Source organism: Ylistrum balloti, unplaced genomic scaffold (assembly GCF_031769215.1).
Source record: "Ylistrum balloti isolate Yb309-2 unplaced genomic scaffold, AGI_CSIRO_Ybal_v1 Utg370510, whole genome shotgun sequence".
In the NCBI taxonomy this organism is placed as follows: domain Eukaryota; kingdom Metazoa; phylum Mollusca; class Bivalvia; order Pectinida; family Pectinidae; genus Ylistrum; species Ylistrum balloti.
In genome coordinates, this window is record NW_026782329.1 from 1,247,185 (window position 1) to 1,355,859 (window position 108,675).

Sequence of the window (108,675 nt, forward strand, 5' to 3'; positions counted from 1 at the left end):
ATTGAAAATGCAGATAAGATGGCCAGTGTGTTGTAACAGTAAAGAAGAATGTCACGGTGTTTGATGACTGAAGACAAGAATATCTGTGTGTTGAAAGACTGAACACATAAAGGTTGTTTTGTTGGATTGCGGAAGAGAAGGTCAGTCTGTTGAGTGACTGACGAGGAAAAAGTCAACATGTTGAGTAGCTGACAAGGATAGGATCAGTGTGTTGAGTGGCTGACAAGGATAGGGTCAGTGTGTTGAGTGGCTGACTAAGATAGGGTCAGTGTGTTGAGAGGCTGACAAGGATAGGGTCAGTGTGTTGAGTGGCTGACAAGGATAGGGTCAGTGTGTTGAGTGGCTGACTAAGGTAGGGTCAGTGTGTTGAGAGGCTGACAAGGATAGGGTCAGTGTGTTGAGTGGCTGATAAGGATAGGGTCACTGTGTTGAGTGGCTGACAAGGATAGGGTCACTGTGTTGAGTGGCTGATAAGGTAGGGTCAGTGTGTTGAGTGGCTGACAAGGATAGGGTCAGTGTGTTGAGTGACTGACAAGGATAGAATCAGTGTGTTGAGTGGCTGACAAGGATAGGGTCAGTGTGTTGAGTGGCTGACTAAGATAGGGTCAGTGTGTTGAGTGGCTGACTAAGATAGGGTCAGTGTGTTGAGTGGCTGACTAAGATAGGGTCAGTGTGTTGTGTGGCTGACAAGGATAGGGTCAGTGTGTTGAGTGGCTGACAAGGATAGGGTCAGTGTGTTGAGTGGCTGACAAGGATAGGGTCACTGTGTTGAGTGGCCGACAAGGATAGGATCAGTGTGTTGAGTGGCTGACAAGGATAGGGTCAGTGTGTTGAGTGGCTGACAAGGATAGGGTCAGTGTGTTGAGTGACTGACAAGGATAGAATCAGTGTGTTGAGTGGCTGACAAGGATAGGGTCAGTGTGTTGAGTGGCTGACTAAGATAGGGTCAGTGTGTTGAGTGGCTGACTAAGATAGGGTCAGTGTGTTGTGTGGCTGACAAGGATAGGGTCAGTGTGTTGAGTGACTGACAAGGATAGAATCAGTGTGTTGAGTGGCTGACAAGGATAGGATCAGTGTGTTGAGTGGCTGATGACAAGGATAGGGTCAGTGTGTTGAGTGGCTAAAGACAAGGATAGGGTCAATGTGTTGAGTGGCTGACAAGGATAGAATCAGTGTGTTGAGTGGCTGACAAGGATAGGGTCAGTGTGTTGAGTGGCTAAAGACAAGGATAGGGTCATGTGTTGAGTGGCTGACTAAGATAGGGTCAGTGTGTTGAGTGGCTGACTAAGATAGGGTCAGTGTGTTGTTTGGCTGACAAGGATAGGGTCAGTGTGTCGAGTGACTGACAAGGATAGGGTCAGTGTGTTGAGTGGCTGACAAGGATAGGGTCAGTGTGTTGTGTGGCTGACAAGGATAGGGTCAGTGTGTTGAGTGGCTGACAAGGATAGGGTCAGTGTGTTGTTTGGCTGACAAGGATAGAATCAGTGTGTTGAGTGACTGACAAGGATAGGGTCAGTGTGTTGAGTGGCTGACAAGGATAGGGTCAGTATGTTGAGTGACTGACAAGGATAGGGTCAGTGTGTTGAGTGGCTGATGACAAGGATAGGGTCAGTGTGTTGAGTGGCTAAAGACAAGGATAGGGTCATGTGTTGAGTGGCTGATGAGGATAGGGTCAGTGTGTTGAGTGGCTGACAAGGATAGGGTCAGTGTGTTGAGTGGCTGACAAGGATAGGGTCAGTGTGTTGAGTGGCTGACAAGGATAGGGTCAGTGTGTTGAGTGACTGACAAGGATAGGGTCAGTGTGTTGAGTGGCTGACTAAGATAGGGTCAGTGTGTTGAGTGACTGACAAGGATAGGGTCATGTGTTGAGTGGCTGACTAAGATAGGGTCAGTGTGTTGAGTGGCTGACAAGGATAGGGTCAGTGTGTTGAGTGGCTGACAAGGATAGGGTCAGTGTGTTGAGTGGCTGACAAGGATAGGGTCATAGGGTCAGTGTGTTGAGTGGCTGACAAGGGATAGGATCAAGTGTGTTGAGTGGCTGACAAGGATAGGGTCAGTGTGTTGTTTGACTGATGATAAGGATAGGGTCAGTTTGTTGAGTGGCTGACAAGGATAGATAGGGTCAGTGTGTTGATTGGCTGACAAGGATAGGGTCAGTGTGTTGAGTGGCTGACAAGGATAGGGTCAATGTGTTGAGTGGCTGACAAGGATAGGGTCAGTGTGTTGAGTGACTGACAAGGATAGGGTCAGTGTGTTGAGTGGCTGATGACAAGGATAGGGTCAGTGTGTTGAGTGGCTGACAAGGATAGGGTCAGTGTGTTGAGTGGCTGATGACAAGGATAGGGTCAGTGTGTTGAGTGGCTAAAGACAAGGATAGGGTCATGTGTTGAGTGGATGACAAGGATAGAATCAGTGTGTTGAGTGGCTGATGACAAGGATAGGGTCAGTGTGTTGAGTGGCTGATGACAAGGATAGGGTCAGTGTGTTGAGTGGCTGACTAAGGGTCAGTGTGTTGAGTGGCAAGGATAGGGTCAGTATGTTGAGTGTGTCAGTGTGTTGAGTGGCTGACAAGGATAAGGTCAGTGTGTTGAGTGGCTGACAAGGATAGAATCAGTGTGTTGAGTGGCTGATGACAAGGATAGGGTCAATGTATTGAGTGGCTGACAAGGATAGAATCAGTGTGTTGAGTGGCTGATGACAAGGATAGGGTCAGTGTGTTGAGTGGCTGATGACAAGGATAGGGTCAGTGTGTTGAGTGGCTGACTAAGATAGGGTCAGTGTGTTGAGTGGCTGATGACAAGGATAGGGTCAGTGTGTTGAGTGGCTGACTAAGATAGGGTCAGTGTGTTGAGTGGCTGACAAGGATAGGGTCAATCTGTTGAGTGGCTGACAAGGATAGGGTCAGTGTGTTGAGTGGCTGACAAGGATAGGGTCAGTGTGTTGAGTGGCTGATGACAAGGATAGGGTCAATGTGTTGAGTGGCTGACAAGGATAGAATCAGTGTGTTGAGTGGCTGATGACAAGGATAGGGTCAGTGTGTTGAGTGGCTGACAAGGATAGGGTCAGTGAGACAAGGTAGGGTGTGTTGAGTAGCTGACAAGGATAGGGTCAGTGTGTTGAGTGGCTGACAAGGATAGGGTCAGTGTGTTGAGAGGCTGACTAAGATAGGGTCAATGTGTTGAGTGGCTGACACGGATAGGATCAGTGTTGAGTGGCTGACAAGGATAGGTCAGTATGTGAGTGTTCAGTGTGTTGTTTGGCTGATGAGGATAGGGTCAGTGTGTGTTGACAAGGATAGGGTCATGTGTTGTTTGGCTGACAAGGATAGGGTCAGTATGTTGTTTGGCTGACAAGGATAGGGTCAGTGTGTTGAGTGGCTGACAAGGATAGGGTCAGTGTGTTGAGTGGCTGACAAGGATAGGGTCATGTGTTGTTTGGCTGACAAGGATAGGGTCAGTGTGTTGTTTGGCTGACAAGGATAGGGTCAGTGTGTTGAGTGGCTGACAAGGATAGGGTCAGTGTGTTGAGTGACTGACAAGGATAGGGTCAGTGTGTTGAGTGGCTGACAAGGATAGGGTCAGTGTGTTGAGTGGCTGACAAGGATAGGGTCAGTGTGTTGAGTGGCTGACAAGGATAGGGTCAGTCTGTTGTTTGACTGATGATAAGGATAGGGTAAATTTGTTGAGTGGCTGACAAGGATAGAATCAGTGTGTTGAGTGGCTGATGGCAAGGATAGGGTCAATGTGTTGAGTGACTGACAAGGATAGGTCAGTATGTTGAGTGACTGACAAGGATAGGGTCAGTATGTTGTTTGGCTGACAAGGATAGGGTCAGTGTGTTGAGTGGCTGATGACAAGGATAGGGTCAATGTGTTGAGTGACTGACAAGGATAGGTCAGTATGTTGAGTGACTGACAAGGATAGGGTCAGTATGTTGTTTGGCTGACAAGGATAGGGTCAGTGTGTTGAGTGGCTGATGACAAGGATAGGGTCAATGTGTTGAGTGGCTGACAAGGATAGAATCAGTGTGTTGAGTGGCTGATGACAAGGATAGGGTCAGTGTGTTGAGTGGCTGATGACAAGGATAGGGTCAGTGTGTTGAGTGGCTAAAGACAAGGATAGGGTCATGTGTTGAGTGGATGATAATGATAAGGTCAGTGTAGTACTCCAGTAAACTCCTAAGAATGTTTGCCTAAAAAATTCAAAAGTCACCTATTGCCTGTATTTTGACATATTTTATGATCCTTGTCAAGGGTGAGAGAGGTGCACACCTTACCAAAACTACTTTAATAACCTACAATAAATCATTCAATTGGATCAAATCCTCTTCATTAAAGACTGCTTCATGTTTTTAACTCAAATAAATAAAGGTAAATATTACAAATACAAAAATAAAAAAACAGAAAAAAACCATAATCTTTCATAAAAAAAATCAAAATATTCAAGTTTTTGGAAAACTGTTTGACAAACTTACAGTTGCTGTTCCCCTAAAACATGTTTTACGGCCAAATATGTGTACTGTTAACTGGTAACATTGATCAGGGGCAGATTTTCTTGTGATGGCAGAATCAAGACACAGCTCTTATTTCTGAAATTTTACCCAGAGTGTTATATTTTTATCTATATATATGTTTATTTCAATTACATTCATTATTTCTGTGTGTCTTTAATTTAAAACAACATGAAATTACATTTAACCTCATTAGATTAATAACAGAAACGGCTCACATGCCCTGTGCTTGCCCTTGTTTTTTAAGTTAAGATTAAATCTATATGAAAGCTACATTCGGTGTATCATTAATGAATCAATAAGGTGGCATTATCTCCCCTTGCATAAAAACATTTGCGCTAAAGCTGAGGTAAGCAGCTGAAAGCCATGAACTGGTGAACTTTGCCCATTAGCCACCAGGTACACATTGTATTTAATTGTGAATTATGATCAAAATTAACAAGCCACTAAGCCATGAAATTCTTGTAAAAGTAATTCATCCGTGGGTGCTTTCATTTAGTGAAGGCTTGTTCAGGCAACACATTTCCAAAGTATCATCATCATTGAATGACACCGGAATTGTTTTTAGCAAACGGGAGCCGTTATGTTCTGTGGTCTACTATTAGTACTTTGCACTAAAATTGTACATTTAGCACAATCTTAGTTATCCAAGCCTCACCATGAGTTTTGTGGTTTCTATACCTGCTAGATTTATTTTCCTAAGACACAGAATGCCATTACCCGTATTTCAATCATTAGGATATACGAGTTATTTTTTTGATATTGCTTATGGTAAAAATGGATGATATATGTGTTATCCCAAGTTGCAAAACAAAATTTAAGAATCTTTCAGGAAAACCTTTCCAATCATCAAGAAGGTTGGTTGCTTTAGGCAGGGGAGGGGGTGGGTGGCTGTAGAGAGTGGAAATAAGAAACATGCTCAGTGTGATACGAGATACCTTAGAAAAAGACCTGACTCAAAGGACAACACTCTGCGTAATAATGATTTTAATGTTACTTGCGATTCATTTGAGGAGACTGAGGATAATCCCATTGACAATGAAACGAACTCTACACATCTACCTCTTCTTCTCATAGAAGATTTGAATTACTCTTCCTCATCACATTGGAAGTGTTCATTAGGTTTAGAGTATAACGAAAGCTGTATAAATATTCCGAAGTTGTTAAGTCAATCTCTTATCCATAAATATTCACTCTCCTGATGCTCGTGTGCTGAACATCCCTTAGGAAGAATTCTGAATTTCATCCTGATACAAAAAGCAGTATAAACAAATATGTTCTCTGCAAAGTAAACTGAGTGAATTCATTTCCTCAGTTGCAATCAATGATTTGCTTGAAATTGTATTCAAAGTATTCAAACATGAGAATTCCCCAAAATTAAGATTTGAAAATTTATCAGATTCAGTCTGCCATGCATGGACTGGCAGAACCTTGGATCAGTTAAAGGACATGTATGGCTTGTGTGAAGCTGACCTTGTTTTAGGTTCAAGTGACACTGCTAGTGCAACAGACCTGTTTCTGTTTGTTTGGGCGAAATTTAAAAGTAGTCTTTCATAGAATCAAATGACCATCTTACAAGCCTCTCCAAAGCAACACCTTCAAGATATTTCACGAAGTTGTTGATATATTGAACACTTCAGTTGTATCCAAATACCTTGTTACAGCCCATATACCACACCAAGAAGCTGTTACACACTATACTGTATTCACCGTATTTTATGGTGATCAGATCACTCTTGTTTTAGATGCTACCTATATCTACTTCAACAAAAGCAAAGATCACCAGTTTCAAAGGGCATCATATGGAGGGCAGAAAAACGCAACTATTTGAAGTTCATGTCATTGTGTTGTCTGATGGGTATGTTTTAGACATAATCGGTCCTTATCACGGTATTGTAAATGATGCGTCCATAACTCAACTCATTTTGGAGAAATTCGACGTCCTGAATTCTTGGCTGCAAGTAAACGACAATATGATTGTGGATCGTGGTTTCAGGGACGTCTTCTTGCTGAGGTGGGATATGAATCACAATTGGTCTCCCAAATCATCAATAGCGATCACTGTTACACCAAAACACAATGAGTTGTCGAGTCCTACCACTGACATCTAGAAAAGTGGGTACTTTTCAAGGATCAGCTTCATTGAGATCATTGGTAAACTAGTTCGTATTGTAACTGCATGTCTGAATGCCTTCAGAGGACACATATACGTTTCAGACACACTTCGAGTGGAACGAGATACTTAAACGTCTCGGCAAATGCTTTCCTGCAAAAAAGACATGTTTTGACAAAGCGCTTTGGTGAAAACCACAACATGACACGCCGAGCTAAAAGTGAATGACAGAAACATGAAGCATCTGATATATCATTCTCTCGTGTGGATCTGGAATATCTTGAGATCATAACATTCACCCGGTTATAATTTGGAACATCAAACAGATAACGGTGATTATGAGATTTGGGTCTACAAGCACGATGGTGATCTCATTCGAGGACCGATAAATTCATGTTACATGTCTCAAACCAACTACACTGTACAATGTTTGGATTCAGTCCCGGCATTCTATGAAATTTTCGGTACTAAACATACATATATGTGGCCAAAAATGTGTAAATATTTTAGGTGAACAGCAACTGTAAGTTTGCCAAACAGTGTTCCAAAACTTGAATTTGATGAAATTTTCATGAAAGGTTATGATTTTTACTCAGTTAATCTTCCCAATCTTTTTATATCTATAATACTTAGCTTATATCTTAGTTCAAAACATACGACAGATTTTAATGAAGAGGATTTGACCCGATTTAATTACTTGTCATAGACTCACATCCATGACAATGATAATAAGATAAGTCATAGTACAGACACAAGGTGACTATTGCAGTTTTTTAAAAATACACTCTACGGAGTTTACTATGGTACTAAAATAACACACAATAAAGATAAAATTGGGATGTGGGCAAAATTACATGTACCGTAATTCAGGTCCTTTTCATTTTGTGGTCGATATGCAGGTTTAAGTTCGTTAAATCCGATAAAAATTTAGCATTTTCACATTAATTTTGAATATCTAAGTATCATATTATGACTGTTTAACGAAAGACAAAAAAAAACTTTAAAAAAAAGTTATTTGATTAAAAAAATAATTACTACCTGTTATGTTATATATATGAATTAGTCTGTCTTATAAATATTGGGTGATCGTAAACTTAACCTTTTTTCAGTTCAAAAAAATTTTGACCGATTGAATCACCACTTAAAAATCCTACAACTGATCTTACTATCCAGTTGGTCAAAATACTATTTACGACACATACACACGTCAGTAGTACCTTTAGAGGTTTATTCCCTTTAGCAAGTCATGAGTGTCGAATATTGTGGAAAAAATCCAAAAGGGAAGTTAGGAAAACCCCAATTAACATAGCAGGTGTTATAACATATTAAGGAAGTGTGTTGACCACATGATTTAAAGAATCATGTAAATCTAGATCCATGTTTCATAAATGTTGAAATGTTTTTTGTTTTTCCAGTGTCTAATTTTCTCTATAGTTGTCATAAGGTTTCACAGTGAATATTGACCTGGCAAATATTAATGGAGAAAGTGATATTACATATTTCAGTTTTTACTCTTCAATGGTAAAAGTATGGTATGTTTAAAAATAGATATTCCAATTTTGGAACCAACTGGCGAAATGACCCCGGTGTACGATATAACCTTGGTATATAGTAAAAGGACACACAAAACTAAATGATGTTCCAACAGGTCGTCCATCTATTGAAAATAACAAACGAAAATGGCTATTAAAATATGTCCAAGTACTGATGAAGCTTTAATAGAAAAACAGCTCTGTGCTGCAGTTTTATCTATTAGGTATATGCGATATCAATTACTAATTTGGTATGGAACAGTGGATTTCACACTCTCGTGTCTTCTGTACCATCCCGTGAAATTGTGTATATAGTCTATTTTATACTCATGTTTTTAAGATTATTAAGTATACGAAATTTGTAAATGCAAATGCGAGTTTTTTTTTCAGGCAAACCCAGAACACTATTTTCAAAATTAAGACGAGTCCTATTACTAACAGATGAGTTTATCCTCAAAATTTAAACGAGTCCCTCAGGAAAATCATTAGTCCGTGACGCCAATATCCGATGACTAAAAATCACTGCATTTCCTCCCATATCGTAACATTTGCACGAGCGGAATAGGGATTTTTCTACTCCTCCCTGGAATTCTAAACATTTTACTTTACCAAACGCAGTAAATATTCGCCATGAATGTCAATCTGGTTTAAATACATATCTTTATCTAACACTCCAATACTTTTCGTTCATTAATGATAGTGGTAACTTAAGATCTGTAGATTAATCAGATTTCACGGATGCATGTTTTATTCAAATGTACTATTCACATATGTGTCTCTTATACAAACTTCACGATCTACAGTACTTCTGTGTGAGGTAAGAATGACGTTTAAGTATTATAATGTCTGATGTTGTGAGATAAGTTCTTCTAGCATTTCGTTATGCATTGTTTAGTACCTAATGTTTAACGATCAAACAATTATTATTAATATATTATTAACGGGCCATCATTATATAAAAGGTCATTAGTGCCATCAAACAGTTGATCAAACAAACCATATAGATATCAAATAGTGATTACAAAGTACGATCTATTTATTCATTAAAAATAGAGATAAAACAAGTTCAACTTGATAACATCATCAGTCCTCTCCCTCGTTCTATCACATGTTATTGTATTGTGTTTGTTTTCGTGGTTTTTTTTTCTTTCTTTTCTTTTTAAAGTATTATTTCTTTTCGTGGTGGGTTATTTTACGTATGAAGACATATATTTTGAAAACATTTGTCTTTGAGAAGATATGATATTGATAAATATGGAAGTTGACATATCGTTACACACCATTATAAGCTGATATGTGTATTTCTCAATGATCTCCTTCAAAACATCGCCTTTTCCCAAACTTCCTCTAAACACACGTGCCGAGAATTTCTTAAAATAAGACCCTTATACTAAGAACAATGTTTGGTCTCAATATCACGATAATGATAATGGTACCGCTTCCTGAATCTACACCCCGTAAAGTCTAGGAAGTAATAGCTGCAAGTCTGACACACTTTGTGAACCGAGTAACACTACCTCGATTGGATTGTTTGATTTACAAATATGTATTAATAGCAAATTCCTCGCTGACTTCAAGTACCTTACGATTGTAGGCGAATACCGTCTTAGCAAGGAAGATATAGGTCTCCTAACACAATATATACAATAGCTGTACAACACACGTTAACATAACAGGTAGTTGAGTACACATGTGATTTGTTAAGATAACACTTATAATGTATGGTGATATATACTACCTGTAACAGTCGGACGTGAGCTAGCTATTCGCTAACTGAGACCAGGAACAAACTAAACAATATTTATAGAGTAAAGCATTACTTGTACCTATTAAAGGTAAGTACAAGGAGATTGTAAATATCATTAAAAATGTTTGATAAGTCATTAAAAAAATCTTTCGACAAGTATTCGTGTAAAAGGGTGTAAAACAAAGTTTACGAAATCTTTATTTAGTAATGAAAAAAGCAGTCCTCATCAATATTGAAACAAACTATAACGTCGTCGACACATACAGGAAAATATACATCGGCCGTATACAATGATGTTTTACAAGGACTTCCCTCTAATACAACAGGATCTTTAATTATGGTTTACAGGTAAAACCCAATACATCATTGTTTATCCAGTTTTTTCCCCGCAACGAACAATACTTCAAATGACTTCCGTGAAAAAAACAAGATTTCTTCAATTAAAAAAAATTACGTAAAATTGAAACATAGGGAAAAAAAGACAAAATCTCTATGGTTGTCAAAATCTATATTGTTGAAATCGATGAGAATACAAAAGAAAGCTGATCAGGTTGCTAAATTACACTGTTTATTTTCTAATCATCGTTGAACATACATATCAAAATGATAAATGTATCGGGTATAAAAACGAGGTCAGCATGTTCACAGATGTTATAATAACACAGTCAATAGACAGCTCTTACAACAGAGTATACATCACAGTCAACAATACCATTCGGATTGTGCATTATACGTCACACAGATGGTATGGAAATTTGCATCTTCCACACGCATCTCGTTTTCACGTTCCGAATATTGACAAAATTGTTAAAGATCCATTCAAATAAAAGAGTGTTTACTATAATTATCATTACCTCCAGTTGACACAAAGGAATAGAATACTTTTGAATTTTTTTCTGTAAAGGATTCGTTTAAAGTAAAACCATATCCTTTGCAACATAAGAAATTTTTTTTCAGAATCTATGCTACGGAAATCGGAAACATGAATATGCTTGTGAATAAATATACATATCATTTTGAATAACTTAATTATTATCACAGGCACCTGATCTACAGGAAGTAGATGATATGACAATGTAATAAATAAAGATGAAGATGGTATTTCAGCTGTACAGAGACTAGACCTGTAACCGATGACTAGATTCTTCAAGCTCTCTACCAAACCATCCACACAAACATATCATTAAAATAAACTAAATGCGTATTTGACGAGTAGTTTAAACAAAATACTAGCGAAATAAGTGTTTAAACCCTACGTAGATAGATTCAGAGCCTGATGTTTAGCTCTACAGTCGTACGAGTGTGTACGTTTGTGAGTCTACTCTTTCCTGGGTACATATGAATGGTGCTGAACAATGGACTAGATAGATACGTGGTAATATATATGAGATCAGTATTATAATCCGAATCTTTCATCACACTGCCATTGGTGTGCTGTTTTACACATATAAATAAAACTATAATCAAACATTACCCATGTCACAATAGTCTTGTCCTTTTCTAAATTCTTGTGACCATGTTTGACCACTATTATCAGGCATTGTCACAAAACTCTCCAACTCCCCCCTCTCCCCCTACTCTCTCCCTCTTCCTTAACTTAATGTAAGAGTTTCACGGGTTTTCTGTTGTACAATTGGACAGCATTACTCGGGACGAATAAGCCAATATCAACACATACTCTTTTTAAAAAATGTTGACCCGTCGATTGAATTCTCTTTTATTCACACCTTCCTTCAATTATCTTCAAATCAAGACACGTTTTGAGATTTGAAGATTCCTATTTTCACGGGCGTGCTACCCGGCCTTCAGATCCGGCGAATATGCCCTCCTGATTCTGCCGGATAGATGTAGATCGGACACAGTGACATCCAACACTTATTGGCTCCCAAACCTCTTCATACCGGTACACATTGTTCTCGGTACACCCCACAACACGAAGCACACGGTTGTAATAGTTGATCTTTTTACACTCTCGTATAAATCCGCTGTCAGGTGACTGTTCCTGACAATTTCGGCACCGGCACTCAGCCTGAATCATTGTATCCGGAATCCGGAACTGATCGTACTCCATGACATAATAAGATGGACATAAGGGAGCGTTACTGGAAATAAGATCCGGACAGCTGGAGTCTCCTTCGATTCTTAGATATTTTTTGTCAATATATTCCTCGGGTATATTTGTCAGGGTACGTATAGGCTCTAGCATTCCGAAACTGTCATGAATTCGAGACCTATATTCATTTCCGCGATAATTTCTTTCTAATCGGCGATATTCTGATGCACTTGGAGGATGACATACGCTTCTTCGCTGTCGATTAGGCCGTGTTTCAATGCCAACCAGGAATAGTAGGGAAATAATTGTGGATGCGATTATCTGAAATTAAACAAGATGCTTGAATGACTGATATTATTAAAGTGATTTTTATAACATTTTGTTTTTTGTTTGTTTATAATTAGATTGTGAAATTTCTTCTTTTATAATATAAGATCATCTTTCTATGATGTCCATGGCTAGACACACTATACTTCTGCCCAATATTGGTACCACGTCTGTACTTAACGTAGCTGGTAGTCACACTCAACGCATACTTCATTACACAATATTCATACAGACTTATTTGCCAAACCATGAAATAAATACAATGTATGTATCAAACATAATTTATAGAAAAAAAAATCTGATGTCGGTATGTTATGGAATGCATACCGTCGAAAACAGGTCTCACTGCGATTATATTATTATGTAACAATCAGCTGTTGGTAGGTAGAGTAGACTACACACTGTGTTCTATTAAATGAAAGTGAAACCAATAGCATGATCTTTAAAATCACTATTTTCTTATTAAGTTTTCCTTATGGATGTCTTTAAAACTTTACATACCTTTGTCATTTTCATATTTCTACCTTCACTTTCTTACAAGTTATAGTCCAAAGCTGGCCCATGTCGCTTATATACAACATCTGGACCGTTCAATCACAGAACAGGGTGTTTCCCATCAGGGTTACGTCCCTTGACATACATGACGTTTACCTGCTCTAGGAAGATCAATGTCTCCAATGAAATTTTCGTTGCTTCCTTCTGTAAGTTATTGTATCAAGGGGGAAGTTTACAGGTAAATAATATCTTGAAATATGATTAACAACGACCTATGCACGTTTTGCCACAAGTTACCAAAACACAAACCATTTCTATCACATTGATGTTATGTTTAAAAGATCAAATATATCTAATTAATCAACCAACATTACTACAGCATGGTATTTCACCCCTGTAGTACCTCTTGTATCTAATTTTAGCATGGGGAAACCTTCTTGGTTCCTGTAAGGTTCTAATAACTAATCACATGATATCATTGATATCCTGAGAATCGTGATCTCAAAATTGGTTAGAGTGTATTTTTCCAACATAATGGTGTTTTTCCAATCAAATCAGTTGATAACTGTTACACGTTTTGATAAGACCAATAAATTGACGTTATTATCAGGTATGTTTATTACCATACTTCCTTTTAAATTAAAAAGGTTACGTAAAAAAACTTCTAAACATAATGATAAGTAGATACACAGATTGTGTGATTGTATCATCTTCAGTGACTTCTACACGTTTTAATAAAAATATTGTACACAAGTTAATAACACCTTCAACACAAGTTTGATACAGTAGAATTACACAATTGATTAAACCGTATTATACAACTGTTTCGAACTTATGGGAATCGTCAGTGATGCTACATCACACAACCGTTTCGACCTTCTAGGACTCGTCAGTGATGCTACATCATACAGCAGTGCCGTCCTCCTAGAACCTGTCAATGATGCTAAGTCATTCAGCTGTTTCGTCCTTCTAGGACTCATCAGTGATGCTACGTCATTCAGCTGTTTCGTCCTTGTAGGACTCGTCAGTGATGCTAACAGTCTAAATTGACAAAACCTAGAAATCGATTGAGAAATGTCACAATTGGTCGACATCGCCATAGATATTAAACTTACTTGTGTTCTTTTTGTATCACAATAACACCGATATCAAGGGATAATTTTATATATTTTTTCTTACTATCGATGCATATCGATAAATTCTGTCAAATAATGCATAGAGGAAAACCCTTTGAAATATCTCCTATCTAATGCCAATAAGTTCTAACTTATTGTATGAACATATCTAGTTTAGTTTACTCGTTCCTATATAAGTGCTTATGCCTGACTCATTGTTCATCACTCCATGTAATTTATTGACGATAATGCATATCTCGTAATCTAGGTCTGAAAGATAGATTAAGGAGTAGTGGTGACAGTACGGAGTAGTGGTGACAGTACGTATTGGCAATGTATTAGGCTAGCGATTAAGATTAAGCCAATAGTACAGTTTCTTATAATGTAATCTTCTGACAGGGTGGTATCTAACCTGATAACTTGCCGGGGTTAAAATGTCAATAATCTACTGACAGATTAGTATATATCCTAACAGATTGCCGAAGATAAAAAGCCAGGAATCTCCTGACAGGGTAGTGTCTAACCTCAGAATTTGCGAGGGTTGGGGAGTCAAAAATCTTCTGACAGAGTAGTGTCTAACCTCAGAATTTGCGAGGGTTAGAGAGTCAAGAATTTTCTTACAGGATAGTATCTAACCTAAGAATTTGCCTTGGTTAGTGAGTCGAAAATCTCCTGACAGGGTAGTTCCTATCCTAAGAATTTGCCTTGGTTAGTGGGTCGAAAATCTCCTGACAGGGTAGTTCCTATCCTAAGAATTTGCCTTGGTTAGTGGGTCGAAAATCTCCTGACAGGGTAGTTCCTATCCTAAGAATTTGCCTTGGTTAGTGGGTCGAAAATCTCCTGACAGGGTAGTTCCTATCCTAAGAATTTGCCGGAGGGTGAAAGAGTCAGGAATCTCTTGACAGGATAGTGTCTAACCTGAATTTACAAAATCGACTAAAGGAAGCAAAGATGAACATGAATGCCAGTTATCATTTATTATTCTAAATGTTCTTCGGCGAATAAAAATTAAATTATGATACTAATTTGTTATTGTACATAAAACCAAGATAAACCGCTTGTTGAAAAAGGTGTATAATTTAATTTTGGCCATCCCGTGTTAATCAAATGATATGCCGTAAGACTTTTCAGCGTCAGGTGGATATAGTATACTATTCAAAACATAATAGTATCAAGTTTTAAGAATTAAGCTGAAACAAAATTGTCAAAAACTGATATTACAGATCACATTTACATTAATTTTTACAAGAAATTAATTTTGAAACATTCTTTAACAAATTTTAAAATAAACTAACAAAAATAACAATCACCACGAAGGAATCACGAGATATCATTGACAAATTGCTGACCCTATAGGACCCCGGAGAACCCAGTTACGGGGTCAGATAGTACAATTTTCAGTTTTAATAATCCCCTCTCCATGGATGGCCAGGTCAGTTATTAGTTTTCATAGTTTGCATCGGCTTTGTCCAGTATGTAATATCTTACACCAAATGTTGAAATCAGTGCAATCGTTCGCCAAGATTATCATTCATTACAGTTCCGGAGGGGCAAGCGTCTTCTGCTTCATGGACATCACGTTCCATGTAATCCCAAATAATCGGTGGAATCACCAGGCATATAACTAGCTCCAAAATAACCCAGCTTCTCCTGAACAACATGAAATCATAATGGGGACCATAAAATCACGATGTTCGTAAATTACGCCAACCTGGATCTAGAAACAAATACGTCATAACATGATTCATTAATATAAAATGCCACGAATTCAATATTTTTATTCACAATGTGTTTTAGCTTTAAGATGAAGTATGGGTTTGAACCAACAAATGACCTGAACAACTTCACACCCTGAAGGAAAGTGCCCAAACATAATGAACTCAAGATATAGACTTTAGGCATCAGAAATATTTATAACTATCGTAACACTGTAAAAGACATTTAAAAACAAACGTGTATAGCTTTGTGAGGTATGTACAAAATATATATGCTTAAAATATACGTAAATGCATCATATGGCTGTTTTGTCCGACAGAAATTCCTGAAATGATGTCATTGTCGATGCGATTTATTGTTGCAGAAAATCCTCCATGGAAATGTACTGGCGATTATGTAATATAAGTAAATTTCAATCTCGTCTTCACATGATATAGATAAAAATGGGTTAATTAGAGCTAAAACATATAACCAGACATATCTTAAGATGAAATGCGGGGTTTTCCCAATTTGTAAATGGACCATTATGCAAAACTGCAAGCACCTTGCAGAAAAGAAATGATTAATGCATGCCTCCTAATGGTCTGCAATACACAAAAGAAAAGAAAAGCTAAAACGATATCATTGTCGATCCAGTTCATTACTGCAGAAAATCCTCCGTGGAAATGTACTGGTGATTACGTAATATAAGTGAATTCTAAACTCGTATATAGATATAAATGGGTTTATCAGAGCGAAGCCACACTACCAGACAAATCGTCCCAGTTGTAAATTCACCATGCTATTAAAACTTCACGAGTAATGCGATGACGTATTGGAAATTTGTATCGATAATGATATCTGCATTCAAGCAAAAATTCATGAATAGAAACATTACAATCAATTAAAATATCATCTGATTTAACATTGTAAATAATTGTTTTGCTATTGATCGATAAATATTGGTAGTGTGGATTGTACAATGTATTGACTTAATGTTACCACCGGAAACAATGGTGCTGTTGTAAACACTGACACCATCAATACAATGCTAACTCAATCAGAGATAATTATAAAACACCAAACTAATATCGGTATATTTATCCTTGTGAGTTCTATAAACTGTCAAGAGTGTTTGTATGACGTATGTACTGGTTATATTTCTTTAAGTAGATTTAGGGTGTTCATTCTTATATTTGGCCCTATGTCTCAATGGCTGTGATATTTGCCAAAAATTTTGAAGTAGTCCATAACATCATTAATAGATAAAAAAAATGGTTTATCGACAACAAACCAATAGGTTTTAGTTTGAATTGTGTATGAACTTACTCATACTCTTCTGGGGATGAAAGTAAAGAAGAAGCGTTTTAAAATGCTAATATTGGTTACATTAAATATATCGTCAACAACGAATTCTTGTTTATTCTCCAGGTCGTGGAACAGATAGGATAATTCTATCTTGAAACAATACGAGTGATTTGTATGGGTCAACAATCAAAAAGCGTTCAGATAGTTCTTAATTTCTATTTATAATCCAGGAAGTAGCTTAATGGATCTATAAATATATATATATATATACACACCCACACACACACCATTACCCGCCTGCACACACACACACACACACACACACACACACACACACACACACACACACACACACACACACACACATATATATATATATATATATATATAATCTTGTATACTCTTTCAATACTGAAGACACATTTTCAATATGACCTGGTATGTTCAAGTCGAAATTCAACTGATGCTCAAAAAGTCAAATCGTCTATATGAGACATAACCGCTGAATTGCCATAAGAAATTCCATGCATACAGTGAACGTATTTGATATATCAACATTATTAACCCTAAGCTCCTAGATGATATATGAAAATGTTTCAGATTGGTTGTTGTTCTCAATAAATTTGCCTTGGACCATTTTATTAAAGCGATTTTGAATGAAAATATAAATTCAATGATGATGGCAAATCACTGTCTTACGGATGTTCAATAGTTGAAATCAGCATGGAAAACCTCATTGGTCGATTTTCCTTGACAACGGAGATAACTTCCTCGGACATTTCGTTTTTCCTTACAGATTGCCCTTAAATGAATAATAAGATTATACAAACTGAATGTATTTCGCAACAATTGCGAAAGAAGCTATCTCTCTGACCAGGATTTAGGGGTCTTACTGCGACAGGAAATTGGGGTGCCCGGGAACGCCCGCATTATCAAACAGGTGACTACAAACAAATTGTATGCCTTATGTAGACAAAGGTGAGTGGATGATTACCCGACTACCATAATGTCCATAAATTTTAGTGGTTTGCTAAAGTCAAATTTATGCCATAACACGGCTATTTTTTTTATAAGATTCCAGGATTACTTCCGGCTTTCCATTTAAATAAAAAATAGGGTTCATTTCAGTATTACCGGCCAATGGTGAAAGACAGTATATATGTAATGAGTGACACTTATTTTTTATGTTTACTTTCTCCTCTTACAGTTGTGGTGTTTTGTTTATACAATAAAATTATTTCGCATCACATTCTATTTGCAGATAAAATAGGAGCTATTGTTGTGACAAACAATTGCTTATATAGATGAAAATATATGAAGATTAGGATATAAGAATAACAGTATATTAGAATAACAGTATAGAAAATATCCATCTCTCACAGAAATTAGTGAACACATCAGTTTAAAATTAGCATTAGGTTTTGATACAGAATTACTTTTGGTAAAGTTTAGACTCTTTCGGCACAAATGTAATGTTGATATATACACTGATGTAGTACAAGGATTAAGAAACAATGTGATGTTGATAGAAAACTACATATACATTCAGTGGCGCATTTAAACGACATTAAAAGAATATCCAGTCAGAAATATTGTATTTCTAAATAACAGTCAAGAAAACAAACACTTCAGCCAGATAGAAGTCAAATGTAGCCCTCCTAGGAGTGGATTAGTCTACCGAAATTCATAAGGTTTTCCACATTTCTGAAATGTTCACAGGACATACAAGTCAATAACATCTTTAAATGCAGTCGAACGATGAATTCAACTAAATCTTACTACTGTTTCGTCCTACAGCAGCCTAGGAGGCGACTAAGGAAAATCCATAGTGATCGAACGTAAAGTCCAAATCCAGACGGAGAGCTGCACTAGACTCATAATTCAACAAATTTGATTATCTTCATTTATCTGATGATTTTAGAACAACGTCAAGAACATGTTTATTCTGAACCGTGCCACTATTCGAATGAATTAAAACGTGGCATGCCGGTTTCGGCAAACGTCATGGACCAATAGTCCACCAGCAGTGCGTACCACATGCAGTTCGATACAGTAGAACAAAACAATAAATGAGACCGTTCCATATTCGAGTGAGAATGGACTGTGTCAATCCTCCGGATTTCCGACTTTTTTTTTTTGTTGGAAATTGAGAATATTAAGAATCTTTATATTATCGAATTCTTTGTGTACTCAGGCGATATCTGACAAGTAAATTTAAGCATCTCCAAAGCCATGATTTTGTTGCCTTTATACGTGTATGATAAATTCGAGTAGGTTTTATAATGTGAGTTAAAGAGGACACAGAGACCTGGTGGATAAATACGAGAGCGCGCACTCGGACTCGTTCCAACTTTCTTACACTTGATGTCATACACAGGTGAAATCATTTTAATCAGAAAACAATAACGAGTTGTACATAAGTCTCCCTTCCTTCTTAACTATAATTGAACCAATACGCTTCAAAACAGGAGATATGTCGAAATACTATATTACAGTTTTCAGAAATATTAAAATCGAATCTCAACTGACACTAGGAATAGCAAAAATAGTACTGACATGTTAACATAATCTTAATTCAAACTCAAATTCAATAAAACTAGTTCAAAAGATGATTTACAGAAAGATTTACTTGGCTGCTCCTGAAAAAATACAAGGAAAAAAATAAGAAATGTGTTATGGAAGAGTCAGCGGCTTTAGCCTCATCGTGGACTCCCGACATGTAAATCTTTGTCAATCCAAGAAAATAATGTTTCGTACCCAAATGGAAACAATATCACCAATTATAAAAAGATTTATGCAGTTTAAGATTTTTTTCGTAGTAGATCTTTTCTGGGTTACCACTCGTTCTTGAACTAATCCATTATATATCTAAATACAGTCTGATCATAAATGAGCATAAGTTCTGCTGGATTTGTGTAAGAGGTACCGACTGTATTGACATTTTAATAATTATACAACATGCAATCTGTATAGGAAAAATCAACTACAATATATAAACAGTATATTGATATTAATGGAATAAATACATTGGGCGTCATTTCAGTACTTATCTAGAAAATATCACTAATTCGAGTTATTGATATCAATAATTTATTGATATGATAAACATCTCACAGCATATATAGGCCAACCCAGTTTTAAACAGAGTGAATCATCATTATGATGATAATAGAACTTAAGTGATATAAGAAGAAGTACGATTATACTACATCATATTATCTAAATGTATAAGAATAGACATATATAACATAGCTTATATCGTTGGCTTACATCTCGTACTACCTGGTAACGTCTCTTATACGTGTACTTTGTTCACACAGTAAATGTATCACTGAAACAATGCAAAACATGCGGATGTAGGCTGACAAATGGAGTTAATATACGTGTCTTTTATGCGCACAAATAATTCTTGTTCTCATGTAACAGTTGAACATCGTTTCATTGTGTTAATTATATGGTGTAGAGATTCCTGAAAATTCCCATTGATTTCCTTCGCCCAAAAGACTCATTAAAAAACTATTTTACTGTGACTATTTATTTTCTGGTGATATTTTAATCACTATATCTAATTACTCGAAAATGGATAGTAACATTAGTTTGTGTAGTAGATTTGTTCTTTCAGCTAGCAGTGTTAACTTTCGAGCATATTTGACCATAGTGTCTATCAATGACCCATAAAACATGTTTGAGTTTATGCAAACCTGTACTGATTCAGGAAGGAGTTTTAATAGGAAATCAGTTCTCGGAAACGACAGGTAAATATTTGATATTGAAGTATTCCTTGTTGGGAGAACCAGATCAGAGATAAAACATTAAGAGTTATGTAATATTTTCAATCTTTCATTCCGCATTTAGTCAGTAGTAACTCCAGACAGACCTTTTCTTTGTAAATGCACCATGTAGTTTCTATCATAACTGGTCAAATAGAGCAGTGTCTCATGTTTAAAATATACACATTTCATGCATTTTTCTGTACCCTGTTTCCTTCCCATTAAAACGAAATGAAGACAATCTTTTGTATACGATCGCTTTTTAACTCTCACAATACAGTTACAAAATGATCTTGTGACTATGTTTTGCACTTAAACATTGACGCTTTAGTACATTACATACTCGTGTACTCTTTTGAAAATGTGGTATATTACCTGTTGAACTTACGGGAAAATTAATACCTGTTTGTGTTTTAAAATTGTGGTTTATTTTGTACTAACCTGTTTACGCTGCGACATATTTCATAGTTGTGTTTTGACTTTAGGGTTAATGTCTATTGAACCTGTTATATATTTCATAGTTGTGTTTGACATCGTAATAAAGGCCTGTTGAAATTGTGCAATATTTCATAGTTGTGTTTGACATCGTATTAAAAGCTTATTGAAGTTGTGCAATATTCCATAGTTGTGTTTTGACATCGTATTAAAGGCCTGTTGAAGTTATTCAATATTTCATAGTTGTGTTTGACATCGTGAAAAAGGCTTGTTTACGCTGCGATATATTTCATAGTTGTGTTTGACATCGTGATAAAGGCCTGTTGAAGTTGTGCAATATTTCATAGTTGTGTTTTGACATCGTGATAAAGGCTTGTTGAAATTGTGATGTATTTCGTTATTGGGTTTTGACATTTTGGAGTATAGTACACACAGGCCTGTTGAAGCTGTGGTATTTTTTAATACTTGCGTTTTAACATTGCGTCATATTTCAAGCAGTCATGTTAAATGTGGTATATACTTGTGGAACATTACGCACAGGCCTGTTGACGCTGTAGTATATCTTACATTTCTTATATTCATGTTTTATTTGTGGTATATTCCATTCTTGTGTGTTGACGTTGTGTTTGTGGTATGTTTCTTCCTGTTGTATGTTCGTACAGACATTTTGACGCTGTTGTATGTTCGTACAGACCTTTTGACGCTGTTGTATGTTCGTACAGATATTTTGACGCTGTTGTATGTTCGTACAGACCTTTTGACGCTGTTGTATGTTCGTACAGACCTTTTGACGTTGTTGTATGTTCGTACAGACATTTTGATGCTGTTGTTTGTTCGTACAGACATTTTGACGCTGTTGTATGTCCGTACAGACCTTTTCTACGTTGTTGTTTGTTCGTGTTTCGTCTATGCTGACACATTTTGCTAACATTATATTGACCTTAATCGCTTCAATGTACTGAGGTTATGATGTAATTTGTAATTGTATATCGACACCGTAATTTCCTTTGTACTTTTCCGTCATTACAGCGGCGCGCTGTATAGCTTTTAAGTGGACGTATACATGCAACATTATTTTACGCCGTTACATTCTTTGTCGTTTTGCGTGGATGCTTTTATTTGTTTATATTGACGCTGCAAATTGCTTTGTCCAATTGCAAGGACCATGCTATTCGTTTTGTATTGTTGCATGGTCACTGCCTTGTCCTTAAGCATATGCTGCGATATGTTTCGTTCTTGTGCCTGAAGACTTTGTTTCACAATTAGGTTGTGTTTTGAGTCTGCGGTAACGGAGCTTTTGATATCATCTGATGATATTTGACCTTTTTGAATTGTTGAAACCGATCGGCTCTTTCCTTTCTGTAGTGGTCCTTACAGCCAATACATTAACATTCGTGACTTCCTTTAAATTAACTGCAAATAAAACTACCACAAACAAGTGTAACCAGAAATTTCTTAAAACTTCTAAAGGAAAATTTACATAACACCAATACTCGGTATTTTTTGAATGACAAGATTTAAATCATTTTTATTTGTACACACGGAAAAAAGACATAAGGAATAGCTATTCATAGTAAAACTGTGAGTAACGTACTTTGCGGGGTTTACCATATCTGACTCAGCTGGATATTTCTAAACAGATACCTATGTCAAAAATAACTGAAAAAGCATTAAGTACTAAATGCTCCCGAAGGCTACCTGCAAGTGTGTAAAATATATCGCGATAATGTACAAATGATTACTATTGATCATACACATATAATCGGATATATTAATCACTGACAGAAATAAACATTGACTTTCCTTTTCTTAGTAGTAATAACCTTTCAACATTGATGTAACAATTATTTCAGAACACTGATTAAAATATAATGTTATCAAATTGTTTCTATAAACTGCTATGATTTTCAATCATGTTTGTGGAGGTTCACATCCCACATTCAGTACAGGACTCCAAGCCTGTTTGTGAGGTTTTAAATCCCACGTGTAGTACAGTTATTGATCCTAGAGGTCCACAACCCACCAATTTAGTCCCCTGGGCTTGTCGTGACCTGCATGTTTTAATTCAGTCTATTAGAGGTACGGTTTGAAATATACACATGTACTTGTCGACGTTCTAATATTACCAGATATGTGAAAATTACGAAATGTATTGAATTATAGGGCAAGGGCACCTCTCAGTCAATTTAGACCCTTGGCATAAGTGACGAGTCCTCGTAGGACAAAATAGCTGTGTGATGTAGCATCACTGACGAGTCCTAGTAGGACAAAACAGCTGTGGGACATAACATCGCTGACGAGTCCTAGTAGGACAAAACAGCTGTGTGATGTAGCATCACTGACGAGTCCTAGTAGGACAAAACAGCTGTGTGATGTAGCATCACTGACGAGTCATAGTAGGACAAAACAGCTGTGTAATGTAGCATCACTGACGAGTCCTAGTAGGACAAAACAGCTGTGTGATGTAGCATCACTGACGAGTCCTAGTAGGACAAAACAGCTGTGTGATGTAGCATCACTGACGAGTCCTAGTAGGACAAAACAGCTGTGGGACATAACATCACTGACGAGTCCTAGTAGGACAAAACAGCTGTGTGATGTAGCATCACTGACGAGTCCTAGTAGGACAAAACAGCTGTGTGATGTAGCATCACTGACGAGTTCTAGAAAGACAAAACAGCTGTATGATGTAGCATCACTTACGAGTCCTAGAAGGACGAAACAGCTGTGTGGTGTAGCTCATTTGTTTGACTCTGTTGTATCTAACTCTAAATTTGTGATAAAGTGTGATATTCGGTGCAGAAACTCGGATCCTGTCGGTGGAACTTCACATCCCATATTCAGTATAGAACCTTACAACCAAATGTCAATCCCTTAAACGTTCTACACCTGGTACCAGATCAACTCTCTTCTACCTTCTTTATGGGTCTGACACTCTTGATAGCAAAACAAATACTAAAATCTCCGACTCTGGCTTCGAGTACATTAAAGCAACTAATAGATTCCAGTGAATCTATTGGTTGCACCCCCTTCCCCCTCTATCTCCCTCCCTCTCTCTTTCTCCTCCTCTCTCACGTAAACCTTTCATCTAAATATTTCTCCTATTGTCACACTTATGTGAATACTTGAGATGTGTGAGCAGGTGCAAGTGAACATGAGTGTTAATGTTTGACAGTGTGTATGCTATTGAGAATATGTGTGTATGAGTGAGTGTAACAGTATTGTGTCTGTTATTAATATTGTTTATTGTTTGATGTATGTCCTTGTCTACAAATGTATTGCGTTGTACGTTTTATATGCTAAATGTGAGGAAAGTGACTCGTAGCCGTAAGGCTCTTCACAATCCTCGTTAAACAAATAAAGTATTGAATTAAACTATACAAGTCTCGTGCGAAGGTTCAAGATTCTGTTTGCTTTGTTGTTTCCTCGGTTCCCCCTTTTTCCAGTGATGATCTAAAGTTTCCCCGGATTTTGATGACACGTTTTGTTTTCCCTACATTCGAGCAATCTATACAAAAAGGTAAATTTCATACAATTGACGTCGTTTCGTCAATATTTACAGTTAACTGTAATGAATGAGGAAGATTGGTGAGATTTCATTAAAATAATCAATTTGTTACTTGTATTGTCAAAGAAACCAGCCTTTGTGTAATTTACTGTACATCTGGGAATGACATCAAGTTCAGCAATATTGTGAAACACGGAAAGTGTGATGAAATGTGATGAAATGTGATGAAATCATGTTCCTCTGACCTCTTTACTTCGATTCCCTACTACAAACCTGCCCTGTTACCTATGCAATTAGATTTCAGTCCAAGGGATAACACAATCTGTATAAATGACAACAATTTATAGACAAGATATTCCGTCAAAACTTTTCTCAATAAATAGCAGTTTCTTTTATCATATATAAGAGACATATCCACATATATAAGCCTCCTACACAAGGCACACTTAATATTTCTGCTTGTGAAGGTATTACTACTCTCGTAATATAAACACGGAACTGAAATAACACAACATGCTTATCAGGCACTATTAAATCTTTGCCCTACATATCAATACGGACGCCTACAAAGCCTGATCTATGTACCAAGCCAAGTCAGCTTCACACAAAATCAGTTTACTAATTGTTAACTCTACACCATGACAGAATGATTGAATTTCCACATATAAATATACAAAACCGCAATGAAAGAATTAAACATTATATTGTTTTTTATTTTTAAGCAAGATGGTTGTTTATAAAGCAATATAAACAATAAGCTTTATATTAATTTCAAGCTTTGATTTCATTCAGACAGAATCAAATCAAGGGTCACCAGGTAATTCTAATAGATAGATTTCTTTTACATCAGCAGGCAAGTGTTGTGATTTTTCTTTTCTTTTTTCTGGCACATTAACACATATGACACTAATGAATTTAAAAAATCTTCTGTAATACAATTAATATCAATTAAAAATATATTCATTTGTTGAAGTAATTTTATGTCTGAGAATGACAACGAAGCTTCATCTTAGGTTAAACCTTGTTCTGTATATTTGTTTCCATTTTAGACCATAATGAAAGATAACAAATTAAATGATAGACATTGTATGACTACATACATAGGTATGTATCTATCTATATATACCATTTATAGGATGAAAGATCGGTCAATAAGGGGGTCTTCAAATGGGCAATTGTGAAGACGTGATACAGGTTATCAGTTCTGAGCTTAAGAAGATAAAATGTGTTAAACCTCTAACAGATTTAGCTCAACGCCATCCTTGATATGTGATATGAGATTAGATGACCGCTTTCTAATATAGGATAAAATCAGGGAGATACATATATCATAATAAAACAGTTCCGGGAATCAAAGTATTTGTCTTCTACAAAATTGTACCTCAGAAAATACAGTTTCACTGGAAACAGAGGATGTTTGAGATTCTATGAAATCGTTATTATATTGTACCCATGCTATATTAACAAGATTAAAGTTAGTGTTGCATGCCGCAATTACCTCAGCCGTTAATTAGATATTCTTAGCAGCATGAATTTCAATGAACAGATGTCCCATTTGAACAATTGAAAGTCTTCCTTCCAAAAACCAGTGTCTTGACAGGGAGGACGCAAAAACCAGAAAAAACGCAAAAAAACCCTGCCTTGTATTTTATTCTGTATGGAATTATAATCGAGTTTGTCATCCCGAATTCAATTAAGTGATTATCTGGAAAACAATTAAAAACAATGACATGTCGGAAAGGACCGGCCTTTGTTTCTGACCTTTCATGGTAAATTGAACCATTCTAGTTACATTGTCAGTATACACATGAAAAGATGTAAAAAATGACCTTGACCTTTTGACACACTGAACTTGAACAATGGTAAGCTTGATGACTGGTGTTATTCTGTCAAACTTTGCTTCGCGCATCTTTGATGCTGGGCTCCTTAAAATGGTGATTAAATGTCTAATGTCATAAGTGACCATCAAAGCCTTTACAGATGACCTTTTAACCCCTAAATCAATCCCACCCTATATATTTTTTTTAAAGAGTCTTAGATTGCATCAAGTTTCAATACAATCGGTGAATCCTATCACAAGTTGGCGATAAAAGACTATTTAAGTAGCAGTGACATTCGTAGTTGACCATTTGACCCCATACTCGCCCCAATCTCTATTTCTTCATAAGCAAACTTTCTATGAAGTTTCACCTAATCATCTATTCTTTCTGAAATTATCAGCTGAAAACCAAAATTTAGAGAAAAAAAATCATTTTTAGCAACAGTGATCTTCGTAGTTGACCTTTCGATTCCAAACTCAATCCTAATCTGCATTACCTCATAACCTAACAGTAAATGATGATTTATTTTCATCCATCTTTTCTCAAGTCATTGTCTGGAAACAAAAATTCAGACAGATATATATGTTAATTAAACCCTATAGCTGCTACTGTATGTTAATATGACCCCACAGTAATTACTGTATGTTAATAAAACCCTACAGTTATAACTGTATGTTGATAAAACCCTACAGTTATAACTGTATGTTGATATAACCCCACAGTTGTTACTGTATGTTGATAAAACCCTACAGTTATAACTGTATGTTGATATAACCCTACAGTTATAACTGTATGTAAATATAACTCCATAGTTTTAATTGTATCCTAGATCTGATGCAATTTTAATAGATTGATGTAAATAAGAATTTATCGACCAAAATTCCTGAAAGTTATTTCCTGTAGTTATCCGTGTGTAAACTTCTGTGTATCTGTGCTATAAATTTTCAAACTGATATGTTATCTTACCAGGAAATGCTTGCAATTCATCTAAAGCCTTCGACCTAGAAAACTTTTATGAAGAAGTAATATTTAATCTTGACAACGACTAGACTATCACTTAATATAATGTTGTTATATTCCTATCCAATACTTTTATATTTCGTCTGAAATGTCAAATTTCAATGATAATTTTCATCAGAATTGTCCTAAAGAAATTCTCAAGTTTACCATGGCGTAGAAACACAGCAGGGAAACAATTTGTTAAATATCTGTCGGGAAGACAAATGCATTTGTGTCGGGTTTTTATTTTGTTGACAATACGCTGTTTATACGGCAATACGTTTTCTATCAGAACTTTTTTTATCTTATAAAAGATAACTATCTAAGATAATTTCATTAATCAACATTTTGTCATCTTTTGTGAGGATGGTCTTTTCATTCAGTTTAGCGTCACAATACAGCTATGTTAGATCTATATCAGTGTCGCAGCCTCGTTTATTATAACATTGGCAAACTAGAGTATGAAATATCAACGACAAACAGGAATAATATAGCATGACTTCAAAATATATACTGTTATACCGACTTGTAATCAATGTGGCGGTATATTTCATCAATAATATTTAATTAATTATACAAATACACATAAGTAGAGTCTGAGAAATTACAGGTATGTACCATATTTAGTGGGAATGTGTTGTAAAATTAAATAAGTATACTGTAGAAAAACAACAAGACGATACCAATGTAATCATAGTCCAAACTCGAATTCAATAACACTAAGGCAAACAAACTATAAACAAAGGGAAGATTTACACGAAGACCCATGAAAAAATAGGAGGAGAATAAGACCAGTTCTTCCGGAAAGGCAAGCGTCTTCTGCTTCATCAACGACACCCACCATGGAAATTTTGGTCAATCCAGGTAAGTTATGTCACGTTCTCGAATAAAAACAAGGCTGTACAGCAACGGAACCAACAGGCAAAACAACGTGCATCAAACACTGCTAGCTTCATATTGCAACGTCTGCATAATCATCTTTGAATACAGTATCAATAAGGGATTATTACCATTCAATCAGAGACACGTACTGCTGTAAAAGGGAATGTGTCTGTGGAACCACAGCTACATACTGCTGTAAAAGGGAATGTGTCTGTTGAACCACAGCTACATACTGCTGTAAAAGGGAATGTGTCTGTGGAACCACAGCTACATACTGCTGTAAAAGGGAATGTGTCAGACACATACTGCTATAAAAGGGAATGTGTCTGTGGAACCACAGATACATACTGCTGTAAAAGGGAATGTGTCTGTGGAACCACAGATACATACTGCTGTAAAAGGGAATATGTTTTAGGAACCACAGATGCATACCGCTGTAAAAGGGAATGTGTCTGTGGAACCACAGCTACATACTGCTGTAAAAGGGAATGTGTCAGACACATACTGCTATAAAAGGGAATGTGTCTGTGGAACCACAGATACATACTGCTGTAAAAGGGAATGTGTCTGTGGAACCACAGATACATACTGCTGTAAAAGGGAATATGTTTTAGGAACCACAGATACATACTACTGTAAAAGTGAATATGTCTACGGACACAGATACATACTGCTGTAAAAGGGAATATGTCTACGGAACCACAGATACATACTGCTGTAAAAGGGAATATATCTACGGAACCACAGATACCTACTGCTGTAAAAGGGAATATATCCACAGAACCACAGATACATACTGCTGTATAAGGGAATATATCCACAGAACCACAGATACATACTGCTGTATAAGTGAATATGTCTGCTGTAAAAGGGAATATACCACAGATACATACTGCTACTTCTGTAAAAGGGAATATGTTTTAGGAACCACAGCTACATACTGCTGTAAAAGGGGGAATATATACATACTGATGTAAAAGGGAATATATCTACAGAACCACAGATACATACTGCTGTAAAAGGGAATATATCTACAGAACCACAGATACATAATGCTGTAAAAGGGAATATGTCTACGGAACCACAGATACATACTGATGTAAAATACATACTGCTGTAAAAGGGAATATGTTTTAGGAACCACAGATGCATACCGCTGTAAAAGGGAATATATCTACGGACTCACAGATACATACTACTGTAAAAGTGAATATGTCTACGGACACAGATACATACTGTTGTAAAAGGGAATATATCTACGGACTTACAGATATATACTGCTGTAAAAGTGAATATGTCTACGGACACAGATACATACTGCTGTAAAAAGGAATATGTCTACGGAACCACAGATACATACTACTGTAAAAGTGAATATGTCTACGGACACAGATACATACTGCTGTAAAAGGGAATATGTCTACGGAACCACAGATACATACTGCTGTAAAAGGGAATATATCCACAGAACCACAGATACATACTGCTGTATAAGGGAATATATCTACGGACTTACAGATACATACTGCTGTAAAAGTGAATATGTCTACGGAACCACAGATACCTACTTCTGTAAAAGGGAATATGTTTTAGGAACCACAGCTACATACTGCTGTAAAAGGGAATATATCTACGGAACCACAGATACATACTGATGTAAAAGGGAATATATCTACAGAACCACAGAAACATAATGCTGTAAAAGGGAATATGTCTACGGAACCACAGCTACATACTGCTGTAAAAGGGAATATATCTACGGAACCACAGATACATACTGATGTAAAAGGGAATATGTTTTAGGAACCACAGTTACATACTGCTGTAAAAGGGAATATATCTACGGAACCACAGATACATACTGATGTAAAAGGGATAATATATCTACAGAACCACAGAAACATAATGCTGTAAAAGGGAATATGTCTACGGAACCACAGCTACATACTGCTGTAAAAGGGAATATATCTACGGAACCACAGATACATACTGATGTAAAAGGGAATATATCTACAGAACCACAGAAACATAATGCTGTAAAAGGGAATATGTCTACGGAACCACAGCTGCATACTGCTGTAAAAGGGAATATATCTACCGAACCACAGATACATACTGCTGTAAAAGGGAATATGTCTACGGAACCACAAATACATACTGCTGTAAAAGGGAATATATCTACGGAACCACAGATACAAACTGCTGTAAAAGGGAATATATCTACGGAACCACAGAAACATAATGCTGTAAAAGGGAATATGTCTACGGAACCACAGCTACATACTGCTGTAAAAGGGAATACTGCTGTAAAAGGGAATATATCTACGGAACCACAAATACATACTGCTGTAAAAGGGAATATATCTACGGAACCACAGATACAAACTGCTGTAAAAGGGAATATATCTACGGAACCACAGAAACATATTGCTGTGCTGTAAAAGGGAATATATCTACGGAACCACAGAAACATACTGCTGTAAAAGGGAATATATCTACCGAACCACAGATACATACTGCTGTAAAAGGGAATATGTCTACGGAACCACAGCTACATACTGCTGTAAAAGGGAATATATCTACGGAACCACAGATACAAACTGCTGTAAAAGGGAATATATCTACGGAACCACAGAAACATAATGCTGTAAAAGGGAATATATCTACCGAACCACAGATACATACTGCTGTAAAAGGGAATATGTCTACGGAACCACAAATACATACTGCTGTAAAAGGGAATATATCTACGGAACCACAGATACAAACTGCTGTAAAAGGGAATATATCTACGGAACCACAGAAACATAATGCTGTAAAAGGGACTATGTCTACGGAACCACAGCTACATACTGCTGTAAAAGGGAATATATCTACGGACTCAAAGATACATACTGCTGTAAAAGGGAATATGTCTACGGAACCACAAATACATACTGCTGTAAAAGCGAATATATCTACGGAACCACAGATACAAACTGCTGTAAAAGGGAATATGTCTGCTGAACTACAGATACCTACTGTTGTAAAAGGGAATATGTCTACGGAACTACAGATACATACTGCAGTAAAAGGGAATATGTCTGTGGAACCACAGATACACACTGTTGTAAATGAAGGACGTCTGTGAAAACACAGGTTTGTTACTGAATAATAGTGTAAAATTCTGCCAGAATTATTTATCATTAGTAACTTTTTAAATAATAGAGTAATTCTGTAGCAACTAAAACAAGAAAATATCAATATAGCAACTACATCTTAATTCAAACTCAAAATTGAATATAACTGGGGCAAAATGTGAAGAAGGAGAATAAACCCAGGTGTTCCAGAAGAGTAAGCGCCTTCTACTTCATTCAAGACAACTGATTTTTAAATGTTGGTCATTTCAAGTAAATAATTCCATGTTCCTGAAATGATAATCATGTTCCAACAATTGAAACCACCGGACATTCTAACAACAGTAGAAATCACAAAGATTCTGTCATTGTCTACATGTGAATTTATTGATGTAATACAGTATTGTTAGTTTATAATAACACGGATTTAAAATGTTAAAACTATGACAATTAACAGATCTAAAAATAAATAATATGAATAATAGGAGAAAACAGGTCAACAAGTAACACAGAAATAGAAGATACAACAAACATAAAAATAATCTAAAAAATCAACAATGTAACAGATCATTCATACAATTCTGAATGAAGAATTTACAAAAGAAATTATTGAAGAATATACCCGCATAGTACATTGTTGAGAGTGGATAAGCTACATGACATTATATCAAAACAAAAGCAAGGATTAGACCCAGTTAGTAGGTTACAACCTATCGTATATTAGAACACAACTCTGTTATACATCAAGGCTGAATAATTATTAAAACATTAAGGAGATCCAGATTTCCTACCTCTAATACGTGTTACTGACCAAGTTGATATCTTGTCAGCTCATCCCGTTTCTAGTGATACTTCCACTAGTACTAGGGCTTAGTTTTGATGCATCAAATAAAATTAAAATCAAGTGAATATTTTTTTGGGTGTTTGGAAACAATGCAAAAAATTGCATCACACGACCAAGTACAATTCTATTCAAATAACAAAATATAGAGATATTCATTTGCATATTCTAGAAAAAAAAAAAAAAAAAAAAACAGATGTTGACAAATTGTATTAGTTGTGCATGAAGGAATGTCATATATTTTGGTGGGGTAAAACGAAAATAAATATATAGATATATTTAAAAAAAAACAAACAAACAAAAAAGAACAAAAAAACCATACACACACACACATACACACAGGAACATGTATCACAATATTATAAGTAGATGAAGAGAAATTATATAGCATTATTCTGCGTGATTGGCCCAGGCCTCTAACAATATCACGCCATTCTTTATGATTTCCTTTTTTACTTTCAATTTGTAATTATAAATAATAAAATTAAAGAAAAAAACTCAATCATTTGTGGCACTAGGTTTGATGACCTAAACAATGGACAATATTGTGTTATGTTAGTCTTGGCTGTCAGATCCGTTTAAAGGACAAAGGAATGTTACACAAAACATCTGGTTAACTTTAAGACAAATATTCAGAAAAGAATCTCCTTTAAAAATACAATCAACAAGGTAAACATTAAAAAAACTGATTGTGATATAACCAGTTAAACTTTTCTAACAGCAAACTGTTACAAATTTAACACAATACCATCTCAACTGACTTCAACAAGAAACATTGCACACAAAGGAAATTAAAAACAAAGCAATTATCTTTCAGATCACAAAGTGAATTAATCCCATTTACCAGCTTTTTGTCCACTGCACAGAACTAGGTAAACAGGTGAAGGTATACTATTCAACAGCCTCCAGTCAACTCTACACAACACAAAGTGAACCCTACCATTCATAAGCCTCTAGTCAGCTCTACAGAACACAAAGTGAAACCTACCATTCATAAGCCTCTAGTTAGCTCTACACAACACAAAGTGAACCCAACCATTCATAAGCCTCTAGTCAGCTCTACAGAACACAAAGTGAAACCTACCATTCATAAGCCTCTAGTCAGCTCTACACAACACAAAGTGAACCCAACCATTCATAAGCCTCTAGTCAGCTCTACACAACACAAAGTGAACCCAACCATTCATAAGCCTCTAGTCAGCTCTACAGAACACAAAGTGAAACCTACCATTCATAAGCCTCTAGTCAGCTCTACACAACACAAAGTGAACCCAACCATTCATAAGCCTCTAGTCAGCTCTACACAACACAAAGTGAAACCTACCATTCATAAGCCTCTAGTCAGCTCTAAACAACACAAAGTGAACCCAACCATTCATAAGCCTCTAGTCAGCTCTACAGAACACAAAGTGAAACCTACCATTCATAAGCCTCTAGTCAGCTCTACAGAACACAAAGTGAACCCAACCATTCATAAGCCTCAAGTCAGCTCTACACAACACAAAGTGAAACCTACCATTCATAAGCCTCTAGACAGCTCTACAGAGCCAAAGTGAACCCTACCATTCAAAAGCCTCTTGTCAGCTCTACAGAACACAAAGTGAACCCTACAATTCATAAGCCTCAAGTCAGCTCAACAGAACACAAAGTGAACCCTACCATTTATAAGCCTCAAGTCAGCTCTACAGAACACAAAGTGAAACCTACCATTCATAAGCCTCTGGTCAGGCCTACAGAACACAAAGTGAAACCTACCATTCATAAGCCTCTGGTCAGGCCTACAGAACACAAAGTGTATTCCTACTATTCAATAGCCTCTAGACCGCTGTTCTAAACACAAAGTGAACCAGCACAATTTACCATTTTTTGTCCACTGTACAGAATGAAGTGAACTTCTAGTATTGAACAGCTTCTAGTCTGCTGTAAATAACGAAAAATGAACTCCACCATTCATAAGTTTTTTGTCTGGTGTAAAGAACACTGAATCAAGCATAGTATGCACCAAAAAAATAACTAGTACTTAATGTTCAGATCTTCATCAATCTAATGTCATTACCTCTGCATTGTCACCATGATCTGAATGATTTGCCAGTTGAAAAAATAAAAAAACAATGTATTTGTCATTGCAATCTGAATACCTGCACCAGTAACAAATGAATAATATATTGTAAATAATTTTTGTGCTCTTGGCTTTTTAGGAAATGTAATGAAGACTTGTTATATGTCAAGACTGCCAACCATATCTCACTTGGTGCAAAATTACATCCTCAATTTTAATTTAACATCCTCATCAAGGTCTAGAAGAATGAGAGAATACAGCAATTTTCTATGTTCAAGGGCAACAACTCTGAAAACAAATGTTGAAAACCTGACCTGAATCCACTTGTTAAATAGCTACAAACCAAATTTTATTTCATTATCTTCATCTGACAAGTAGTATATAAGTGAAAACCAAATTATTAAGAAATGGTCTGCAAGGGGCAACACTATGTCCAGGCCATATCATAGCAGAGCATAAAACTTAAAATAAAAAAAATCTTATATAAGACACTATTGTGAATTTTTCAATAACATTCTAAGCTGATACAATATCTACATCAATTTTCTATTTGTTTATAAAAATATTTGAAATGGCTGAAAGGAAGAGAGGTACCTAGAATTTCATTCATGGATTTTTTTTCATTATTCAAAGACTTGTTGATAAAGTTTCAGATGTAATTGTTGTACCTTTTAATTGATGAAAACATAATATATTTATGACTTCTAAATATTGATTTCATGCAAAATATGTCATTGGGTGTTTTAAAGTAAAGATTAACAAGCAAGGACGACCATTTTCCAATATCATTTTAAGTCTATGTATAGAAGAAAAAAATTAAATGAATGGAAAACTTGACTTGTTGTGCTTTCCAGTCTTGTAAAACTTGTCATATTTTCCAGTCTTTTTAACTTTTTTCTATATTTGCTGGGCACAGAGAATTCACCACAATTTACATAATCTAGTAAGTAATATTGACAGTATGGTCCAATATTGGGACTGGATCCTAACAAACAAATGTTCGTTGGATGCGAATTAATAGAATAGATATGTGATCAATGAAGTAATAGCGACAGTGCGGACAAGCAAATTGTCAAATTTTTGAGGCAATCTGTCCCTTTATCTGGACACAAATATTATTACATAAATAAATTCACATACAGAAAACATAAAACAGATACAAACTAAAACTGAGAACGGTAGTGTAAATTTAGGTGTCTCGATAATTCCTTCGGCAGATGGACGCTGCAGGTGCCTTTATCAAGGACAAAAAACCATCTGATGTTGTTGCTTATATTTTTACAAGAACATTTCTTATTTTTAATCAAGCAATTCCTTTTTTTAGAGTAGGGCCGAGATGTACTGGTCAACTCCTTTCCTTGGAGTGTGACATGAAAAAAAAAAAGATTTCCTGGCGATCACATAAACGCTCAGTTGCTACAGTGCACAAGGTACCGAGATTTATATAAAACACTTTTGATATTTGAATCACCATCTTTCATACCAAAACTTAAGGTGGTTCTTATGTACCTTATTAAGTCATTCGGCATCCATCGGCCAAACGGATTATTAAGACACCTTAATTTACACCACTGGGTCTATTTTGTGTTCTATGTATGTGATGTAGTTAAGGTAATATTTGTATCTTGATAAAGGGGCAGACGGGCTCAAATGTTTGACAATTCACTTGTCCATACTGTCATTATCACTTTATTGATCATATTTATATGATTCCAACTTCTATTTTCTCACCTATCTATCTTCAGGCTATCTGGGTATCAGGGTATTCTGAAATCGTGGAAAAATTTACATTACAACAAACACACTGTAAACATACTTAATTTGGTGCAATCACAAATTAGCACAATACTTTCAGCGTGAAAAGTGCTACAGTGTGTACATTTAAAACATTATCATCTTCATTACCAAATATATTTACACAACTAAAACAATTCTAAACATGTTCCTGTATCAACATAATGTTAACCAATATATATATATATATATATATATATATTATAAACAAACCAACAACAAATCCAATAATTCACTAGTGGTGTTGCCCCTAGTGACAAACACTCTTGTCAGTACATACATAACATTTCCTTCTAGTCAGTCATTTTATGAAAAATAAGATACATTTTAAAACTGGGACAAAAATATTACCCCTTGTATGGTTTCAAAAACTAACACAAATGTTATAGAATTACAGAAACATCATTGTCATATTGCAGATATTTTTGCTTCAAATAAAATGTACAGATATATTGCTTGACCTTTTCACCAATCTCAATCCATACCCACTTTATTCAAAGAACATACAAATATATGTTGATTTAATAACATTCAGAAGATCAAAAGTCACCAGGCTTATTTATATTTATACAGCAGAAAGACATAAGGCTATCCTCCATGTCAAAGCAAATACGCATACAGGTATGTAGGCTAAATACCATCCCTAAGATTACAGGTATGTAGTTTAAATATCATCCCTAAGATTACAGATATGTAGTTTAAATACCATCGCTAAGATTACAGGTACGTAGGTTAAATACCATCGGTACGCTTACAGGTATGTGGGTTAAATACCATCACTAAGATTACAGGTATGTATGTTTAATACCATCCCTATGCTTACAGGTATGTAGGTTAAAAACCATCCCTAAGGTTACAGGTATGTAGTTTAAATACCATCGCTAAGATTACAGGTATGTAGGTTAAAAACCATCCCTACACTTACAGGTATGTATGTTTAATACCATCCCTATGCTTACAGGTATGTAGGTTAAAAACCATCACTAAGGTTACAGGTATGTAGGTTAAATACCATCCCTAAGATTACAGGTATGTAGGTTAAAAACCATCCCTAAGATTACAGGTATGTAGGTTAAAAACCATCCCTAAGATTACAGGTATGTAGGTTAAATACCATCCCTAAGATTACAGGTATGTAGGTTAAAAACCATCGCTAAGATTACAGGTATGTAGGTTAAATACCATCCCTAAGATTACAGGTATGTAGGTTAAAAACCATCCCTAAGATTACAGGTATGTAGGTTAAAAACCATCCCTAAGATTACAGGTATGTAGGTTAGATACCATCCCTAAGATTACAGGTATGTAGGTTAAATACCATCCCTAAGGTAAAACCATCTCATAGCATACAGGTAAACAGTATGTAGACTAGATATCATTCCTAAGCTTACAAGTGGTTAGGTTTAATACTATCTTATAACATACAGGCATGTAGGCTATACAACATCTTATAGCATACATAGCTCCATATTTCCACAAAATAGCCCCTACTATACAAGGAGACAATACTTGGGTGGTAAGGTCATGGACTTGGTAAAAAATAGCCCATGACTGCAGTAAAGTTGATCTTATCCATATAATGTTGCATAGCAGTAACTAATTCTATATTGTAAATAATTTGGTTGCGCATTAACTGTTATAGCACTATCATTTATCTCGTTTAAATTCACTCACTCAGATAGTGGTAATAAATAAAATAAAAAGTAAAATTATCACACTAACCTTCAAACACACTATCATGACACATCCATATATTTTCATACTAAAATACACAATATTGTAGAATTATCACAGGGCGTACAACATACATTAGTATCACACATCTACAAACCATAAATAAAAACAATGAGTATTTTGACATTTGATAACCTATTTTTTTTCTAATTTTCTATACAAATTACCAAGGAGACATAATTAAACAATGGTATACAGTTCATTTTTACCAGCTTTCAAGACATTTAACTGTCCTTTGGGTGGTTTGTTACAGATTTTCTGTCTCCATGCTTCATCCAATCCCCCAGTGCTGTCTCATTGAAAAATGTCAATGTTCTGTCCATTTCCTTTTGGATTTTCCCTAATGAAACTTTTAGTTTGAATTTAAATATCAGCACCATTTTTTTATATCTATATCTCAATGTTATCAATAAGACATCAATAAGCCGCATTTTTCAGTAAGTAATGAACTATATGCAACTGATTTTTGTTATTTTATCCAGTTGGGAATACAGCAAATATGAAAGAGTCACCAAAAATACCTAATGTACAGTTATGTTTCACTTTGATTGCAAATATGTTTACTTAAATATCTGCAAAAACATTTGAACCAACCACTTTTTCCAATATATTTACAAAGCTGAAATTTTACAGAAAAATCATCTCAAACAGAAAGCTTTTTTACCGGAATCTGTTGAATCTTGATGATAAAATTTCTCTAAACAACATATGAAGATTGGCTGTGGATAGTCAGCCTCAAAGAGTCAGTGTGTTTCACTATTTCCATAAAATCAGGCAGTGTAATTCTGTCAAGGTGAGAACATGTTCAGTAGAGGAACTTGTGCAAGGCAACATCAGTGTGGGTTTGATTGTTCCCCAATTTGTAAGTGTGTTGAACACATTGGGACTCCTTTGGTGTGACGGTTTGACACAGGGTCATTTAAACACTGGTAAGTTGTATAGGTTGTAGCCAGCCCTCTGTGTTACAGCAAGGTAGATATATACCACATGGTACACTGAAATATTCACACACGAGAATACAAATTTAAATTACCTAAATATAGAATATTCTAATAACATTTGAAAAATAGTGTCACACAAACTTTAGAGAGCCATCAAATATTCATTTGTCATCTCATCAAAATTTGAACTTAATAGAAAGTTGAATCTTAAATATCGACCTCACCAATACATACACATAATTACTGAAAGATGAAGTGAAATGAGTAGATCACAAGTATAAATGTACGACTAGGAAAATTTATCATTCAGTGAAGAGATTGAGGTCAAAACTGAAAACGACAAAACAAAGCTATGACAATGATTTTTTCTATCAATTAAGTGTGTGTAACAATAGACCTACCTCCTGGTATCAAACACAGGAACCCACCAATGAAGAAAACTAGACTATGCCACCCTGTGGGAATTCAACACGAGAACAGTCAAAAATATTAAATTCTTGTTAATCATGCAATTGCCTTATGAGTACTTAAAGGAAACACTTCTATCCTTTTTCAATGCATATATTCAATGTACTTTATATCAACTGTAACAATATGAAACAAAACATAATTTTTACTAACAAGCTCTTCATATCTGAAGATTTTGTGAAAAGTGAAGATTAAAACAAATACTGAAATAATATAGATATGTATATAATTAATCATAACAATAGAATTATTTTAAATACATGTGAATAATTAACACATTTGTCAATACTATATAATGCGATCTTTTTCAAAACCATGGATAACTGAAATCTCTCACTACATGTATTACAAATTCAAAGTAAGTTAAGATGAGCAGAGTAGTCTCCCTTGTCTTACCTCGCTGCTCAGATATGGTTATTGCAATGCCTGTAACAACCAGTGCTGAAAAGACATTAGCATAACATTACTATCTGCCTGTTGCCAATGTAAGTAACTTTCACAATGTCACAAAAATTGAATGCACTGAGTTATTATCAAACATCTTCATATATTGATTGTGACATCCCTAAAATCTGACGATGTGTATTCTTTACTAAAATCACACACCTAGTCCATGAATCATGTAATAAAGTTTATGAAGTATACACAACAAGGTCTAAATTGTAATTGATGGTTATTTTCTTAGTGTTGCATGACAACAACAGTGACCTCTATATGACCTCTACTTAATATGTGATCTACACATGTGACAAGATGACCCCTATAAGACTGTAAATGAGGCATGACAACCTCTACATGATACATATGTGATCTGTTTTTCCAAATGTGTTCAATGTGTGTTAATTCTTGAGTATCTGTCCTTGTGATCCTACTTACCAAGTCCAATCACAGTGAGAGCAAATGAGCCAGCCACTACCTTATAATTATCTCTGATCTTAGGATGTCGCCACCATCTGAAAAATAAAATCATCATCACCTTACACAGGGTAACAAAGCAACAGATCATTCATGTAAAATTGTTACAAGAAAGTTAGATAACCAAATCATGTTACAATCAATATCCCTGAGGTATATTTATAACAATACTATCTCCAACAACACAAGCATGCATAACCTATCCCTCAAAACTTAGAACTTTTTCACCTTTGTTCTGATAAAAGAATCATCTACGAGTGTTTAAAAATACTGCTTAAAATTTGATCCCAATACATGTACTGGTACTTCAATTTCACTTGTTGTAGGATACCAGGGATATAAAGAAGTTCCCAAACGATATCCATTGTTTATCATATTTATCAAATTCAATTTGGTTAATTTGAAAATTACCTAACCAGAGTCAGATAAACATAATGAACAACTGACCCGTGTTTGGGAACTTGTTTTTTCTATAACTTTTAAATACCAACAATGTAACAAGTTCAAATTTTCCCAACGCTGCAACTAAATACTGTGAACCACATTACTGCAGGATAAATTAAATTTTGTAATGAAGGAACAGCCATATCACATCTTAGATGACTGATTAAAGTTTATTCTAATACCAATAATATGCAGTGGCGTCTTCTCCTCGATTCTGATGACTCCGACGAGGAATTCAGTGGCTTTCTGCCATCCGATATCCGGGAATAAATGAACTTTACTGCTAGCTTGTGACTGACAACTGAATGCACTGTGTTTTATTAGCTTGACTTTCGTGAATTCCTAAGGACGATCTTTAATATGCATAGAGTTGTTACAAACTATTTCCAGTGCTTTGGTTGTTATGTATTCTGTTGTTATATCATTATTAAATGCTTCAAAATAAAATTACAATTAAATACTATTTTGTTTGTTTACTTTCTTGAATTATTAGAAAGTGTTTAGGCCTATGTATGCATAGAATCAATACTGGAGGAATTCGTCATTTTGTCCGCTACCTTCTTACGGAGGTCGGGAACACGGACAACGTAACTGATAGTACTCATACTGTACCTGAGCTCTTAAGGCTATAGACGTCAATAGCTTTACTGTACTAGCATATTTTCTATATACATGATTTTACACGATTCTCGACCCTAAAGCATGACTTACCTTTGGAAAATTATGGTGTGATTTTTTGCTCATGGTCAATGACTCGCCTATAAGCCGGACCCCTCCTCGGAGGTCGTAAATTTACTCCAGAAAATCTGGCTTATAGGTGAGTATATACGGTATATTTGTGCATAAAATAACTTTTAAAATGATGCAATAGTATGAAAAGCATAGTGTTTGCAGGTTTTCTTAATAGAATACTTGTTTAATCACTCTACAAATGAAAATGACACAGTGAAGTCAAATGACAAAGCTTGGACAGCTAAATACTTAACTAATCCCTGCCATATTTAGTTATCGGATGTTTCCTGGACATAGTAAGTGTGCAATTATTGTTGATGGTGATACCAAAAGTTCCCTTGCAGATTTTTTTCATTCAAGACACCACAAGGCAGACATATTTAAAAAGATTTTCAGGAAACGAAGCTGGAGTGATGAGTAAACATCACTGTCATGACACTGTACTGTTGACACATGTGATGATGGCATGGCTGGAGGACAACATGTGAGAACTGTTATGTGGTTGATGGGAGTTAAGCGTCAAAATGCATTATAATATACTTATTTTTTGTCTGGAAATCTACTGTTTAAAACAAATCATTAATTTGCAATCAGTATGTGTACATCCCAGATGTAATGCAGTGTGTTGTTTACAGATCATTTTATCAGTTACTGATAAAAGACAAGTGGTCCAAAATGAAATTTCATAGTTTTGTGTTTTGGATAGGGTTTATTTCTACGTTCTGTTGGAGACAATATACTAGCTAATTACTGGGCCTAGCCATGCCAGCAACCTCTCCACAAAGTATGATATTTCCTCACTAAATGATTAGTCAAAGGATTTCCAGCTTCTTTGTCTTTTAATTCCACGTTAAAACAGAATCTGAATCATCACAGGGAATTGTAGACTTCATACAGATCAGGACATGAACAAAAGCAGACAAAATCTTTGTATATGGTAACACTACTGTACATTAATCTGATTTATCTGCCATTGAATGCATGAATACCAGTTTTGTCAGAATTTTGGTGTTTGTGTTTGTGTCAATGAAGTATGGGTTTACTGGGTCTCTATACAAGCCGATGATTGTTATCATATTGATGTTTCTTCATTGACAGACAACAACAAAAATAAAGTGCTTGTTAAGTAGTCAGATTTCAAAGTTCAGAGGTTAACCAATCAGAGGCTTTGAAAGTGTTACACACTGTAGTGTGTAAAAAAAAAAAATCAATAATGCATTGCTGCAAATTTTATCATGTGGCATATTGGCTGTGAAACAGATGTATTAAAATAGAAAATTTATCTATATTACAACAATTGCAAAACAAGTTATTTCAACTTATACTTATCACTCTTGTTAGCCCGGATGTAAGCGCACATTGGCCCTTATTATGGGAGGAAACCAAAATACCTAGGGAAAACCCATGTGGTTGGGCAGGTGACCCCTTACGTTTTCATGTCTGTTCCGGGAATCAAACCCCAGTCGGCTAGATGAAAGGCGAGTACCTTACCACTGCGCCAAACGACCTCCCTTACAGATGTAGTTATGGGATAATAACAGTAAAAATTTACCTGCTGCCATCAGAGAATGATCTTGTTGACACACGTGTATCATCTGACCAAGTACTGGAGAGGGAATGTGTTGAACGGGTGGTAGCCAGCTTAGAATTCCTGTAACACAAGGAAATTTTATGTCAATTCTCGAGACTTACAGTATTTAACAAACATGAATAAAGACAACATACAAACCATTCTTCAGACCAATGATATCTTAAATGTTGATATCTGGTGGTATTGTTAAGGCTTATGCAAAACTAAGATGTGGAAAAAAGGCTTAGGAGACTTATGTCAGTGTAATCTGTAGTTCACACATTTCTATATAAATAACAATGCCGGATCTTTTATCATTTTTTTTTAATCACACTTAAGAAATATCTATCATTTCATATACAACTCTGTTCATGTACAAATATGCTATGTAGAAATACAAATCAGAGGATAAAGGATGATAATTTGAACTCTAATAAACAAAAGACGTTTTATCACTATGTGGAGAGGATAGTACTCTTTATAATTACCTTTTCATTACTCTTTATCATTAACTTTGCAGTCTCTTTATCATTACTTTTTCAGTACTCTTTATCATTACCTTTTCAGTACTCTTTATCATTACCTTTGCAGTCTCTTTATCATTACCTTTTCAGTACTCTTTATCATTACCTTTTTTACTTTTCAGTACTCTTTATCATTAACTTTTCAGTACTCTTTATCATTACCTTTTCAGTGCTCTTTATCATTACCTTTTCACTACTCTTTATCATTAACTTTTCACTACTCTTTATCATTACCTTTTCACTACTCTTTATCATTACCTTTTCAGTACTCTTTATCATTAACTTTTCACTACTCTTTATCATTTACTTTTCAGTACTCTGTATCATTACCTTTTCACTACTCTTTATCATTACCTTTTCAGTACTCTTTATCATTAACTTTTCACTACTCTTTATCATTTACTTTTCAGTACTCTTTATCTTACCTTTTCACTACTCTTTATCATTAACTTTTCAGTCTCTTTATCATTACCTTTTCAGTGCTCTTTATCATTTACTTTTCAGTCTCTTTCTAATAACCTTTTCAGTACTCTTTATCGTTACCTTTTCACTACTCTTTATCATTACCTTTTCAGTACTCTTTATCATTACCTTTTCAGTACTCTTTATCATTAACTTTTCACTACTCTTTATCATTATATTTTCAGTACTCTTTATCATTACCTTTTCAGTGCTCTTTATCATTACCTTTTCAGTGCTCTTTATCATTACCTTTTCAGTCTCTTTATCATTACCTAAACTGAAATATCCTCTTTCAGATATATCAGCACGACATAGTGGTCAAGTACCTGTACATATTTCTGAACCACAATTTGATGCGATAGATCATGCAAGATCATAAGTTCATCACATTGAGATGTACAGAGTGTCTCCCTTCATATGTTTGATATCCTATTATAAACTCAATGTATCATATATTATTGTGTGTGCTCATTCAAAGGTTTAAAAATATCAACTATTTTTATGTACTCTTATACTCTATAGAAGTACATTTACATAAAGTACTACAGTTGTAGATGAAAACAGGTGTACATACCCAGCATCTTTTGATCTTGATTCTTTTGAGTGTGTTGATTTTTTAGAGTGTTCATCTTCATCATCCTGTAGCAAAAAAAAAATGTATATATATATATATATATATATATGAATATGTATAGCCAATTACATCACTGATAGATTGGAAATAACTGATTTTATCAGCAACTTGTATACAGTATACCTTCAAGCTTATCAATACTTTTCTATGTTCTGTTCACTTTTTATATCAGTCTGGAGTCAAGAAACAAGGTTCATAGACTTATATAACAATGAGAAAGTAAATTGAACAAGCTGCACATTTACGTTTCACTGATCATTTGTCTGATGAAGGTGAAAACGTAGTCTTCAATTTGCCTGCATACATAATATTCTAAATGGTTGTATTTGTGATAAATGAAAATCTGTTCACATTCTATTGAGATATTTGTCTTCCGATAAACAAGGCCAAGGCATCAGATATGGGTTTATTGTTTGATAAATTTGGTACTATATAGTATTCCATTTCTTCTTCTGTTAAATTGATTGAATTTGAAGATCAAGAAAATCAATTAATGATCTCTTAGTTTACACATGTGTTGTTTATAGAAATATCAGTGTTCTATATACTGTATGACTTCACTTCAATCATTAATATCATTGCATGAATTTGAAAATGACTGATATTATCCAACAGCATTTTAACATGATTAAGGTAAATAAATGTCAATTATGAAAGGGTTATTGCCTAAACTTGATCTTTTAAACATATGGACATGTATACGTACATCAATATGCAATACATCTACTGAATAGTTATAGTCCAGTTTCATTATTACTACATTGTGATTGTAATAGCTCTACAGAGCTTATGTGTAATGACTTTGCAGCACAGGACACAACAGAAAACATCTTGTACCCTATTGTTATATCTGTGTGTATGTGATGGTGATTTTTAACTATACATTTATATATCTAAATGCAAGAAAAAGACAGTGACATTATTATCTGTAAACAAGGACGAGTTTAAAAAGGTTTCACATAACTAACAATTGGTTTTCATATACAAAATTACAGAAGTACGTTAACCATATTATATAACTATCAATCGCCTATACTAACCATACACCTACAGTTACACCTTACGAAGGTACATGTACGTATATCCGTATGTGACCTATTGATTAATGACAAGGACACTGTATTGTTGTAATGACTACAATGGCAATAATTTACTATAAAATATGTCTAAATGTCAAATTCTATCAGAAATTGTGTGTCTGCAATCACGACAGGAATGCAAAAATAGTATCTTTGTGATATGACCATGAAATGTTTCCGGCAAAATGTCATCATTTGTAAAAACAGGGTTTCGATAATTCTCCGCAATACACAACTGTATACAGTTTACTGACTGGAGGGCGGATCTTCGGTCCTGTCCTCAGTGGAGCTGTCTCTTTGGTGGACCCGTAGAGGCGTATCTTGTCATCATCTTCCGAATCAAACGCGTCATCTATTGAAAATGCTCCAGTAGACATTGTCAACATACAGTTGTCATTTTTTTCTTTTCCGAGATTCAATTATCGCTTAAGCAACGAAAAAAAGTCTTCACATTTCCTCAAATATATCTAGCAAAATATGTAAGTGGATGACATTATCTTAAGATTTAGAAGAGAGTGGTAAATTCTTCTCGCTCTCATATTCAGACCACAAACTTTTACCTATGATAATATTTTGTTCTTTTTCTTTTTGTATTTTTTTCCTCAATGATATAAGCGACGTTTTGCTTGGGCATCGTACATGCGTCCTGTCAAACTTAGAAAAGATGCCGACATTTGTTGTCTATACCAATTTGCCGACAATACCAGATGCGGACCAGTTTCTTCGGGATGCATCAAAATTTGTTGCAGATAGGTTAGCAAAACCAGAAAAGGTAATACTTTAAATGTAGCTGATGCACTGCGATCTTTTGGTTTGTTTGAGTTTGATGGTGGGCCGATATTTTGGGGTAAATATTCACATTTATTATGCTGTAATTGGTCCTCCTCCTCCTACAATACTTGTCACTGGAACTTCATACTTTAGATATGGATTTACCAAGATGAGTTTTTGTGTCGTGTATCAATAGTACATGTGGGTCACTCTGATCTATTTTTTTTAAACTTTGACCTATATCAAAGTAAAAGTTTGTCAGGGTTCTGTCTTCTACACTCTTAGTCACTTAAACTTAACGCTTGGTGTATGGGTGTACCTTGGTGTGGTGATGTGTTGATAAGAAACTGTAATTCGCAAAATTGTCTGCTCATTATTTATTAGAATGATCAATAAAATGTAATGTTGATAACAGCATGATAAAAACAGCAGAAAAAAACAAGTCTCTGCTTCAGTTCGATTCTTCTGTAATATTAGCTACAGACGAAAGGCATTCGTCTGCAATATATAAAAAACAGCATTCAATAGAAACACAGGTAATAATGCACCTTTATCAAATTAAAATGAAAGTTTGAGAATTATTATTATTTTGATCATCATCATACAATTACATTAATGGTCACATCTCGCATATGATTACATATGCATTGTCATAAGTTACATCGAGAAACAGTGTGTATCAACATGACCTATGTCAACAGTAATCAGAACAGTGTTAACAAAACTCACCCTAAGTAAGTTAGACAAGACATAATAGCAAAGTCCTTCTTCGCTTCACAATAAATCTTGCTAAGATGAACACCTGAGATGGACAAACAATCTTTTTAATCAGAATCTTACGATATATGAAAAATACAAGAATAAAATTCAGTAACTTCCGAGATTCGAACCTCGGCTATGAGAATTAAAAATCATCTCAAATTACAGCACCACGACCATATCCATTACACTATCGCAGACATTTAATGATAATGATTATCAAATAGTAATGAAGTGAATATACTAATAGACACTTATAATTACATATAGGTAGATACAGGTAAAATATTAATTGACAGCAGTGATCACAAATACATTAAGTTGTGTTAACACGTACTTTTCATATTCCAGGTATAATTATTCATAGTAAATCATAAACAGATATATTACTTAGAAGTCGAATTGCTAACTCAGATGTTTGGAATCAGGTACTAAACGTCTGCTGTCAAAACTCGAACTGCCAGATCAATCACAAAGAAATTGATTTGAACTGATTGCTGAAATTCGATTGGTCGGCGCAGTACGTTTTATTCTGTGAATAAACTTTGAATCTTTTATCTGAATTATGTACGTGTTGTTACATATACTGAGCCTATCCATAGAATATAATATGATTTTAACAATAATAATAATTAATATCATTGATGTACATGTAGTGTTAACCTACATTGTACATTTGTATCATGTGGCTGCCATGTGACATAGACAATATCTATATAGCATTATATTGATAAAATATTAGGGAGTGAATATCAACAAGGAAATACAAATGATGTACAATTCACCATGTTACATTAAGTTATCATTTTTTTCAGTCTAGTTTGACAGTACTTCTATATGTGAAAGAGGTCTTAGGGTGCTTTCATGTAAGCAATTGAAATGGTTGGACCAGTTGAACCTGCAAGAAAAATGCCAGTTTGAGGGGTCCAGCTGTATCTGTCCGAAACTAATTTGCTGAATATCATTAGTTTTTAGAATTTCAGCATAAAAGTAAGGTCACCGCATTCACATATTTCTGTGATCATTGTGCTATAAAGTGTGAGTGAAATGGATGGTATCTCAATTGAGTTAAATTATTTATGGTTGACAAGAAATTCTGAAACTAGGCATTTTGAATGCATTGTTTTATCATTGACAATGGAATAGTTTCATGACACTTTCATGGCCTGAAACATTACAACCTGGTTGCATAAAAGCATCATGTAATATTTTATTGACAGGAAGTGTGCTGTACACAGCAAATCTAATTTTTGGGAAAATTCAATGTGATTTATGGAATTAATTTAAGGCGTCATTTGAAATTTGAATGGAATAATTAGGTAACTGTAGAATTAAAAAAAATTTTTTTTAATCTGACCCCAAAAAAATACCTGCGCAGTATACCCGAGTGCGCACTATACCTGCAAATTTACGGTAATAAGTTATACATTTCTGAGGTTTGAAGTTTGTACTTTTGAGTATGTCAATTAAATAAATTATGCACCACCTCTGTGAAATTAAATTCTTGTTTTTGTGTTCTTTATCCTATTAGATAATTCATGGGAGAAAGCAATATTAAGTTTCATATTTATGTATTACATTGCAGTTTGTGACTGTACGTGTTCACCCCAACCAGCTTATGTCTCATGGAGGTTCAACAGATCCCTGTGGTAGTGTAGAACTGTACAGCATCAACCTCGGTACAGACAAAAATAATGAACATACAAAGGCCATTGGAGACTTTATTGCTGATAAATTGACGATTCCAAGAGACAGGTACTATTAGTGAATATAGCTATTAAAAAAATATCCCCTTGACCAACAGTTATGAAGTGTACTATACATTTATTGTCCTACTGTTGAGAAACATGATTATTTTCATGATTTTTTTTCCATGAAATTATTCATGCTTTGGTTGAATTGGGAGCAAAACAAGATTAGTTGATTGATGGTAAACATCATTTGTGTGTCATTTGGTTGGTTTATGTCAAAGAGCACTCTAAAGTAAACATAGCAAGTGACTTGCAAAATGGACAAAATTGCACAAAGAGCAGTGATTCAATATTTGCATAAGATAGGTTTAGCGCCTAAGGATATCCATATTGATAAGATAGCAACACTAGGGAATGATGCCCCTTCATATGCTACAGTGAAAAGGTGGGTGGTGGAATTAAAGCGTGGCAGGCAGAGCTTAAGGGATAAGGCCTGTCTTGGAAGGCCTGCCACTGTTGCAGCCTCAGAAATGGTCAATAAAGTCCATGATATTATCATGGCTGACAGGTGAGTTACAGAGAGATATATATCCAGTACAGTTGGGATTTCATTGGAAAGAGTACATTCAATTCTTACAAGCTCTCAGCCTGTTGGGTACCAAGACTTATGATACTAACCAGTTGATCAGAAGCACACCAGGTGGACTTTGTTGCATGCTCATCCAAACCATTTAGAGGCAAATCCTACCAAACAACAGTCTAACCAGTGCAGGTACCTGATCTCGGTTTTCTGGGATGCTGATGGTATTCTGATGGTAGATTATAGATTATCTACAAAAGGGACAAACAACCAATGACACATGTAAGAGAAAATATTAAACTCGAAGCACTGCGGAAAACACTGTAAAGATGTGTTGTTCCACCAGGGCAGTGCCTCAGTTCATAAGTCTGTCATTGCCATGACTACCATTTACAATTGTGGCTTTGAATTTATTGTACATCCACCTTATTTGCCTGATCTCTTTCAGTCAGACGATGATGTCATACCTGCAGTTGAAGACTTTCTGAACGGTCAAGAAAAGAAATTCTTTAAGATAGATAGATACTGAAGGGGATTATGTTGAAAATGATACAAAATGTCCCCAAATATCCCTTTTACATGAGTGTCATTCACAATAAGAATGTTTCCTGGGTGTCACTGTTAGAGAAAAAGCCAGTGAAAGTGAATGAGGATACAAGTGAAAGGTTGTATTATGGCAATATTCAAGATCTGAAAGATGTGCACAGAATTTAATAATGCATTGGGTAAAAAGGGAACTTCAGTATGATTGGTAAATATTGTATATGGTAAATGTAGTGTTTGTCACTCAGCTGATGGAGCATACTTGTTTGGCTTAGGAGGTAGAGCAATCAAGGTTATCGCGTCCGAGTCCGCGGTTCTCTTTCTGTAGAGCACTTGGCAGGAACGTGTATTTTCCCCAGTTTATACAGTGAATAGTAAAAGTGAAATATGATATATGTTAAACAGCATTTTCTCTTTTCTTTTGTAGATTTTATGTGAATTTTAATAGCCTGGAAAGGATAGATGTTGGAATCGATGGCAAAACATTTGCTTGACCACTTCAACTTCTGAGTAATGGTTTGTAGGAGTTACCTCCCTTCCACTTCACCTGCACCTGACTAACAACCTTGAGCCACTTGCAAATCATCTCATTGTGTTGGTTTGTGAACTAATCCGTCATTCAAGTATGAAGAGTACAGTGCCACATGGAACAGTTGTTTATTATTTCAAAATTGAAGCACTCTTTACACAATGTATGGTTGAATCACTATTGTGACACTTTACAATTTATCAATATCATGTAATGTACTAGACATTTAACAAATACGCCAGCGTACATTGGTGACTGAAGGCAGTCATTTGCTTTTGCAAGTCATACCCATGTTATTTGAATTAAATAAAGATTTTCTAAACATGAATTGATTTCTTCATTTTTGTTTTATTATAATGACTGTAAATCGTCTCTGTTCTGTTGTAAACTATCAACCTACATATTCAGAGCCCCTTACTCTGTACACTGTGATTATCACAGCAGTGGTCCTTTTGGCTAATATCTGCACTGCTGCTTCATATAACTGTTCAGTGAGATTCAGTAGATTCATATTGGTTGTTCTTAACACTACTGTTTATCAGCAAATTTTGCTGTTTATAAGAACAAAGGAAATGGTAACATTTCTAGCAGGGATGAATAATATTGGGGCACAGTATACGTCCTTTTTCTAAGAACTAGCTTTAATATATCTATTGTAACACAGTAGGCGTAAACACACATACTTGTTTGTAATAGCCACGTTTATTACATGTTGAATAATAATGATGTTACATGTACAAAAGCAACATCTTATCAACATACAGAGTTCATATACTTGTACTTCACATTGTGTCTCTTATCAGAACTGTCCATCTGGTGGGCTCCCCCAAGGCTGTCTCTGACCGTGCAGTCGGGTGTCCAAACCCCTTCTCTCCCTATCCCCAGAATCTAGCTTCTATTTATCTCCTCTTGACCGATTCTGTCCCGCTATCCCCTTACACGGACTTCACTTGTTACTAGTTGATACGATTGCTGAAGTATAGCCACCTGTACTCGAGGTGCAAGGTTGAGATTCCTCCTGCTAATTTGTTTCTTGAAATATACCCTAATAATTTCTCCACCACTAGGTGGCCACTGTCTGAACGGTAAATTACATAAGTTTAATTATCAAGGAAGTGGGGATAGTCTCTACTTAATTAACTGGCCGAAGCTGTACACCCACTGATCAGATTCTCGTGGCCCAGACTACACCAACCTAAGTGTATATATGCAAGTAATTATCCACACCCCTGTGAACTACCTATATGTGTTTTATTGATATACTATTGAACATTAAACGAACTATTGTTTAAGCTATCTTATTTCAACCAATCCCATATGAAAATCCAGATGTGTTACGCTAAACCCTATTTTGTTACACTATACTCCGAACTTATCCTTTTGTTTTTTCTTAACAAGATATAAAAAATACCTTCAGACGACATCTACTTAACCAAACAGCCTACAATTGCTATATTAGACTGGTAGGTTTCTGGGATGAATATGTAATACAGAGTCATTTAATCTCGTTTACAGTGAAAAACAAACCTCCAGATAGTGAGCGGCAACACATGACGAATTTTAGCTAAGCTGAACCACAGTTAATTTTTCTTATAAGCAAATTCTTTTCACTAATCAGAATCCTTAGAATTATGTAGTTTGGCTGGAAGGGTCCTCTACTGATACCCAACAAAAGTGGAGAAATAAAATTATCTTTACCCATATTTCAGGCAGCGAGGATCGAATTACAGTTGAAATCTTCAAACAACTTCTGATTAGCCGCAGTGTCCAGAATCACGATATTTGGTCGTCACACGTTCCTATAATGAAAGCGAACAAAGTGTGTGAAAAGGGACAATCTCGATTATACGCATGTTATGATAGGTCTAATTTGTTTAAAGCTTCAGACGACTTCTGATTAATCAAGACAAAGATTCGTGACAGTTAGGAGGTAGGTTCCTGTGACGGAGGCGAACAAAGTTTGCAATTGAAACAAATAGCAATTGATATATTTTAAGGTCAGGGGAGTTAAATCTGTTCAAAGCTTCGAATGACTTACAATTAACTTAAGTGTCTAGAATCATGTTATTGAAATGGTAGGTTTTTGGATGAAGTCAGATAATTTTTGTGGGAAGAATGACCTTGACTTAATTTCGAGGTCACAAGAGTCAAATTTGCCAAACCTTCCAAACATTTTAAAACCGAATACACAGAATCATGATATATGGCTGATAGGTTCCTGAAACGAAGCTCAATAAAGTTTCAGAAAAGAAATTAAATTCCATTCAAGGTCACAGAGGTCAAATAATAAAAAAAAATCTTTAAATGACTCCATCTCATTAGTAAAGACTTTGAATGTCAATTATTTGAAATGTGAATAGCATTGAATACCAGATAAACATTCGCCTTGGTGAAGATGTATTTCTGTATTACATTGTACATGTTTTAAATGTTTAAATGTAAATTCGTATAAGAAATGAATACGCACTGAGAGTCTAGCTCCCTTAATATGAAATCACAATACTTGGAGAACCTCGAATTATTGGTTTGTTTCTGTTTTCTGAATTCCTCATAATCATGACAACTTTCAGGTCTCAATCAGTAACCTAATAAAGCTGTACCAATCTTCAGACTTAAGAAAAAGTTAACAATGGAATTCTATAATTTATATCAAATTTCCACTGTACAAATTTATGAGGCAGTAATACCAAGGGAAAGTCTTCTACATATATTAATTAGTGTTTACTGTTAAATCCAATTTGTTTGTCATTGACGATAAAGAAAACAGTCTCCGTGGTTTCTTCATTGGAGATAAGCGTTTCTCTGACAGAAAACCACGATTTAGTAGCAAAATGGTAACCAGGGCACGTGGGTAATGAGATTAATGTTCCGAACAGATTGGTACATGATATTAAAAGACATTCCACCAATAGTTGAAGCGAGCCACGTATAAGTAGGAGTGCTTAGAGTGTAGAGTGGAGTAGTTGAGGGTCACTTCTGAAACCTTCGGCGTGTCCTGTCTTAAGTTACAAAACATCCTGTTGTACACTCGCGCACTAACGAGCTCACGAACAACGCACTTACTATTCAGTTGTCGCGGTGGCATGTTGACACTCAAACATTCCTGTGCATTCCACATTGTCTAGCCCTAGTTGATTAATATAAGAATATGAAAATAAGAAGAAAGAACACAAATTAATATTGTACACCGTTTGTAGATATGTTACAGTGTCAGCGAGACTTGTCGGTTTATCATGCCAAATTGTACATCTGTACAACAGAAACACCCTAGCGTTGTGTGAGGATCCATGCCAGAATTGGGTAGGACAAGAACTTATTATACATTAATAACGAAGTGTGTACTGGGGTTACGGCATGGTAAAGGAAGTCTCATTTATTTCTGAATGGTAGCCGACACGTGGTATGTTTAACAGTGACTATTGACACGTGATCTACAGAACCCGACACAACAAGTTGTGTAACTCGGTTCGTTCCACATACACCAGGGCCCTCATATGTCTGCAATTGCATGAACAACCTAGTCTGTTATTTTCTTTTCATGTACATCAAATATAATTGATTTACAATTTAAAACCATCGTTTATCTGTTATATTTTCCCCACCCCGAAATTATCTTAAATCGTTAAGATATTAGGTACACGTATATGTAAAATTTATCTACTGAAACTAGAAACGAATTTCTATAAGGAAAGACGAGAGAAAAATATATAGAACATATGTGTCCTAAGCACTTTGGTTTTGTGAAACAAGTTTATATAAGCGCACGTGGGGTGTTACTGTGGGAGGATGTTCATGTTCTCCAGGACGTCCAGGTGAAATGCAAGTGCATTACTACTGCGCTAACGACCATCCGACTATTGTTAAAAGTAAATAGATTTATCGACTATTAAAGGTCACATAATACATTATCGATGGAATTTCAAGTTTCCCATATAAATAGGCATTAGGGGATTCGAATGCTAAAAATATAATCGCCTAATTTGCATCTTATTCAGTCAGTGTGACAAGTTCGATCGGATACGATTTCCCTAATTAGCTATATAATCGAACATTTTCGGAAGTCAGTGGAGTACAGTATTTAAATTTGTTCTTTTTTCATTTCTTTCGAAAAATTGTTTTCCTCAGTGTTAAACACCTTTAAAAATCAGGAAATGTTGACAGATTGGCGACATATTACATTGAATGGTTGACTGGTGGGCAGCTGTAGAAAAAAAATTAATACATTTTCGTTTTAAATATGTGTATTACCATCTAAAGTCTTGTTATCAACAAACAATTAGGAATTAGTGATATTTATCACGCTTCATACTGCTCACGTGCATTGTTAGACTGACGTAAGGAAGTAAACTGCAGGATGTGTTTCCTCCAAAAGCTGCCCCCTCCTACATGAAACAGCTGTTGATAATAACAGTCTTCCCGTCCCTCCCACTGTATCTGGCACCTGTACGATATTCGAGTTAATAAACCGATACAGCGACATAGAATCGTAAATAGTTACTGGTATATTGCACGCTGTAGTTGGCATTAGATCACATATTGTTTACATCTTATGTCAATACACGTAAACGGCGTTTCGGAAGCTTGCTCCATATTGGAAACAATGATAAGGAGACATATCCTTCCTGTAACGTATAGTTCTACACATGTTAGTTGCACTTACACGCAGGTACACAAACACACACACACACACATACACTAAACACAAATTGTTTATCTGAACAGAAACAATATGTTGTAAGTTAAAGGCAGGAACCGGTTTTGTAGCAGCAGTTTTCTGGTTTCCTGAGACGAACAATACACATATGTTTTTAGAGGGTCTGCTTCCCTCACAACATTTGACCTTCACCTTTTAACCTTGACATCTGACTTCCATGACTACATGTTTAAACTGATCATGTTGCAAGTTATGGACAAGTCATAAATTTACGTCTAACACTGTTGCATATTTTTAAAATATAGATCTCTCCACCATCTCCTTTATCATTCCTATCTTTTTATTTCGTCCTTAAAACCCATGTATGACCCATTATAATATCTTGTGACGAAGGGAAAACCACAATGACCGGCTAGACCAACTTCCTCTGTTTTCCGGTTGTCAAGGAAACTTGATGTGCTGCAGGGTATAACTAATAAGATAGCGGTATCGAATACTGCCCTGTATCTGCCGCTGCTGCAGTTATGGGATAACTTCTGTTAAGAAACTATTTTACTGGTGTAGTGTCATTTCGCACAATATGACGTAAACAGATGCTTAAAAAATTAATCGTTTGTGTATGATTCTGAATCTGCAGGTCAAATCAGTACTATCTTGATGTGTAATGTTTGGGTTTTACATGTGCTCATTTATACACTAATACTGAGGAACAAAATTATATTTCGGAGAATTCCTGCCCACTACAACCGATGAGTAACCGACGAAGAAAAACCCAAATCCGGAATTAAGTGTTGTGTTTGCACAAGAGTCTGTCCACTCACGCGCGCACACCCTGACGTCAAGGTATCAGTTAAACGATCTACACAAACCATGTCGTTAGGATCAGCTCAAACAACATGTAAGTACATTTTTTTTTATATTTCCATGATTGTCATTGTTAAATATTCATCGCTAACTATGTATCCTGTTCTCGATAAACACTAAGTTTAGCATATACACCTTTTTATTTTTCAAAAATGTTATGCAGTGAAGGAAAACTCACCAACACAGATTGTATGGCTCAATTTTTCTACAAGAATACCCCTTATACTTTTATTTCTCCGGTTTTATTGGAAGGTTTTGTTCCCGGTGGTAAATTATAATGTTTAAAGATGTATGTGTCTGTAGTAGACTTTTCATCAGGTTTTATATTTCCTTATTGTTACTAGATATTTTTGGTCGTCAGTATATTTCTTTTTGAATTGTTACTGGGATTTTTAGTTGATATATAATTTGTCTGTCTTCTATACCGCCGCACCACAAGGACTTGACTATGATACAGGTATATAGACCATTGGTCGTGAATTTCTGTCCCTGTGGACCCACCTCTCGGACTCGACAGTGCAGATGTTCCTGCTTTTTCTGTATGAATAATCTATTTGTAATATCGTGTTTAATTGATTGTGATACATTTTCTTGTCTTGCTTGTACTCCATATTTTTTTGTCAACGTGTTTTATTCCTTTAATTTGGGTTTAATAACTTAGTTTCCTGTTCGCGTTTTTCTATTTTTTAGGCTTAAAATGTCTGACTTTCGATGCTGCTGTTTCCTGTTCGTATTTTTTCTGATGCCTAGTAGACTAGTTTATGATACCCTGTTTCCTGTTTGTGTGTTCTGGTCTGATGTTTGATGAGTCTTGTTTACGATGTCCTTGTTTCTTGTTTGTGTGTTCTGATGCCTTAAAGGTCTAGTTTACGGTGTCCTTGTTTCTTGCTTGTGTGCTCTGGTGCCTTAAAGGTCTAGTTTACGATGTCCTTGTTTCTTGTTGGTGTGTTTTGTTCTGATGCCTTAAAGGTGCAGTTTACGATGTCCTTGTTTCTTGTTTGTGTGTTATGGCCCCACTTGCATAAAACATCTCAACTTGAAATTTCCTCAAGTTGAGATTTTCCTCAGCTGATATCTCCTCAAAAACGGCTTGTATAAAATTTTCTCAAGGAACAGGAGGAAGTCATCGGCTAGGATGTCCTGAAATTCCTTGAGGAATTTTCATACAAGATATTTTCAAGGAGATATTAGTTCAGGAAAATCTGGGCTTGAGGAAATCTGAAATTGAGATATTTTATACAAGTGGGCCCTGATGCCTTAATGGTCCAGTTTACGATGTCCTTGTCTCTTGTTGGTATGTTTTGTTCTGATGCCTTAAAGGTCCAGTTTACGATGTCCTTGTTTCTTGTTAGTGTGTTTTGTTCTGGTGCCTTAAAGGTCCAGTTTATAATGTCCTTGTTTCCTGTTGGTGTGTTTTGTTCTGATGCCTTAAATGTCTAGTTTACGATGTCCGTGTTTCCTGTTGGTGTGTTTTGTTCTGATGCCTTAAAGGTCCAGTTTATAATGTCCTTGTTTCCTGTTGGTGTGTTTTGTTCTGATGCCTTAAATGTCTAGTTTACGATGTCCTTGTTTCCTGTTGGTGTGTTTTGTTCTGATGCCTTAAAGGTCCAGTTTATAATGTCTTTGTTTCTTGTTGGTATGTTTTGTTCTGATGCCTTAAAGGTCTAGTTTACGATGTCCTTGTTTCTTGTTGGTGTGTTTTGTTCTGATGCCTTAAAGGTGCAGTTTACGATGTCCTTGTTTCTTGTTTGTGTGTTATGGCCCCACTTGCATAAAACATCTCAACTTGAAATTTCCTCAAGTTGAGATTTTCCTCAGCTGATATCTCCTCAAAAACGGCTTGTATAAAATTTTCTAGTTGAAACAAGATATTTTCAAGGAGATGTCCTTGTTTCCTGTTGGTGCCTTAAAGGTCCAGTTTATAATGTCCTTGTTTCCTGTTGGTGTGTTTTAATGTCTTTGTTTCTTGTTGGTATGTTTTGTTCTGATGTCCAGTTCTGATGTCCTTGTTTCTTGTTAGTGTGTTTTGTTCTGATGCCTTAAATGTCTAGTTTGATGTCCGTGTTTCCTGTTGGTGTGTTTTGTTCTGATGCCTTAAAGGTCCAGTTTATAATGTCCTTGTTTCCTGTTGGTGTGTTTTGTTCTGATGCCTTAAATGTCTAGTTTACGATGTCCGTGTTTCCTGTTGGTGTGTTTTGTTCTGATGCCTTAAAGGTCCAGTTTATAATGTCCTTGTTTCCTGTTGGTGTGTTTTGTTCTGATGCCTTAAATGTCTAGTTTACGATGTCCTTGTTTCCTGTTGGTGTGTTTTGTTCTGATGCCTTAAAGGTCCAGTTTATAATGTCCTTGTTTCTTGTTGGTATGTTTTGTTCTGATTATCAATCCAGTGCTATCTGGTAAAATATTTTTACTGTACTTCGTGTCAAACCATGAAAGTTGGGACAAAGAGCCAAAGCTTGTTTAATCAAACAGTTCTAAATTTTGCCGTCTTCATACTCTGGGAAAAGAATTAATGTAAATGACAATGCAGGTTTGTGTGAAATTGTCGACCAAAGATATTTAAAATTACGTATACTTTGTAGGTCAAACTTGTCTATAAATAGTTCTCTCATTTGGTGTACACTGTGGTCAAAATAAATTACCACTGAAATTGAATTCCAGGGAAAAGGTGTACATTTTCCTACGTCTAATCTTTATGTCAGGACAGCGTAGCAAAACAACCTGATGCATTTATGTTTATCGCAATATAGAAGCTAGGCCGGCTCGTACCGCCATATTACGTGTCGAGCTTGGTCTTGAATTCCAACTTGTTGGTCGATCTAAATATCTTTATGTACGATCTCAGATTTATTTATGAGAGCATTCATGCCAAAATTTCTCTCTTTTTTTCTGTACTTCTGAAAACACTCAAAGTAAACCTTGATAAAACTTTCACTCTCAAATGAAATTTGAGAATCCTACCGCATGTACAACGTATACTTCTCTTTGTGCCAAGATAGACAGGTCTTTGAGTGCACGTCTACTCACAATTAAAAAGATTAAAATCAAACTTTTGTGTCTTTGAGTTGTCGGATAAATGTTTTAATAGAATATCCCGACATTCAAAAGCTGATGTGTACGACTATGTAGAGTGATGTTCAGTGATCTCGTATGTGTATTGTGAAATAAAGCGATGTTCGTAAAAACCAGCATCATATAGTAAACAGCCAACACATTAACAGAGACCTACATATAAACAGTCACCTTATCAATGTAGATGTTGATAATAACCGTCACCATATAAACAAAGATGTTCAACTTAACAGTCAACACTATTCATATAATCATTTTACACATTGACAGATTTCATATTAACCGTCAACACATTAAAAGGGATGTTAATTTCAACTGCAAAAACATCACGGAATGCTCATATTATCACTTAACAAATCACATATGTTTATATTATCACTCAATACATCACAGAGATATTCATAATAGCAGTTTAACACATTAACAGGCATGTTTTTATCAACAGTCAACACATTAGCAGAGATGTTCATTTTAACAGTCAACTCATTAACAGAGACGTTAATATTAACAGCCAACACATTAACAGAGATGTTTGTATTAGCAGTCAACACATTCACAGAGAAGTACATATTAACAGTCAACACATTAACAGAGACGTTCATATTAACAGCCAACACATTAGCAGAGATGTTCATATTAACATTCAACACATTCACAGAGAAGTACATATTTACAGTCAACATATTAACAGAGATGTTCATATTAACAGCCAACACATTAGCAGAGATGTTCATATTAACATTCAACACTTTAACAGAGATGTTCATATTAACAGTCAACACATTAACAGAGACGTTCATATTAACAGTCAACACATTAACATAGACGTTCATATTTACAGTCAACACATAAACAGAGACGTTCATATTAACAGTCCACACATTAACAGAGATGTTCATATTAACAGTCAATACATTAACAGAGACGTTCATATTAACAGTCAACACATTAACAGAGACGTTCATATTAACAGTCAACACATTAACAGAGACGTTCATATTAACAGTCAACACATTAACATAGACGTTCATTCTAACATTCAACACATTAACAGAGACGTTCATATTAACAGTCAACACATTAACAGAGACGTTCATATTAACAGTCAACACATTAACAGAGACGTTCATATTAACAGTCAACACATTAACATAGACGTTCATTCTAACATTCAACACATTAACAGAGACGTTCATATTAACAGTCAACACATTAACATAGACGTTCATTCTAACATTCAACACATTAACAGAGACGTTCATATTAACAGTCAACACATTAACAGAGACGTTCATATTAACAGTCAACACATTAGCATAGACGTTTATTCTAACAGTCAACACATTAACAGAGACGTTCGTATTAACAGTCAACACATTCACAGATATGTTCATATTAACAGTCAACACATTAACAGAGACGTTCATATTAACAGTCAACACATTAACAGAGACGTTCATATTAACAGTCAACACATTAACATAGACGTATATTCTAACAGTCAACACATTAACAGAGACGTTCATATTAAAAGTCAACACATTAACAGAGACGTTCATATTAACAGTCAACACATTAACATAGACGTTCATTCTAACATTCAACACATTAACAGAGATGTTCATATTAACAGTCAACACATTCACAGATATGTTCATATTAACAGTCAACACATTAACAGAGACGTTCATATCAACTGTCAACACATTAACAGAGAAGTACATATAAACAGTCAACACATTAGCAGAGACGTTCATATTAACAGTCAATACATTAACAGAGACGTTCATATTAACAGTCAACACATTAACAGAGACGTTCATATTAACAGTCAACACATTAACAGAGATGTTCATATTAACAGTCAACACATTAACAGAGACGTTCATATTAACAGTCAACACATTAACAGAGACGTTCATATTAACAGTCAACACATTAACATAGACGTTCATTCTAACATTCAACACATTAACAGAGACGTTCATATTAACAGTCAACACATTAACAGACATATTAACAGTCAACACATTAACAGAGACGTTCATATTAACAGTCAACACATTAACAGAGACGTTCATATTAACAGTCAACACATTAACAGAGACGTTCATATTAACAGTCAACACATTAACAAAGACGTTCATATTAACAGTCAACACATAAACAGAGACGTTCATATTAACAGTCAACACATTAACAGAGACGTTCATATTAACAGTCAACACATTAACAGAGACGTTCATATTAACAGTCAACACATTAACAGAGACGTTCATATTAACAGTCAACACATTAACAGAGACGTTCATATTAACAGTCAACACATTAACAGAGACGTTCATATTAACAGTCAACACATTAACATAGACGTTCATTCTAACATTCAACACATTAACAGAGACGTTCATACTAACAGTCAACACATTAACAGAGATGTTCATATTAATAGTCAATACATTAACAGAGACGTTCATATTTACAGTCAACACATTAACAGAGACGTTCATATTAACAGTCCACACATTAACAGAGACGTTCATATTAACAGTCAATACATTAACAGAGATGTTCATATTAACAGTCAACACATAACAGTCAACACATTAACAGAGACGTTCATATTAACAGTCAACACATTAACAAAGACGTTCATATTAACAGTCAACACATTAACATAGACGTTCATATTAACAGTCAACACATTAACAGAGACGTTCATATTAACAGTCAACACATTAACAGAGACGTTCATATTAACAGTCAACACATTAACAGAGACGTTCATATTAACAGTCAACACATTAACAGAGACGTTCATATTAACAGTCAACACATTAACATAGACGTTCATTCTAACATTCAACACATTAACAGAGACGTTCATATTAACAGTCAACACATTAACAGAGACGTTCATATTAACAGTCAACACATTAACATAGACGTTCATTCTAACAGTCAACACATTAACATAGACGTTTATTCTAACAGTCAACACGTTAACAGATATGTTCATATTAACAGTCAACACATTAACATAGACGTTTATTCTAACAGTCAACACATTAACATAGACGTTCATTCTAACATTCAACACATTAACAGAGATGTTCATATTAACAGTCAACACATTCACAGATATGTTCATATTAACAGTCAACACATTAACATAGACGTTTATTCTAACAGTCAACACATTAACAGAGACGTTCATATTAACAGTCAACACATTAACAGAGACGTTCATATTAACAGTCAACACATTAACATAGACGTTTATTCTAACAGTCAACACATTAACAGAGACGTTCATATTAACAGTCAACACATTAACAGAGACGTTCATATTAACAGTCAACACATTAACAAAGACGTTCATATTAACAGTCAACACATTAACAGAGACGTTCATATTAACAGTCAACACATTAACAGAGACGTTCATATTAACAGTCAACACATTAACATAGACGTTCATATTAACAGTCAACACATTAACAGAGACGTTCATATTAACAGTCAACACATTAACATAGACGTTCATTCTAACATTAAACACTCAGTCAACACATTAACAGAGACGTTCATATTAACAGTCAACACATTAACATAGACGTTCATTCTAACATTCAATACATTAACAGATATGTTCATATTAACAGTCAACACATTCACAGAGACGTTCATATTAACAGTCAATACATTAACAGAGATGTTCATATTAATAGTCAACACATTAACAGAGATGTTTTTATTCAGTCAACAATCAATCTCTAAAAATCATATTGATGTTCATTTTACCGTATAAAGTTCTATAGATAGTACAGTTTTTAACAATTCATTATAGAATTTCTTGATTAAGTGTGTCTTGTCATTAGGTTCTTAGAGTATTACGTAAAACCTGTAAATATATCGATGTTCGTAAGTTCCCAGCTATTTTTGAAAGTACCTGCTATTAAGCATATAAATATATAAACATGTATATATATCACGTTAACGGTTAAACAACAACAGCACGCGTTTGGTCGAGTTTTGTCATTGGTTTACCATCAAGTATTTGTGGAATTTGAAGAAGATTACAAATCGTGCCTTTTATTTATCTGTAATTCTAAGTGATGTCGAATCTGCATCAAAGAACAGGTTTTGAATCGGTCCTTTTCATCATCGTATTCTATAATTAAATTTTATGATATCTAATCTCTTCATGATTGCAATGTGGACACATTTCATTAAAAATTTGACGATAAGAAATATGTATTTTACTTGAACGCTTGAAATGAAATAAACCAGAGGAAACACCTACCACAGAGAAGCGATGTGATGTACTGGCGTCGTCGGGAAATTTAAGGTTACTTCAGAGCATTCCTTTTTCATTTCATGATAAGCGAATAACACTGGTGTATGTTAAACACAGGGAAGATATAACTCAAAACGACTCAATATTGGTATAAGATTGACTCAAAACCTCACAGTATTGCTAAAACATAACTCAAAAACACACAGTATCGTTATAATATAACTCAAAACGACTCAATATTGTTATAATAGAACTCAAAACAACACAATATTGTTATTATATTACTCAAAACGACACAGCATTACTAAAAATAACTCAAAATCATACAGTATCATTATAATATAACTAAAAAACACACAGTATCATTATAATATTTCTCAAAACTAAACAGCATTGTTTTAATAAACTCAAAACCAAATAGTATCTTTATAACATACCTCAGATAAACCAATGTCGTTACAATGTAACTCAGACCAATAAATGTCGACATAACGTAACGCACACCATCAAATGTCGACATAACGTAACTCAGGCCAACAAATGTCGATATAACATAATTCACACAAACAAATGTCGATATGACGTAACTCACACCAACAAATGTCGACATAACCTAACGCACACAATCAAATGTCGATATGACGTAACCCACACCATCAAATGTCGATATGACGTAACTCACACCAACAAATGTCGATATGACGTAACTCACACCATCAAATGTCGATATGACGTAACTCAGGCCATCAAATATCGACATAACGTAACTCACACCAGCAAATGTCGACATAACGTAACTCACACCAGCAAATGTCGACATAACGTAACTCACACCAACAAATGTCGATATGACGCAACTCACACCAACAAATGTCGATATGACGTAACTCAGGCCATCAAATATCGATATAACGTAACTCACACCATCAAATCTCGATATGACGTAACTCACACCAACAAATGTCGACATAACATAACTCACACCAACAAATGTCGACATAACGTAACTCACGCCAACAAATGTCGATATAACGTAACTCACGCCAACAAATGTCGATATAACATAACTCACACCAACAAATGTCGACATAACGTAACTCAGGCCATCAAATATCGATATAACATAACTCATACCAACAAATGTCGATATGACGTAACTTAGGCCATCAAATGTCGTTATACCATATCTCTAACTAATAGATGTTGTCCTAACTGTAATATGTTTCAGATTAAACCGTGATACCTGAGACCAAAATATTCTCTGTTGCGAAATTTCATCTTGTCCTTATCGTATAAGAAGTAAAAAAGTGTTTATTTGGTCATTTCTCTAATGTTACTCCCATGCATTCTTGACTGAAACCGGATTACGTCACGAACTTGTACAGATATGGTGTGGAGTGATCCGAAACAGAACATGTATACACTGTACCAAAGACATTCACGAGCACATACCGAAATCTCCGATAAGATCAACGAATTTGGTGTCGGGAAGTACTTATTGTAATTCTTGTTTTATTTTTGTATTGATAACACCTGTTTCAAGAACAGAGTGAACTTAACATTCTACTTTTTTATGTTTAAACAGGGTATATTTATCACAGATTTTCTATGGCTCCTTACCTCCTATGAACACTTGTGAGTGATACGACATGTCAAATGTTGCAATACTGTCTTTAAGAATAAAATATTTGAACATATTGCCTACACATGTGGTGATAAGAAAGGATGTTTTGACCTGTTGCAGTGCGTCATTATCTTACCTACCTTTTAATCTTATCATTTTATGTATATTTTACCACATACTTATGATATTTCTTTACTTCAATTCAAAACAAAAATCTCCCCTCAAAACCTTTTGCACGTTTCCATCAAAAAATTAATTCAATGTGTCTTTACGAAGTAGACTTCAGCTCGGAATCTTTCACATGTTAAGATAGAAAGCATATACTGCAGTGTCTTCACTCAAAAACATCTAATGTCGTATTTCCTTCCAGAGATTGTGATAAAAACCACACTGAAGTATAAGATAAAGTCAAAAACCTTCTCTATAATCCGCAATATATATTACAGCTTGAACTAAAAACAACATATAACTCTATAGTTCTAATTTTACAAAGAAATTCTAAGTTAAAATCAACATCGATCAACTTCTGGTTTCTGTTGCTCCATTACGGATATTCTGTCACCGATGGCATTCCTTCACAGAGTAATCATTTTTGGTTTCTCGATGTTCCGTCACTGAATACCTATTACCGATGTCTGTCTGGTGTTCCGTCACTGAGTACCTATTACCGATGTCTGTCTGGTGTTCCGTCACTGAGTACCTATTACCGATGTCTGTCTGGTGTTCCGTCACTGAGTACCTATTACCGATGTCTGGTGTTCCGTCACTGAATACTATTACCGATGTCTGTCTGGTGTGTTCCGTCACTGAGTACCTATTACCGATGTCTGGTGTTCCGTCACAGAGTACCTATTACCGATGTCTGGTGTTCCGTCACTGATTACCTATTACCGATGTCTGTCTGGTGTGTTCCGTCACTGAGTACCTATTACCGATGTATGGTGTTCCGTCACTGAGTACCTGTTTCCGGTACTCGGTGTTCTGTCACTGAGTACAACATATTCCCAGTGCCTTGTGTCTCGTTACTTACTATAATCGATATTTCGTATTCCGTCTAGAAATACCGGATTCGTTTTCATCGCCTTTAATTATTTCACCAAGTGAACTAATGTCTTTTGTGTGTGTGTGTGATAAAGCGATACATCATAATAAGTTCAGAATCCTTTACTTTGTGGTATGATTTATACTTACGCCAATTAACTTGTTTGAAATAAAATAAGGTGTACGTTGGAATTGCTTTTTTTAACATTAACCTATCTGTTTATTCTGGTTCATTACTAGATCATTCAACGAAAACATTTCAAGTATCAAATGGATTCATCCAATTACATGCATTGATCTATGGTAAAAGGGTGGTGATAATTACGTCAAACTATAATTAGTGTGCACTAAGTATTTCCAATCCATTCATAAAAATGTCAGATTTACTAGCTCATTACGTCAAGTGGGAACCACAGGTATGTTAACCTTTAATGATGACGTATATGTAACTTCTTGCATGACGTCTACGTGAAGATATACCACGTGTACGTAGTCCTCGGCAACAGATCCTAATCGCAAATGTCGGCTGCGCATGTTTCTCAACATGTGCGGTTTTTTTAATCTACGATCTTGGCTAAACGGTGGACGTTTGTCATAATACAACATGTGTCTACAATGTGTGTGTTTTTCTCTAGACGGCCGTCAACAAAGCACAGTGACGGACGAGGGCAATGTCTGAAGACATTAAATAAATTGGTACATCCATACAAAAGACTAGTAGGTTTTTGTTGTTGTACTGACACGGGTCAGACTGAAGTTTAATCTCAAAGTAATGTATGAATTAGAACGGTTTATCTACTTCTCGTAAGATCTTATATCACAACGAATACATGAAACCAAGATGTCGGATATACATGTAAAAGGCAGTTTAAATATACTTTTTCTGTCTTTCTTTCTTAAATTTTAAAACAAAAGCAAAACATCGTCATTGTTTTTATTAAAGCAGTGAAGTGGAAAAGAAATCTTTTCGCTACCAGATATTTCCTCTTTGAGTTAGCCATAGCACTCTCGCCTTAAGTAGGTCCTTTTGTTTCTGGCACCATTGTTGTCTCACTCAAGGCAGGATGTCCCTGTCACTCATTAGACAACGGAAAACATTCATCAACAATTTCTCGTCTATTTTTTAAATGAAAAAAAGACAACTTTTTTATATTCAATCGAATGTAGTTTTTGTATCTTTCAAATAGTAAACATGAAATAAGTATCAGAAAAATAACATGTTTATTGAAATGTGATTGTCTTCACCACCACCGAAAGTAATTTAACTTTCAATGATAATCAAGTTACTTTCGGTAGTGATGAGTATTACAATATCAGTTTGAAATCTAAATCGTTGTGAAAATAACGAAACTGTATACCATAGGCAGAACAAAGACAAACAATTACATGAATGTTCTTGGACATGGAGTTGGGTTTGGTGATTAATAGGTGATTATAATTAAATTTACCATCGTCTGTTGTAAGGATTATAGAATAGACTCACACGTTTGTACATGTAGCATCTGCCAATAAAAGTATGAGATTAAATTAGTATATGCAAACATAATAAAATTGCATAATACAGCCGAACAGCAAAATGTATGTTTCTTTGATAAAATATTCACAACTGACACCACTGAAGTCGTGTTATTTTGAGCGAGTATTGCCGATGAGGAAAATGGATATCGCTATCCAGAAAGGGAAAGAATTCTCAACATACATTATCTACCCTTGCAGCCAGGTATTAATCTTCACCGCTGATATCTACATTGGATCTAACGGTGTAATGACATGCAATCAAATGCATCGATTATGGGAATTACACAAAACATTATTAGAATATAAAACAAATATATTGTCCTGTAACATTGAAGTAGTTTGACCTTGACTAAAGATAACATTGTTATGTATAGAGGGGCGTGGCTATCGTATTTCTAGGTCAATTTATTTCGTGTTTTATCTTTATAGTGTATCATAAAACTTCCTCCTCTATATAGTTCAGGACCATGCATCCTTGATATCTCCGGGCCTTCCGGCCGTGTAACTAATCAGTCCATACAGTTATAACGTTATTAGGACATTCCGCAATGTCTAAAAGTACAAAAAATTGTATTGTCTAATAACGAGAATGACCACAGGTTAGTGTGAACACTTTACAACACATTGACAACCTGACTAAAACATCATGTGCAAAAGAGAAAACAAGCTTATACGTCTGGTACAATATAACCCGAGACCGGATTGTCGTCACTAGTTAAACATGGACACCTGCCAATATTGCACAGCTAGGCCAATTAGAACAGTATAAAGTCATATTGTTTATTGTGTACCCAAAGAAACACTGCAATTACATCATTATAATGTACGTGAACAAATTAGTCTTTGCCGTTTAGATACATGTATGCTTTTTAGGGTACACAATGCATATTCCTTTGTTAAGATCGATCTTAATAATCTAACTCTCGGTTGGGATTTCTACAAGTATGTATCATCGAAGTGGTTAGGACTTTTGTTTAATTATGTTATATTTATCACTAAATCGTGCTTGAAATGTGTTATTTTAAGGTTAAGATAGTTGGTTAGGTATGAAATACAAATACAATGTTTTTGATTTCGATTTTAATTACTTCGCGCCGTTGTTAATGTAAACGATACGGCTATCAGATCCGTGACAGACGGATTGTCTCTGGGATTAAATACGATTTTTTACATGTTGTAGATCCACCCAAGGCTTTACCATTGTTTCATTTGTAAAGGATGTATATCCTGTCACTTACACGCGGTCACGTGACAAACACGCTGGTGTAGTGTGTGCACTAAGTACCTGTGTACTATTTATATGTATATAGACACAGGATAATAACGACATCAACACTCAAAATCGACTAAAGAAATGTAACATATACACAAAAGACAGATTTTGGGAAATCTGGAAAAGTACAATAAAAAGACCAGTTGCTCTGGAAGGATAAAAATCTTCTAAAGGCTTAGCTGATGTTCCTGATGGAAGTCGTAAATCTCGAACGAAACGTGAACGAACGCGCGAGATTCTTTTATTACATAATTTAAATACTTTTAAAAGAATTCGTGAAAACAGTTTTATAAGCGATCTTATTGAGAAATATTCTATTTCGTTTTGCGATAAGAAATGTGATGTATTGATTTACACATCTGCTTGAGCTCCTCACTTTAAATTTAGTGACAGTTGGATTCAGATTTTAGTCGGGTACGTACCATGTACAATAATCGACGAAGTTTCGGTTAATGTTGAAATGTAATTTGACTGACAGGAAACTGACTGATGGGATTTACACAAAGGTTCGGTTAATTTTGAAATGTAATTTGACTAGCCGAAACTGACTGATGGGATTTACACAAAGGTTCGGTTAATGTTGAAATGTAATTTGACTGACAGGAAACTGACTGATGGGATTTACACAAAGGTTCGGTTAATTTTGAAATGTAATTTGACTAGCAGAAACTGACTGATGGGATTTACACAAAGGTTCGGTTAATGTTGAAATGTAATTTGACTGGCAGGAAACTGACTGATGGGATTTACACGAAGGTTCGGTTAATGTTGAAATGCAATTGACAGGGAGGACACTTTCTGACGAGACACACACCAAGAACCTGTAACTGACGGAAAATATTACATAGAAAGGATCTGAAATGTCATACTGTACCAAAGTGTCAAATGCATATTATGCTTACCACTTTAATTTGCCCACCTCTTTCGCCACATTTTAAGGACTCCATCATTTAAATCTTTATTTGAATATCTTTCATTTTTAGTTTTAAGGGTTTTTCCAGGCGTCATTTTAGTATTGTATTAAATTTTTTATGTTTTTCATTTGAGTGGTCCGTCTAACAGACTAATTTTATCAACGACATTGCAATCTGAGCTCCTAAGCCTGTGTAAGACTTCCTGACCGCCGTAATAGATTGTCTGCCATACATGTAACAGTAACCCTTCTGTTACCACCTAATGACTAGACCAAATGATGTAGCGGATATATACTGCTATTCCCTGGAGAATTAAGAATCTCCTTATCTCCTAAAAGTACATTTTAGATATCATAATGACCATTATAGAAAAATATCAAACTTTGAACCGTAAAAAAAATGGCCAATTCTTGGTAATGGAATGTATCTGTAGATAACGTCAGCATAAACTCCCTATTTCCAGTATTAACTACAATACCTATTCAACCTCCATTCCTTTACTCTAAACTAACATTTGGTATCTAAGAATATGATAATAAGTATTAACGAAAATGTTATTAAATGTAGCTTTGAACTTATTAAACCCTGGATATTTTTATTTCATCCTACAAGGTCAAGCATCGAACTAAATATGTTCTATAAATATGACAAAGTATTCCAATATCGTTAGACTAATTGTTTAAAGGTTAAAGCCTGCTATGTAAGGAAGCGGTCGGTATTTTAGGATGTTCTTGAAGATAATTGTGGAATTACTTCAGTTTCGGCTATTGTCTGTTGTAGTGTACTATATCAACAGGCTCATACTTTGGGAGAGATCTTACTGTATGGGGAGCAGAGTAGATTTTGGAAAGGAAGACACGACAGATCATTTGTCATTTTATAGTTCTATAATTGAAATAAGTAATGCATCAGATAAGTCTCTTGTTCCAGCTAGCCTCAGAAAGCGAGTAGTCCATAAACAGGAATAGGATGTAGACATTTCCTTTAATTTTGGAATACATTTATTAATCTATGTGACACATCAGTGTGGTCGATAAATAACTACGGTGTATATATATTGAGTTATAAGTCTTTGTCTTGCATTAGGATTGTACAGAAGGTAACTCACTGGACGTGAAAAGGATGTCCTTAGTGATGCCGTGTAATGTGATGCAAAAAACCAACAGGTTTACAACCCCTTTATGTTATGCAAATTGAATTCGCTGGGTATGTCATTTTGAAATGAACGAAGACATGACATGTACCAACAAGGAAAATAGAAGCTGGGTTCAACTCATGGAGAAGCATTCGCGTACGTTTGTTTTTTTCTGATTATGAACTGGAACATCACAGTTTAAATCATCTTAGAAATCTTGAAATTTTGAACTGATAGAAAAACTCCTATAACAGATATTGTTTTAAAAAGTGTTATAAATTAATAAAAACTTATATTAAATGGTTTCTATTGAAACAAGAAGTATTTTGATTAAATTCATATTTAGGGTTGCCTCACTCAGAATCTTGTAATCGAAAAATGTTTTTTTCAGAAACTTTATTATAAAATGTTTCAATGAAGTTCAGGATTAGTGTCATTTATTTATCAAACTGTAACTTGAATAAAAAGATAATAAGGAAGCGGACAGAGGATTAAAACCTTTGCGAAACCAATTTTACTTTTTTATCGCAATCCAAAACAAGAAACGTATTCACCATCTAATCCCTCGTGCATTTCACCAATAGACAGGGGCCTGATGGAAAAATACAAGGTTGTGTAAAACCAATTAGAGCGATATAGATCTGTGACCTATGGAGTTACGCTATCTTAGCCCTGTAGCGGTGCTATTTTAACGACCTCCTCATGCATACACTTAAAAACTCTTGTTTTATCGACTGATAACACAAGTATTCGACTGAAATACCAAGTTTTATCTTGCATACATAAATTCACTTTTGCTCGGAAATAAGCACTTATTTTGAATGGTCTCTAATATTGCTTTCTTCCTATTGGTGCTTTTCTTGTCTTGTTAGAAAGTGCTCTGTAATTCCATACCGTTTAGTAAATAGCTTAGATACAGACCGATAACTGCTGCCGAATCATCTTGCCTAATTTTGAAGCAATAAAATACGACAATTAAATTTTGACTTTAATCGTGTGTAAACTTAACTCTAGAATAAACACTTATCCTGGTAACTAACAGAGGACATATAAAATTTATTGTTTGACGTATATAAAGGCTGACAAGACTGAACATAAGAAACACACGTGAATAACACCTTTAATACAACTTTATAGTTAGATACATACAGCTGTTTCGTCCTTCTAGGATCCGTCAGTAATCCAAAGTGATCAACAATTTTGTAATTTCATATATCAGATAATTTCTAAACAACGCCAACTGCATGTGTATATCCTGAACCGTTCCACTATCTGAATGAATTTAAATGTTGCACGCAGAATACAACCAATCGTAAATATTTATGTTCTTGGCAACATATTAAGTTACATTATTATCTCAAACCATACTTTATAACAAAGAAAGTATCATTATTTTTTTTTAAATCTACTTTGCATTCGGAAAAGTAATTTCATTACCTAAATATTCTCGATCATAATGTATGGTTGTGGCGAATTTTGAAACGCTTTTGAAAATGCTTTTCAATTTCTTTATAGAAATACATTTGTTTAAAATAAGTACTCCCTAATTGTCAAAGATAACCTGGTCTTACTCTAGTACTTTTTCAGGAGTCTCCGTGTAAATGTTTCTTTTGTTCATATTTTGTTTCATGGAATTTGAGTTTTGATAATCATTATATTACCATGTTGGTGTTTTCTTTGTTTTTTTTTATTGCAGCCAAATGTCTAAATCATATTGTACCATATATCATAGACCATTGTTAGTCAGCTATTGGTTCGTTATTGAATTATTAGACATTTAGGATTTTTGGACATTGTTGTTACTTCTGGCACAAAGGAAATTAATTCTAAATGTAATTGTTCATATGCTATAAAATGGTAGAATAAAAAATGATAAATTGTACAGTTTTTAACATAATACAACAATTTTAAACAATAACTGGTGTTGATAATGCATATAACTAACGTACATATATATCTCCTCACAGATTTCACTCGGAGGCTATGGATTTTTGGACTGCTGATATCTCTCCTGAGCGTAACGCCCCATTTCGGTAGGTATTTCAAAGTTCTCATGACATTGACATTCAGTCAGCGGTTGTCATCTGTATCATTGATGTTTGAAATTTTTCTGTATAAAATGTATATTGGCCTATTCTATATTTTGTGTTCATGGAACAGTAAGACGTCACTAAGTGTCATATCATGATTAACCAATTGAGTTTGAGATGACTATAAACCATATCTTATTTTCGTTAAATTTTAGTGAATATCATTAAAAAATATCGTATCGTACAAAAAAATATGCCATTTACACGACATATCAATCGAATCTTAATTGCTTACCGATATATTATTATAGATATATCTAATAGAATGCCGTTTTATAGCTGACGTTGTGAAAATCCCCTGTGATGTAAGGAAAGCCGAAGTCTGTGCTCTCGACTTGCAGAACTTGAGTGACCAAGTTATATCGTCGCAAATCATAACGTCTAAATCTGAGGAGCTATGTAGGTATGTAATCAGGAAGTTTGTAGGCGTATCCTACAACGACCCAACATGGATATATTTCCAACAAGCGTATTGATAAGTTGACGGTTTCAATTTCCCTATGGTGTCGCAGTTGTTTCAATATCCAAGTGTCAGTTCCTAATATCACGATTTTCGTGCAAGAAGTCTTCGACCGACGGACGATGGAGGTTGATTAAAATTATAGTTTTAATTTGAGAACATGACATAACTTACCTGGCTGGATTGACATGATTTAGACGGTGGATGTCGTCGATGAAGAAGGAGACGCTTACTCTCCCATAACACATGGTCTTATTCTCCACACGGTTTTTCAGGAGACTGTGTAAATTCTTTTGTTCATATTGTGCCATAGTTTTATTGAATTTAAGTTTGGATCATGATTCTGTTAATAATTTGTGCACATCTTTAGCGATTTGATATGTTGGTAACCATTTATACGACCCGCCAGTTATTTCAGTCATGCATTAAACCAAATATGTTTTGCGTCAATCGTATTACCATTACTGTTATCAACAGGATATGAAACACTCAAACCATGTTTTATCACACAATGAAGAAATGTAAACATCGTCACCACAAAGTTAGCACAACGGAAAGCTGACACGAATTCAGTGTTAACGCAGGATAAAAGTAATTATTACATATAGCATACACATTACACACTGGGACAAAATATAACTCATTTATACACCCAAAGACAAATTACATAGCCTAATTCAGTTCACACAAGAGCAAGCGGCTCAGCTACATACAGAGGCAATATATAGCTCAATTACACACAAAGACTTAATATAACTCAGTTACACACAAGGACAAAATATATATCAATGTTTCCAAAGTACAGAACATACAGTTTATACACAAGGTCAAATTATAACTCATTACACAGACATACAAATTAAAAATCTGTTACATAGACCGAAAAAATATTAATAGGTTAAGCAAATGGACAAATCAACACTCGGTTATGCACGCGGAAAAAATATAACTCAATTACACACAAGGACAAATAAAAGAAAAATACCAACATGTCAACATGATTATAATCCAAACTCAAATTTAATAAAACGAGGGGAAAACATGAACAAACGGAAGATTTACTGACTAAGAACAAGAAAAATAAGACTTCTGCTCCATCGACGACATCCGGAACGTAAACTTTGGTCAATCTAAGTAAGTAATATCTTCTTAAATGCGAACAGGTTATACAACAACGGACCAAACAGGCACACAAACGAGCATAAAACACGGTCAGCTTTATATCTACAAAGAAATATGATATTTCTCAATGAAATCACTATGGCGATCGTGAAAATAACATTGTCACAAGTGTTTATATAACACGACAAAATCACCATAGTAAATCACAAGGACGAACAAAGCTGAAAGTAAATCAGAACAAAATGAGATAATATCACCTATTTCTAATTCCCGGGAAGTAAACAAGGTTCTCGGATAGGCTGCAAATTATGCCTAGTTTAACACATATTCCAAACCTCAAATGTTTTTTTTAATTCTTGACTGAAATACCATGTATACTCCATGGAATGTCTTTGTGTCGTGTTTTTGTGACCATATATTTGATATTGTGTTTACCATTTACTTCCACTTAGAATATCACTCCTGAACAGCAGTTACATCAGATGTTACAACGTACACATGGAACAATGTGGACTAGATAAATATGAATACTTGAGACTGCAATGGCAGGAAACATTGACTGACGCGGACGATGCCTGTACTGGAGGTTTGTTGAAGGGTCTGGAGTGTGGAATCACACAACATTAACGTAATCAAAGCAAATTATCGCTAGAACTGTAATGAAAATTGAAGTATAAGAGTTATGTCCCTTGAATATGAGTTGTGTAATGGAAATTGAAGTATAAGATTCATGTCCCTTGAATATGATTATAGCTAATTACATATTGGTTAATTTGTTCATCTAATGATTTTCGTCGATTAATACAAATGTTTATATTTATGAAGTAAGATATGGAAAGGTATTCTGTACTATGTTAATATTTTAGTATGCATCATTTATGGTAAATTAAATATCAACAATTGTCACACCTAATGAAAGAGTTTATTATACATGTATATAATTATTACTTTGAATTATTGCGAGCGCTGTTATACTGACTGTTGGTGAAGCATTCAGAGATACACAGACGACGAAAGCCTTCTTACTAAGCAAGTAACACAGTCATTTCTAACAGGTGGTGGGTGAAAGTCTGAAATAGTGGCTTTTCCGAAACCACTTGTCAAGCTGGTGCGAGAGCTGTTTAGTTCTCACCGAAGCTTGGACTTTTGACTGTGGGTAGCTAGCTATAGGGTTAGGTTGGAACACGAGCAAGGGTTGACTTACTTGGTAGGACAACCTAGTGCTTAGTCAGGACCGACTAAGTGAGTGGTATTGCTCGGCGACTAGTTCAGTAGTTGAAACTAGGGTTAGGTGAAGTCACTGGGTGTCGAGCTTGCACTCACGCTCACATGCTAGTCAGAACAGTCTGTGTCGGGACAGCAGTCCATGTGAATACTAGTTCGTTCGTTAGTTTTATTGTTAACTCAGGTAGAGTTTGCTGTTCCACACTATATGTATATATCGGCATTTGTTAGCTAGTATCTCTGCAAGGAATCAGAGACTTACCCACCGTGTGCAAAGCTAGGCTGCACGTTACAGAACTACATAACTAGATCGACAATGCGAATATAAGTGTGAGGAAACATCCCTATTTTTTTTAATATTATAGTAAATGTCGACAGCAAAACACGTTATCCGCGCAGTAGATGGGAGATAACTCTGAGAGACGAGAATGGTTTGAATACAATGTTAACCCCATCCCATTCTTGGCACGTTTATTTCCAATTTTCTTGCTCTAACTTGTTTTTGGTTTTGCAGTTTGTCTTGACTATCAGAGCTTTCCTTCCTGTACGAATATGATTGCAACAGATGTCATCCTACAAAATACATCGGAATATGAGAAATTTTGCAGGTAAGTGTAATCACGTGTTTTTACACGCGCAGTGGTAAATTCGAAACAAGTTTATAGTAAAAAGATGCTTCCTTGATAATTGATTTGCTATCGATCTTATTGTTTGGATGGGACACTGACACAAAATTAAACGACCGACATTAGATTTTTTTACGATATTTCAACTTTGCAATCTAACTGCGGTCATTGCTTTTCTTAATTGGTAAAAATGTTGTTGGTGAGCCCGTGAATTCGTTTTACACTGAAAGACGCATTAGGACACTAATAAAATAACGTAACCAATCATGTTTAGGTCATTCACCAGTAGCCTAGAGTGTGCAGATACAGTGTCTTGTCAATTCGAGCAGCCATTTTACTTGTCACTTCTAGACCAGGAAATAGTGTTGACTTGGCAACAATTCTGTAAAACCGGTAAGTAGTCAATGTTTTGTCAGGAAAAAAGTGACACAAAGTAGATCACAAGAATCAGTAGCCATTTTAACCAATTGATGTGTAATTTGTGACACTAACACCAGTCGACATTTGTATTCATACCAATAAGGTTTATACACTAATTGATATGGGTTCAACGCAAAGAGCCTATAACTTATAACTATTTTGGAAATATTATGTAAATATTCTTTTATCATGTCTTTTTTCACTTAAGGTTGCTCTAATTTGGATCTTACCGTTGCTGCAATAAAATCCTGTCGTATTCATATCAGCTACTTGTCAGATTCCTCCACACCTTGCCAGTATGTACATTATGCTAAATTATGAGAAAAAACATTGAAATAATTACACTGAATAATACCCGTCACAATAATGACAACGTTGGTGGAAAAGATATAGGTATTGGCTTTAAGCCAAGGTTTTTTTTTTTCATTCAATATTCTTGTCATTAATAATTTAAATCAAGTTTGGAAATACTTGCTCATGTGAACCTCTTTATCCCTATATTGTAAAGAAACTCAATCGTTTAAAAATTGGACGTGTTTTTTTAACGTGCTATAATCGCTTCTCTGCAGATGTGTTTCATTTGATCTACTCTACATTTTAGTACAAACTGTTGGCCGTTGTTTCAGATCACATTGGCAATTTAAGGCATGTCTTCAGATGAATTCCGTTTGCCCCGAATTTATGACTATCCTTAAACTGTTCGAGCCTTCTTATAGCTACGATATGTTGGATATACAATGCACCACAACAACTACAACAACTACTACAACTACTACAACACCACCACCTACAACAACTACAACTACTACAACAACACCGACAACTACTACCATGCCAACTACTACAACGACACCAACAACTACAACTATTGCAACTACAACACCGACAACACCTACAACGACACCGACAACTACTACACAGGGTAAGTTTTCCGGATACCAATACTGTTTAAACTATTGGTCGATTTATCCCATTTACAAATTGTCATCAACACCTTATCTTTGGCGATCAAACAAGTTTAAATTTGAGAAAAGATATAATCTTGCCTTGAGTATACGCCGTGTTTTAGCAGCCAGTAACTTTCACTGCTTGGTTTGATCAGTTTTTGGGATGAGGATCACATAAGGTAGGGGTCAGCTTCTACGCTTTCCTTTCCTTTGAATAATGTTAAAATTTCTGAAAAAAATGTAATAAATGTTTAAATCTTATAACACATTCGTTTTTTTATAATATTTAATAAGTAAGTTCAGTCGAGCTAAAGTGGTTAAAGACATTGAAGACCACACTGCTCCTTTCTTTTCTAGCATTACCTGCAGTAGATATCGAAACATGTGGTGCAGAAAGCTTATGGAAACTTTCCTCGATGGACGAACATAATTTTAAAGCAGAGACACTTGCGTAAGTAAAACAATACATATATAAGACAAATGTACAATAAAAAATAAACCATCGTAATGATGAATAAGAATCCATCAACGGACAGAACCCTACACCATACAAAACCGAGAACGAAATCCGAATTCATGTTAAGTCAAAATCCAACTGATAGCTGACAACTAAACATTCAAGCATAATAACGAGATTCTGAAATGTAAAATTCCATTAAATATTTCCTAATATAATTGAATTCAAGCAATTTGACCACAACATTCCACAGACCTTGTGTTATGATTTCTCTGTAATAAACCAATGCATTCGTGATTTTGGAAGCAATCTATGGTTGTTGAATAATCAGCTGTGAAATCGGCCAAAAAAAATGTATGATTTTAATTTCAGAGATGCGATAACAGCAGCTAGTTGTCTATGTAACACAGTATCGGAGATGTGTAAATTATTTCGGGTAATGACTCGCGTGCCTGAAAAAGTACGTACATTCTGTACATCTGCGGCCGCACGCACATGTGCACGTGCTGGACTTAGTCGGACCGGACAGAACCAGACTGCGCACCTAGTCGAAAGTCGATGTAGTAGGCTGGACGTAATTAATGTGGACCAGACCGGAGAGAAGTCGGGGTGTACGGGTCACAACTATGGTATCATAGGCTGTAACAAAGGTTAGTTAATGTTTTGTTTAATATCTTATTGTTTTGATATAATGGCATATATCTCAGAATGATGAATGCCACCACGTGAAGTGTTTTTCTATTTTCGTCCCTGTGATGCCGATCACACTACATTCGTTAGCGTTTGGATTTATCTACGATTAAGTGTTAAGATTAAAATTACCACAGAAATATACATTCACTGCTTTGTCGCCTTTGACAGAACTTGTTCTACTTTATAAAGTTGACACAACCCTTGGTGATATTTCATCATTAACATCATTACGATTGTGAAAACACAATATAACAAAACAATGAAAATTCGTCTATCCTTACACAATTGCATAAGTTTATCATTATATTTTATCTGAACATATAATAAACCTACAAATTACAACAGACACGTATATCACCACTCAGAATTATGTAAATTAGGAAGTCGTATTTCCCCACATTTCCTTCCTGTTAAAAGGGAGACAATCGTAATCGTGGAAATCGTATGATAATACTTGCATAAATATATTGTTTTTATCTCTTAATTCTGATTTAGTGTGTTACCGTCTACACCTTTGTCTGTTGATGTCAAAATGTCGTCTTCGAGTGTTGTCTTATTGGTTTACATACGTCATTATGTTCCGAAAATTTCTTTGATCTTCAATGTAAGATTTACATTTATAACGTATGACGAAGCTATGAACACTAAGAAGAGAAATAAAGCCGTTGAGAGAAGAAGTAACTTATTTGAAATATCCAGATATTTGACTTTGGACTTGCACTGTATCAAATGAATCGTTTATTAATAGTGCTGATATTTTCTTGTTTTCAGGAAACAAGGACAAATCCGTTTCACTTGTCGTCCTGACTTTGTTGTGTGTAGTAAGCAAGTTTGTATGAGACTGTGGTATTACAGTTATACGTGCTGCATTCCATAATTGGATCCGGACAGAAAGGATACTGATGTGTGACCCTTCATTGATCCAAATGAGTGGAACCTGAACTGACTCTTCTCTACTGGCACCAAGCTAGATCACCAAGCAGTCTAGATCACCAAGCACCCTAACTCAACTCTTTGTCTCAAACATCATCGAGCGTTCTGACTAAGTAAAATACGAAAAAATCGAAAATGAGGCGTATCCAAATTTTGATAGGCAATCTGATTGGTTGGCCAAATGTTTTGCATTTCAAAAAGTTTTTATAGATAAGGACCTTTTGGGCCACTCTTTCCATTAACACAATTTAATGTTTTGATAAATACGAACAAAGTACACATAATTCTACATCTTTGACAATTCGCAATCAGGTGGTGTTTTATGAACGCCGCAATGTTTCTCGATATTTATGAGATAAGAGCCCTTAGCGGTGACTTTTAGAAGAACTTATACTTAACTACACTTTTAGCTTGGTGATCTAGACTATACTGTCACTGAACGTTATCTAAATGCTTACGACGGGAAACGTGCAATTATGAGACAGGATGACATTTCTAATGTGATCAAGTCTTCTGTGTCAGCGGTCACTGAAATCAGGATGTGTAAGGATTTAACAAAATGTGCATGATTAAGTAGTTTTTTTTACTCATTCCTGAGATATTGTATTTGGCGTACCCATTCCCGCATCACGACGGAAAAATAAGGACGCTTCTCAAAACTAATTAATTTTGAACGTCGATTATTTTCAAAAAAGAAGATGGAAAAGTTATGTCTCATCCATCCAATTTCAAATATAATTTTTCAAGGAGTGTAAATTTAGTCCAATTTTAACACACTAAGCAAAACATATTTCAAATTACTAAGAATTATAACGGTTTTTGAAAAAATGTTCCTAATTATTTTAAGTGGGTGGCTAGATTGCTCCACTCATTCTGTTATAATGAAGGAAATGCATTCCTTGTTAAATGGTAGATTACCGTGATTATAACAATAACACAAGTGTTTTGAAACTTCTTTCGATCAAATATTTACTAGACGCTTATTTGTTCATAAGGGAAATTTAACATAAGTACATATACTTGTCGTGTAGATCAGCCGCTATGCACATTCCATTTTCTTAATTTCCGCAAAAAGCGGATGGGGTGGGGAGTGGAAAGCGTAGTTATAGATATAATAGATTTCATGTTAATAAGAATCTGGACTATTATGTTCCACGTTCTTGGAGTGTATAGAAATATTTTTGTGCCTCTGAGACGAGCGGACAAGACCTCATCTCATGTGCCCATCGCCATATTTGATTAACAATCACACCACAGCATCACGTCACAAAGTGCTACGCGTGATTGGATTTTGGTGGTTATCGCACAAATGTCACTCTTGACCATTTTTGTAAATAATGTCATGAACCTCTCAGTATGTATTTTAAGCATCCTAGAAACCTTCAAAAAGATGTATATCTATATGTGACTACCTGTAATGTCTTTTTTTCATTTCTTCTGTATTTGAAATACTGATACTAATTCTTGGATTCACTGTTCAATACAAACAAAATCACTCTTTCTGTAAACATTTTTTAAAAGTATTTACCTCATTTCATATTATTCAACTCTCCGGAAAAAGAACTAAGAACGTTTGATTTGAGTGTGTTGTTACCGATCAAATAATGTTAAGCATATGAATATGATATTTATAATCAGTTTTGAACTCTTGTTTTAGAGACGATTAACATCGCTGATATGAATGCTATGTTTTTCCTTGAATTGCAAGCATTTGAATTCAAGTTCAAATTTTCCAAAGCACTGTAGTGTTGGAAGTGCAATTCTGATACACTGGCAAACTGGACATATTGATACCCGTTATTCTAAATTATGTTTGTGTGTGTTTGTAATGTTTTTGTTGCTCCAACGAAAAGCTATCCAGCAGACATTTGAAATGTCAGGAACTGTTACACTGAGATATCTCATGAATCAAAAACATGAAATAAAAAGTTTTAAGAATTAGACAAAACAAATTTTATTACATAAAAAAACAAATACATGTTTTACATACGAAACAAATACATTACATGAATAACATATACATGTTATTACAAACAAAACAAATACATGTTTTTACCTACAATAAATACATGCTATTACATTTAATAACAAATACATGTTATCACATAGAATAACAAATACATGTTATTAAATACAAAACAAAATAATTCAATATGAAATGGAAAATTAAGAAAGGTGCACTTTTTTGTTTTGAAGGAATCCTTTTGCACCCATTATGGGAGTTCAGTCCTGTACAATTCTATTGATGACCATTAACATAGATTATAGAAGTGACTTCGTGGTGTAGCAAGTCATCTGTATCCTGTTTGGTTATCTGGCATTGTTAAGGAGTTATATGATAACATTCACAATTTTACAATAAACAAAAGAGAAATTTCAAACAATTTTAGTAGGGAGTTTATACTTCAAAAGTTTGAAAATGAGGTGAATGTTATGAATACCTGAACTTTTATTGGTTTACATACAGGATAATATAAATATTTTGTACATAACTGGCTATATACCAGTGTTAAACAAACATGCACTGTACTTAAAAAAAACCAAAAGTGTCTGTGAAGTATTATGCATGTGTAGTTTTCACCCGAATTTCCTACAAATGACAGTTGACCTATTTTTCTTTACACAATTTACATATACAATCATGCATATATCAGAATATTCAAAAACATTGTTTTAGCAAATATTTATTATTTGATATGTCACAAACTATTATCTTATTGACACTCCCAACGATCGGCGTTTAAATGTGGTCTTTCTTCATTCGAACAATAAGTTACACCGGTTTTCTTCAGGGATTGCATGTCTTTAACACTGATTAAATAAACGTTGAAATCGTTCAGAAAATACCCATATTATCCTCTACGTTCTCCACATTCATGGACAGTTGAACATTAATATATTATGTGTCGTAACAGACTGTTGTAATCATAGCCATTGAGATTACCTTTTTATACAAAAGCTGAAATAAAATCTCATATCTAGTTTCATGAAACAACGGTGTATAGGTACCAAGAGTAAAAATAGGATAAATCTGAATACTTAATGGAAGTGTTAATTCAAGCATTCCGTTTTAAGAACCGTTATCTAGCAGATCAACAGCGAATCTCGTCTTCGTCGTTGATCTGAATCAAAGCGCTTCATCTGACGTCCGTCACCTTTCATCGGCCAAAAACAAGAAAATAATTTCTCAATAATAAATAATTTCATAATTCAAACTAAAATTAGATCAAACTAGGGGAAAATATGAACGAAAGAGTACAAGTAAGATTCTTCTGCCTCCTCGACGGCACTCTTGACCATCAGACAAACTAAAGAGCTTTATAAAAATCGCAATGAGATCACTATGAAGATCGTAAAACTTCCCCATGATTTTCATCATCCTGCATCTTATGAAACCCTGCTATAAGTTAGTCCCTCAGTTGACAACTTCTTGCACGAAAATCGTGATATTGGGGACAGGCCTTGGGATATCAAATTAACTGCGTCATGTAAACAGTTCAGGTTTGGAGGCTGGGATTTTCGTCTAAAAATGGGAAATTCACAAGAGTGGAATTGAAATCATCACACTTATTTTAAAGCTTCGTGGAAAGCAACCATTTCAATTTCGTTGTAGGATAAGATTGAGATAAGCGATTGATGTAAACGAGTCTGCTGTGTCCTAGATTCCAATTCTGGTGGGTATTTAAAGATTATTTAAAGATAAGACGTCATCAATACATCTGAAAGTGAATTTGAATGACTCTGCAAGGTCTCTTGTCCGTTTTTCAAAAAAAAAAATTCAGGCTCGTGTGAAAACGATAACAAAAAAGTAGTCAACAAAGGAGCATAATTAGTTCCCATAGGCCAATAGTCTGTTGCCACCAACCCTGGCGAAGGTTTTGTCAGCAAGACATTTGATTTATCAATAACTATGAATCGGTTAACCCCACCGTCAGCAATAACATCCATCAGCGAAATCAATATTCGTAGTTTTGGTCGAATTGATTATTTCAACTTGTTTTGTATTTTCAGAAATTGAGTTGTTTTGGAGTTTGAGTGCCGTATCAGTGTAAGCTTCATCTTTTCTCTCGACTACAGTAGCAAAATGCACATTTCCCGTATAGTTTCGTTTTAAAATAAGTTATATTGTCAAAACTCATTTGAAAATTGTCTACAATCATATTTTACTTATGTAACTAAATAACTCCCTACCAAGAGACTTGTCCTCGTGCGTTATATATCACAGAAATACGACGGAAAATATAAAATATCACCGGTGTAACGTGGAAAATAGACCCTGGGTCCATTTAATGGAACCGGCTAGCCGTTGAAAATGGAATCCAACAGAACGATATTTTCACTACTCGTTGAAAATTGACCCTGTTGAGCAGTGAACCCAAAGTCAGCATGATAGCATGGAATCTTCAATAATATAACTATTCAAATTATGTATACGCCATGTGTTCATAGTTGATTCCGGGTTCTTCCCTTGCCCCTACGGTCTGAACCGATCTTGTATAATGTATAGAAACATTTGAGATCTCCTTCATGTAACTACATATACGTTTGTTAGCAATGGAGGGGCGAACACACTCATGACCTGACCATGGGATCTTAGCCCGGGGGTCTACACATGATAACATAAGATCCCCTCCCAATGACTACGTTTACTTTGTCGAGAAATGAGGATTTAATAAACAAAAGACTTGAGAATTGAATCCGGAATCATCCCTAGACGCTTGGATCTCCACGGTTTAACTACATATAATTATTTAAGGAATAGAGGGATAACACACTCATGACTTAAATATTGGCTCTGAGGACTTATCCTAGGGACGACACACTCATGACTTAAATATTGTCTCTGAGACCTTATCCTAGGGACGACACACTCATGACTTAAATATTGGCTTTGAGACCTTATCCTAGGGACGACACACTCATGACTTAAATATTGTCTCTGAGACCTAATCCTAGGGGCGACACACTCATGACTTAAATATTGGCTTTGAGGCCTTATCCTAGGGACACTGGCGTAGGCAAAGGGGGGGGGGGGCAGGGGGGGGGGAACTGTAACTGCAATTGTCCCAGAGGTGACTTTTGTAAAACGTGTAAATCCGTTGAGTTTTATATGAGGTGAATACACACAGGACTTAATAATTGATCCCGAGATCATCTCTAGTCTATGAGGTCTTTGCCCGGAAATCAAATCGTGTGAACAGTGGAGCTGGATGATGTCAGCATTGACTCTTATTTGTCTATCATATTCTACGTTTAAAAAGGATCCAAAAATATCGACGCCCATTCCATCTAATGTCATGATATATGACTCCGGTTCCATTTTTGCAGGGCTGAACAAGGACACTGAAATAATGACATAAATCCCTTTTTAATATTCCATGTATCATATATGACTCCAGTTCCATATTCAATTTTGAAAAAGGACTTCTGAATGTTATGAAGCACTTACCACGCTATATCGTAATAAATGACCCCGGTTCCAAATTCAACGTTGAAAAAAGACCCCATAATATCCTGACGATCATTTTTGCTTTATCATAAACCAGTGGCAAAGCCAATGATTTTTAGAATTGATGTAAAACTCTTCTTAACATTCCTCCCTATGATTCTGGTATTTTTGTAAAAATCTCTTTAACATGCTTTCATATGATCCTGGTATTGTTGTTAAGATCTCTTTCGTAACATTCCTCCCTATGATCCTGGTATTTTTGTGAAGGACTTTTAACATGATGGTCTTGGCTAATGTTATTGCAAAGGCGCGAAATTCTTACAGCTGTATGTCAATGGAGGTTTCATAACAAATTGATTCCACATATGATTACACTGCAGGTGTATGTTCAGGCCAATAAATAAATCACCAGAGATCACATGTCATATTAGTCAGAGATTCTTGTTAATGTTAAAAACAATCTTTTCATTACCGTTATCATTAACGTCCATACCTCAGGTTTAAAATTTTCATCCATTCCCACCAATTTTCAAAATTGTTTGATTGCGCATATAAACAAAATACATATATGCCAAAGGTTGTATAAATCACCAAACATCAGAGGTCAAAAAGTTCATATATATCAATCAGTATTGCACAAATTTTCTTAGCATATTACATGTATTACAACGTTAAATCAAACTTCACTATAAAAGTCATTAAAGGTCACATGTCAAATAAGTTATCAATTTCAATCAATATTGTATGTTTTCTATTTACACATTATGTTACTATGTAAAGTTAAAGACAAGGAACATCCCTCTCCCTACTCCACCCTCACTTTCAACTCCGCCTTTACCGGCCATTTTTGGAAGCAATATTGATTTTGCAATATTTTCGATCTCAATCTTGAAGAGGTTCATTTTCAACGGCCACTTTTTAACAAGATACCCATGGAAAACGGACTCTCTACGATGGTTCATCGGAGTCAGTTTTCAACGTTACACCGGTAAATAAAATATGACATGAAATACATTAAACATTGGACTAAATATCTTTACGGTTCAGGGCTTTTCAATAATGACAAGTGGTACAAAGACATAATAGAAACGATCACCGACCTCTAATATTTAAATACGGTACAAATAAAGACTGGAAATCGTTTTAGAATTCTTTGTTTGCCTTTAGTTCTGAAAAAGGGTCGTTGATCAGTATGCCAGGTAATAGTTTATACTCGTCGTATGATCTATTTAAAAATCCCATGATATTGTACATATTGTGTTAAAAACCACTTGATGTTTTCTTTTTGTAAAGATATAGTCTAGTTCCGTTTTCTTGTCGCAGTCTAGTTTTGATTTAGTGATGTATACACCCAAAGGTATGTATGAGGAGCGACAACAATAGCCATGGTAGGGCTTTCTTTTACACCATGAAATTGTGACACCGGCTCTTGGTGAATACTCTCCAGGGACAAGTCTAGCACTTGGTTAGCCCTCTGGGATTGGATAGTGAGCAATCTCCTACGTGTAGCTCGCATGGAGCTAGCTGGAGCCCTAATAGTGCACGATTATCATACTTGTCTGACTAGGGGAACCTATCACCCATGTAACCATAGTCTGATGTCTTGGATCTGCAGGGGTAGAAGTAGCCAAAGGTTGTCCATTGTATATGACCTTACGTCGGAGAACGAGCCCAAAACCCTACGGGAACTAGTCATATCTAATCTTCTGGTCAAAAATTTACAAAAAATAAAAATAAAAAAAAAAAAAAAATTGTCAAAGTTACAAAAATAATAGTTCAAGAACTTCAAACCGTGGTTCTCTATCTCACAGTACTATGCCATCTTGGTCACGACGCCAAGTGTTTGTAGTAGCGTTAAAGTAGGGCTTTAACACAAGAGGGTGTTGCCTCGACCTCGCATTGAATTCCTAGTCGAACTACAGGCATTAATTTTACCACCACAACATGATATTAAAAGTCATCCTCGCTGTCCGGACGGGGTAGCGAGGAAACAGAGGTGTTATCCCGCTGACGGGACAGCAAAATATTCTAAGTAGAAAATAGTTATTTGCTAACCTCATCTGGAAACTAGAATGAGAGAGAGAGAGAGAGAGCGAACACCTAAATAGAACCGGCTTTATACTTCAGTCATCTAAACGAACAATTTATTGACGCGGTCCTTGTGTACTGTGTAAACAAGTATCAATCAATTGTACCGTCCTTTCAAGAGTTAAAACGGGGTGAGTTTTACTCAACACAGTTGGTGACAGCCAGGTCCGAACAGAAATGTGATAATGTGATATTTGAAAAAGCGCAGAAGTGATATATCTTCTTACGTTACTGTGCTTGTCATTTTTTTAATCATATTCAATCGCAATTGTTTAACAGTAAATGTACAGATCGTTACCCATCCCCGCTCTATATCCCACGCCATACAATGTTCACCTTTCTTACAAAATAAGATAATTAATAATGTGAGTAAATTATTTGTCAAATAGACTAGATCGTATCAAATAGATGATAAGCACTTTCAAAAGACTGAAATGAAACCAAAAAACTGCCAATCTAATGTAGTTTTATCAATACAACAGCTTTATATCCTTAATTCTGATTTTTAAAAAATCGTGCGTTTAACACGCATGCGTAGTTTTATTCTTTACACTGAGGTCATGAGACTATCGATCTTTGACCAAATATAAACGACTAGGTGACAGTATATATTTCGTTAAACATGGTACGAAAATGTCGGACGCGTGTTGTAGCCGTCAGCTTGGTGTTCATGTTTATTCTCCTGTTATATCTCCGAGATCGAGGAATTATCAAGGATATTATTAGTCGTTTTGATAACCTTTTTCGTAGGTGAGTACACTATTTGATTATTATATTATTTATATGAAAAAATTGATAGAAATGTTATAGAATTGTAGTCATTCGTTGTTCTGTCGTGTACGTATTTGTTAAAGAAGCACTATTAATATTATCCCGACCTTTGTATTTTGTTTGATTTTGTGGTGCCGTCTTCTGTTAATGTCGTCAGTTTTATTTTTTGTTTTGTTTTCGTTTTTGTTTTTATCAGTTGCCTAGTTCTACATGCCCAAAGAAATGCTTCACACGAAAGATTTAAGAAAATACGCACCATGTTTTTTTGGTATTTTCACATTATTTGGTATGTCAAATGACCGTGACAAGTAAGTTTGGAAAATACATATATAAATTATGTATGGTTTTTTTAAACCAAACGTATGACTACTAACATCGATGAAAACATAATAAAACGATATTTCTTACTTTTGTGTTAGGAGATGCCGTTAATCTTATAAAGTTGTAAATGCCTTTTAAACAATAGGAGAGCTATTTATTAATTGACTTCCTGTAATATAAACCTTTAATCCACGATATCAATATTCAACAAAATAAAGGGTTCTTAACTTAACATCATTAGAAAGAAAAAATATATATTTGTAACCTGTTTTTGTCATATTGTCATTGTCACTTCATGTCTGCAAGTTATTGAGTTGTATTTTTCATAAATCCTCGATATTCAATAAATTTCCTAATCTTGATATATCTGTTAATTTTCGGAGAACTTGAAATAGGAGTAAATATTTATGTGATTAATGTTCTTGTGTGATCGTAAAATATAGAGGTTACATGAAACCTATTTGTCACTGTTGATGTCGGACTAGTTCCCTGTTGGACATCGATAACACTTCGAGGAAAAATGGTTTTCGATTTCAATTTCAATTTCGATATGTTTATAGTCATCAAAGATTGTAGAAAAGACACACAAATGAATAACACCTTTTAATAATACACCTTTAGAGTTAGAGCAGAGGTAAACAACGACTTAAACTACATCATACAACTGTTTCTTGCTACAAGGACTCGTCAGTGATGCTAAGGACCCAAATGTTGAAGTCTATGAGGTTACCGATGAAAAGTCAAAGTCTAGACGGAAATTTTCATATATTGAATAACTGAAGTTAAGTTGAAACAGAAAATATCAAATAACTGTATATGATGTTAATGTTCCATGTTAATAGAAAATACGTGCGTCTTCAATTGTCGTGCCAGATAATTGATAATTGTAAGATATACACACCTTACAATCCAGGTATGAGTAGATCGTGAGGTGAACTGAAAATCTATGTTAAATGTCATATACAACAATATCAATTTATAGACATACGCCAAATTTAACTGAAAACTAACGACAGCATAATATTAGACCAGCAAAATTAACAATCATACAGTACTTCATATATGATATATTATGTATGATAAAACTGCATCACCTTCTTTGTCTGCTTTGGTTTCTTCAATGATATATTTGGGCAATGATACAAAATTTCAATGCTGACAAAAATGAAATTTTAAAATAGATAAATATAAGTTTGAGATTAGCAGATTGATGAAGAATATGGTAACGTTTTGTGATCGTCATAATTATCTCATATGAAATTATTACATTTCTTTGTGTGATATATAGTTAGATGTTTTGAAGGCGCTAACCTTTTTCTCATTTGAAGACGTTGTCCTATTTCCATTAATTAAAAATTGTAACAACAAAATTTTGGAAATACTTGGTCGTATTCTCCATGTGATTTTCAAAAAGTCTCAATGCAAATTTGCCCTCTTTTAATTGGTTTTGACTTTGAATTAAGTTTCTGTTAACATGTAGGCACTTGTTATGTCAGTGATGGCTGTAGATATTTGTGAATTTATGACTGTGATTGTATTATAACAACAAAGAAAAGTCTATGTTTATCTCTTTAATGTCGTGTACATATTGAAGATAATTCTTGGATTTCTTCATTTTTCTGATACTACATAAAACCTGTATAAGAATGAAATAACATGAAAAGATATAACTTCATGTTACTAAGAATATTATTAAAATGCATAACCCTGATCTGATCTAAAAAAAACTAATTATATCAGAAAGAATATCGGGACGACTCTTTAGGCTCATCATTAACAATAAGACTTGATGGATCATGAAAAAAATGCCGAATCATAATGTGATGTAGAGGATCATTGTGATAGAACCATGATATAAAATCTTACCTTTGACAGGTCAAATACAGACTGTTTTACAGGAGTATGTCCTCAACACGAAAACCTGCTTGTATTTACACATTATACCTACTATTGAAATTTTCGCCAGCCCTGTCAATTTCGATTTCTTGTCGACTTCATGTCATGTGATTGTTCATCGATGTCAATTATAATATGTAATAATGTTTATGTTGCTGAATTTCCGATAATTATATAACGGATGTTGTTTTACATACAGTAAGAAGACATATGACGTTTTGATTATTGGCTATTTACGAGGTGGAACTACCTTCTTCGGAGATATGGTTGGTTTACGAAAAGGAAGTTTTTATATCTACGAACCATTACACAAAATGGCGTTATTTGGGTACTTTAGGCCCGGCTACGTGTGTAGCATGATGAACGAAAGCTGCAGGTGTGTATTCTGGCCAGATATCATGTATAATAATATGGTTAAAAGTCTCATATTTTTTTATAAAAAACATAATAAGTATGTTGTAGGATATTTGATATTTTATGTATGGCTGCATTTCTACTTCATTTCTTAATTACAAGCGCAATGGTAATTTTTCCTATGATTGTATTTGGTTTTGATACATTGTACGTAAATCAAATAAGCATTGCTTTAGATTCAGTTTATTAATGAAAGTAAAACAGAAAAGAATGAAAATATGTCAATGCACTTTGTATGATGTTCCTGTTCTGTCTGGAACCTTTGTTTTGTTTTAAGCTTGGTCCTGTCAGACTTTCCATTTCTGTAATCTACGATGTCAGATAAATAAGTCCATCGGCTGTGTTATCTCAAAGGTTGTACAAAAGACGGTACCTTTTAATAATTTAGAGTAAGATACAGTAGAGCCAAGCAATTAATCTAATTGTATCATACGGCTGTTTCGTCCTTTTAGGACTCGTCAGTGATGCTACATCGTATAGTTGTTTCGTCCTTTTAGGACTCGTCAGTGATGCTTAGAGTCCAAATCGTTAAGCCTAGAAGGCGACTGAGGAAGATCTAAAATGACCGGAAGGAAAGTCAAAATCTAGATGGGGAGGTGCAGCAACCCAATTTGAAATTCAATTATATTACTCCAAAACTTTATCCATCTTAACTCGGATTGGTATAAAAATCATTTCAGTCTGTGTCGAATCACCTTATACATTGCCAGATTACTCGATATAATAATACCAGACAATATGTAAATAATTGCCATATTCTTATTATAAATACATCGTTGTCTATCCCTCTTCTCATTATGTCATAATGTCTTGTTAAAACGGCATTACAGAGGCTACAAAAACATTGATTAATCAAAGCAGTTTACATATCTAAATCATATCAATTGATCTGAATATTTAGAAAAAAAATGGGGATGTTGGATGATAATTCTAGGTTGAGCTATTTGGAGACATCGAAATATATCTTATTTATTGAAAGAGATATATATTTCGTACCACTTCTAAGAGTACAAAATATTAATAAACATCAGTAATGCATATTTTGGATGCAGAGTTTGGTTACATTTGAATCACCGTCATAGAATTTTTCAAATACACAAAATCGATTCCATATGACATGTGAAAACTTGACAACAATAGGCTTAATTTAGTGTTGGGCTCTACTGTATCAAACCTTAAATTTTTATTGAAAGGTATTTTTCAATTGTCTTTTGTAAGATCTCAAAAAATTATGACACAAGGGCACGTGTTTAATTTTTTTTATTTAAGTCATGTACATCAAAACCAACCAATTTGATAAAACCAAATGCTGACCAATCCATTTGTTAATATTCAGTAGCAACAATGGCACCTCTGATGAAGAGGTTCTGGACGCCCTGCGTGGGATATACACGTGTGACACTGACCGTTACCGGTACCTGTTGGACGAATGGCAACTAACGAAATCTCAAGGATACCAAAAGACAAATTTGACAGGTTGGAAACTTCCTTCCCATGAATGCAATATGACGTGGAATGATTGTTTAGAGAAATATCTCCATCAATGTTCCAACAGAGTTTCAAAAGTAAGCAAAATTCCAAGACTTAGTATTAGTCTTGCATCAAAACTTTTGGACGAGTTACCCAATTTAAAAATAATTCATCTTATAAGAGATCCAAGAGCCATAATGAATTCAAGGGACAAATTTAGCTGGACGCCTGTTCCGGGTGGTGCCGTATCATTATGTAAGAAAATAATGGCGGATTACCTTTCATCTGTAGAAGTAAAAAGAGCTCACCCAGGTAGATTATATACGGTGTTTTACGAGGAAATTGCGGGCAATCCTATAGAGACATTCAGAGGAATTTACGACTTTCTTGGATATCAGTTTAGTAAAAACGACCAAATTCGACTGACAGCCAGAACTGCCTCCTCTAAACAGGGAAATGCTGGCAGTACCTACAGATTTAATTCCGCGAAAACGGCAAGTACATGGAAAAAACAAATTAACTCAACTGTACTAAAGGAAACTAACAAAGCTTGTTTTTCTGTGTATCAGCTTCTAGGATATCCAGAGTTCAAAGGATCTTAGACAAACAGGGGTTCTGATGTCTACCGTAGACAATTAATATTCTTATTTATACTATAGTAGATATATATGTAGCGATGTTAAAATAGTTCTATAAATAAAGTAATTAATTAAGTTAACTTTCTGTCAAAAAGTGTACAAAATGATATTACATTGTAATGTGTACCTACTGGGACTTTAAATAATAATATATGATAGTGTGTACCGCCTGGGACATTAAATTAGAATATATAACAGTGTGTACCTCCTGGGATATGAAATAGGAATATATGGTAGTGTGTACCTCCTGGGACTGCAAATATTAATATAAAATAGCGTGTACCTCCTGGGACCTGAAATAATGATACATTGTAATGTGTACCGCCTGGGACATTAAATTAGAAAATATAACGGTGTTACCTCCTGGGATATGATATAGGAATATACGGTAGTGTGTTAAGCCTTGGACATTATATAAGAATATAAAGTAGTGTGTACCCCCTGGGACATTAAATTAGAATATATAACAGTGTGTTCCGCCTGGGACATTAAATTAGAATATATAACAGTGTGTTCCGCCTGGGACATTAAATATTAGAATATATAACAGTGTGTACCTCCTGGGACATTAAATTAGATTATATAATAGTGTGTACCTCCTGGGACATTACATAAGAATATATAGTAGTGTGTACTCCCTGGGACATGAAATTGTAAGAGAGTCGAGAAGGATTTTCTAAAAACAGCGACGGTGACCTCGACCGTACAACCCTCAAATTATACCTCGGCTGTGGTATCACAATTCCATTATATGAAATGAAGAGAACGTACATGTATTTTTTGAAAAGAATGAAGTAAATGGACTTAACCCTACTAACATGGAACTTTGGAAGTTTGATAAAATGCCTCATGAAATGAGGCTGCCAGAGCACCGGTTCCGGATCTATTTTATCTAGTCAACATCCTGGTTATGTAATTGCCTCTTTCTGAATACACAGCATGGTAAATAATGTTCGCCTGCTCGCTCTGTGTCATCTTTAAGTTCTTAGATAAAAACACAGTAGATTAGTTTAAGACATTAGACTAGTCACTTTTGAAGTGTTTTTATATGAAGAAACTTGATTGTCCTTCAACTTGGTTATTTCATATCGCGAAACAATAGCGATTTTTTGTACGTTTGAGTTATCTACCTTGTCTACTTTGGTCTCATTGCGAGATACACAAAAATACATTTTTTTCTATTAAACTGCTTTGTGTTAAGTTCATGTTATATTTCGATATGAACACCCACCTAAAGATAAACTGAACATTTCTGAGTTCATTGGTTACTTACTTATTGACAATAGTGGATGTTATTGTTCGTTCCATTTAAATTTACAAATTCATTCCGTAAGATCATGTAACCATGTTAATATGTTTTTGCTTTCGGTAATACAGCATGGTCTAAGAGACTAACACGGTGTTTGTGTTGTGATATCATTGGGCTATTGTGGACTCGGTCAACATGGTGGCGGTAAGGCTGTAAAATATCAATCAAACACCAAGAAACTCGTCATCTAGAGAAGTCAATGTCATGAATTTAGAACTGATACTTCGCCCATATCGAAATTGCGCCAAAACTACGAGGTAACTAAAAGTCCGACGACATCACACAATTAGAGAATCTACCCCAACAAAATCCTGTCGTCAATACGGTACAGATCAACCCAAAAATAAGACTCCCTCAGAAGTGATAATACAGGAAATATATCAGAACATTTCAAGTTGTGTAAAAAGTAAGTCCAAATTTATTTGCTCGCAAGTGGAACTCATCAACTCAACAATGCCGTGCAAACGGCAACGATAATCAACTGTGTGAGTGGAAAACTTTAAAAAAGTATATGGCAATTTTGAATGGATGAAGGTGAAGACAAGGATAATCCCGAACGCGTATTTAAGAAAATTCAGCAATATTGCTATACTAGAAAAAATGAAGTCACAAAATCTCACAAATTCTGGATAATGGATTATTTCCAACCGTTTGACCCATTCCTGACAGAATTACGCGTTAAGGCGGTAGCATGTAACTAACAGGAGGGGGACAGAATGATAAGAGATCAAATCATCATGTTCAGGACTTCTTGGCAAGTTCAACGGCTGTTTCTTAAAGATGACGACTGGACCTAAAATAAAAACATCAAAATTTGTCAGTCATATGAGCAGGCAACTAGACAAAGGAAATGAAGGAAGAAGGGGAAAAGGTAAATAAAGTGAATAAAATACATGACAATCGGAAGAAAATACAACACAAAACTTCTGCAAATCCAGATACCACACGTGTACAGAAACCGAACACTATGAGTCGACGGGAGAATCTTAAACCATGCAAAACATGCGGTACAAAACATGAGCACAAGAAAGCTTTGTATCCAGCCTGGGGCAAAACATGCGGTAAGAAACATGATCGCAAGAAAGCTTTGTGTCCAGCGTGGGGCAAAACATGCGGTCGAAACATGAACACAAAAAGGCTTTGTGTCCAGCCTGGGGCAAAACATGCGGTCAAAACATGATCACAATAAAGCTTTGTGTCCAGCCTGGGGCAAAACATGCGGTACGTGTCATGGAAGGAATCATTTTCAATTTAGGTGTAAAAAGGTAAATGTTCTTGGAACCGAGACTGAAAATGACCCGTACTCTGACTCTGATGGGGACGAGTTTTGGTTAAATGCAGCAAGCAAGAATGTCGGTGATACGAAACTTCAGGTCACTGCACTGATTGAGGTGCAAAGTCCGATTTCAACTTAATAGCGCAGCGTAAGTGAATATAATCTTCAAAAAGTTTGAAAGGAAAGATCAAGTGCGCCAGAGCACTGCTACTTTGAGGATGTTCAATGACTCGAAAATAAAACCCTATGGTAAAACAGACATCGTCGTCAGAATATCCTAAGAATGGAGAAGAAAAACTGTTTTCTGATTGTGTTCAATAATTTGTTGGGACTAAAAACAGTACAACAGATGGCCTGGATAACTAGAATGGTGACAAATTCATTGCTAAAGTCAACACAGGCTCAGTCGTGAAGGATGATACGTAGTTAAATTACCAAGGGGTGGCAATTCTCACAATAGGCCCTGATGTTCAACCCAAAGCCTTACCCTGTCGAAAACTTCCACTTGCTATAAAGGACATTGTCAAGACCGAACTCGATACACTGGTAGAAAGAGGTGTATTGACTCCAGTGAAGAATCCTACGAGGCGGGTCAATCTAATGGCATTTGTGCAGAAAACTACGCTTTTGTATCGACCTTCAAGCTCTAAACACAGCACTGTTACGTGACCATTTTGCTTTATGTGTTAGATGCCATTCTACCGAAACTCCAAAACGCCAAAATCTTCAGCAAGCTAGATAGAGGCATTTTGGCATGTACGGTTAGATGACAAATGTCGTTAATTGACGAATTGGTAAGTGACTGGATATACCGATGGCAAAGGCTAGCCTTTGGTTTTAAAGTCTCGAGCGAAATTTTCCAACGCAAGCTCACAGACGTCTTAGGTGACTTGGGAAGAACTTCATTATCGCTGGATGTGGCGGAACCGTTGATAACGCGAAGCAAAACAATTAGTGTTAACTCGAGAAACTCTACAAACGCTGTAGAGACTCTTAATGACTGCAAAAAGGAAATATGTATGCGTGAAATTAACATTTCACTGTCACAAAATTACACATGAAGGCCGGCGACGCTAAAGTGGAGGCAATTCTACAAATGCCAAGTCCTACCGACGTTTCACGTGTTTAAATATTCTGCGGAATAGTCCAGTACATGGAAAATTTGTCCTTAGTTTATCATCGAAACTAGATTCTTTCAGAGCTTTCACTCACAAGAACGTGAATAGAAACTGGACTGAAGAATGTTAGGACGCATTCAATGAGGTGAAATAAATGTTGACAAAAATACCTGTCCTTGCATATTTCGACCCTGAAAAGGAGCTCGTGCTTCATGTTTAAAGCAACAAAGATGATCCAGGTGCAATGTTGCTGCATGACAGACGTCTTATCGAATATGCGTCCAGGGCTGTGGCTTCAGCTGAATGAAAATGGGCCCAAATCGGGAAGGAGACATTGCCCATTTTACATGGACTACAGAAATTCTATCAGTTTACTTACGGTCGAAAGGATATCATAATGAAACAGATATGACATCCAATTTCAGTTCTTAAAGGGAGATAAACTAGTTATCGTAGATACTATAAGACGGGCTTATGGTATAAATGAACGCCTGTGTTCTGTGAAATTAGGACGGAAACTACAAAGTACCTAAATGATTGGAAAGACACTATCGAAACTAGATGGCCCACTTCCAAAGAGGCCTGTCCATATATCTGTAAACCTAACTATGATATCAGAGACACCCTCAGTGTATATGATGGTCTTATTGTAAAACGAGAGGCCATCGTAATTCCGCTTAGAGCGGACATGAAAAGGCTACTTCACAAATCACATGCTGGCTACGAATCGATGCTTCATCGATCGAAGGGAACTGTATATTGACCCGGTATAACAGGCGGTATAAGAGACGACCTCAAACAACTGACCGCTGACTGCGAAGCTTGCCAAGAGATGAAGCACGAGAACTTGAATAATCTTCGTCAGCAACATGACGATGGAGGAAGTCAAGCACAAAGGATGTTTGGACGATCGACGCAAACTTTAGTACCATCTGTCAATAGGAAACATGAAACTCTACAAGAAAGACGTGGAGGAACACCTCAGTCTTTCAAACGATACCACCTGACCAGAGACATCTCGGTATAGGTCATAACATTTGTTTTGAGCGGAAGTCCGGTGAAAGATTGATTCCTGGAAAGGTAGCTGATGAACTGGGATCACACACTTGTATAGTGAAATCGCAGAATTGTGGAACCTACAAACGTAACCTGTTACATATTCGTCCCACAAAAGTGGAAGCAAACATTCGCGATCATTCACCAGGAACGCTTTTCTCAGAGAACTTGGCACTAGAGCCAATATCCAAGGCAGCGTTGCCAAGACAAGACAATAGTCACTCCCAAACCGGTCAATCAACCCGAGGCTAAGGAAAAGATGGTCAGCCAACGACAACGGACATCATTATTCCAGAGCCAAAGCCAGTTGCGGCTCCTCGTCGTTCACTCCGTCAACTTCAGAAACATTCGCGTTTCAAAGACTATGTTCAACACTGATGTTTATATTCAGTGAACTGTAAATATGTCAATAGCTATAGTTATTTTCGACTGTTCCATGAGCTATGATTCTAGCATAAATACGACAACTCGCTATTCTTTGAATCGTGGACATTTTAGTTAGAAATCAATGAGAACTGTGTGTTAAGCTTTAAAATGGACAACAAGGACAGTGGCAAAAGTACAGGAAAAGAATATTTTTTTCATAATTTGATCTGCAGTAAAGTTTAATGTCTAGTTAGATAGATACAAAAATTCTTATACTTCAATAATTTCTTTCTAAGAAAAAGGGATGTTGGCATTAGTGCATGTTATAATTCGTTTCTATATAATTTACAAATCCATTCCGTTAGATGATGTAGCCATGTGTATATTCCTTGGGTAATACATCATAGCCTGAGAAGCTAACACGGTGATCGTGTTGTGATTTTGCTGTCTGTCTGTATAAAATATGCGTGAAAAAAAATTATTTTTCAATGCGAAGTGACAACACCTAACAACTACAACGAGACCGAAAGCTGATGCAACCCCTACCAGCATACCAAATATATACTAGCGGAAATTATGCATGTATAAAATGTTTATGTATTACTCAATTTATAATTAAAGATTGAAACTTTACAAAGGTAATTTGTATATGCCTCTTCGTCATTTACAATGGTCTGTACACGAGTTGCACGTGTAGTATTTTTCTGTCTGGCCCGTGTCTGAGTTTTCACTTTCTTTTTCGGCCAGCAGACAATCACAAACACTTTTGTCGCCTAAACCAGTGCAAAATCATAGTATAAATACTTGTAACACACAAAACCAGCATAATTTAAAAAAAAACCATCTTCTATATGACATGCCAAGGTTGACTGAAATGCCGTGCCGAAGGCATGCCAGAAGCTGGTGTGTGTTATACTGACATTATCAGACGATTTAGTATGCACCAAATTACTGCAGACACTACAGCTGGTAGGGGCCACCAGAGACCGGCCTCATTTAGGACGTCGACGCGAAACCTCAAATTGTAAGGATTTAAATCCGGGTCGTTTATCTCCGGGAATGACTCAGAATTGTTTCTTTGACGGCTAGAAGTCATTGCCTTAGAGGAATTAGGGTCCCGAACGGTACGTGATCAATTACTTGAATGATGCATACGTCCACGACGTCCTGCTCTCCAGCAACATCATGGTGTAACAGGTTTAGCCTGGTGTAGACGACTTACACACTTCACGCGGCAGGATTGGGCACTTGAACTTTTCACGGATGAGTAAAGGTTTCATCTTGACAGCAGCGACGGTCGTTCTACCGTCGTGTTGGTGAACGTTTTCCATGACAGTTGTGTTATGGAACGACATGCATCGGCGGAGGTAGTGCCACGGTATGGGGTGGCATCTCATTCCGTGTCAGAACAGCTCTAATGATTGAGTATATTTTCAGGCATCAGATGTCGTGACGAAAGCAACCGGCCTCATGTCCTTCCATTTGAGCCGCAGCGTAATGCTACGCTGCAACAGGATAACGCTTGCACGCACGTCGCGCTGGCCGTCAAACAAAACAAAACACGTACAAGTCAGTCACTGATTTCAAAAAATAAAAATAATTTATTTTTAAGAAAAATGTAAGTGTAAATGTATGACATATAACAAATATAAAAAAATGAAATAATCACTTGCACCTTATCTTGGCAAATACAACGAATGACCAACAGCGCTTGGTCATCTGGTTCATAATCTGCTCGGCAACTACTTCTACCTGGTCGGCTGGGTGGAAATGGGGTTGTCTACCAAATGCTACTGGAATGTTGTTTGATGTAGTGATGGAAGCTGGACATCTTGGTATGGTGCATTTCCAGAATACTCTGTCTGGTCCTCTACGATTAACTCTGTAGATATATCCGTCTTAGGCTAAGTTCTGACCTCCTTTTCAGTTGGTGATGAAATCCACATTGATCTGTGCGTTCGCCATTGCTGTTGAACTTTGGAATGATGAATGTTAGGTCCATGTTTCCTTACATGTGTTTTGCCAGCTTGGGACGTTTCACAGTTTCACACTTTTACCTTATACAGTACATGTGATTAGCTTGTGTGAGTCTACATTTAAGTGATATCAACATCTTGTGTGAGCTGTGTTCATAAAAAAAAAACAATAAAATTACAATTTACCAAATTGTTATGATATTTTATCATCAATAATTACAGAAACATATCATGAGATCTATTATGATATATGAAAATGATATTGATTGAATTTTATATATTTCTATATAACCATTACTTATTGTTATATACCAACAATATATATCTATATATGCGAATTGAATTAATAAATTTCACATGATAACCCAGTTTTGGAAAATTGTTTATTAATGACTATCAGCATGTTTATTTAATTTTATAAAATAATTATAAATGTTCAATAAATCGGACCTACTGTTTCCCTAAATTTTCCCCTCAATTTCATGTTAATATTTAGGGCAGCTAATACAGGTAACACAGGTAATAACTAGTTATCCCTTCTGAGGGCCCCTCGAGCCTGGGTTCGTCTGCAGCATGATGAACGACTCTTGCAGGTTCGAATATGAATGGATACCTGTTCTGCTGTCCATTTTTAACTACATATATATTATCTTGGTTGATACACCAAACATGTCCGTGTAAAGCACGAGCATTTATCATGAATTCGATATACATTAGAATAGTAAACCATTATTACCAATTTCAATAAAATAAATTCCACTTAACGGGGGTTATATTACACTGTTCCTTTCATAGTTTTCTTATACTTTTGACTAAAAATTACATGCCATCTTTTTCAATTGCAATAGTTTCTGATTTGTAGTTCGCTTAAATTGATTTATATCTATAGATGTAATATGTAAGTAGATTCAAATTACCTACATAACATAAATTTGATTCTACAAGAATCTGTCCATTAAGATCTGTGTCGAAATGCAACAGCGACGTTTAGCAGGTTGGGAGAAATGCTGTTCGAAGTCTAATATACATTAAGAGAGCAATACTTACGAGGTGTTTGTGTGTAGAGGAGTGGAGGGGCGGTTCGCCTTTATTGATTCAGCTTATTTTAAGGACGTCATTTGGGAGACAGAATGGAAATTCTACATAAGTATTTTAACAAAAAACTTAAATTATCACCCGAAAAATTCTTTAAAAGGGTTATTGTATTTAGATATCGGTGAATGGTGAAAGTTAGGTCTGTCAAAAATGTTTCTGTGTGGTAGAAAAAGTAGTGAAAATAGAACAAGATATTGTGGTCTTTAAAGGACAACCGATAACACCTTATAACGCCTTGTCCCTATGGACCGTCACCAACATTTCGGAGGGCAATGACCTGTTACATCATATAGGAAGAATAGCCATACAGTTCTTCTCGTTGATAAGACACACCAATAAACGTTCCTGCTTCGGTTTCACTTGTTTCCAAGCTAAAATAGTTCTATGTTGCTTGAATTGTCGGCTGCATTATACAGTTGATTTATAAAAAATGGTTTTCCGAATGTGCGCTTTTTTTCAAACTCAACACATGCATATGAATGGTAGAATGGCAGCCTTGGCATTGCCTCTTGTCAGATCTTGATGAATGGAAAGTATTGGAGTGGTAAATTAAGTGCTGTATTTTGATAAAATTACAAGTTAAACTACCTAAACTCTCTAACAGACGATATCGACATTTTATGTGTTACCGGAACCCATCTCGATGATTCTGTTACAAATTGTGAAATTGAAATAGATGGTTTCTTTGAACCTATTTGCAAAGATAGAAATATGTTTGGTGGTGGTGTATATTTCGACAACACAATACATATACAAAATTATAACATGAACATTGATTTGCTCCACAGCAAAAATAGTACCCTTGGAGAAGAAGTTCTGGACGCCCTGCGTGGGATATTCACGTGTGACACTGACCGTTACCGGCACCTACTGGATGAATGGCAACTAACGAAATCTCAAGGATACCAAAAGACAAATTTGACAGGTTGGAAACTTCCTGCTCATAAATGTAATAGGACGTGGAATGATTATTTAGAGAAATGTCTCCATCAATGTTCTAACACAGTTTCAAAAGTAAGCAAAATTCCAAGACTTAGTATTAGTCTTGCATCAAAACTTTTGGACGAGTTACCCAATTTAAAGATAATTCATCTTATAAGAGATCCAAGAGCCATAATGAATTCAAGGGACAAATTTAGCTGGATGCCTGTTCCGGGTGAAGCTGATCATTATGTAAGAAAAGAGCTAACCCAGGTAGATTATATACGGTGTTTTACGAGGAAATTGCGGGAAATCCTATAGAGGCATTCAGAGGAATTTACAACTTTCTTGGCTATCAGTTTAGTAGAGGTGAACAAATCCGCCTTGCCTCTAGAACTGCCTCTTCACACGAAGGAAAAGCGGAGGATACATACAGAAAAAATCCGCAAATCTCGTTTTTAGATGGAAAGATGAAATTAATACAACTGTCCTGACAGAAACAAACAAAGCTTGTTCATCTGTATATCAACTTCTGGAATATCCAAAGGACAACATGAACTGAAAATCACGAATCTTTTATAACAACACGTGTTTGTGGCTATTTGTATGTATACAAGCCGTTACGAACTAAATTGCATTTGCTAATATGATACTACTTAGTGAAAACTGATTTGATTGCAAAGAAAACATTGCCTAGGTCTATAAAATCCTATTGCCTTATTATTATTTCTTTCACCTTAAGTCAGTGAAAAACAGAACAAATACACTGCTGGACAATACACTCTTACATAATGTTCCTGATTAAACAATACATTCTTGATGTGTTATATGCATATATATATATATTTACATGCTTTAATTTATCACCATTGTTATAACCCAGATGGGATAATGTCGAGATCTTTCATGAAATACTAAAAATGACTTTGTATCTATTGGTTATATTGTGACACTAACTGATCTTCCTGCCTTGAAGAGATGTGACATGTTATCAAGAAATATTTATAAAATCTTACTTAAAGGGTTTTATTAAAATATGAACCAGGTTAATTGGTTCATTATCAGTGAACCTCATTGAGAGAACCTTTACTATCCTCGTTGAGTGGGGAATTAGAGATTTCTTGCCTAACATAAAAGTTATTGATAAACGTGGCTCAAATACATTATAAAAAGGTATGATACAGTCGACATACTTAATGTAAAGGTAGGATACAGTCGACATACTTAATGTAAAGGTAGAATACAGTCGACATACTTAATGTAAAGGTAGAATACAGTCGACATACTTAATGTAAAGGTAGGATACAGTCGACATACTTAATGTAAAGGTAGGATACAGTCGACATACTTAATGTTAAGGTATGATACAGTCGACATACTTAATGTTAAGGTAGGATACAGTCGACATACTTAATGTAAAGGTAGGATACAGTCGACATACTTAATGTTAAGGTAGGATACAGTCGACATACTTAATGTAAAGGTAGGATACAGTCGACATACTTAATGTAAAGGTAGGAGACAGTCGACATACTTAATGTTAAGGTAGGATACAGTCGACATACTTAATGTAAAGGTAGGATACAGTCGACATACTTAATGTTAAGGTAAGATACAGTCGACATACTTAATGTAAAGGTAGGATACAGTCGACATACTTAATGTAAAGGTATGATACAGTCGACATACTTAATGTAAAGGTAGAATACAGTCGACATACTTAATGTTAAGGTATGATACAGTCGACATACTTAATGTAAAGGTAGGATACAGTCGACATACTTAATGTTAAGGTAAGAGACAGTCGACATACTTAATGTTAAGGTAGGATACAGTCGACATACTTAATGTAAATTTATGATACAGTCGACATACTTAATGTAAAGGTAGGATACAGTCGACATACTTAATGTAAAGGTAGGATACAGTTGACATACTTAATGTAAAGGTAGGATACAGTCGACATACTTAATGTTAAGGTAAGAGACAGTCGACATACTTAATGTAAAGGTAGGATACAGTCGACATACTTAATGTAAAGGTAGGATACAGTCGACATACTTAATGTAAAGGTAGGATACAGTCGACATACTTAATGTAAAGGTATGATACAGTCGACATACTTAATGTAAAGGTAGGATACAGTCGACATACTTAATGTAAAGGTAGGATACTTAATGTAAAGGTAGGACATCGACACTTAATGTAAAGGTAGGATACAGTCGACATACTTAATGTAAAGGTAGGATACAGTCGACATACTTAATGTAAAGGTAGGATACAGTCGACATACTTAATGTAAAGGTATGATACAGTCGACATACTTAATGTAAAGGTAGGATACAGTCGACATACTTAATGTAAAGGTAGGATACAGTCGACATACTTAATGTAAAGGTAGGATACAGTCGACATACTTAATGTAAAGGTAGGATACAGTCGACATACTTAATGTAAAGGTAGGATACAGTCGACATACTTAATGTAAAGGTAGGATACAGTCGACATACTTAATGTAAAGGTAGGATACAGTCGACATACTTAATGTAAAGGTAGGAGACAGTCGACATACTTAATGTAAAGGTAGGATACAGTCGACATACTTAATGTAAAGGTAGGATACAGTCGACATACTTAATGTAAAGGTAGGATACAGTCGACATACTTAATGTAAAGGTAGGATACAGTCGACATACTTAATGTAAAGGTAGGATACAGTCGACATACTTAATGTAAAGGTAGGATACAGTCGACATACTTAATGTAAAGGTAGGATACAGTCGACATACTTGTAAAGGTAGGATACAGTCGACATACTTAATGTAAAGGTAGGATACAGTCGACATACTTAATGTAAAGGTAGGATACAGTCGACATACTTAATGTAAAGATAGAATACAGTCGACATACTTAATGTAAAGATAGGAGACAGTCGACATACTTAATGTAAAGGTAGGATACAGTCAACATACTTAATGTAAAGGTAGACATTTAATACAGTCAACATACTTAATGTAAAGGTAGGATACAGTCGACATACTTAATGTAAAGGTAGGATACAGTCGACATACTTAATGTAAAGGTAGGAGACAGTCGACATACTTAATGTAAAGGTAGGATACAGTCGACATACTTAATGTAAAGGTAGGATACAGTCGACATACTTAATGTAAAGGTAGGATACAGTCGACATACTTAATGTAAAGGTAGGATACAGTCGACATACTTAATGTAAAGGTAGGATACAGTCGACATACTTAATGTAAAGGTAGGATACAGTCGACATACTTAATGTAAAGGTAGGATACAGTCGACATACTTAATGTAAAGGTAGGATACAGTCGACATACTTAATGACATACTTAAAGGTAGGATACAGTCGACATACTTAATGTAAAGGTAGGATACAGTCGACATACTTAATGTAAAGGTAGGATACAGTCGACATACTTAATGTAAAGATAGAATACAGTCGACATACTTAATGTAAAGGTAGGATACAGTCGACATACTTAATGTAAAGGTAGGATACAGTCGACATACTTAATGTAAAGGTAGGATACAGTCGACATACTTAATGTAAAGGTAGGATACAGTCGACATACTTAATGTAAAGGTAGGAGACAGTCGACATACTTAATGTAAAGGTAGGAGATAGTCGACATACTTAATGTAAATTTATGATACAGTCGACATACTTAATGTAAAGGTAGGATACAGGACATAGAGACAGTCGACATACTTAATGTAAAGTAGGAGACAGACATACTTAATGTGTAAAGTCAACATACTTAATGTAAAGTAGAATACAGTCGACATACTTAATGTAAAGGTAGGAGACAGTCGACATACTTAATGTAAAGGTAGGAGACAGTCGACATACTTAATGTAAAGGTAGGAGACAGTCGACATACTTAATGTAAAGGTAGGAGACAGTCGACATACTTAATGTAAAGGTAGGATACAGTCGACATACTTAATGTAAAGGTAGGATACAGTCGACATACTTAATGTAAAGGTAGGAGACAGTCGACATACTTAATGTAAAGGTAGGAGACAGTCGACATACTTACTGGAAAGGAAGGCAAATAAAAGCACTCATGAACATTCATAATCTTGATACAGAAATGGGAAAAGTTAAGAAAACAAGAAAATACCAACATGTCAACATAATCATCTTCTGCTTCATCGTAAATCTTGGTCAATCCAAGTAAGTTATGTCACGTTCTCAAATAAAAACAAAGCGTAAAACAAGGAACCCTACATGCAGCGTCCAGTTTTACATCAGCCATACTGGCCAGACATATAGTGTATCAGGTGATACCGGCATTCTATGGTGGGTTGGAAACGTCCTTAAAAGAGTCGTGTCAGCCGTTAGAATATGATGGATTTTCAGATCACGAAGATTACTAGCTCGTTGTAGTAAGAAAATATTTTATCAGTAGACAATAATTTCCCGAGAAAAAAAAGATTTAAATATCTTTCAGCTTTATGCGGGCAGAGGCAGACGTCTCGTAACATGATAGGGTTAAAAGAATGAAAGACCAACGGGTATGTATAAACCTCGGGACATTTTAACGAAAACACATTTTCTGCTAACAAATACCTAATCTGCTACATATCTTCTGTGGATCACACACCCAGTTGAAAATAGGAAAAGGATAGCAAATGAACAAAAGATTTTTTTAAATAAAGAAACTTTGGACAAATGTCAGAAAAAAATCCAATTAGAATGATAGGAACGGTGACAGACTAACCTCTAACATATTCGCGAATACATGATTTCGCGAAGGGCGATCTAGAAATGACTTTAGTTTCGCGAATGACGGGCTATTAGATATATATCAGTAACTGAATCAGCTGGAATTTCATCAAATAATCGTGAGGGATTTGAATTCGCGATTGACTCTCCTCGCGTATTGATACGGAAATAAATCCGAAATAGAAATTATTTACAGTTCTTCTTTGATTGTCTAATTTGTGTTATTATAGAACCATTACTGGTGATCCTTAAAATGCTGTCTACACTATCTAGAGTGGGCTGATTGTTAATATTTAATTGTTTTAATGTAATTAATGTAAAGTATCCACAATAAAAAGACTATGAACCCTGTTAACTAAAAAAATCTCGTCACCGGCGATTGAGTCCATTCAACGAAGTATCATGCCACCACCTGCTGTTTAAAAGAAGGACACGAACCATGGAGTGAATTATATACACTGCTGTCATTGTCCCAACTCTCGTGTGTACAGTCAACTTAACTCTCTGGTTACCGTGAACATTTATATGGTTGTAATGTATACCAGGTTAACACAAAGTGGTTTTATCTATTAAATTATATCCAAAACGTGATCAGTGTAAATAAAGACGTTAAAGAAGAAGAACTGGACATCAGTGTCTGTTTACTGGTTTAAGGAATTTCAAAATATATATTACACCTTACTTAACATGTCCTGTTGCCGTAACGCGATCTAAAACATAGATATAGTAATTATAACACTATTGTAACAAGAGTACCCAGTTCTTTCTGTAAGACACATATACACTATCATTAATACCGTTAATATGTTAGGTATACACAGCGACTAACTCGTCATTTCTTACTTAAGGTAAGTAAATAATTTTTATTGAAGTAATTTCTGCATTTCATAGCCAATGACATTAAGTAAATCTTACCGAGTCAAGACCAGACACCAGAGTCGTCAATTCAATTGATTTGTCAGGTCCTATCCTGTCCAGTTTGAATAAAAACAATTATAGAATAATTCGGTCTGTTTTTGTGATCTAATTTAGTCAAAATTGTATTCAAAATCAGCATAAAAACACCATCTTAATGTATACAGATGTGTGATGACTGTGAAAAAGTACTGATTTATAAGTCGTTTTTGTCTCTTTGACATTTTAAATCAATGTGTCGCCCTTGGTTTGAAAGGCTATGGTCAGATATCGGATAACTAGAAGTTGACAACATTGTAGTGATGTGAATGGAGATTCCTTTGTAAGGTCATCAGTGACAGAAAGTGAACGTCCTTAGCCGTGTCATTAAGTGTCGTTACTTACATTCATCCTAACAAACATGACTGAACATTGTTATAAATTATGGGGAAGTTTTATGGTTGTCGTTGTTCTGTTTCTTTGTGTGATATGACACTGGAGGTAATCACAATCCGTTAGTTTGCTGGTTGGTTCCGTTTTTGTATAATGTGTTCTCACTTTTGAACATGAGATAACTAATTTGAATTGACCAAAGTTTAGATAGCGGGTGTCGTCGATGAAGCAAAAGACGTTTACTATTCCGGAACACCTGGCATTATTCTCCTTGCTACCTCTGTGTAAATCTTTTGTTGATATTTTGCTCTAATTTTATTGAATTTGAGTTTGGGTTGTAGATGTGTTTACTTGGTGTTTCTTGTTGTTTTCACATCTGATTAGTCTATACCTATATACTTGTGGGATTCGTTCTGGAACATATAAACTTACTTAGTTTTCTTCGTTCCTCACGTGACACCACTTTTACAGGTGCGAACACACCTGTGTTACGGTATTTGGCATGTGGTAATGAATATGTTTCGTTTTCAGAAAAATCGTTTGCTCTTTTAAAAAAATGTCGAGACGTTTGGCAGCCAACATAAAAAACGACCACCTCGCA

General features: G+C 35.3%; 6 protein-coding genes across 6 annotated transcripts in view; 5 read left to right on the forward strand and 1 right to left on the reverse strand.

The window, feature by feature from the left end:
• The first annotated feature begins 31,303 nt into the window (after window positions 1–31,303).
• LOC132555682 (uncharacterized) lies at window positions 31,304–33,821 on the forward strand. Its single transcript, XM_060220037.1, has 2 exons — window positions 31,304–31,375; window positions 33,168–33,821. Exons 1-2 carry the CDS (start codon window positions 31,304–31,306, stop codon window positions 33,819–33,821), a joined length of 726 nt encoding a protein of 241 aa, XP_060076020.1.
• A 4,318-nt stretch (window positions 33,822–38,139) lies between these two features.
• On the reverse strand, window positions 38,140–45,998 carry LOC132555706 (transmembrane protein 134-like). The gene is made up of 7 exons (XM_060220069.1): window positions 45,876–45,998; window positions 44,483–44,547; window positions 42,905–43,003; window positions 40,138–40,214; window positions 39,658–39,702; window positions 39,195–39,248; window positions 38,140–38,847 (listed from the first exon to the last, which is right to left on the reverse strand). The coding sequence occupies exons 1-7, from the start codon at window positions 45,996–45,998 to the stop codon at window positions 38,768–38,770; spliced, it is 543 nt and encodes a 180-aa protein (XP_060076052.1). The 3' UTR covers window positions 38,140–38,767.
• Window positions 45,999–46,247: 249 nt separating this feature from the next.
• On the forward strand, window positions 46,248–50,822 carry LOC132555690 (macrophage migration inhibitory factor-like). The gene is made up of 3 exons (XM_060220046.1): window positions 46,248–46,393; window positions 48,737–48,906; window positions 50,393–50,822. The coding sequence occupies exons 1-3, from the start codon at window positions 46,286–46,288 to the stop codon at window positions 50,457–50,459; spliced, it is 345 nt and encodes a 114-aa protein (XP_060076029.1). The 5' UTR covers window positions 46,248–46,285; the 3' UTR covers window positions 50,460–50,822.
• A 4,830-nt stretch (window positions 50,823–55,652) lies between these two features.
• On the forward strand, window positions 55,653–82,703 carry LOC132555653 (uncharacterized). Its single transcript, XM_060220004.1, has 11 exons — window positions 55,653–56,046; window positions 72,857–72,922; window positions 73,259–73,382; window positions 75,014–75,147; window positions 76,300–76,393; window positions 76,686–76,804; window positions 77,040–77,127; window positions 77,458–77,753; window positions 78,136–78,229; window positions 78,608–78,885; window positions 79,700–82,703. Exons 1-11 carry the CDS (start codon window positions 56,019–56,021, stop codon window positions 79,765–79,767), a joined length of 1,389 nt encoding a protein of 462 aa, XP_060075987.1. The 5' UTR covers window positions 55,653–56,018; the 3' UTR covers window positions 79,768–82,703.
• Window positions 82,704–92,305: 9,602 nt separating this feature from the next.
• Window positions 92,306–92,872, forward strand: LOC132555683 (carbohydrate sulfotransferase 1-like). Its single transcript, XM_060220038.1, has one exon. It carries the CDS (start codon window positions 92,306–92,308, stop codon window positions 92,870–92,872), a length of 567 nt encoding a protein of 188 aa, XP_060076021.1.
• A 15,758-nt stretch (window positions 92,873–108,630) lies between these two features.
• Window positions 108,631–108,675, forward strand: part of LOC132555684 (E3 ubiquitin-protein ligase TRIM13-like) — an 887-nt gene continuing 842 nt past the window's right edge. The window contains 1 exon segment of the mRNA XM_060220039.1: window positions 108,631–108,675. This exon segment is cut by the window's right edge and continues 790 nt beyond it. Within this exon segment, the coding sequence (XP_060076022.1) occupies window positions 108,631–108,675 (45 nt within the window).

Bases quoted from the DNA above. Each gene is read 5' to 3' on its own strand.
- LOC132555682 (XM_060220037.1), top strand. From the start codon at position 31,304: ATGTCTGCTGAACTACAGATACCTACTGTTGTAAAAGGGAATATGTCT. The intron at 31,376-33,167 runs GTAAAAGGGAAT...ACTATTCAACAG, and splicing joins AACTACAGATACATACTGCA to CCTCCAGTCAACTCTACACA.
- LOC132555706 (XM_060220069.1), bottom strand. From the start codon at position 45,998: ATGTCTACTGGAGCATTTTCAATAGATGACGCGTTTGATTCGGAAGAT. The intron at 40,215-42,904 runs GTAAATTTTTAC...TTTATTTTTCAG, and splicing joins TCATTCTCTGATGGCAGCAG to ATGGTGGCGACATCCTAAGA. The intron at 38,848-39,194 runs GTAGGTCTATTG...TGAATATTTCAG, and splicing joins CCTGTGTTTGATACCAGGAG to TGTACCATGTGGTATATATC.
- LOC132555690 (XM_060220046.1), top strand. From the start codon at position 46,286: ATGCCGACATTTGTTGTCTATACCAATTTGCCGACAATACCAGATGCG. The intron at 46,394-48,736 runs GTAATACTTTAA...ATTACATTGCAG, and splicing joins GGTTAGCAAAACCAGAAAAG to TTTGTGACTGTACGTGTTCA. The intron at 48,907-50,392 runs GTACTATTAGTG...TTTCTTTTGTAG, and splicing joins TTGACGATTCCAAGAGACAG to ATTTTATGTGAATTTTAATA.
- LOC132555653 (XM_060220004.1), top strand. From the start codon at position 56,019: ATGTCGTTAGGATCAGCTCAAACAACAT. The intron at 56,047-72,856 runs GTAAGTACATTT...ATCTCCTCACAG, and splicing joins AGGATCAGCTCAAACAACAT to ATTTCACTCGGAGGCTATGG. The intron at 78,230-78,607 runs GTAAGTAAAACA...TTTTAATTTCAG, and splicing joins TTTAAAGCAGAGACACTTGC to AGATGCGATAACAGCAGCTA.
- LOC132555683 (XM_060220038.1), top strand. From the start codon at position 92,306: ATGACGTGGAATGATTGTTTAGAGAAATATCTCCATCAATGTTCCAAC.